This window comes from Physella acuta, unplaced genomic scaffold (assembly GCF_028476545.2).
Source record: "Physella acuta isolate Inbredline_101_S28 unplaced genomic scaffold, ASM2847654v3 ptg002019l, whole genome shotgun sequence".
Classification (NCBI taxonomy): Eukaryota; Metazoa; Mollusca; class Gastropoda; family Physidae; genus Physella; species Physella acuta.
In genome coordinates this window covers 36,776-171,086 of record NW_026733524.1, presented here as the reverse complement: position 1 = coordinate 171,086, position 134,311 = coordinate 36,776, and the positions used below count along the sequence as shown (strand labels likewise).

Below are 134,311 nucleotides of genomic sequence, written 5' to 3'. Positions count from 1 at the left end.
TGTCCCTAGATTTTTTCTCCCATTTTTTAAAATGATTCAACAAAGTAAATTGCACAATTTCAACAATAGCATCGATACAGCGATTCTATCCCACTGGGAGTTTCTTTAAAAAAACAAACAACTGAAAACAAAACAGCTGATGTCTATCACGTGACTCTGATTATAGTTGTTCTTCCTTCAGATACAAGGTCAGCGTAACTGTAGCACCATGACCTATTTTAGTGTAGGGGTCAAAATCTGGGGGCGTGCTTTATGGGGTCAAAATCTGGGGTCGTGCTTTATGGGGTCAAATAGATGGGGCGTGTCTGACCTCGACAAATAGTAGGGTGTTTGATAAAGTGGGCTTCAATGATTGGATCGATTTGAGGGGGGGGGGGGGTTTGTGTTTCAGGGGGTCATATATATGGGGGGGGGGGGGGGTAGCTGATGAGGGTCGAATATAGGGGTCGGTGTTTCAGGGGGTCGGTTTTTCAGGGGGGTTATATATAGGAAGGTTAGCTGATGAGGTCGATTGAAGGGGGTTAGCTGACGGCCTGGTACGGTGCAGCTGTCCAGAGGCGCAGTAACCCATTCCGGCGCCCGGGGAGAACTATCATTTTTGCACCCCAAACCCCGTTTATATATAGTTATTTACGTTGGCGAAAAAGCCTCCCCCGAACAGTTTTTAATTTAGTGTTGCACAGTTTAATGCAAAAAAAAAAACAACCAGTTAAATAGTTAAATAAGTCAGGATGGGGGTAACGAGGGTGGCTGTGGGGTGTGAGGGGTAACAATGATGGGTGTGGGGTGTGTTGGGGGAGGTGAGGTGAGGGGTAACGATGATGTGCGTGGGGTGTGAGGGGTAACACGAACGAGTGTGGGGTGTGGTGAGGTGTGAGGGGGTAACAAGGACGGGTGTGGGGTGAGGGGGAAACAAAGGTGGGTGTGGGGTGTGGTGAGGTGAGGTGTGAGGGGCAACGAGCGTGGGTGTGGGGTGTGAGGGGTAATAAGGACGGGTGTGGGGTGAGTGTTAAAGTGTCGGTGGGGTGTGAGGAATAGCAAGGATGGGTGTGGGTGTGGTGAGGTGTGAGGGGCAACGAGGGTGGGTGTGGGGTGTGAGGGGTAACAAGGACGGGTGTGGGGTGAGGGGAAACGGGTCGATGGGGTGTGAGGGATAGCAAAGGATGGGTTTGGGTGTGGTGAGGTGTGAGGGCCAACGGGGATGGGTGTGTGGTGTGATCGGTAACAAGATGGGTGTGGGTGTGGGGTGTGAGCGGTAACAAGGATGGGTGTGGGGTTACAATTTTGTAAAAAAGTAGTACATTTTGACTGGCAGCAGAGCTATAAGAAAAAACAAAAAACACTAGAATATAGATTTACTCTGGTCTCCGAAAATATTTGGCATAAAGGTTTCTGCTTACTGAAGGGTCAAAATGTATCTATCTATATATATAATTCTCTTCTGGGAGCCGTTAGAAAACAAGCTGCAAGCGCCCTCCTTGCAGTCCCCTCTCTTTCTCTCTATCACTATCACTATCACTACCACCCCCACCCCACCCCCACATTGTCTGGTGAGCTGTGGTCACGCTAAATGTTTACAAAGCTAAATGTTTACAAATCGTAGAGCCGTAGAGCCGGGTTTCTATTAGGGGCAGATAATTTAGTTCGATTTTAAACTTAGAGGAGGTAACTAAGAAATAACTAAGAGGAGGCTACTTTCACGGGGGGGGGGGGGGGGGGGTAGGGTCGGGGTTAGGGGAAAGGGGGGGGGGGGGTTAGTGTTTTAAAGCAAATATTTTCAGTGGCAGCATTGGTACTGTCGAATTCACAAATTATGAATTACTGAAAAGTAGAAAATAAAACAACTAAATAGCGGCGTATGATACGCTGCGGGTCGGCTCGTATATATAATTCTCCTCTGCGAGCCATTAGAAAACAAGCTGCAAGCGCATCCTTACAGTCCCCTCTCTTTCTCTCTATCACTATCACTACCACCCTACCCCCACCCCCACATGGTCTGCTGAGTTGTGGTCACGTTAATGTTTACAAACCGTACAGCCAGGTTTAGTGACGGCTATTAGGGGCAGATAATTTAGTTTCAACCGACTTTAAACTTACAGGAGGTAACTAAGAGGAGGCTGCTTTCACGGGGGGGGGGGGGGGGGGGTGGGGGGTGGGGGGGGTGTAGGGTCGGGGTTAGGGGAAAGGAGGGGGGTTAGTGTTTTAAAGCAAATATTTTCAGTGGCAGCATTGGTACTGTCGGATTCACAAATTATGAATTACTGAAAAGTAGAAAATATATCAACTAAATAGCGGCGTATGATACGCCGCGGGTCGGCTCGTATCTTATATTTAATGTAACCCCTTCCCCCCCCCCCCCCCCAACACACACATACCACCACCAACATTTCCTAACAATAAAACAACCCGTCCCAACGAAAACAAAACACTATTTGGTTAAATTCCCGCTAGGGACCGTAATGGATGCGGTAGTCTGCCCTTGTTTTCACACGGTCATTTCTTGTTGATTTCACTTTCACTTTCATCTCGTCAAGGGGAGATCACTGTCATGAAGAGGCCACTGATCTCTTGAGTGAAACAAGGGTCATCAGACCACCAGAGTTATCTTTTCCTGAGACAAGCAGCACTCAAGTGATCTAGGTCCAGTTTTTTAAATGTTGATAATTTCCCACTTGTGATTCCGAGTGGTAGCAGAGTCTGTTGTCAACAAAGACTGAGTGTACATGAAGACATGACGCGGGGGTGACTCTAATGGATGGAGGGTCGAGGGGGGGGGGGGGGTGGGCTCATGTAAATTACTAATGAAGCGTTCTTATTGCCCCCATAAAAAAACTGAATTCAAGTAAAAAAGAAACACTATAATAGTAGAATTTTATTCGAAACAAGAATAGGCTTTAAAAATTAAGGTAATCATACTTAATTTTTCAAAACATCTTAAAAAAAATATGGCAAGCGATAAAATTAGAGTTACATTTTTTAAAAATTGAAGCGTTTGGGAACCATCCATTACACTCATTTTTACATTACAAAAAATTATAAGCAGTTGAAAAGCCGTTTAGAATTATTTTATCAATTCAAATATTTATAAAAAAAATTGCCCAAACCCCTCCTTGAAGTCAACCTGAGTTGTCAGGTAAAGCAAAACAATGGAAGTCACAACAATTGTTTTCCGTGATTAAAATACACAATAGCGGTCCATGGGGTAAAGCCTGGTAGTTTATTTTTATTAAATAATATAACATCCCCCTATCACCACCACACCCCAACTCTACTAATCCAAATTAAAAATAAAAGTTATTAGCTAACTTACTTTTATATTACTAGTAATTATTTGTTTGAATATTTCTAGCTTTAATAAAACCGGAAGTAATTTTGTACTAATTTCACAAATGTTGTAAAATAATAAATTTTGGTTGAACATATGCTTTCTGGCAACAAACATTTGGAACCAGTTTTTCAAGCCGATTGTAAAAAATAAAAAATAAACCCATAGTTTTTTTTATTTACTCTCAAATTTATTCGATCTTAAACAAGGGACCTCTTGATCTGCAGTCGAATGCTTTACCACTGAACCATATCCCCACGTCTATTTAAAACAAATGTCAGTAATGAACTAACTTTACCTAATCGTAAACCAAGTATATCAACCTCTATTCATTAAACTAATTATTTAAATCAATGCTACACCAATATATAGGGTCTTGCAATGTTTTAATCAATGTTTTGATGATAACCGTAACATGAAAGAGATTCAACATCAGATATTTTTGTGTTGTTGTTGCAAATAAACTGGAAACTATATAACACGGCTGTATTAGGTCAATCAAAAAATTGAGCTACAAAATTTGAGAGTTTCTTTCATCCATCTCTCAAAGGTGTAACACTGTGCCCTGTACGTTAACCCCCCCCCCCAGGAAAAAAATGTCTTTTAGAAATTGTGTACTTTAACAAGTGCCCTTCTAGAGTCAAGGGGTTGGATATAGCTGATACGGTCAAGGTCAACGGTCTCCAGGTAGCTAATGAGGTCAAGGTTACAAAGACCCATCCCAATACGTGACCAGACAGGTAGCTTAAATTTAATAGTCAAAAATAAGTTTGTGAACAGGTGATAAAAATTGACGACATAGCAAAATTCTGAGGACATAATTTACGGCTATAATCACGCGTGTTAATTAGATCATGCCATAATTAAGGCATGCGTATAAATTACGTACTATTTTACCTATATTTGTATCGTCTGCAACTGGGGAAAAAACAAGAGAAAGTACAACTGTACATGGATGGTAAGAGAACATTTAACGCCCAGATTCTGGCCACACATGCGTGTTATACAAGGTACAGAGGTGATCACGTGATAAAATCTACACCACACACACACACACCACACAGAGTTGTACCACGTGACTTTAGTCCGATCTAAGTTTGATCCTTATACGACAAACCGATTGACAATTTTAGTTCCAATATGGCGGTTTACCCTTAATGGTGTCAAACCCCCCCCCCCCCGAAATTTATATATATATATATATATATATATATATATATATATATATATATATATATATATACACATATATATGAATGATTTATGGTCATTTAGTTTTAGATGTTTATTATATATTTACAGTGCATTTTACTTTAGGCGTATATTAAAAAAGTGCAAGACCATTAGTTCAATTAGCCAATATCAGTGCATTAATGTTTTCGTTATAATGCCAACGCTTTAACGTCGTATAAACATTTTTCTGTCATTTTATTTTATGTGTGTTTGGGGCACTGGTTTAACTAGGCATCCACTAGCCTTCCAAGGATCTAGGCTTCCGTTGATCAAGGCATCCAATGACCTAGGCTTTCATTAATTTAGCACCCAATGAGCTAAACGTACTTTGATCCAGGCATCCTGTAATCTAAGCTTGCACTAATTAATCTAGGCATGCAATGATCTAGGCATTCATTGATCTAGGCTCCCATTTATCTAGGTATCCATTGATCTAGGCTTCCATTGATCTAGGCAGGCATTTATCTAGGCATAAATTGATCTAGGCATGTGGGCACCTGTACTTAAACAGAAAGAAGAGTAGTATATTAGGTCACTTTTGGACCGCATTTTTGGCGGAGGGTGAAGGGGGAGGGTGAGGCGCAAAGGATATCTCATTGTCCCAGGCTGCGCCTGCGCCTCACCCTCCCCCTGCGCCAGCGCCAGGAGGGAGAGTATTTTACTATATCTCGTTGTCCCAGGCTGCGCCTGCGCCACCACCACCCGCTCCGCCAGGTAGAGCGTATTTTACTATATATCCTTTGCGCCTCACCCTCCCCCTTCACCCTCCGCCAAAAATGCGGTCCAAAAGTGACCTAATATACTACTACTAAAAAGGGATTTAGAAACGCCGGTGCACTTTTAAAAAAGGTCATTGATCCCAACATTTGGGCCCCAGCAAAGTGGTTAACTTTTAAAATTTGTAACCTTGGATAAACTGACCATAACTAAAGGTAAGAGGTGGGGTGGGAGTAAAGAAATTTTGTACTGCTAATGCCAGTAGCGTAGCGAGGGGGGGGCGGGGGGGGGGGGGCGGGGGGGGGGGGACCGGGCGCCGAGCTTAGGGGGCGCCAAAATGGGTTGGAAAAATAAATTGAAAGTTTGAGGGGGGGGGGGGGTGTGCAAATCAAAATCTCGAGGGGGGGGGGGGGTGCAAATCGAAAAGTTTGTCCCCGGGCGCCGGGAAGGGTCGCTACGCCTCTGGCTAATGCTGACGCGACTAAACTGAAAACAACAACAACAATAACAAACAACGTGAGGCCTGTGGAACGAATTGAATCAGCTGTTAAATAACCACCGTGAAGGTGGGCGGCGGTATACAGGTGTGAGGTCTACAGGTGTGAGATCTACAGGTGACACGCGGGCTGAGTACCACATCAGTGCATGACTTCAAGACGCTGGTGAGTTGGTCTTACATTCTGTCTTCAGCAGCTTTGGTTCGAGTTGGTGATACTATATAATTTTGTTTTCTCGTACATGTTGTAGAAAAAGGTAAAAAAAAATGCTTTTCGGTTTATTTTAAGTTATTTAGAGTGGCCTAGCGGTAGAGAGCTGGACTGCTAACCCGAAAGTATCGAGTTCAAATCGGTGTTCAAATCAGTAGACCATCTCTGAGTCCACCCAACTCTGATGGGTACCTAACTCACGTTAAGGAAAGTAAAGGCGGCTGGGCATAGTGCTGACCACACTATCTCTTCATATGCCGAGGTCACAGAAAAAGGTGAACTCTACTTAACTTGCCTCGTAGACCGTCAGGTTTGAAAGAGAACTTTACTTACTACTTACTTATTTAAAGTTTACCTGTAAAAGTGAGCGTGATCCGTGTAGAAAGTGATTTGTTGATGTTAGGCACGTGATATTTAAAATTAAGTGACGACAAAGCCGTTGTTAAAATTAATTAGGTGAGCAATTATTTTATAACGTCAGTGTACTCATCAGAGACAACGGTTTAATTTGTACTCAACGAAAGTAGCGATCACTGGCGCAGCTAGGAGGTGTGCTAGGGGGCGGTCCGCCCCGGCTTAAGAAAAAAACTAAATTATACTGAGCCAAATCCCTCGACGTTGAGAATTGTAACATTAGCAGCGTGTCGCATGTATTGTAAATCGACTGTTGTGTTCATTTATGTAAACTCATGTTTGAATATTTGTACCATTTTAATTTTTGTCAAGTGAAAAAATATACTTTGATTCGAAGTTATTTTCTAATTAATTATAACAAAAGTTTGGGGGTCGAGATCGAGATTAATTTTACTGTCAAAATCTTGCAATTAGTCCACTGCATGTTAACTACGGTCTATTACAACAATTAAAGTGTTTGTCTGTCTCAAAACATTTTATTGTTGAAGTCTGAAGTCGTTAATTTGGGGCGCTTTAGAGGGGGGGGGGGGGAGCTGCTCGTCTGGCACGTTATGTCAGAAATTGGACCGAGAAAAAAAAAATGTCTTGCATGCCAGAGGGTGTGTTTAGTTTGAAAGTTGTCTTTACACACTAAATTGTGATCGTTTACTGTTGTGATACTCATACCTATTTCCTAATTTGTTTAACCATAGTATTAGGTGACATTTTTTTTTCATTCTCAGGAGTTGTGACTTTTTAACTTTTTTTATTACTCAAAAAAATGTAAATTGTGACTTTTCAACTTTTTTACACATAAGACTTGTGACTTTTTAACTTGAGGTTAAAGGTCAGACATGGCTGACAAAGGTTAAGTGTAGGTATGACGTAACGATTACAGAGTATTAGCCATTTGCATGTTCTGGCTTATCAGGAATGTATCTAAATACATTGGCGAGCGTGATAAGAAAGAAATGCAGACAGCTGGTTTAACTTTATAAACTACAAAAAATATCTTGTATTGATTGTTCTCGTGTGTCCTGTTACAAGGCTAGGGCCTACATGAGTGAACTCAATAAACACGCGTGCTGGGTTATTTTAAGCATGGGTGAAGCAGTAGTGAACATGACGTCATTGTTGTTTTTAAAAATGAAGATGATGTAATACCACGTGTCTGGGTTTGTCTGGTGCGCCTGTGTGTTGACAGGCAAGTTACCTGCCTGCAGACGCCTGCAGGTGCCTGCAGGTAATGCCTGCCTGTGAGTCTTTCACCTGAGGTAGGCTCAGATTCTTACAGCAAGATGACATCCGTTGGAGTTTTGGGATAGAAATCCATGTTTTCTAGATGCGTGAGTTTTGGGATAGAAATCCATGTTTTCTAGTTGCGTGAGTTTTGGGATAGAAATCCATGTTTTCTTGCTGCGTCAGTTTTGGGATAGAAATCCATGTTTTCTAGTTGCGTGAGTTTTGGGATAGAAATCCATGTTTTCTAGCTGCGTCAGTTTTGTGATAGAAACCCATGTTTTCTAGCTGCGTCAGTTTTGGGATAGAAATCCATGTTTTCTAGCTGCGTCAGTTTTGGGATAGAAACCCATGTTTTCTAGCTGCGTCAGTTTTGGGATAGAAATCCATGTTTTCTAGCTGCGTCAGTTTTGGGATAGAAACCCATGTTTTCTAGCTGCGTCAGTTTTGGGATAGAAACCCATGTTTTCTAGCTGCGTCAGTTTTGGGATAGAAATCCATGTTTTCTAGTTGCGTGAGTTTTGGGATAGAAATCCATGTTTTCTTGCTGCGTCAGTTTTGGGATAGAAATCCATGTTTTCTAGTTGCGTGAGTTTTGGGATAGAAATCCATGTTTTCTAGCTGCGTCAGTTTTGTGATAGAAACCCATGTTTTCTAGCTGCGTCAGTTTTGGGATAGAAATCCATGTTTTCTAGCTGCGTCAGTTTTGGGATAGAAACCCATGTTTTCTAGCTGCGTCAGTTTTGGGATAGAAATCCATGTTTTCTAGCTGCGTCAGTTTTGGGATAGAAACCCATGTTTTCTAGCTGCGTCAGTTTTGGGATAGAAACCCATGTTTTCTAGCTGCGTCAGTTTTGGGATAGAAATCCATGTTTTCTAGCTGCGTCAGTTTTGGGATAGAAACCCATGTTTTCTAGCTGCGTCAGTTTTGGGATAGAAATCCATGTTTTCTAGCTGCGTCAGTTTTGGGATAGAAACCCATGTTTTCTAGCTGCGTCAGTTTTGGGATAGAAATCCATGTTTTCTAGCTGCGTAAGTTTTGGGATAGAAATTCTGTTTTCTAGCTGCGTAAGTTTTGGGATAGAAATCAGTGGGTGTGTATAAGAAAGGTTTTTAAATTCTTGTCTGAATGTTCTGTTAAAATAAAGCGGTTTGTTCTGTTCACGCCACTGTTACGTTAATCGTGATATACAAATTTGGGTTAGGATTAGTTCTCTATATCCCCAAGTTGGGATTCGGTGGGGACCGCAGCTTTAGTTGACGTCTGACCGAAGCAGTTCTGTTTTGTTCAGATATTTTGTTTACAAAGATAGAGGGAACAATAGCCTACAGATGTATTAACAACACGGTAGGGCTTGTGGGTGGGGGGTGGGCAGTGTTTCTTCCAGACTTTTTTTTTCCGCGGAAGGGGCACTACATATTTGGGGGGGGGGGGGGCGGTCAACATTTTCCGGGGGGCGGACACTGGCAAAAGTATATGTTTTCTTTATAAACTCCATTTCGTTCGGTTTACCTTTCTTCAGGGGGGGGGGGGGGCGGATGGATGCCTTGAAGAAACTCTGGTGGGTGGGACCTTTATGACCTTTACGTCATAACGTCATAAGGTCATCTTAAAATCGTGAAGTCGATATTAATTTTGACTTTTCATCTTTAAACCGTTAAGTCAATTTTAATCCTGACTTGCAGTCATCTGTAAACTGTGAAGTCAATTTTAATCCTGACTTATGCATCTTTAAGCCTTGTAGTCAAACACATTGCCCTGTTTGTATTGACTTTTGGACTTGTATACACGCCTACACCACGTGACTTGATACCAAATTGACCCAAAGTTTTCTATAAAATTTTGTTTTGGTTTTTTTCGTTCGTTGGTTGGAGAAAAACATAGGATGTGGTGGGAGTATGGGGGTGTGAGTATAAGTGTGAATATGTATGTGTGTTTATTGATATGTGTAGGTATGCGTGTACAAGCGTGTACGTATGTATGTATGCGTGTATGTACGAATTAGAATGTGTATGTCTATGTATGTTTGAGTTAGTATGATATAAATATTATGTATGTATGTGTATGTATGTGGGTACATGTGTAGATGATTTAAAACGTAGCCCATGATATGAAGACACTAAGACCAACAAACAAACAGACAATCGACTCAGTCAAGCAAAAATTATTTTGTTAAACAATATGGTGTATAATGTGGATCTGTTTAGTTTAGAAGATATTTGTCAATTGTTTCCCTCCGTGACGATGGCGGTCATATTGTCATATGACTTGTCACAAATGTGATTTACAGCATTGTTGTTGAGTCAAGTTTGAGAGTTTGAAACGGAATTTTTTTTTTCGATGGGGAATTTTTGAATACACATAAGCTAATTTTAATTTTAAATAACATTAACAAAATAAACTTATTAAAACAATAAACTTATTAAAACAATAAACTTATTAAAACAATAAACTTATTAAAACAATAAACTTATTAAAACAATAAACTTATTAAAACAATAAACTTATTAAAAATGAATTGCGGGGATAGGGCTGGATAAGAAAGGGATTTCAACAATGTTTATCAATGTAGAACGGCGTTAGTGTTTCTTTCAGGCATCTCTTCAGGGGAAAGGGGTGTTGCCCCCCCCCCCCCCCCCTAAGCTGTCCCCTTCAAGAAACGAAATTGAATTTATGTACAAAATATTTACTTTTACCCATGTCGCCCCCACCCTCGGTAAATTTAACCCCCCCCCCCCCCAAAGTTTCAAGTGACACCCCCCCCCCCCTCACACGAGAAAATACTCTGAAAGAAACACTAGTTTCACTTCATTTAGTATGTAAGAATTTCTTGAATTGAAGTTGATATAATTGTGCTAGAGTATGAGTATGTGTGTTTGTTGCAGTATATAGTCGAGTATGAACTATTATAAATATATTTTTTGTTAGTAGAATTTTGGGTAACTGAAAGAAATATTGAAAATTTTTTCGGTATTTAAAATTTACATTTAAAAAAATTGTGTTTAGTTGTTGACAAGTGTGCTTGGGGTGGGGTGGGGTGGGGGGGGGGGAGTATTTCTAAGATAGTAAAATTTAGTCTACACGGACATGGGTCATGCATTCCAGGGGTCTATAGAATAAATGTAAACAAGGGTTCATTAAACCCCCTTAATTATTTTTTTACAGCTGCTTTTACAAATTGTGTTTTTTGCGATGATAATTAATACGGGAAATGCGAACAGAGAATGACTGTGAAATCAACAAAGGCATAAAAATTTATACTTCGTAGTTTTTTGTTATTTTATGCTAATTAGATTATCCTGACATGTCAAACAGCAACGCGTGTTTATCAAATCGAGGTTTATTACCCTTTTAGTGGATTTAATTGATAACAGGGAAGTTCCGATGAACTTTGTTTATAAATAGATTTAACCCAGATTAAAAGGACCAATCGAAGTCGAGAGTTTATGTTTGGTAAACAGCGTGACGGAGAGGTGGGGGCGACACAAGACAAAACAAAAGGGTGGATGAGTCAAGGTCAACATAGGAAGGCGAAAGTCCTACCGCAATCTGTAATGTTTGTGCAGAAATAAGTAGATCTAGATCTGTATAAAAACAGAATTTAGCTATTCTAGTTTATCACAATCAATATACAGTGTTGTATAAAAATGCATTAAAAAAAATCCCAAAAACAAAACAACGCTGCTTTAAATCAGTCAGTGACAATAGGCTCAGTGCACTGAACTTTTTTTTATCAAGTACAGTCGCACTTTCAATAACAAAATATATAGAGGGGAATGTGCAACCACATTTAGTTTCGGGAAGTTTCTTTAGTGTGTTGATGTATTTCAGTTAAATATAATTTGCAAAGCTAGTCTTGATTATATATATGTATTTATATAAATATATATATGCCAATATATATATATATTTTTATATATACTATGTATATTGTGAACATATATATATATATATATATATATATATATATATATATATATATATGCCTATATATATATATATATATGCCTATATATATATAGTATGTGTCTGTTTATAGACTAAAATAGATGCAGACCTTGGTCAAATAAAATGACCAACTTGGTGTGATTGAGTAAGGGTAGGACAGTGTTAGGGTGTATGATAAAAGATATTTAAATCTCATATTATTAAACTTATGTTAACAATCTTTCCGCTCAAGTCAAACTTTCACTTTGGTGGTAATTAGAATTTTACGGTGACCAACGGTCAGTATAAACACTGTGCGTGTGGTTGTGCCTAAGCGCACACGTACAAAAAAATGCAATTTGAAAACAGAACATTGCAGAGATCAGATACATATACAGATACAGAGACACAACACCTACGGAAGCAGATAGAGGTAGAAGTTAAGACATATGAACGTCACTCTTAAAAAAACAAAAAACAATAAAACCCTCCCAACCCCCCCCCCCCCCCCCCCCAAAAAAAAACAAACAAAAAAAAACAAAAACAAATGACAAATAGGTCCAGAAAATTTTCTTTTCAAGATTGCTTTGTGGTAAGGGAGATAATAATCTCATTCGATTATGTCCCTTACATGGCTACAGAAAAAGGGAAATAATCTGGTCGGTGTTTCACCTTGATCCCTGCTACTGATCAATGCAGATATTGTTTTGTACTTAACGATTTTCTCCTGTAAAAAACCCAGGGATTAGCGTCTGATACATACGATATAAGGATTAACCAGTGACGATATATTATAAATATATATATATATCAGTAGAGGGAGGCTGATATCTTGCACTATCAGGTAAAGTTTTATTTTCGTTATTCTATTTTGTGGGTGAAACTAGTTAAGGTTTTGGTGTTAGGTTAGGATTTAATGTGTTGACTCAATAACATTCGCAGTTTTTAGTTAAGGTTTTATAGAGCCGGGTAGATTCTTGTCGTTTGTAAACAAAAATTGCCATCATTCAAAATATACAACAACGCTATACCAATACATTACGGCATCAAATACAATTTTTAAAGTTTAAATTTGAAAGTTTTAATTATAACAGAATTTCAAGATTATATTTCTAGGGGCGGTTAAATCAAAAGACGAATCCGAGTGCCAAAATATATGACTAACCATATGACTAACTATATATAACAAAATATGACTAAGTTAACACTTATCTAAACCTTAACCTAACGTAAACCTAGTGATGGTATGCACACGATTTAACAATCAGTTACTGAGGTTGTAAACAGATAATTGAAAGTAGGTCTAGCAGTTTAAAATATTTTTTGTTTTGTTTACAGCGGCTCTAGAGTTCACCGTTTCTGTTATTAATTAGGTCGTCACTTTGCTAGACGAACTACTTTCTTAATTAGGTCGTTTACTTTGGACTGCTTTGTTTACTTTCTCCTTAATGTGTTGCTAAGTGTTCTTTGTATGCCAGATATCTTGACATATTAAGATACCACTAATTTCAAGGGCAGGGAACGCTAAATCTTTTGTCTTTATCGTACACGAGGTGTATAATTACCAAAGTTCTGGGTCGCTGGGGTGCCGGAAAGAATTCCATCGGACCGCGAAATGGTGAGGTGATATTCGAAAATTTTACAGACGATTCTTTTTTTCCCCTTGGTTCGCTAAAACCCGATGTGTGTAATTGCATCTGGCGTATACAAGTAAAATTGTTCTGTAAACCATTATAAAAATACATTTTCTTTAGTTTAAGTTATAAATACACGTACATTTTAGCATGTCTTTAGCTCAAGTTATAATATACACGTACACAGTAGTATGTCTTTAGCTCAAGTTATCGATGCACGTACATTGTAGCATGTCTTAGCTCAAGTTATAGATACACATACATTGTCTTTAGCTCAAGTTATAGATACACATACATTGTCTTTAGCTCGTGTTATAGATACACATACATTGTCTTTAGCGCATGTTATAGATACACAAACATTGTCTTTAGCTCATGTTATAGATACACATATATTGTCTTTAGCTCATGTTATAGATACACATATATTGTCTTTAGCTCATGTTATAGATACACATACATTGTCTTTAGCTCGAGTTATAGATACACATACATTGTCTTTAGCTCATGTTATAGATACACATACATTGTCTTTAGCTCATGTTATAGATACACATAACTGCATTTAGCTCATGTTATAGATACACATACATTGTCTTTAGCTCATGTTATAGATACACAAACATTGTCTTTAGCTCATGTTATAGATACACATACATTGTCTTTAGTTCATGTTATAGATACACAAACATTGTCTTTAGCTCATGTTATAGATACACATATATTGTCTTTAGCTCATGTTATAGATACACATATATTTTCTTTAGCTCATGTTATAGATACACATACATTGTCTTTAGCTCGAGTTATAGATACACATACATTGTCTTTAGCTCATTTTATAGATACACATACATTGTCTTTAGCTCATGTTATAGATACACATATATTTTCTTTAGCTCATGTTATAGATACACATACATTGTCTTTAGCTCGAGTTATAGATACACATACATTGTCTTTAGCTCATGTTATAGATACACATACATTGTCTTTAGCTCATGTTATAGATACACATACACTGCATTTAGCTCATGTTATAGATACACATACATTGTCTTTAGCTCAAGTTATAGATACACATACATTGTCTTTAGCTCAAGATACACGTCGGCCCTACATTCCAATACATCTTTATGCAGCACATACAAACACTTCAACGCGACGCCACATATGCTAACATATTGTTTTAAAACAACACATCACATATGCCTGTATTCTCCACTCTTGCGTAATGTTTTTATGTTACATGTAAGTTAACAAGCATGACCTCCCTCCCCCCTCCCGTTAGCAACTTGATCCTTTTAATTTCAAGAGAAGCCATTAAAAACTAGACATAGGGCGTGTGTGTGAGGGTGGGGTGGGTGGGGTTACGGGGAAGTCAGTGCACCCATCACCACTTGTAATTAAATTTACACTGACAAATCTGGCTGGACCTCATTAACAAATGACGGTACTAGCGTGTGTGTGTGTGTGTGTGTGTGTGTGTGTGAGTGTGGTGTAGTGTGGGTGGGGATTATTTTAAAATATAACATTACCGGGCAAAGTATTTAAGATATCTTTTGTCGTGAGTATTTTTTTTTGTAAATCCTTTTAATTTTGCTCAATAATTTAATCGAAAGAAATAATACCAAGTAATTCAAAAGTTCAGAGTACCTGACTATTTTTCAGCCTTAAGCCCCACCTCATCCCACCCTTAAACACGTTATACATTAGCCACTGGAGTGAGTTGGATGTTGTTAGAGCGAACCCTCACCCACCCCCTCCACCCCCACCCCTACCCTACAAACACGTTACATCAGCCTGTAGAGTGAGTAGGATAAGTTGTTGGTGTGAACTCCCCCCCCCCCCCCCCTAAACCCACCCCACCCACCTTGTATCAGCCTCTAGAGCAGGGGTTCCCAACCTTTTTTTACTCTAGAGCACATTAAAAAATATCGGTAGGGTGGCGGGCACCACCTATTTTAAATCGACAAACTCCATCCAGAGGCGTAGCGACCTTTCCCGTCACCCGGGTACAAAACTTTCGATTTGCACCTCGAACTTTCGATTTCCATCCCCTTCAATCTTTCAATAATGTTAATGAAAAAAATTCTGTCTCTATCGAATAGTGAGAGGTGGGCATATACGAATCTTTCGGCGGGCAACATGGCGCCCGCGGGCACGGGGTTGGGAACCCCTGCCCTAGAGTGAGTACGATAAGTTGTTAGAGCGAGCCCCACCCCCCCCCCCCCACCCACCTTGTATCAGCCCCTGGAGTGAGTACGATAAGTTGATAGTGTGGGACCGAACACATGCCACACTCAGACGACAACCACGGCCCGTGTGTCGGTGGAAAGTTGACCTGGGTGAGAAAGGTCGCAAGATTGTGACGTCATCAACGCTCAGACCGAAAGGAAATCACACAGGTGTTTCCAGGTTGTGGATAGGTATTTACGTTTTGTTTACTTGTGACAAAACAATGCCTTGTTTACATCACATCGTAGTTGTGACCTCATTCAAGCATTCCGCCTCGGGTGGGGTGGGTGGGTGTGTGTGTGGGGGGGGGGGGGGGTTAAAACAGCCCCTGGTGTGTGTGTGGGGGGGTCAAACAGCCCCTGGTGTGTGTGTGGGGGGGTGGGTCAAACAGCCTTGGTGTGTGTGTGTGGGGGGGTCAAACAGTCCCTGGTGTGTGTGTGGGGGGGTCAAACAGTCCCTGGTGTGTGTGTGGGGGGGTCAAACTTCACCTATTGTGTGTGTGTGTGTGGGAATGGGGGGGTCAACCAGCCCCTGGTGTAAGTGTGTGTGTGTGGGGGAGGGGGGTCAAACAGCCCCTGGTGTGTGTGGGGGGGTCAAACAGCCCCTGGTGTGTGTGTGGGGGGTCAAACAGCCCCTGGTGTGCGTGTGTGGGGGTCAAACAGCCCCTGGTGTGTGTGTGGGGGGTCAAACAGCCCCTGGTGTGTGGGGGGGGGGGGGGGGGGTCAAACAGCCCCTGGTGTGTGTGTGTGGGGGGGTCAAACAGCCCCTGGTTTGTGTGTGTGTGTGGGGGGGCCAAACAGCCCCTGGTGTGTGTGTGTGGGGGGGGGTCAAACAGCCCCTGGTGTGTGTGTGTGTGGGGGGGGGGGGTCAAACAGCCCCTGGTTTGTGTGTGTGTGTGGGGGGGGCCAAACAGCCCCTGGTGTGTGTGTGTGGGGGGGTCAAACAGCCCCTGGTGTGTGTGGGGGGGTCAAACTTCACCTATTGTGTGTGTGTGGGGGGGCGGTCAAACAGCCCCTGGTTTGTGTGTGTGTGTGGGGGGGGGGGGGGCAAACAGCCTCTGGTGTGTGTGTGTGTGGGGGGGGGGTCAAACAGCCCCTGGTGTGTGTGTGTGGGGGGGGGTCAAACAGTATTGGTGTGTGTGTGGGGGGGGGTCAAACAGTCCCTGGTGTGTGTGTGTGTGGGGGGGGGGTCAAACAGTCCCTGGTGTGTGCGGGGGGGGGGGGGGTCAAACAGTCCCTGGTGTGTGTGTGTGTGGGGGGGGGGGTCAAACAGCCCTGGTACAGTGCCCTGAAATATGGGCGTGAAGTAGCTTATTTTTCTCAGATTATACCACGACTCTAATCCTGATCCCAATAGATAAAGTTAATCCCAATAGATAATGCTAATCCCAAAAGATAATGCTAATCCCCTGTATTTGTGCAGTCGGAATGTGGTCTTAATCCTTGGATCATATTGACCACAGACAAAACGGAAAACATGACTGTAAAAAAAACATGACTGTGGTCAGTTTATAAAACCAGACCAGACCGACTTTTTGAACGATCAGAGAAATCTTTTTATATGATCAGAAATTTTTTGTTGTAACATCAGGAAAATCTGTTTGTTACAGTTTTCAACCCAGCGTTCTATATTATTTCTAATGTAAAAATTGTCCTACTTTATGTACGTGACTAGAGCTTATACGTGACACTGGTATATGTGACTGTTGTGTTTTTGATCACGTTTATTGAGACCACGTTCCGCCCGATTGATCACGTTGAAAAGTGTTGAGATTCAGAGAATATATGTTTGTAAGAAAAAAGTAAATTCTTTCAAACAGAAATAGGGAAAATAAATGCGGTGATTGTTTTCTTTTATGAATATTACATGGTGGTCGTTACTATGCACGGCCGGCTTTACTTTTCCTAACATGTGTTAAGGACTCGGGATTCGAACTCGAGACTTACGCCTTAGCAATCGAGCGCTCAGCCGCTAGGCCACGCTGTCCCCTGTCGGTAGTTAGCCACTGACTTAAGAACCTTGCCTTGATTAATCTTGTTACTACCATGGTAAGTTGGAAATTAAGCTCGTTAAGTCAATGATCACTCCAGGATCAGCGGCTTTTCTAATTATTTTTACTTTCTCGTATATACGTAGTATAGAGAAAGTATTGTAATCGTGCAAAAAAAAAAAAATCGAGATTTTTACAAATCTCGACGTTTTACACCTCACTGATACGGAAAAACATAATTTTGCAATCTTGTCCGTATGTCTGTGTGTGTGTGTGTGTCTGTGTGTGTCTGTGTGTCTGTGTGTAAACACGATTACTTGAGTACCGTTACAGCTAGGTTGATGAAATTTCATATATAAGTATTATATCAAAATCGTAGATCCGTATCAACTTTTGAGCGATTTCCGATAACCGGAAGTGGTACTTTTTCTACTTTGAATTTTTCAAAAGCCTATAACTTGAGTACTATTTCAGATAGATAAATGACATTTCACGTGTAAGTAAAAGATCTAATTCTCTACCTTCTGTTAAATTTTGAGTAATTTCCGTTGACCGGAAGTAGTAATTTACGCTACTTCCGATTTCTCAAAAAACTAATGTAAATTTTAAAAGTACTAATAATATTGCGCACTATTATGCGCTTTTTTATTTCGCGTTCACTTGGTGTGCAATTAATTTGTCTAAGAGATTTTATTCTATTTTTAAAACTTTAAGTATTAAATATGGATTAAAAATCATGTCTATAGCCCGAGTTCCCATCCCCTGTTATTTTATATAATAAACCGGTAGTGATCTCCCCTAAACTTTCTCGAATATTTCCGGATGCTCACGATCCTGTGGCAACTGATCTTTTCAATGTTTAAAGCTAATTAATTGTATGGTGGCGTGGTGAGTAATTAATTTTAAAAAAATGACATCCGTGTCCATGTTTCACCTCACGGGCATTAAAGTGAAATATGTACATCCGGGGTAGAGGGAAAAGGGGGTTGGGGAAGTTTGTGTAATGTAGGTCGTCATTTATACATGCATGTATGCAGTGGCGTCGCTAAGTCTGGTGTCACCCGGTGCGGCACCTCATGGTGTCACCCCCCCACCACCAAAGGAAAAAAAAGTATAGGCTATATATATATATATATATATATATATATATATATATATATATATACCTACGTAGGTCTAAATATATATATGTATATAGTTAATACTAACGATAACAGTTACTAATACTAACGATATTTATCTTTAGTCGGTTATTAATACAGCTGGGTGTAGCATTATTTTCTCTACTGTTTGCGCATTTAGGTCATGGTGTCACAACCCCCCCCCCCCCTCCCCGCCTATCGGGAACGTCAATTTGGACTTAAAATAATTGAAGTGCAACAAGCATAATTATTCTATACATTTTGCCATTTTTTGCCTTGGTGTCACCCCCTAAATGGTGTTACCCGGTGCGTTCCGCTCCCACGGCCCCCACCTCGCCACGCCTCTGCATGTATATGTTTGGGGGGGGGGGGGTTAGAGAAGGTTGTGTAATGTAGGTGTTCATTTTTATACATGTTTATGTGTTAGGGGGGGTATATATGTATTATTTTTTTTTACAAAATCAGTACTATGTTTATATAAGGAAATATGGCCTCTGGTCAGTAAAAACAATATTCAGAGATTTTCTCGAGAGTAGAGCCGTTTTTTTCTGAACACCCTGGAGCCCATGTACAAACTCAAGAGTTTTCAAAGGGTTCCTACGAGGGAATTTGTTTTTCGATATATAGCTCATATAAGGAGAATTTCACTCGCGGTCACTTTTTAGCCCTCGCCGTGCGAGCAGAGGCTGACCGATAGTTTATCCATCAGGCCGATTCATTTACCCAGGTTTGTGGAAAAAATGAGCCAGATGTACAGAGCTAAAGTACCCTAATAACTTTTGAAAATAACCGTCGGTTTTTACCAAATTAACAATGTTTATATAGGGTCACTTATATATACTGATCACTTCTAAAGGCCTCCTGGAGTTTTCCCAAAGATAACATAGTTCTTTTTGTTACCCCCGAGGGTCGTTCTACGACCTCAGGAGTTATGATGGGGTTCCTACGTAGGAAAGTTTTTTTTCGATATGTAGCTCATAATGCCAGTTTTGACCACCTCTTCATGGACTTTGTGGCCAATCGTCATTTACCCCCGTGTTCTATTGGCCCTATGTAAGAGCCTGGCGAATTTGAAGCGCCTGCGGCGCCGGTAAGTACCCGAACCGGCATCCGACCACTATATTATATAGATATGTAGATATTGCATTGTTTAAACAGTTGCATTTTAAAAACATTATTAGTTACTTCCCATTTTAATTTCTAAACAATAAAGGGAAAATATCTATATCAAGGTTTCAAAAAGAAGTTTAACATAAAAAAATAATAATTCAAGGTTGCAAGTAAAAAACGGGATTAATTTTAATTTGATTTTCTAAAAAGAAATTTTTAGATTTATATTAAAATATAGTCCAAATTTTTATTATTATGGAACTATAACTTAAGCAAACGTATTGGCTGTGTTAAACACTTTATTCGTTAAGATGAGTACGTTCATTTAATTATATCCTTCCACTAATGATAGAATTACTACTTGGCTGTAGATCGTTTACTGCCCTTTTACTTGTTAAATTGTTTTTTTTTTTTAATTAAAAAAAAATAAAAATAAAAATAAAAAATTACTTGTTAAATTGTACTTATTATTTAAAAAAATGGAACATTGATTCAATGATTGAATCATCATTTGCATATTCAGGTTAAAAAATTAATTTGTAATTTGACGTTTTGTATTATGAATAAGTAAACAATTTTAAAAGAAACGAAAGTACATATCAAAAAGAAATATTACTATTGTAAATCTGTATCAGTCCTCACAAGCTGATGATGAAATCTTTAGTACGAAAACGAACATGGCAATGCAAACTGACGCTGTAAATTAGATGGCTGAAGCGAAACAAAAACTGTTCAATGAAAGAAAGTTGCGAAAGGAAAGTCGCACTTTGTGTTAGGAAAAAAAAGTAAAAAGTTACAAATGTTTTCAATGAAATATCTGTTCACAACAAATTACATGATGAGAACTAGAAGACTTTATAATCTTGAATAAATAATAAGTGTATAAAAAGTATTAGGGTTTATTATACTAATCGAACATTGACATTCACAATTCTTTAAAAAATACCTTGAAGATATAACAATCTTATAAAGGGAGGCTTTGGTGCAAAACAACAACAACAAAACAGCAACCGATTCTAGAAACCGATAATATACCCCCCCTCCCCTCCAGTCTTATACCAGGCTAGACGTATCGATATTAATCATAATATATCCGTTAATGACGTCATTGTGTCCGGACATTTGTCCGTTCCCAGGAAGGGTAAAGGTCATCAGATGATTACATAATGCCGGGTTCCAGTGCTTAAGACGCCATGGGCGATTTCCCGTGGGATTTCTCGTTGGGGTTCAGCGGTTCTCGTGTTTTTACATGTGTACGGGGTCTAGTGTACAAACTTGTGAGGTCTAGTGTACAAACTTGTGGGGTCTAGTGTACAAACTTGTGGGGTCTAGTGTACAAACTTGTGGGGTCTAGTGTACAAACTTGTGGGGTCTAGTGTATAAACTTGTGGGGTCTACAAACTTGTGGGGTCTACAAACTTGTGGGGTCTAGTGTACAAACTTGTGGGGTCTAGTGTACAAACTTGTGGGGTCTAGTGTACAAACTTGTGGGGTCTAGTGTACAAACTTGTGGGGTCTACAAACTTGTGGGGTCTACTGTACAAACTTGTGGGGTGTAGTGTACAAACTTGTGGGGTCTAGTGTACAAACTTGTGGGGTCTAGTGTACAAACTTGTGGGGTCTAGTGTACAAACTTGTGGTGTCTAGTGTACAAACTTGTGGGGTCTAGTGTACAAACTTGTGGGGTCTAGTGTACAAACTTGTGGGGTCTAGTGTACAAACTTGTGAGCTCTACAAACTTGTGGGGTCTAGTGTACAAACTTGTGGGGTCTACAAACTTGTGGGGTGTAGTGTACAAACTTGTGGGGTCTAGTGTACAAACTTGTGGGGTCTAGTGTACAAACTTGTGGGGACTAGTGTACAAACTTGTGGTGTCTAGTGTACAAACTTGTGGGGTCTAGTGTACAAACTTGTGGGGTCTAGTGTACAAACTTGTGGGGTCTAGTGTACAAACTTGTGAGCTCTACAAACTTGTGGGGTCTAGTGTACAAACTTGTGGGGTCTACAAACTTGTGGGGTCTAGTGTACAAACTTGTGGGGTCTAGTGTACAAACTTGTGGGGTCTAGTGTACAAACTTGTGGGGTCTAGTGTAGAAACTTGTGGGGTCTAGTGTACAAACTTGTGGGGTCTAGTGTACAAACTTGTGGGGTCTACAAACTTGTGGGGTCTAGTGTACAAACTTGTGGGGTCTAGTGTACAAACTTGTGGGGTCTAGTGTAGAAACTTGTGGGGTCTAGTGTACAAACTTGTGGGGTCTAGTGTACAAACTTGTGGGGTCTAGTGTACAAAATTGTGGGGTCTAGTGTACAAACTTGTGGGGTCTACAAACTTGTGGGGGTCTAGTGTACAAACTTGTGGGGTCTAGTGTACAAACTTGTGGGGTCTAGTGTACAAACTTGTGGGGTCTAGTGTACAAACTTGTGGGGTCTAGTGTACAAACTTGTGGGGTCTACAAACTTGTGGGGTCTAGTGTACAAACTTGTGGGGTCTAGTGTACAAACTTGTGGGGTCTAGTGTACAAACTTGTGGTGTCTAGTGTACAAACTTGTGGGGTCTAGTGTACAAACTTGTGGGGTCTAGTGTACAAACTTGTGGGGTCTAGTGTACAAACTTGTGGGGTCTACAAACTTGTGGGGTCTAGTGTACAAACTTGTGGGGTCTAGTGTACAAACTTGTGGGGTCTAGTGTGCAAACTTGTGGGGTCTAGTGTACAAACTTGTGGGGTCTAGTGTAGAAACTTGTGGGGTCTAGTGTAGAAACTTGTGGGGTCTAGTGTACAAACTTGTGGGGTCTAGTGTACAAACTTGTGGGGTCTACAAACTTGTGGGGTCTAGTGTACAAACTTGTGGGGTCTAGTGTACAAACTTGTGGGGTCTAGTGTACAAACTTGTGGGGTCTAGTGTAGAAACTTGTGGGGTCTAGTGTACAAACTTGTGGGGTCTAGTGTACAAACTTGTGGGGTCTACAAACTTGTGGGGTCTAGTGTACAAACTTGTGGGGTCTAGTGTACAAACTTGTGGGGTCTAGTGTAGAAACTTGTGGGGTCTAGTGTACAAACTTGTGGGGTCTAGTGTACAAACTTGTGGGGTCTAGTGTACAAAATTGTGGGGTCTAGTGTACAAACTTGTGGGGTCTACAAACTTGTGGGGGTCTAGTGTACAAACTTGTGGGGTCTAGTGTACAAACTTGTGGGGTCTAGTGTACAAACTTGTGGGGTCTAGTGTACAAACTTGTGGGGTCTACAAACTTGTGGGGTCTAGTGTACAAACTTGTGGGGTCTAGTGTACAAACTTGTGGGGTCTAGTGTGCAAACTTGTGGGGTCTAGTGTACAAACTTGTGGGGTCTAGTGTACAAACTTGTGGGGTCTACAAACTTGTGGGGTCTAGTGTACAAACTTGTGGGGTCTACAAACTTGTGGGGTCTAGTGTACAAACTTGTGGGGTCTACAAACTTGTGGGGTCTAGTGTACAAACTTGTGGGGTTTACAAACTTGTGGGGTCTACAATCTTGTGGGGTCTAGTGTACAAACTTGTGGGGTCTAGTGTACAAACTTGTGGGGTCTAGTGTACAAACTTGTGGGGTCTACAAACTTGTGGGGTCTAGTGTACAAACTTGTGGGCTCTACAAACTTGTGGGGTCTAGTGTACAAACTTGTGGGGTCTACAAACTTTTGGGGTCTAGTGTACAAACTTGTGGGGTCTAGTGTACAAACTTGTGGGGTCTAGTGTACAAACTTGTGGGGTCTACAAACTTGTGGGGTCTAGTGTACAAACTTGTGGGGTCTACAAACTTTTGGGGTCTAGTGTACAAACTTGTGGGGTCTAGTGTACAAACTTGTGGGGTCTAGTGTACAAACTTGTGGTGTCTAGTGTACAAACTTGTGGGGTCTAGTGTACAAACTTGTGGGGTCTAGTGTACAAACTTGTGGGGTCTAGTGTACAAACTTGTGGGGTCTACAAACTTGTGGGGTCTAGTGTACAAACTTGTGGGGTCTAGTGTACAAACTTGTGGGGTCTAGTGTGCAAACTTGTGGGGTCTAGTGTACAAACTTGTGGGGTCTAGTGTACAAACTTGTGGGGTCTACAAACTTGTGGGGTCTAGTGTACAAACTTGTGGGGTCTACAAACTTGTGGGGTCTAGTGTACAAACTTGTGGGGTCTACAAACTTGTGGGGTCTAGTGTACAAACTTGTGGGGTTTACAAACTTGTGGGGTCTACAAACTTGTGGGGTCTAGTGTACAAACTTGTGGGGTCTAGTGTACAAACTTGTGGGGTCTAGTGTACAAACTTGTGGGGTCTACAAACTTGTGGGGTCTAGTGTACAAACTTGTGGGCTCTACAAACTTGTGGGGTCTAGTGTACAAACTTGTGGGGTCTACAAACTTTTGGGGTCTAGTGTACAAACTTGTGGGGTCTAGTGTACAAACTTGTGGGGTCTAGTGTACAAACTTGTGGGGTCTACAAACTTGTGGGGTCTAGTGTACAAACTTGTGGGGTCTACAAACTTTTGGGGTCTAGTGTACAAACTTTTGGGGTCTAGTGTACAAACTTGTGGGGTCTAGTGTACAAACTTGTGGGGTCTAGTGTACAACTTATAGTTTTGATCACAAGCGAGGTGACTTGCACACGGTTCTGGGATTCAAGGGGTCCCACTGTACCTTGTTATGATGTTCCTACTAGTTCTATACTACATGAGTTCCCACTGTTCCCTGGGATGATGTTCTCGATAGTTCTATTGTACATGAGTTCCCATTCCCCCCTGGGATGATGTTTCCAACAAGCTCTGGTGTTTACGATGTTCCCAATGCTAGCCTTTCGCGTCTGTACACAATAAAACTGAAAGCGAAATTTCCAGTTAATCTCTTCAACTAAAATACAATTAGTTCCTGAATACAAAATACAACAATGTTTTAAAACAGGGGTCTCCAAACTACGGCCCGCGGGCCGGATGCGGCCCGCGAAGTCCCCTCATCCGGCCCGCTGAGATCTTTTTTTCCAAGGAAAAATCGTTTGTCGGTGATTGCTGAGGAACTTTTCCCAGAAAAATCAAAGACATGCCTGAAAAAACTGGCCCCCGAACTGAAATTTCATAGTTAATGCGGCCCTCGGACTGAAAAGTTTGGAGACCCCTGTTTTAAAAGAAACAAAACCCAACTGCTTCCACATCTGGTGCGGGCCCATCCCCAATTTATTGTTTGACTCAACTCAGACAAACATTGTCTGTAGTCTTATCAAACCGATCTAAAAAAATCAATAAGGTGAATACACTCTAGTCGTTGCGTCACTAACGGCCATTTACATTCAAACACAAGAGGCGAGTGCCAGGGTTCGTGGTTACAGTTAGTGGGAGTTGGTTTAAAAACAAGGATCGAACTTGAATGATTAAACCAGGCCCAGATCAATGGTTTCGATAATCAATAAACAGGCGGGGAGACGGATCGTAGTGTTATGTAACTGGTGTTACGGAATGAACAGCGTGTCGAGGGTGGGGGAGGGTGGGAGAGGGTGTGGGGGTGTGGGGGGTGGGTGGGGGTGGGCGAGGGGGAGGGGTGGGCGAATTGTGTGTGTATGGGAGGGGGTGGTGTGAGAATCACGCACTACGCGAGTGCTGTTCATTGAACAGAGCGTGGTGCTAGACACGGGATACTAGAGGGATAGAGTGACGTATGGGATAAATAAGGAGCTTGTTCATTATGGGATATGTGGATTTAATACATTACTAGAGGAAACGTTATGGATATGTTTGGATAATGTAAGTACTGGTTAGTTAGTACATTTTTTTGGTCGTAAAATCACAACCTTTGTTTTAACGCAGAGGCGTAGCGGGGGGGGGGGGGGGGGGGGGGTGGCGGGGGATAAGTCCCCGGGCGCCGACCTTAGGGGGCGCCAAAATGGGTTGGAAAAACAAATTATAAATAGTTTGAGGGGGGTGCAAATTGAAAATTTGCTCCCGAGAGGGGCGCCAAATTTAAAGTTTGTCCCCGGGCGCCGAGAAGGGTCGCTACGCATCTGTTTTAACGAGATGTACAATGGCTTTGGTACTTTTCTCTTAAGAGGGACCATTAAAGGTCATAAAGTGTATTCAGATTTAAGACTTGTAGTTGAACATATCTTATTTGAATCTTAAAAGTTCCCTTTCGAACTTGACGGTTCATGGTACAAGTGAAGTAGAGTTCACCTGTTTCTGTGACCTCGGTACATGAAGAGATAACGTGGTCAGCACTATACCCAGACTCCTTTACTTTTCCTAACGTGAGTTAGTTACCCTATAGGGCTGGTAAGTAGGTCACCAACCAGTTCTACGGTTCAATAAAACCTGCATGAGCCATAGAACTGTTTATTGACCTACTTACCAGCCCTATAGAGCTGACTTCAACCCGGATTCGAACTCTGGGCTAGTAGTCTAGCGCTCTACCACTAGGCCACACCGTCCCATTAAACCTTACAACTGTCATATAAAAGCTTTTAACCCTCACTATAACCCTTACCCTTAACAGTTGAGCGAATAGCTTATCTTAACTAGATCAAGGCCGCAAGGTAGGTAATTATAAACTGGTACCTAGACTTGATTGGGCGCTAATAAATAATTATCTTTTTGTCCTAATCAGTTGACGCGTGTCTAGGGGCCTACATAGACAGGGTGTGTATTAATTAGGCCAATGAAGGTGTGATTATAGGATCTTTTGTTAAATTAAAAAACGCCAGAATTTGTGACATCTATATAGAGAAGGTTATGTGGGGGTGGGGGGATGGGTTGAGTCAAAATTCTTACGAAATAGGATATGTGGATACAAATCTGTTTAGAAACAGTGACAGATTTAAAATGGGGGACGGGGGTGGGGGTGTGAACATTGATACCATTGGTCGCTGTTTTATGAACAGATGGGACGATCGCACTAGTGCTGAACACGTCCTGATGACGCCATCGTTGATCTATCTGGTGAGACATCAGCTAATGGAGGGCAATGTGTTTCTCACGTGATGTGGCGCCCGTCATTGGGGACTTGGCTAGTGGTCTCTTGCTGTTCTGTAGGGGCGACCAACTGTAATATGATAAATAGGACAGACAAATATCGAGATAAAATAACCAACATCGAGATGACCAACATTGAGAGGACCAACATCGAGATGACCAACATCGAGATAAAATAACCAACATCGAGATAACCAACATCAAGATAACCAACATCGTGATAACCAACATCGAGATGACCAACATCGAGATGACCAACATTGAGATGACCAACATCGAGATGACCAACATCGAGATAAAATAACCAACATCGAGATAACCAACATCAAGATAACCAACATCGAGATGACCAACATCGTGATGACCAACATCAAGATGACCAACATCAAGATGATCAACATCAAGATGACCAACATCAAGATGACCAACATCAAGATGACCAACATCAAGATGACCAACATCGAGATGACCAACATCGAAATAAAATGACCAACATCAAGATGACCAACATCGAAATAAAATGACCAACATCAAGATGACCAACATCGAGATAAAATGACCAACATCGAGATGACCACCATCGTGCTAAGTGACCGAAAGGAAAATAAAAAAGACCAACATCGAGATGATGAAGAGGGCCGACATCCAGACATCTAATATCTAAATGACCAACATCGGGATGAAAGTGACCAGCATTATTTGAAAATGACCAACATGGAGCTTGAAATGTATACAAATCAAGAGACTGCACTCGAGTTCACGAGCTTATAATAATATATTAAATGTTACCAGAAAGCAAGAACGATTCCCCTGTAAACAAAATGTAAACCAGTATTCTATATATTACCTAATTTTGCTGAGGTACGATAAGAAGGCAAAGTTATCCGTAATATTAAAATTCAGACCCAACCAGTGGCGTTACATGGGAGGGTGTGGGGGTGCGGTCTGCACCGGGCGACACCATAACGGGTGACACCATTACGAAAATCGTAAAATTTACTATCAAAACAATGTTTTAACAAGTTAAAATAATAAACTAGTATGGGTTAATGGTGACACCAAACCGAAAATTATGCCAAATTATTGGAGAGGAGTAGGGTGTCACCTTCGATAAAAGCGCCGGGTGACACCCTACCCTGTGACGCCCCTGCCCCCAAGACTACACAGCTGCCGTGTTTTGAGAGACCCTATATCTGCCATTGTTTTATTGTTTGTGCAGAACATTGAGCACTTGGATGTTATTTATAACCCCATGTCAAGGTCACAACTAGGCCTTGACCCTTATGGAATATTTTCTGAATTCCTACAAAGAATGTTGCTGGTCGTGGCAAACTATTTAGTTTTAAATTTCGGATATTTTTTTGTTATGTTTGACATATTAATTTATGGACCTTTTGACTCTTTTCGGTACAAAAAAATGATGGTCCTTTCGGATACATCATTTAATTGAACCTGGTAGAAAAAAGTGTGGTCCACTAAAGGATCGTTCGCATTATTAGACACTACAGAGATTTGGGGTGATTTAGTATTTTGTGTTATATGGGGTAGAGGTATATATAACAATGGTTTTGATGTTTTAATAGTCAACTTTTTGCCTAGTTTCTGATATTTTAAATTTTCGAATGAATAAGTTGACATCACGGTAAATGCGATATAAACTCAGTCTTAAACTGATAGTGTTGTAAGCGACTTTCTGTAAAATATGAGGTTCTTACAATCCATCTTCAAAATACCGGTTGCAACATTTAGGTTGAAAGGTTTCTTTCAATAATTTGACAATTAATTTATATAATTTTTTTGAAAAAAAAAAGTATTGTATGTAGCAGGGGTTCGTCTATAAATGACGTCACGCTCGTAGGGAGGAGAGGGGTCTGTAATTTTGTGACGGTGTGTGATGAGGGGAGGGGGGGGGAGTTCAGATGGTGTGACGTCACATTTTTGCATTATAAAAAAGCAATGTTAGAAAACGAGTTTTAGCCGTCATTTTGGGTTTTAGAAAACAATTTTAATAAATTGTAATAGGAATTGAACAAATACTCTATGTTGACAGAGTTCTGACAAGATTTTGGAAAAATATCGATGTTTTATGAAAAATTCAACAGCAATTTTGAGGGGGCTTGTAGGCTGAGGTGTGACGTCATTTTAAGGGGGGTTCTGGCTTTTTGTGACGACGTGTGACGACGTTTGACGGAAGGGAGCGGGGGGAGGTAAAAATCGTCCAAAAAAGCGTGGCGTCATTTATGGATGACCCCAGGACAACCTCAATATCCTATTAGCTAGAATAGTTTGCCCCATCCTATTTTTTAAGCTATTGTTATAACCATCACCTAGGTGTGAGCAATACTAAAATTTAGTCAATGCTATAAATTGATTATATTTCTTTGAGCTCGAGATTATTGAACTTTTTGGGGGTACCAACCCCACCAGTTTCATAAGCGCATTTACCGAACCCTTCTTATTAGTTCTATCGTCTGCAATGGTAAAATACTATCGCGAATTATAGTCGGGTGTGTGTCTTGGTCTCCGTCGAACCACCGAGACTGACTCACCGAACCCCTAGGGTTTGATCGAACCCAGGTTGAGAACCACTGTTATAGCTCAACAGTTTTTGTTTAGTTAACCAAAATTGTTTTTTTCCAAATAAATATAAATTTACGGAGCAACTCTAAAAAAATAAAAAATCTACCAAGCCAAATGAGACATCGTCTGGTAAATTCTATCGAATCACAAAATATTCAGTCAAAAGCCCAAGGGTTAAGGAAAAACTTGAACTCATTAAAACTGCAATTAAAACGAAACAAAACTTGACCGGGGTACTGTGTACATACTCTCATGACCAAGAACAACAGCTTATTGACAGGGGAAGCTATCCGTCATAAAAGTCTAGTCATCTCAGGGCTGCAATGTTGAAGAAGGCCTAGGTCGCGACACTTTGTTTTAAGCCTGTATGGGTCGTCTGATAAGTTTCCTCTGTGATGGGTGCTTAATCATGATTTATGGGGCTGTTAAAAACTAGCGCCTGTCTTCTTTTTATCCCCGGAACAAAAGTTATAATTTCTGAGATATAGAGCCATCTCCAAAATATGGGTTTTTGTTTAGTCGTCTTGTTTATAAGCGAATCGTTGTGATAAGAAAGTTAAATTAGGTGAAGTTAGTTTTTTTACGAGTTGGGTCAATTTGACTTTATTGAATGGGGGTGGTGGGGGGAGGGGGGGTGAAGTTTTGGGGTGGGGGGTATGTAGTGTTAGGGTAGAGGTGTGAAGTACTGTTGGGGTGGGTAACGTGTAACTTGACCCCCATCACCTCCCAGTGGTAAACCTCCTATAAAAGCCCAGCTCAGCTGTTGTTGTTGTTAGAATAGACGTCCTTGTTGCAACAATAACAATTATATTTCTCACTGCAGCGTTTCAAGCAAATATTTCCATTACATCTGTAAGTATATTAGTTTATTACATACTTTAAGTGAGTTATTTAGTCACATCTGTAAGTAAATATTTGGTTACATATGTATGTAGATTATTTGGTTACATCTGTAAGTAGATTATTTGGTTACACCTGTGAGTAGATTCTTCAGTTTAAAGAAATACATCTAATGATCTATTCTAAGTGGAGACATTAATGTGTGCTAAACACAAGCAGCTTTCTTTGCTTTGTATTCACGGTCATACATCATGTAGTATGTGCTTTTATAACTGATTCTAGCGTGAGATTGTTGGAAAATTCTATGGATTTATTGGAAAGATGTGATTTTTCCCCTTTTATTTTATTTTAAGGCGGGTTCTATAAGTCTACATCTTTCTTAATTAAATTTAATGATAATCTATGTTGTAGTTCTTCACCTCTGCTTGGATTAATTAGATAGCCTACTCTTATGTTGGAGTTCGCGTGTACTTGGATTAATTAATTAGATAATCCTGGAGTCAAACGTGAAGACACGTTATTCAAACTTTTGACTGGATAGTTGAACACGATAATCCTTCAGTGGACAACCCCCCCCCCCTTTACTTGAACATGATAATCCATCTGTAGACAGCCATCCCCCCCCCCCCCCCATTACTATGACCCACCAACATCGGATATTACCGATACTTTGAAGTTTAAGAAAAGTTTTACTTTCTAAGAATCTTGAGATGAATCGATTGACTGGATGAATGGATTGGATTATGTCTAGATCGATGTCTTTTATGGCAGCCTCACTCGTGGCTTTTAGCGTGACGTCACCTGCAGTTATTTTTGGTAACACCACCGAGGTGGGTTGGGGGGAGTAGATCGGTATATGTAAATATGTGGAGAGGATAAGTTCAGGAGGTTATGTGATGGAGGTGGACAATGTATTCAGGTTTCATTCACATTTTATTTTGGTTGAATGGCGGGGTATAATTCACAAAACTATATTTATTTATATGATTGTAATGCCACTTTTATTTAATTAATATCTATATACTTCTAAAATTCACAAGCTTGTGGACTATGTTTATTTATTGGTTTGTTTGTCGGTATCGCTAGATCAGAGCTTAGGCAATGTGTGTAGAACTTTAAAATATGAGTTTATGAAGAGAAAAATGTTTTTTTTTCTCCAAAATATCTAATGTTATACAAATATTTATTTTTAAAAATTAAATAAACTAATTAGAACTATAGTAATATTTTATAACACACACTTAAAATTACACAACTTGAGAATAAATACTTTAATTTTCACAAGATGGCTTCCAAGGAAACAGGTAATGTTGCCCATGGAAAAGTTTAATGCATAATGCATCATATTTTCTAAATAGATTATCTATATATATAATTCTCTTCTGGGAGACGCTAGAAAGCAAGATGTAAGCGCGCTCCCTACCACCCCACCCCTACATGGTCTGGTGAGCTTTGGTTCACGCAAAATGTTTACATTCGTGGAGCCGGGTTTACTGACGGCTATTAGGGGCAGATAATTTAGTTTGAAACGATTTTAAACTTATGGGAGGTAACTAAGAGGAGGCTGCTTTCACGGGGGAAGGGGGGGGGTGTAGGGTAGGGGTTGGGGGAAAGGAGGGTGGGGGTAGGGGTTGGGGGAAAGGAGGGTGGGGGTAGTATCGTTCTTAATGACCTACTGATAGTGTTTTAAAGCAAATATTTTCAGTGGCAGCATTGGTACTGTCGAATTCACAAATTATGAATTACTGAAAAGTAGAAAATAAACAACTAAATAGCGGCATATGATATGCCGCGGGTCGGCTCGTTTACTTATATAGAATGTACATAACTACCTTAGCACAAGTCCCTCTTGTAATATAATTAAAAACTAAGATATTGTGACGAAATGTGGAGGGGGTGGGGGGAGGATTAAAAATTGACTAAAAACGCAACGTTTTTTTTTTACCAAAAACACACTGCAATTAAAAAAAAACAATTACGTGTAACGGGTAGTAAATAATACAGATACACACCCCGTCTAAGTTATGACTGCTTTGTTAATATTCAAATGCAATAAAATACTAACTAAATACTTCCTTAATATTAAATTAATAATAAAATGGTTTCGAATACTGCTTGTTTTGTATAAAATAAGTTATGTATTGTAGAATTTTTACGATTAGATTTGCACTTGGATGAGATTTTTTTAAAGTGATGTTGGTAGTAAACATGTTATGATTCTTTCTTCGTCTCCTAACTGTTGGTCGGCTGATAACTCAAGAAGTCTGTTATCTCCGAGTATTTAATAAAACCACTTGTCAGGTCGCGGCATAATCTGGGTCTAGAGAGTATAAAGGCGGGGGTAGTTCTTTGTTGATTCTAATTTACAAGGAAATAATTGTATGGTGAACTGTGGCTGTTTTTATGGCACGTAGAGCAATTCGAATTTAAACCATCATTTTGCGGTACCGGTACAAGTATTAATGTAAGGGAGGTAATTTATTTCGAATGCTGGGTTTTTAAATAGTGTTTTACACCAGTTATGTCCCCTTTTTAGTCGCCGATGTTTCGGAACACATCAATCGATAAGGAGTGGGCACAGATCTACGAAAACCATTCATTTATTGTCGTCCAATATAGACTACAATCATCATACCAAAATATTAATTCTGCAGGCCTTTTTAACAATTAAAAAATATTTTTGTTTGTGCCTCACAATAATTTTAAAAAAAAATCTGTTTTAGTTATAATAATATTTCATCATCAAAGCTTTTAGACACGTAGATCTAGTTATAATAAACTAAAACACAAGCAATGTATTATTATGTTTCTCTAGCCTACTCTAACTCTAGGCCTATCCTAGTTTTGTTTTGAGTGGGGGGTTTAATAAAAATAGATACATATTTATTTAGTTAAGTCTTTTTGTATAATATAATTAGATAATTATTAATACTTTATATGCCATAGGCCTATTATAAGTAGATCTAGAATTCTCTAGATCTAGATATATTTAATTAAGATTAGAATTTAGTTTAACTCACTACAGTTACAGTCACTGTCGACCTAGACTAGATTCTAATACTATTATTATAATAATAGATCTAGATCCTCCTACCTAGACCTAGAGATTCTAATTCTACTACTTTAGAGATTACTAGATTTAGAGAATGATCTAGATTCTAGATCTAGAAATCTAGCTGAAATCTAGACTAGATCTAGATCTTTTCTCTGGGGTCTAGAGTGGAGTCTAGACTCTAGATCTAATCTAGATTTAGTTGTAGATCTAGACTAGATCTAGATTAAACTATAAAATGAAAAACATTGTAATAATTTGAAATAGTGAGACAAATTTTAATTTTAAGTAGAAAATTTTATTTGTAAAAAAACTGTAATACAAAGATTGTAAACAGTGAAAACAAAACGAATGCTTTCTTTTGTAAACAAAAACGATGCTTTCTTTTGAACATTGGCCTAAAAAATGTAAACAAAACCCCGAAAGATTTAAAAAACTAATTGAAAAAATACAGCGAAAAACGAAATACAAAGAGCACGTTGTCCCACAGTAGGCCTACTACAAGGAATATTACACAATTTACGCATCGTCGTTGGTGAGTGATTGTTTATCTTTTACAAAAACAAAATATATAACTAAATAAATATGTATAGATCTTATTATGTTCTTATTAGTCTAGTTTTTAAATTATTAATTGTAGACACTACCCCTACTCTCTAGCCGAGTGTTGAAAAAAGCGCGAATGTTTTTCGACTTCTTATTTTTTAGTTCCTTAGTTGGTGATCTGGTCTATTATGCAATTTGTTCAGCAATTTCTGTGTTTATTAAAGTCTTAACGGATTACACTACTAAGTATTTCCATATGCTTTTGTACAAAATCGTGACATCAAGGTAAGCCAGTTAGTAGAAATTATCGCTAGTGTGTTGTTAATAATAAAGGGCAAAGGCCTACTTTACTGAACTGGATCCATAGCGGCATAGGGCATAGGCTGCTATTGGACTAATAAAGTAATAATAATAAATAATTTAATATTAAAATTGTGGGCCTTTAGGAGGATTACATTTTGAAGCTTTAGACCTGTCAAATAATTTGTTTGTATCTAGAAAATCTAGATCAAGAAGGCTGGTTCTAATAGTTTTCAATCATTAGGATCTCTAAAGCTACACATGCGTGTCCTGGTGATGAAACCTAGCCTAGAGTATCGCATGGTATAACACCGGTCGATTCTGTGGTAACAAGTTGAACATGCGGTTCTAATCAGTTCAATAATTTAGGCCCGTAATGTATCTTTTTATTATGTAGTAACATTAGCCTATTGATTTTTATTAACCTCCATGCCTGCAAACCCCCCTCCCTCAGTCTTTCTTAGGCTAGATCTAGATTCTAGATCTAAATAAATGTTGAAATGATAAAACAAAAATGCGAATGCAGAATAAGGCGGTTGTTGCCATGAGTGAAGCACGAGTGAACAAAAATTCTGTGTACTAGGCCTAGCCTACTTCGCACTGGGTTTAAAATAAAAAAAAAAAATAACTTGCCCGCTTAAAAAAATATTGCAGTGTGTTGCCTCTTTATGTAAATAGCACTTAGGGGGGGGGGGGGGTAGATTCTAATAGGTCTACCTGTCTACGGTATTGTTGATATGCTGTGTTGTCAACATTTACTAAATGTTGACAACACAGCATATGTCATTTAGTATTAAAAAAATACATGTGCGTTTATTAATCAGCTAAAGATGAATGCTGATCAAAAGTGGATCTAGATCTTGTCTTTTTAGTAGAATTTTAGTTTAACATTCTAGGCTATGCTTTATTATTAATTTAATAAGTCAACAACTAGATCTAATTATTAGGGCTTACTGGTGATGTAATTGCCATTGTGGTATGACTGATTAAACATTATTAAAAACTTTGCTCCGTTCTAGGCCTAGCTCTGGCTTGACAACAAAGACTCATAATTACGTCATATAACTAGGGACTGTTGACGATCGTTTGGAAAAGGAGGGTTATGAAATGAGACGTTTAATACATTCTGTTATTTTAAAATAAACAGGAAAATCATTTCATTAACAATAAGATGGGGGGGGGGGGGGGGAGAAGGGGGTTTGACCTTGGTGACCTAATTTTAGGTTGGGGAAGAGGAAACTAGTTGTTAGGGGGTTAAGAAAATCAGCATGACGTCATATACGGGCGATTACCTTTGATTAATTTTTACTGCTTCTTGTTCGCGCCTAATTAAGTTGATTTGGTTTTTGCCATTCTCTGTCATATCCACGAAATAGCTTGTCAAGTCAGGATCTGTAGGCTAACCCAAACCCGATCTAAAAGTAATAGGTATTGTTGTTACTGACGATTGTAACCAATTAGCGTGTTGGGTTTCACTATTTACATTAAGGTCACACAGCATAGCCGTGCGGTAATTTGACCGTACCCTATTTCATTTCGACTTAGCCTAGACTCTCGTACTAGATTCTAGATCCATTACATCACGGTAAAAAAAAACCCGGCCTCTTTGGTGAGTTAACTTAAAACGTTAAAAAAAGTAGCGACATTTTCAAACATATAGGCCTAATAGTTTTTATTTTCTATCTGATGATAGTACTTGTTATTGCTATAGAGAGATCTAATTTTTTTTTTATTATCGGTGGCTTGTCATAATTTGTTTACATTTTACACACAAAGGTGTATAGGTCTATCATCGACCACGTCTAGACTGCAGTAAAGTGTTTTGTATAGCCGTGTTTTTTTGTTGTTGCTATTGGTTATTATAATGATCGAAAGAGCCCTTAGACCCACGCGGCGTACGGGGGTTACACAATTACATGCTATTTGTCTAGCCGAGTAAACATTTGCCTAGTCTGTAGATCTCAAATCCTTTCTAATCCCTCTGTAATTTAAACAAATGTTTTCCCAGGCGATAAAAAAACGTGCAATTATTTTAATGTTTTCTTTGATTAGGAGACTTATCTAGAGTATCTTGTATGTGAAGAGGGGGGGGGGATTTTCTGAGGATTTTATCTCTAAAAGAAATAGATTAGATTACCATCTTAACCCCACCCTCCACCTCCCACCCTCCACATCCTGGCCTGGGTTTTCTTCGATCGATTCGTTGCAGCACCCGGTGACATTTCTCCATGACGTCATTTCCTGGGTTTGTGATTGAACTCCCATGACGCGACGCAACATGAGTTTGTTCCTTGGTATCTACCTTAATTGATAACACCATCTTTTTTCTCCACAAGGGGCGATAATAACTCGTAGATGAGCCGGGCCCATCCGGAGTTGTCTGAATTGGAGTCTGTACTTGTGGTCCCACTTGGTGGTTGATTCTGTTTTTGGGTACACTTGCACTGGCGAAACACAACACGCATTAGCAATGCTGGTTCCTTTGTTGTGCCTGATGTTCCTTGGTTGCTATTGGGTTAAACATTTTTTTTTGCTGGATACATTTATTGACATGAATCAGGAGGGGAAGGGGTGGGGGGGGGGGGGCGTGCTAGAATATGCATAGCCAGCCAACTGTTGGTATCGATTTTTGCTCCCTTTGTTACCAGAGCCAGCTTCCGGACACGGTGTTTGACTGCTCGGAGCTCGGCTATGTGGGATTCCACTACTCGGAGTTCGACTATGTGGAATTCCACTGCTCGGAGCCTAAGATACGTGGAACAGCGCGCGTGCGTTTCACGTGCTGGTTTGTCTTTGTGTAAGGTCACGTGTATGATCTCGCTCAAGATTTTATCCATTGTTCGATTGGAATTGATTGTATCCATTGTTCTATTAGAATTGATTGATTGCTAGTCGATGATTTTGTACATGGAGGTTGTTGTCGTTGCGGTGGACTGGACTAATCCACCCCACTTGTTTGATTGGATAGCTCTTGTTAGTGACGGCTATGGTAATGTGTGACCACGAGCTTCCATTTATATATAAAGTCATCACAGCCGTAGTGTTAGTGCTTGCAAGTTATTTTTTATCTTTAGTTGGTTTAAGGACATTGTATTATACGGGCTATAATCTATTCTAAAATGCAAGAATGCCACAGATGGGTTAGTTAGATGGGTTAGTTAGACTATTCTTAAGTTAGTACAAAAAAAATGTGTCCATACATGACACACACACAGATGGGGGGGGGGCAGAGGAGATGTTCAGAATTTCCTGACGGCGTGTTCAGTTAGGGGATGAGGGTGTTCAAGAAGTGTGAAGTAGAATGTCTTTCGTATTTTTTTATCAAGTTTTTAATCATAATTCTTTCATTGGGGGAGGGAGTGGGGCGGGTGGATGTGTCTGCCTCCTTGAACGACGGATGACAATACGGGGGAGTGGATAAACCAGGCTAAAATTGTGTGACGTCATTTATTAAAGCCCCTCCCCCCACCTCCCCCTTTACGCTTGTGACTGACTTAAGACTTAAACGATGAGAAAAGTTTCGGCCAGTTGTTGATGGGCCGGGGCACCGCCCCCTAGATCTGACACAACACAAGGCTGAACCGCTGGGCGGAAGTTGATTTCCTTCAGTGTCAAAGGTCATGCGCATATTTTGTTGATCCCCCTGGTGACGTATGTGTCCCGGGAGTACTTAAGACAACCCTGATTGATTGTCCAGCTAACGGGGGGGGGGGGGGGGGGCAGTGTAGTTAAAGCAATATCAATGCATTTAGTATCTTTACCTGGTGTTCGTTAACTTGATTTGATGATGGAGCTATTAATTATAACTTTAGAGTTTAACAAGCTCTGTTAATTATAGTTTCATCTCTGACGTACTCTATTGTGATTGTTTTATTTTTTATTTGTTGTATATTGCGATTTGTATATTAAGTATATGACTGAACTAATAATTAGAGATAAACCCTTAATTTAGTATATCTCTCCCATATTATTGAACTAATAATTAGAGATAAACCCTTAATTTAGTATATCTTTCCCATATTATTGAACTAATAATTAGAGATTAACCCTTAATTTAGTATATCTTTCCCATATTATTGAACTAATAATTAGAGATAAACCCTTGATTTAGTATATCTCTCCCTTGGATTAAGTATCACCAATGGACGTTTTGTGATGTAATTTTTATATTTTATCACTCTCAATTGATTCTGAAATCAGTGAAATACCCATGTTCTCATTTCAAACCAACCTTTTCTAAACATGTTTTAGTAACGTTTTTTTTTTTTTGGCAAGTTGAAGAAAATATTTTTAAGTGGCCACATTATTTTCTCACCCCCCCCCCCCCCTCCCACTTTGTGACGCAGGTATGGGCGTACCTCATTCACCGTTGGCAGCTCACCAGGTAGTCCAACCGTTGATGGTCATGCTTGGTGAACTGGTAGGGGAATGGTTAAGGGATGTTAGCAGTCACTCCCGTAGTCAGCGTGTTAACGGTCATGGTCATAGTTAAGATGTTGACAGTAAAGAGACGTAAATAACTACATCAGCTAAACTGCAATGACACTTTGTAACCCATACGACGCCTAATACAACATTTCTAAGATCATCACATGGTTTGAGGAATGATATTTGCATTATTAATTTATAATCCTCAGTGTTAAATATGACATTGGCTCCTTATTTATAATCCTTAGTGTTAAATCTGACATTGGCTCTGTTTATTTCTTACTTTCAAAATGCTTCTTTGTTAAATACTGTGAGCGTAGTCAATTTATCTTTAAAGCGACTTGTCTCCGTTGTCATCATCACTGGAATAAACAGTCCGTGTTTTGTCTTGTTTTATTTTTATGGAAACCATAGAGACAGATATGAACAACTATATTGGTACCACTTGTAAGGAGATCGTAATAGGGATCAGTGAGGGGCGGGGTCGGTAGTGTGGTGAAGATCGTAGACTCTTCAGTAAGGAGCCACCAGAAAGTGCCAGACTTAATGCCAGCACTACGGGCCAGGAGACTTGCTGGTCATGTAGGTCAACAGGATATCGTGTTGCAGTCACGGACAAGCCACCGATGACGTCGGCTGACCTTGTTGTCATTGCCAGGAGTTTAAACAATGCTCTTAAGTAACTTTCTGTTGGGCTCGTACTTTACAGGGCCTTATGGTAGTAAGTTAACCCAGGTGGTGGTGTGTGTGTGTGTGGGAGGGGGGGGGGTGTTGGCTACACTAACCCTGGTCCTAACCCACAACGATGCCACCATGAATGCATTACACTGCCAGGAGAATAAAGTACTCGTAGAGCTCATATCTAACATAAACTTTGAGTATCGGCAAATCAATGACCCTCAGTTCATCCTGCTTTTTCAGTCAGCTATTATACGACCAGGCCTATTCAAAGACAAGGCCTACACATACTAGAATATGTCCTATTGAAAGACAAAACCTACACATACTAGAATATGTCCTATTGAAAGACAAAACCTACACATACTAGAATTAAAGTAGAATATGGTCTATTCAAAGACAAGGCATACACATACTAGAATATGGCCTATTCAAAGACAAAGCCTACACATACTAGAATATGGTCTATTCAAAGCAACAAAGACCTAACGTATGTTACCTTAGAGTTTTTGCTCTAAAGTGTACACACCTTGGTCGTGTGCTATTGTAGGGTGGTGTGTATTAAACTTAGATCGTGTGAACAAAATAAGTTGAATGATGCTGTGTTTGATGCTATTTATACACATTCCGTCAGTGTAGTTTGGGTGTATAATTTCTAGTAAGTGTCTTACACGATGTTCGTTTCCTTGTTCATTCCTCATGGGTGGCTGCAGGGAGTGTTGGTCTACATCATCTTGGTAACTTGTTCCATATTTACACATCAAAACGTCTTATTGTCGTGTGTGTTTTAGAACTTTATGGTGAGATGTTGCCGTATAATAAAATCGATTAATGCTAATAGCGATACTTTAACCCTATTGGGTCGTTAAAGATGTGGGTTAAATTCTTGGTGTGAGTTACTAGCGTTGTAGCTATCAGTTGTACCCTCTTTGTTTGTGGATAATCTATAATTATATGGTGGATTTTATATACTTGGATGTTGAATATTGTATATTTGGATTGTTAATGCTGTATACTAGGTTGGGATATGTTTTATACTAGGGTGGGATATGTTTTAAACTTGGATGGGACATGTTTTATAGTTGGATGGGATATTTTATACTTGGATAAACATTTAAAATATAAACCACCAATAGCATTCTATATAATATTATTTTACCAAGACTATATGATATAAATAATGGACATTCTGTAATTTAAATACGTTTTAAAATTGATTATTTTTTTTCATTGATTTTTTTAATGGACCGAACTTGTCGCCTTAACAATTCAGGCTGCTTGAAACGGGAGGGTGGTGTTGGGCAATCGATACACATTTGTTAACAAGTGGTCTAAAATTCCTTGTCTTGTACACACGCTAATTGCTGTGTACCATAGCGGACATTTATACGGCAGCTTTCACGAGCCGATGAGCATTCAATAGAAAACAAAATGGGCCCAGATATTTTATAGAGTTTATCTTTGGTTGTTTATAGAACGTGAAAACTGTGAACAGTTATAATGGGATGGAAGTCTCATATAAAAAGAGATATCATTTAGAAATGCCAACCCCCCCTTCCCACCCCCATTATTCGTAATGACTCCGCTGAAGGGTAAAGAGTTAAAATGTTGAATGACAGTAGCTACGGTAAAGTGGGTCGACCTTCGGATGTGGCGCGCGGTGTGGCTGACAATCGGGAATTCCCGGATGTTGAAGCCGGTTCGAAAGTGGGTGACGAGATGAGTTATAAATGTAGAGGTCGACTGTGACGTGACTTCTTAAGATTATGGCTATTTTTATATTCACAGTTATCATATAAATATATCTGTATCTGTATAAAATTTTTTATACACATGTATATGAGTGTATATAGTTTATATGTATGTATATAAAACTATGTGTTACATACCCATATAGTGACAAACTTATAAACTTGTAACAATTGTATCTGATGAAGTTAAAGGATAAAACTCGAAGAGCTATATAACCTTAAATCTAAACCTCGATTTATTACAAACTATATCAATCGTGTTCTTGCGTATCAGGGTGCTCATTCATATCCATGTGGCATTTCTTATCCACGTGCTACCTCTTATCCAGGTACAACTTCTTATCCATGTGCCATTTCTTATCCATGTGGCATTTCTTATCCATGTGGCATTTCTTATCCATGTTCCATTTCTTATTCGTGTGGCATTTCTTATCAATGTGCCATTTCTTATCCATGTGCCATTTCTTATCAATGTGCCATTTCTTATCAATGTGCCATTTCTTATCCATGTGCCATTTCTTATCAATGTGCCATTTCTTATCCATGTTCCATTTCTTATTCGTGTGGCATTTCTTATCCATGTGGCATTTCTTATCCATGTGGCATTTCTTATCCATGGGGGAAATCCTTATACATGTGCTACCTCTTATCCAGGTGCTACTTCTTATCCAGGTACTACTTTTATCCAAGGACTATTTTTTAACTGGTACTACTTCAAGCAGGTTGTAAGAAATATAGCCTGAGCTGTGCCGTAGTTAGATGCAGATGTTATGTAAAGCTATGCGGACGGTGTGCACAGATTGACTAAAGCTAAATCTAGCCACTGAGTCTAGCCTCGTTGGTCATGCCCTTTGGATGTAACTCGGTGGTAGCCTATCGTGTCATGGTTGTGGTAGGTAGCTGGATGGTAGCCTGTCGTGTTAATGGTGTGTTGGGTAGCCCTCCTGTTATGCCGTTTTAATCATTAACTGGGTAGCCTGATAGTATACTTTGTTTCAGTGCTAGACTGGGTAGCGTGATGGTTTGCTTTGTTTCAGTACTAGGCAGGTTAGCCTGATGGTATGCTTTGTTTCAGTGCTAGACTGGGTAGCCTGATGGTTTGCTTTGTTTCAGTGCTAGACTGGTTAGCCTGATGGTTTGCTTTGTTTCAGTGCTAGACTGGGTAGCATGATGGTATGCTTTGTTTCAGTACTAGGCAGGTTAGCCTGATGGTTTGCTTTGTTTCAGTGCTAGACTGGGTAGCATGATGGTATGCTTTGTTTCAGTACTAGGCAGGTTAGCCTGATGGTTTGCTTTGTTTCAGTGCTAGGCTGGGTAGCCTGATGGTAGCCCGTCTCTAGGAGGTTCAAGTTTGGTCCATAGAAGCCGGTGAAACGACACCCGTAGTTGACCTCTAGAATGTTAAGTTATCGAAGAGATAAGGATGATTTGTAGGGGGCGATCTAAATCCCTTGTCACCGGGACCTCTGTCATGTCTTGTGTTAGAGAGCTAGTTTTAAATACAGTCTGTGTAGATCTATGTAGATTATTCTGATTCGGTGTGTTGTCTGTGTAGATTCAGATAGTTTATTCTGATTCGGTGTGTTGTGTGTATAGATCTATGTAGTTTATTCTGATTCAGTGTGTTACGACTTTAGCAGCGAGGCGGATGATGGAATACCAGAAGGTCTAAAGTTGAAGGTCTAGAACTTGTTTATCGCGCAGGAGTTGTTGCCCCTGTCGGATTAAGGCCCTTGTTGACTGTTGTGTATGGGATTAGCTGGATGGGCCGGTCAGTCTGTTGTGATCATAGGCTCTCTACTTAAGGGGGTGACTGGCTTGATTTCAGCCAATAATCGTCGGGGTGGTGTTTGCTGCAGATATTTCAGGTAACCTTTCTAGCTGCAGTTATTACACATGTCTTGTGCTAGCCATAATTGTGAAACCTAAATTTTAGGTTTTTAGGCTAAAAGGTATGTTTCTAATAGCGAATTGATTAAGCTGATTATGGTATGTTTACGATGTATTTAAGCTTTTTTTTTTAATCGTTCAATTTTTAAAATCTTAACTTAATCCACACACGTGTATACTAATCCACTTGAAGTATACATTCCCTCCCCACCAATACAGTATATTAAGAATTTTAAAAAAATCCATTAACAGGATATGCTGACACAGAAACAATTATTTTTAATGAACTCCATAAAACGGTGCGTGTTACATTGTAACAGATTTATGCTTGTTATAAGCCTGTGTAGCTTTATAAGTTTATACTCTCAGCGTCGATATGTAGGTCTACTAGCTAAATGTATTGCTTAAAAGCTTACAGCTACATTATGTAAGACGCTGCATCTGTTTCCTTTCGATTAAGTGTTTGCGTGTGTGCCGATCATTGATAATGCGTGCTAATTAATTAATCGGCAATAAATTACCGGTCAAGGGTTAAGTTTAAAATAATTAGGCGCGGACTGAAGAAGAAAAAAAATGTAGGCCTGTTGTAACACGGTATAGATGAGTTGGATGTTGATCAAATCGTCGACCTTTCTGTGCTAGGCTACTCCGTTACCTAGTCAGGCTGATGATAAATACGTTATTTTCTGCTCACGTGGGAGCGAGCAGGTACATCAACATGGCTCACACAAATAATTCATAGGTGCAGTCTACTTTTTATTTCACCTGTTGAAGAATAGCGACGACCGTCTGCTTTTTTAGGTCGAATTTCGTTTTTTTTTATTGACGTTAAGCTTTTTGATTAACCGCTTTGTTTTATTGCTTAGGCCTAGTTGCGTGTGTAAAACGAAACAAAGCTAGAATCGAGATCTAGATCTACCAACGATGAGTAATAGTTTAGTTATGAATAAAAACCAGTCGATAGGTCTAGCTCTACTGTTACAAAAAGTCTTTGTTTCTAAAATTCTGGTATTCAGCTTGGACTTGTTTTGGAGGTGTTTGTGTTGAAACCTCTTCAGTCTTCTGTCCTGTTTGACTTCAGGAGGGCTCATATTATTATTATTATTCACTATTCAGTATTCAGTGAAGTGTTTACAAGGCTTGGCTTAGCTTCTAAGCAATCTAAGGCTTATAGTAACACAAGGCCAAATGTACAATTTAAAAATAATGCTAATGATAATTCAAAGTTTTTAGACCTAAAATTCATGCGTCATAACTCATACTCATAGCATTATTTTTTGTGTTTGTTAAATTTTTTTTTTCCAGATTATTAGGCCTAATTAATAATTATTAAATTATTAGACCTAGGCCTATTATTAATTTATTAAATTATTAGGAGTAGGCCCTATTTAAATAATTTAATTTTTATTAGGGTATATACTCACTTCTAGACCTATTATAAGCGTGATATCTTTTTGAGTTAAAAACTACAGACCCTACTAGAACCCTGGTTAGATCTTTCCAACAGTTTATTTATAGATTGTTCTGATTTGTAGCCCACAGAAATGTTTTTATTCAATGTCATTCACCAGTTCTGGTCTAGCCTACCTGTCCTGTAAACTTTATCTTTCAAATACTATCACCCCTGCCTTATGTAACATATCCCCCTGTCAATCTATACCCAAACACCCAGCACTCTGATGTAAGCTGTATTTAAACCCACCAACTGCCAGTCAAGTTATTATAGGGCTGGTTCGTACATAGCTCTACATGATATGAAAGACTACATTCATGTTTGAATATTTCTCACGTGGTTTATTGTTTAATTTTTTTGCTGTAACCCACTCGCAATTGAGCATAGGCTAGTGCAGAACTAAAATATAAAGTATGGCACAATGTCTCTGGGGCCCCTTTATGTCTTTATATGTCTGCACATACAAGGTGTTCTTCAAGTGTAAGAGTTTATTTTAGGACTCTTATATTATAATATCCTTATTAGTTACGTTGTTGGTAGCCTTTTTATCATTTAAATATAAAATGTTTTTTTTTTCTTGTGTTAAAATTGACATTGCATATTTCTATATTATAGGCTACCAAATTAAATAAGACCTGAATAAATATCTATAAAAAATTATAGTTTGTATCTCTGACATTTTTTTTTTAAATAATTAAGATATAAATATAAATGCTCAACTTTTAATGTATATTTTATAATTTACCTTGTAGGGTCTCCTAGGTCGGCCCACTTAAAAGATGTCAGACATTCCAGACGAGTGGCTGTGGATTGTCATTGTTGGTTTTATTATATCATTTCTTCTGGCATTTGGCATTGGCGCTAATGATGTCGCCAACACCTTCGGTACCTCTGTTGGTTCAAAGGTCATCACATTACTCAAGGCATGCATACTCGCATCGATTTTTGAGATCCTTGGTGCAGTGTTGATAGGTGAGTGGAATTCATTTGTTGCAATTATTTACAGTTAGGTCAGCCTGTGTTAAAGAATTAATCTGATTTTTAGGTCTGGAATGTTAAAAAAACCAAACTGGCAAAAGTTGGTCTCATCTTCACATGTCAAAAATATCCAATCTCTAAAATTAAAATTTTTTTTTTTCTTTTTATGGCTTTTATTTTAATCACAAAAGTGTTCTGATTAAGACCTTTAGAGGAACGTGTGATTTTAATTTTTTCCATACATTAAGGGGGCTGTATTTGCTGTTTGTTTTCTTTTTATTTAATAAATGACTAATGAATTAAATAATCTGGTTACCTGCGCAGGCTATCGAGTGTCGGATACTATACGTAAAGGTATCATAGATGTGGAGCCTTACAACAACTCTGAGAAGCTGCTGCTCATGGGCAACCTGTGTGCTCTCACAGGTGAGAATACCTGGTAGATGTTGTCAGTTGGGGAAGTAATTAAAGGTGTAAACTTGATTGACGAGATACATATTTTGAGAGTTATTTTGTTGCTTGTTCTTAATATTGAAGGGGGTTACCTGCAACACAATTATGTACTACCTGTCACCTTGTAAGGTGCCATATGTCCTGTTGATTCAGAGTTCAGCCAGCTTTTCTTTGTGGATTTGCTTTCCTAGTGTTAGTTCAAATAAGAGTATTTGCCAGGCGGCAGTATGATTCTAGAATTTTCTCTCCCAGATGGGAGACTGCCCTAATTAATAAGCCTCATCTGCTCGAGGTCTGAATTCAGGACTTATGGGTTAGCACTTGTGTGCTCTCCCACCCCACCATGTCACTCCTTTATGTGTCTGTGAATGTATAGTTCTTAATTGTGGGCTTACTAGAAAAGATGAAGATTTTTAGTTGTAATTGTTACTTAATAATTGAGAATGATATATGTTATTAAGTATGTATTTAGTAAATTAAACAAACTGCCAATGTATTTCAGGCTCCTGTGTGTGGATGTTTGTGGCAACTTTTCTCAGTCTTCCAGTCTCTGCCACACACAGCATAGTTGGCGCCACAGTTGGCTTCAGCTTGGTTGCCATGGGAGCAAAAGGTGTTGGCTGGATGAAGTTGGGGCTCATTGGTATGCGTTTATCGGACATTTTCATTGATTGTACTTTCGTTTTTATGTTTACTAAAGTTGCATATTAAAAAAATTATAAAAAATTAATTTGATACTGTTATTATTACTTTAAAGATTGAATAAAAAAAAATCAGTTATGAAATGCATTTTGGCATATATAATTATCAAATAGTTATGTTTGAAATAATTGATAAATTAAGATGTGAATCCAAGTATTGTTTACATACACAAAACAAAAATATGCCTAATTTAATTATAATCAGATACAAGTGAACTCTACTTCACTTGCCCCATAAACCGTCAGGTTTGAAAGGGAAACTTTTTACATTTTATTAATATTTTTTTATTTACTTTCAGTGGCCTCGTGGTTCATTTCCCCTGTAATGTCTGGAGGGATTTCTGCTTTGTTTTTCATTTTTGTCAGGAAGTTTGTTCTTAACAAGGTGAGTACTTGTAGGCTTGGAAGTGGCCTTGACCTTGTCCCCTGATGGTGGCTGTTGAGTTTACTCCTAAACGTAGCACATGTGTACATTTGATATTACCAGTAACTGATTTGATCCTGGTTCCGTGGTACTGGAGATTCATAAAAAATGTCAGTAGTGGGATATTTAAATTGGCCATTGCAGGTAGTGTGTGTAGTGTGTAAAGTGTGTAGTAGCTAGCTATGTGTAAAGCATATGTGGCTTAGAACAAGTGCTTCAGGTTATTACTGAACTCTAGGTTATTAATTACCTGTGTTCTAGTTTATTATCTGCACTCTAGGATATTACCTGCGCTCTAGGATATACCTGCACTCTAGGATATTACCTGTGCTCTAGGATATTAACAGTATTTGGTCAAGAATTTTCAGGATTTAAAATTCTGTTTTTATTCATCTCTCAAATGTTTTCATTGATTCATCAGGAGAAGCCTCTAGAGCCAGGATTGAAGCTACTGCCTATGTTCTATGCTTTCACCATCTGCATCAATGCTATCTCCATATTTCTGGATGGATCAGAGCGTAGGTTTTAATGATTTGCCTTGTATGATTTAAATGTAAAATCAGATTTACTTAACCTGTATAGACATTCTCTTTAAAATTCTGTAGCTTGTAACAATCAGTATTTTCTTTTGGTTCCTGTTTTTGTTTTATTTCTATCTTGCCTTGTCCTGACCTTATGCTTTGTCCTAACAGTATATACATGCAAAATAATTTTTATTTTATGTATTATTGTCATATTAAAGATTTTTTTTTCTTTCCTTTTTATTTTTCTAGTACCAATAGTTCAATTTTTGTTATAGTTTAGTATAAGTAGTAAATGTTTTGTTTCTTGAAGAAATACTAATTATGGAGTTTGTTTTTACTTTTTAAAAAACTGTATTAAAATGGAGTTGTATGTTTTCAGTGCTGGGATTTGACAAGATACCCTTGTATGGGACGTTCATCATATCAATAGGTTTAGCTGTGATAACAGCGCTGTTTGTTAGGCTCTATGTGGTACCTTGGATGCGGAGGAAGATACAAGGTCAGTCCATGATTTTCTTGTCCGTTTATTTTTGTATAGCAGACCGTATACAACTACAGTCCATGATTTTTCTTGTCAATTAATTTTTGTACAACAGACTGTTAAGATGAAGACTAGTGTTTAATTATTGTGTGTATTTATAGCCATGTGGTTTAGAGAAGCAAGTAGTGTAGGTGTTTAATGTTGACCATTGGTAAGGTGTCATATGATTTTAAACTTCATTAAGTTGGAAAGACTAAAAAAAACTAAGAACATTTTTAAAATAATTAGATTCCCAGGTTCAATTATCAGTCACTGTCGTGAGATTCACTACATAAAAGTTAATCATTCGTCCAATGTTTAGTAAACATAAAAAAATATTTTTTCACATATTTTCTAAAAAATTGTTCATTAACTAATTGACATATTTCTGTTATCAATTTCATTGTAAGTTTTCTTTAATCTGTGAAAATTAACTGTTATTAAAAAACTATTTCAAATTGTCCTGATGTTGTGTGTATACAGTGTACAAGAACAGCATAAAAACTATTCAGTTGTACCTTAGCCATCCATTGATAGAAGTAATGAAAGATAACTATTTTATTGTTAATCTGGTGTAGTCACTCGTGTTGTTATAAAGTTGTTTTTTTTTATCACTAGGTGAATGTGATGTAGAGCTACAGGATACAAACTTGATAGAGAAGGAGCAAAATTTAGACGAGCTGAAGTCACAAACATACAACTACAGCCTGGTCGTTGATCCACCAGGTAAAACATTGGCTGTCTGAGATTTTATAATCAGATCTTATAAGTAGATGAACCTGCCCAGGGGTGGACTGGCCTGCTGGTCTACTGGGAAAAGTTCCGGTGGGCCCGCATGGATGGTGCTGTAATAGTCCTGTTAGTGTTTTGATTTTAAAAAAATATTTGTTGGCATTTCAGCATTAACCCATTTCTATTGTTTATATCGAGGCGAATAATTAAGGCTTTAATGGAGAAAATTTAAATCTGGAGTTTGTGGCCACTTTTAAAATTTCCCCGGGCCTCTTAAACACAGTCAGTTCACCCCTGAACCTGCCTTTTTTTGGAACATTTATTTTTGTCATTTCTGGCAAGTCAAGTATTATTTGACAAAAATAAGTGGCCCAGTTCTGACAAAATAATTAAAATAAGGAACATTTTAAAACACAATCTAAAATGATTTATTTTTAAAAATGGTCTAATATCTTGAATATGAATGTCAAATGTTGATAAAAACTGTCCCAGTTTTTGTGTGTAATATAGATTTAGTTTGTTTCGTCTAATGGAGTTCAACTTTTTAATTGCCTAGATGATGGATGCAATGGCACTGAATCAAAGATTGGCAGCGATGTCATGATGACAAAACTTGAGAATGGTGGAGGGGATAACATGGTGAGCGTTTACTTCAACATGATATATTGGTAGTGATCACACATGAAGTATATTTTTGTGTAGAATAAGAAGCATTTACTTTAGCATGGTTCCATGACAAATGATCTCAGGACAAATGATCTCAGACAAAATATCTCAGACAAAATATCTCACGGACAAATGATCTCAGGACAAATGTTCTCAGGACAAATGATCTCAAGGACAAATGATCTCACGGACAAAAGATAACAGGACAAAATATATCATGACAAATGATACCATGGACAAATGATCTCAGACAAAATATCTCAGACAAAATATCTCACAGTGAAATTTTAATAGTATGTACGAAGATTTTAGTTGATTTAAATTTTTTTTTTGACTGTCAATATGGTTGATTTATATTTTTACTTGAGAACATGGAAAAAATCAAAGACTAATTTGTTTTTTCTTGCTTTGTAGATGGTCACAATTCTGGATGGTCCGGATATGCCAAATGGAGCCGCAAATCTTCACAATGGAGCCACAAATCTTCACAACGGAGATGCAAAACATCATGTTCCACTAGTGGATGAGTTCACTGAGGCAAGGGCGATGAACTCTACCACAGCTCTACTGGGTATGTAGTAATGTAAGGTCCAGGTGAGATCAGCTTTACTGGGTATGTGATTAGGTCATTGTGAGGTCAGCTTTATTGGGTATGTGATTAGGTCATTGTGAGGTCAACTCTACTGGGTATGTGATTAGGTTATTGTGAGGTCAGCTTTACTGGGTATATAGTGATGTTAGGTCCAGGTGAGGTCAGCTTTACTGGGTATGTGATTAGGTCCAGGTGAGGTCAGCTTTACTGGGTATGTGATTAGGTCATTGTGAGGTCAGCTTTACTGGGTATGTGATTAGGTCCAGGTGAGGTCAGCTTTACTGGGTATGTGATTAGGTCATTGTGAGGTCAACTCTACTGGGTATGTGATTAGGTCATTGTGAGGTCAGCTTTACTGGGTATGTGATTAGGTCATTGTGAGGTCAGCTTTACTCGGTATATGATTAGGTTATTGTGAGGTCAGCTTTACTGGGTATATGATTAGGTTATTGTGAGGTCAGCTTTACTGGGTATATGATTAGGTCCAGGTGAGGTCAGCTTTACTGGATATGTAAGGTAAGGTTAGATTTACTGGGTATGTAGTAATATTAGGTCAAGGTAATTTCAGCTTTTCAGCCTTATTTGTGTAATTAAGTTAGGCCAAGGTTCTACTCTGTAATAATACTGGGGTAGAAAATACTCAGTGGTTGAAGGAAGTGTGATAAGCAAAATAGTGGGTGTTAAATTTTTTGGGCAAAAATAAAAACAATCAGTTTTTCTTGTAGACTGCCTACCCAGTACAATGCCCTTGACTCTTGTAAATGTCACAACTCAGAGTAATGCATGTGCCCCGTCAGTTATTTTAATACACAGCCTAATGGGCCATGTTTTCACTGTTTAAATAATTTTTATCCTACAATTAAGTCCCTACTGTAAGCATCCTATATTTTGTTATGCTAGATACCCATTCATTTTCCTTGAGTCCTACAACTAGTACTTGCCTGAAGTTTGTATTAGTTTATTTTTTTTTAACTTAAGTGTATTAACGTAAAGACTTAATAATTACTCTGTATATTTCAGGAACCAAAGGGCTTTCAGAATCTGCAGAAAAATTACCAGCAAATGGGAAAGATCAAACAAACTGTGATGAAAAGGTAACGACTATAGTTGATACATTTTGTATATCATCACATTATCTAATATTGGCCTGTAATTACTCAGGGGGATAGTTGATAGAATTTGTGCAATACCACATGATCTAATGCTGGCCTATTTTACTGCTCATGAATGTGATTACTCATTTACTCATTTGAATATATCTAGGCTTTGCGGTAGAGTAGATTATTAAGTTAAAATTAGTTGTATGTTCAAAAAGATGTTATCATTATGTTTTCTTTTTGCATTCTTAGTGCAACTATTTAGAGCAATGTTTTTGTTCTAGGGCAAGAAATTATTGACCCGTGCTGCCATAAGTGACAAGAAAGAGACGACGTCATTGTTTTCTTTCCTACAAATCCTTACCGCCATCTTTGGCTCATTTGCTCACGGGGGGAATGACGTCAGGTATATTTTGTTTGTGTGAAAACAATTCTTTGAAAAAATTTAAGCTGTGTTCAGTTAGAGGACAGTTGGATTTAATTTTAATTACCACACTTGAGAAAATAGCTGTTAGATGTCCAGTTACAGTTTTCTAATTTTTAACTCATGTCAGTTTGTTAATTTTTTAATGTAAACTGTTTTTTAGCGCAATTTCCATACTGGCAATTGCGTTTAATAATGCGTTATTTCTGGATGGATGGATGTGTGGATGTGTGTCCGCAGCTTTAAGTTGTATCTCCTCCTCAACGAAGCAATATCGAGGACTAGTTCCAAAAGCAAATATTTTAAGCAAGTTCCGAGGATAATAGTGGGCCAAAAAAATTCCCGGAATTCCTTCCTGGATTTCCTGGAAAAGCCAAAAAAAACCTCGAAAAAATGCAGTTTTTGGCCCATATCTCGGCAACCAGACCACTTAGCGACCTGAAACATTTACCAATCGATTCCTGCCATAATTTAGAACAATATTGCCGAAGAAAGTTTTCAAAAATATCCTTTCGTTTGGTCACAAAAAATTAATTAAGAAATATTTACTACTTTTTTAAACTGAGCATCGTGTAGGCCTACTTGTTGATATAGGTTAATATAGTTGTCTTTTTTTTTTAAACTGAGCATCGTGTAGGCCTACTCGTTAAAATAAAACTATTTCCGTTGCTGAATATATGATTTATCTCGATTTAAAATTGTTATGGATAACATAAGGAAATTGCGCTTAAATTGTCACTAGACTTTTTATTAACTTGTTTTCATAGAATATGTAGTGTTTCTAGTAATGCAATATTCTATTGTGTTAGTTTTTTAATATGACTGATTATATTTTAAGTAATGCATATTCTATTGTTAATTTTTTAATGTGAGTAATTGTTATATTTCTAGTAACGCCATAGGACCTTTAGTGGCACTGTGGGTGATCAGCAATGAACAGAGTGTGTCCCAGAAGGCCCCCACACCCATCTGGATACTGCTGTATGGAGGGGCTGGGATTAGCATTGGCTTGTGGGTCCTGGGTAGGAGGGTGATAAAAACAATGGGGGAGGATCTGTCAAAGATTACACCATCCAGGTGAGTTGTGGATTGGTTGGATGAGAGAGGGGTTTGTGTAGGTCTAATTTATTGCATGATAAAGTGGGTTATGTTAATTTATAATACATTTTTGTAGAAAAGTTAACTTGTATATGTATAGTTGTCAAATTTTATGGGGTTTTAATAAGTTTATATAGATCTATACACAGATTTTTTTTTATTTCTTACAAAAATCTTCTTTTCTATTGGGTAAAATTGTATAGACAGAATAAAACTAGATGTATATTTTTCAAGAGAATCTATGTTTTTCTATTTGAATTGTCAAAATATAATGGAAAAGGTAAATTTATTTCATGGACTATTTTATGTATCTTAAAAAAAATATGCAGAGACACGCACAGTTCTCATTATTTTACTTTTACTGAGACTTTTGCTATTGGCGTTTACATAATCCAAACAACCTGTTTTCCATTCTCACAATGTGCCTATATGCTATTATAGTCGTGCTCAGGGTATCTAAAGTTTATTAACTGTAATTTTAATTTGCTTATTTTAGCTTATCACTTCTGGCTTAAACAAACATATATCTTACTTTTAATACGTTCAGAGTTATTTTTGACATGGGCTAAAGGTTGTAATTAATTCATGTTGATTTAAAAATAACAATATAAATAGATCACCTTAATTTATGATGAGGGCCATATAATTTTTAAACTTGCGTTTCAATTGAATTAGTATAAAATGTCCTTTAAACCTTAATATACGATCAATTATTTAAAATTCTTTTTTCTTCTGTTCCCAGTGGCTTTTGCATTGAAATTGGGGCTGCTTTGACTGTACTCATTGCTTCAAATGTGGGCATTCCCATCTCAACGACCCACTGTAAGGTCGGGTCCATCGTCTTCACGGGTCGCGTCCGGTCCAACGACAATGTGGACTGGTCACTGTTTAGGAACATTCTAATTGCCTGGGTGGTGACGCTACCTGCCTCAGGCCTGCTGAGTGCGTTGATGATGTATTTATTGAAGGAGTTTGCACTTTGACACTCAGGTTGATACGCCAGGGGAACTACTTTAATGAATAATTCTTTTTGATGTGAAATTTCATTTAAAGCCGCAGTTTATTTGTGGCCTGTGGAACTTGTATCCAGTGTGAGGTGTCGTCAGGATCTGGTTACTTCATGGCTTGTAGGAGAGCTTTTAGACAATTTTTTCTGTGAATCAAGGATTTGACTTTTTGTTGTTGATTTGGTCGACATTGGCTAAACCTGGATAGGAAGTTAAGTCACTCACCCAATGTTTATCTGATAGAATTTCTAATTTAAAAAATGTGATGGTTTTTGTTATTAGCTGTGTTATTACCTGAGATAAAAGAAAATAATGTTAGAATACTGAAGGTACATATCATGTCAGTCATGCTTAAATGTTATTTAATGCTGTGAATGGAAAAAGGATATTCTTAATAATGGGGACGTTTTAGTACTAATTTGAATTATCGGTCTAGTACATATAGTTATGTTCTAATACATGTATTTTATCCATTTGGCTAGTAAAGATATTTTAACCACTGATCTAGTACAGATATATTCTAATTCAGATATTTTAACCATATATCTAGAATAGATAGATAAATTCAATACAGATATTTTAACCATTGATTTAGTACAGCTAGATAAATTTAATACAGATAGTTAAACTACAAAACCTAGTTAATTTAAATTGGTATGAAAATAATTGCTGGTTTGAAATTCAGATGAGTGAGTGGAAGGCTTTGTAGAGTTTAGGTTTAGTTACGTCCAATGTACTATTATCCGCTTGTATTGGTACTGTACTCAGTACTTGGTAGTGTACTCAGTACTTAAACTGTTACTTGCTAGTGATTAGTTTTGTAGTGTAGACACTGTATGAACTGCTGAGTTGCTTGCAACAGAATTAAAACCCGTCCAGAAATAAAACAAACACTGTCTTGTGGGGCACAGAACAGCTTTGGCCTGCGTTATTTGGAAGCTTGTAGTATCTTAGGTTTGGTCAACACGCGAGGGTTTTAGTTCTCTTCTTGTTAGGTTTTTTGCTCACAAAACTTTTCTTCTGTTAACATTTTCATTCAGTGAATCTCTTTGTAAATATAGTTTTTTTTTTTAACTTTGAGGGAGTTTGTTTTTAAAAACAACGTTGATTTGGTTATCACTTAAAAAACTAGTGAGGTAATTAATTGGGATGTACTTGCCTTTTTTGTCACAGGGACCCCTAGTTTTTAGTTTGCCTGCTGGAGAATCAGTTACTGTAATAGAGATGTTATTAAATGAAATGTGAATTGTAAATACTGGTGGCCACATCTCAGAAATTGTACAGACTTAAAGTAGAAATTTTTTTTCTGCTTGTGCATTTTTTACAAGCTGCAGGAGAAATCTTTTATCAAAATTTGAAGCTTATATAATAGCTGAGTCCGAAGAATTTGAACATTACGTCAACAACTATTTTCTTTAAAATCAACAGATATATGATATAAGAACAACATTCCCAAACATAAAATCTTAGAAATATGAAGTGTAGACAAAGTGTTTGTTATAATAAAAAAAAATGTAACATGGTTTTACTATTGTAAAATATAATTTTTGCTTTGAAAAAGTTTTTTAAATTTGTGCAACGAATTATCTTATTTATATTTGATGCCATTTTTTAAAACTTAAATTTGTAAACATTTGTGGTTTAAAAAATGTTCTTTTTATTCGTCTTCCTCAACGTTTTTGTGTGCTTGTACCAGCTTTGAACATTCTATGACACAGATGATGTGTACGTGAATGTTTACTCTGTACAAGTACACAAACTGTACATGACAAGAACAAAAAAAAATTTCTGTGACTTTTCTCCAAGTTTTTCCTGTTGGTGAAAAATGTCTACTATTTTGACATTCAAACAAATTCTGTTAACAGTTCAAATCTTGTGATGTTTTTTTATCCAGTGGGAAAAACAGAGGTCAACAAATACTATCTGCAGGTTAATTCACTGACTTCCTTCTTCCCTCCCCTGCCCCACTTACCCATTCAATTCACTCCCCTCCTTCAAGCTTTGACCAGAAATACAAATCAATGTTTTCATCTTTTCTCAAGTTTTTCATTTTATTTTTATCTTTTTTGCTTTCTGAAGTTACAACTTTATTTTTTAAAATACTTTTTCCTTACAAGATAAGTATTTGTCTAAAAGGCTTAGACTAATTGGTTTCAAGAACGTTTTTTTTTTACTTGATGCTGAAAGGTTATATTTAAATACAAGTATAGATATGTAATAATATATTATACAATTGTACAGTTTAAATATATAAGGTATTAAAATAATCATTAATTAATACTACACTAAAAGATGTAGCTTGATGCAATATTTAAATAATGTTGATGTATGTTATATTTTAACTTGGTTTAAACACCTTGATTATTTTTATGTAAGTGAATATAAAAAAAGCTGTTTTAGACTGCCAATAATTGATGATGGGGAAGCCAAGCTTAGCTGAGCTGTAAGGGGAAGCAATGTTTAGCAGAACTGTAAGGGGAGGCAATGTTTAGCAGAACTTAAAGGGGAGACTATGGCTGTTTAGTTGTTTACAGTGGTTCAATAATGATCTCAGGTGTCAAAATAAAACTATTGAAGTCTGACACCACTTTCCTCATGTGAAGACATTTCTTAACATAAAAACCTTTCTTCACAAGAAAATTTTCCTCGCATGAAATATTTCCTAAGAACATTTTACTATGATTTACACAACCTAAACACCATAGAAATGAAAACTTTTTGACAGAGTGTCTTCCACATCATTGCATGAAAGAATGTTCTACCACATAGTTCTCTCACAGGTGTGGCTTTTCAAAATGTTGTGAGTTCAAATTATATTCAACTTATTTTTTGTTAGCATGTTGTCTACTTTTTATTGCTCATTAGTATGTGTTATTACTATCTAGAAACAAGGACTTACATTTTGTGTAGAAAAAGAATCTCTTATTTCAACCTGTTTTGTTCCACAACTTTTGTTCAACTTTTTAATTGTTTATGTCAAGCACATACACAGTGAATAGTTCTAGTGATTAGTTGCTAATTAGATCTGTTAAGATGGGAAGGGGAGGGATGATTAGTGTGTTGAGTTAAAATTTGAATTCTGACAAATTTAAAACTTGTTTTTTTTTGTCAAGTTAAAATTTGGTTTTTCGTCATGTTCCAACTCTGGATGACTTTCACAAAATAAATGTTTGATTTTGATTGAGTTCTTGAAGATTTTTCTTCTTGTTTTTGAACTTGTGAGTTTTTAATTTTGTGGTTGTTGCCGAGACTTGTGTGTCAGACATCTCTAAAGGTGTGTGGACTGTCAGCTGTAAGTCAACTTAGGATCTCAGTCATATTTTTCATGAAGTCACTTTGCAGGTACTATAGCTTTATTATGTTGTCTAAGATAATTGGGTAATGACAATCTACTTTTCATTGATTTTTACAAGAAAAAGGCCATGTTTTTGAAGAATTTATAAGTATTTTATTTAGTTAAAGTATGGCTAGTTCTGTTATGGTTAAACTATGACCACTGGTTTAACTGTCTGACTACCAGTTTAGCTGATCTCTGGTGAGTTTGGTTTAACTGACCACCTGTTTAACTGACCACTGGTTTCACTGACCAATGACCAGTAAATTTTGCTGAAGTAAACAAGCTTCAAGTGTCTTGAGGTCATTGGCTGGCTACTGTTGCTCCACAAGAAATAAAGTAAGGCCTACATAAACTTGTCACAAATGTTGAGAAAAGATGCCCAACTATAATGCATCTCATTCAGCCACGTATAACACAGCTCTTCCTATTTAAAGAGGTGGGAGACCCCGAGATGAGGAATGTAGGTCAGAAGTCAGCTGACCAGTGTAAAAATGGAACATGGTTCTAAAAATAGAAGTCTGATATGTAAATAAATTATTTAATCTACAAGCTAGATCAGTAGAAAAGCTAGTGGAATAAAAAGGTGACCTGTTACCAGCATGTTTACAGTAGCGATGTGGAGTTGTCGAGTTCTAATCATCAGGTTACTAGAGTTTATTTAATCACTTAATCTTTAACAATTGATTTTATTGTCAGGACATGTTCAGTGTTGTAGTACCACTGATGTCAGTATTATATGGTCAGTTGTGTGGTAGCATATGTTGGTACTATATCGTGGTCAGTTCTATATTGCCAAATGTCAGTACTATATCATGGTCAGTTCTGTCATTTGTCAGTACTATGTCATGGTCAGTTCTATAATGCCATATGTCAGTACTATATCATGGTCAGTTCTGTCATTTGTCAGTTCTATATCATGGTCAGTTCTGTCATTTGTCAGTTCTATATCATGGTCAGTTCTGTCATTTGTCAGTTCTATATCATGGTCAGTTCTGTATTGTCATGTCCGTACTATATCATGGTCAGTTCTATATTGCCATATGTCAGTACTATGTCATGGTCAGTTCTGTATTGTCATGTCCGTACTATATCATGGTCAGTTCTATATTGCCATATGTCAGTACTATGTCATGGTCAGTTCTGTATTGTCATGTCCGTACTATATCATGGTCAGTTCTATATTGCCATATGTCAGTACTATGTCATGGTCAGTTCTGTATTGTCATGTCCGTACTATATCATGGTCAGTTCTATATTGCCATATGTCAGTACTATGTCATGGTCAGTTCTGTATTGTCATGTCCGTACTATATCATGGTCAGTTCTATATTGCCATATGTCAGTACTATGTCATGGTCAGTTCTGTATTGTCATGTCCGTACTATATCATGGTCAGTTCTATATTGCCATATGTCAGTACTATGTCATGGTCAGTTCTGTATTGTCATGTCCGTACTATATCATGGTCAGTTCTATATTGCCATATGTCAGTACTATGTCATGGTCAGTTCTGTATTGTCATATGTCAGTACTTCTAGTCCCAGGGCTATAGATGAGTTTATTTCTTACTTAACATTGAATTATTTTAAAACTTTTCTTTTGGTGTAGTTAAAACAAGTATATAAATCTTGTGAAGTTTGTGAGGTGAAATTATATTAGTAGCATTTTGTTTATATGAAAAATCCCCCCCCCATCCTTTTCCTGAACAGTCAATGCAATATTTTTAATTAGGTTACTATCTATGTTAATAATTATATAACAAATTATAAACATTCTTCTGCATATTTGCTTTTGTGTAATGTTGATAGAATAATCTTTTTTCTTGCACTTGTTAACTTTTTGTGTGTTTACCTTCATAGAATAATTTTTTGTTTCACACAATTTTTGTGTGTTTATGTTGAAAGAAGTTTTGTTTTCACTTTTTGTGTGTTATGTTGAAATCATAATTTTTGTGTGTGTAATGTTGACATAATAAATTTTTTGTGTGCAGCATTTTCCTGGCTTGGTTTTTAAATATTTTATGAACTCAATTTTGGTCTGGGTTAAACTCACGTTAACTTAATCTGACCATTCTTTTCCTGTTTGGATTGTAAGGCTTTGTATAACAAGAAAACAAAATATAAACATTATTTCGATGATGTAGTTTGATAACGATTTGACTAAGACATTAATCAGCTTCCCACTGATTTACAAACAAAAAACATGTTTTGAGTCCATGTAATCAACTGTTGACCTGAAAGTTTTGATTGTCAAAATTTCTTATCACAACCAAAAGTTGCGCTTGGCATGATGTTAACAGTAAAAGTCCAGTCAGTTATTTGTTAGGGTAGAAAGAGATAACAAATTAATATTTGTTTATATAAACACACATGGTAGTCCATTTAGGGATCTATAATCTTTTGAAAAGAATTAAGTCTGTCATTAACAAAGCAAAATTAAACTCAGATGGAAAATGTTGATTCACTGAACTGAGTTAAAGACTAACAATTTTTTTACAATGGATTTTTCTATATGTCAATTTATTTAAACGCCAATTTTTGTACTATCACAATACAGCAATAGTCCATGCAACAAAATAAAAATTCAAAATGGAAAAGAAAAAGTTTAAAATAGTCAGATGAAATAAAAACTGCTTTTAAATAGAAAAAAAAATAAAGAAATTATAAAAATGAAAACAATAAAATGCAATTGTTATAGATAAAATTTTAATACTCTGATAATTGTTGTAATTATTCTGGTTGGTTGAACAAACCATTTTCATTATCAATTATTTTAAAATAATAAAAAACATTAATTTGCATACATCTCAAAAGTATGAACTATAAAGCACATCACAATAATCATGCATTCACACTAAAGCAAAGAAAGAATATTTTATTCGCTATTTCATAAATATGAAGAGTTGCAAGCCAGTTTTCTGATTTAATTTTGGCTCCTTGTTTTTTTTTTCTCTTAGCAATAAAGTTAAAATGGACATTTATTTGTTTGGTGTAATGAAATATGAAGTTATCATTTAACAAGATTATTTTTTAATAAGCCTATTATAGACAATATAAAAAGATCCAGGAACTCGATTATTTCCCTTGGTATAAGTATAAGTAGATGTAAAGAGGAAATTTATTTTATTTCCAAAAAAAAACTGCTTTCATGATTTCTAGACTTTAAAAATATCTAGATCCTATTTTTATTTTCAACTAATAGAATAAACATAGGCTTAAACATCAAAATTTAAAACATGTTAAGGCAAAATTCATTTTTTTTCCACAGGTATATGCCCAGCTGTTTAGGACACAATTTTATATGGAATATTCAATTCATTTTAAATAAACAATTATTTTAATCCAGCACAAAATATGTTTATGCAACCTTCACTAAGACATTCATAAATAACAAATAGTTCAGAAATAAATATCAACAAAATCATCACAATTAGAACAAAGTTAGCAGCTGTTACAATACATGTAAAACTTGAAATCATAAAATTTAACAGATTTTAAAAATTCATGAAAAATAAAAATATTTACTCAATCTCAGAAATTGAGGGTTTTATTACATTCAACCTAAGAAAGAAAAAAAAAGTATTTTTTTTTCAAATCTTGGAAAAAATTAGCTAAATTTTTAAATTATAATAAGATTGTTTGTAAATAATTAAATTTGTGACAACAGTCAACATTTTAAAATCGTTGAAGTTTTTGATAATCAGGAGAAATTTTAATAATTTTATTATATTTGTAAATTTTATAGCTTAAAAATTCTAGGACAACAAAAACTACTCCAACAAATAATGTCTACATCAGCAGCGATCTATTTAAATATTGCACAAATTAAAATGACATATTCATGAATAACGAGTTTAAAGATACATTAAAATACATAACATTTTTTAAAATCAGCTCATTGACAAATAAATGTTAAAAGTTTTGTGAAGTCATTTTTATGTCAAGAGTATTTGGCTTCTTTTCTAGTGTAGCATAAGTCACATGAGTTGAGTCACATGAAAGTCACATGACAAACACATATTACAGAGAGGAGAAAAATATTTTTTATTCTAACTTAAAATTTGTATTCAGAAAGCTGAATCCAATTTTTTTTTAAATTGTAAAATATTTATTCCTATGTAGTTAAAAATTATAGAAAAATCAGGAAGTAACAAAGTTAAAATAAATTAGTTTATATTTGAATTTTTGCTTATTCAACTTCCTAATTTAAAACAAAGCCACACTTTTATAGCTGGTTTCATTTTAGACATTAACAAATTATTTCTTGTTCATCAAAATTGTGAACCATTTTTATATAAGTTGACAAATATTGTGAACCATTTTATCTTGTTCATAAACATTGTGAACATTTCTGTCATAAATAAACACAGTATGTGCTTGCAACCGGGTGTTTTGAATTCAGGGGAAGTAGCCCCGATATCGACATCAATATATAACAGAGTTACATCCCTTTGAGATCTGAAATATAACTTTTGGTTTGCTAAACTTTAAAATAAAATACAAGAAATCACACAGCATGCATAAGAAATTAAATATTACATTTATAAAGATACGTAAACATTCATTATGATGACATTAATTTTTAAAAAATAATGAAATAAAACATGACATGTGGTAGAGCTAATCTAGAGACAGAGACAGACAAATGATATTTAAAAAAAAAAAATGGACAGTACTTTGGTTGAATGGATAGAAACAACCAACAAAACTTGTATTGTTATAAATAGATTCTCAAGGTTCATTTGATTATGCAAGCATTCAACTACACAAATTGTATGTTATTTATTTATACTTTTGAACCCCCCCCCCCCCCCACCACTTTAAATATTTAAATCAGTCTCACCCCCCCCCCCCCCTCCCACACTTCATACACCCTAACACAGGCCTTGGTGCCGCTCTAACATGTCTTTAAAGTCTGGGATGAAGAAATCACTGACGTCAGAGGGTGGCCTCGATATCCTGGGTCACGCTGCCCCTCCGGGCGCCCTGACCGGTACCGGGCAGATGGAGCTGAGGCACGGGCAGGGAGATGTCTTGGAGGGAGGGGTCACGGCTTCCAGGTGAGAACTGGCTGGAACTCGACCCGCCAGGACTGTCCAGGTAACGTCGGTTGAATTCTGGGATTAGAAAATACAAAAGTTTTATTTTAACACGACTCTAAGCTTCATGTAGGGTCTATTCATCACGTATAGGGCTGGTAAGTAGGTCAATAAACAGTTCTATGGCTCATGCAGGTTTTATTGAGCCGTAGAACTGGTTGGTGACCTACTTACCTGCCCGAATGTGATGGTTTAGTGGTATAGATTATAATCAGAAAAAGACAATAAAATTTTAATTTAAAATCAAAAGTATTTTGTATTAAATACATTTAAAGAAAACTGAGAACTGAAGTAAAGACTTGTGTCAGCAGTTTTAAAAACTATTCTAGTCAGACCTGATGGCACTTAGAGCAGGTGAAGTAGAGTTGATTTGTGGTCAACACTACGACCTGGTGCCTAAGCTTGTCTGAACTAAAGTCAAGTACTCATCAGAGCTGGGTGGACTATGGGACGTACTACTGACTGCAGCACTTGAATCAAACTTACAGGTTACCCTAGTAGGCCTATACTTTACCGTGCCTTAGGTAATGTTAAATCTTTTACATCTCTTTTAAACTTTTCTCCAATAAAAATACGCGAACAATAACGCCATGTTTAAAAAGACACCTTACACATATAAAAAAAGTTTGTAATGACGTCACTTCCAGCTGAAAGAAGCATTGAATGACGGTCGTTAAACGAAGCAGACGACTTACCGCTGATCTCATAATCGTCCCAGTACTCCCCGTCCTCCCCCTCCTCCGACAGCCCCTCCCAGCCCTCCCTCTGTGTCTTCAGCGTGTCGATGGTCTCGTGACATCGTTTGAACTGGGCGATTAGGGTGTTGTCCATGTCCCGTAGACTGGCCTGAAATATGGGGCAAAGGTCAGTGGGGGCACAGTGCAAAGGTCAGTGGGGACACAGGTCATAGGTCAGTGGGGGCACAGTGCAAGAGGTCAGTGGGGGCACAGTGCAAAGGTCAGTGGGGGTCACAGTTCAAAGTGTAGTCGGGGGCACAATTCAAAGGTTAGTGTGGGTAAAGTTCAAAGGTCAGTGGGGTACAGTTCAAAGGTCAGTGGGGGTACAGTTCAAAGGTCGGTGGGGTGGGGGGGTTCACAGTTGAAAAGTCAGTGGGGACACAGTGCAAAGGTCAGTGGGGACACAGTGCAAAGGTCAGTGGGGACACAGTGCAAAGGTCAGTGGGGTGGGGGGGGGGTTCACAGTTGAAAAGTCAGTGGGGACACAGTGCAAAGGTCAGTGGGGACACAGTGCAAAGGTCAGCAAGGACACTCTAAGGTCATTAAGGACAGTTCTGGTGTCATTAAGGACAGTTCAAAGGTCATTAAGGGCAGTTGTAAGTTCAACCAAGACAAAGCTCAAAGGTGAATCAATAAAAAAATCAGTAAAGGAGCATTCATAGTTCAAGGGTAAATAAAGAGGGGTACATTAAAAACAAAAATTTTTAACGATGATTCCAGTAAAAATCAAAAGCCTATTTTTAAATTAAAGAACATCCTTGATTAAAGAAAATGGTTCAATATTTAATAGATTAATTAAATTTTCATGGGGACACTGCTAAAAGTATATATTTGTGTATAAATTATATTTCGTTCGGGGCCGGGGGGAGGGGGTGGGCGAAGAGATGGCTGAAACAAAGAGTTATCGCTACATTAATCCTAACCCTGGGCCTAATCCTAAAACAGTCTAACCTCAAACCTGTGCCTAATCCTAAACCTTTGCATGATCCCAATCCCAAACCTTCCTTAAACCTGGGCCATACCATAAACCTAAGCCCAGTCCTAAATACGGTTCCAACCACAAATCTAGGCCTAAACCTAGGCCTAAACCTAGGCCCCTTCCTAACCCTAAACCAAGCCGTACTCCTAAATCTGGAACCGCAATCCTGGGCCTGAACCAAACCTTAGCCCCAACCTAATCCTAATGGCGAATCCATGCTACATCAACCCGCTAGACCCTATACAACCCCACTGTAGAACGTACAAGCACCATGGCGTGTCGACAGCACCATTTAAGTACAAATAGAGCAGGTATACAAACTGTTGGAGGTCAATATTAAAACTACCCCCCCCCCCCCCCCACACACACACTTGACCTTTGCCGCCTGACGACTTATCGTCTGCCCATGTCTACAGTCTGGAGCCGGTCACGTGATCTACCGGAGTCGCCACTCACTGTGAAACCCAAGCACAGCGGTTCTCCATTTTTTTTTCCGGCAACCCCCAGCAGTTTGTTTGAGAGAGTTGTCAAATAATAGATATAAAAATATTTATAGTAATAAGCTTTTAAATGTGCTTAAGAAAAAAAAACAGTAAAAAAAATTTGCTTTTTTCAGTTAAAGTATTGGTGGCTAAAATAAGTAAGAGGTTTTTTGTTAACGACCATGCTTTTTAAAAATAGTTTAAAAAAATATTAAATTTTTAAAAGTTTTCTACTTGTTAGAGATTCGTCAATTAGTAATTAGTAATACGACTCAAATTATTTGCTTTAAAACACAATTAGTAGCTTGAGATCTCTAAAAGACAATTATCTGCCCCTTCACGTTCCACTCAAGCAAGAAATTAATCAACCGTGACCAACAGTTCACCGTCGTCTGCTGGGTAATCAAGCGAATCGCTAGTACTTAATCAAGTTATCTCCCCTTTTATGATTGAGTTAAGTAATCTTTTATTTACATTTTAATGACTAATCTAATGTTAAATATGATGAAAAAATAAGATAATTCTTGTATTGTCATCGGAGACAAATGTATATAAATAGTTAGAACGGAATCACTGTATTAGAAGTGGGTTAAAATTGAGTTACAAGTTTGCCACAAACTGACAAACAGATATTGTAAACTAAATAAAATCTTTTAATGAATTAACGTTATAGGCTGCATGAGGTAACCAAGTACAGTGTACACAATAGAAAGTCTGGCGTTCAACAGGGGTACAGGGGTCGCAGCTTGTAGAACCCCTAGGATACACATACCCCAGATTTGGAACCATCGTAGTACAGCCCTAACGGCCTAATAAAATTGACGATCACTTGAGTAGATTTTGTTTTAGTACCGGCCTCTTGGACTTCCGTTTGAAGTCGTTCATTATTCAGGGCACACGGTGAAAGGCAAGGTCATGCGAGGTCATCTGGGGTCAATGAACTTTGGGGTCAGAAAAGGTCAGGGTTCTATTGAGTAGGGGAGAGTTATTATAGCGATATTGATGTTTCGACCTAAGGCCGTGGAAAAATAATAATTGAAAGAAAAAAATGTCATCCATGTTATGTAGGTTTTGGGTATGGAGTATATGGATCTTTGGGGAGGTGAAAGTCTATATGTTGACATATAAAAGATAAGTGTTATTTTAGGATAATGAAATGTGTATGTTAGTCTATGGGGATTGGTGAGTCTACATAGAAATAGCTGTAGAAATCTGTAGTCTTTAGCGGACTATGTCACTGTGCAAACAGATCAGGGCTTTGAGTTAATACGATATTTATTTTAATGCTTGCGCTTGAAATTATTTTGGAATATTATTTTTTTCTCTAAAGAAAATTAACGTCAAAATTTATATTTAACAGCTTGAGGGTGAATTAAAATGGCCACAACTGACCAGGCTACTGCATGTTATACGGTGTAGTGCTGCTTGTGACAGCTATTTAGGAACGTTGGATACTACATGAGAGCTTTTTGGGGACTGGTTATACTACACGTTACTGCGTGTTGCTACTTTTTAATGCGTGTTGCTACTTTTTAATGCGGGTTGCTACTTTTTAATGCGGGTTGCTACTTTTTAATGCGGGTTGCTACTTTTTAATGCGGGTTGCTACTTTTTAATGCGGGTTGCTACTTTTTACTACGGATTGCTACATGTTACTACAGGTTGCTACTTTTTACTACGGGTTGCTACATGTTACTGCGGGTTGCCACTGGGTACCGCTGGCTATGACGAAACATTTGACCACCCCCTAGAAGGTGAGCTGTGACGTCACACCCAGCCTGTTGATAACCCGCGACACTGTGAGCCAGGTAATGAGCAACCACTACACGCCCGTCAGGTGGTTGCTGTTGATAAATCAACCTGACATTTACAACAACCCGTCTGATCAACGGTCGGCCAAACGGCACAGATATCGAGAGCACAAATGTTGTTATACTGTCCGGGTACGGTTACCTACGTGATGTAATTCTTTACCGGTACAGTGACCTACTTTACGCAACATGTTGACTGGTACAATGACATACATACACATCTGTGTACAGTGACGTAGCCTACTTCACCCAACATTTGCCATGGTACAGTGACCTACTTTACTAAATATATCCGTTAATACTACATGTCCTGGGTACAGTGACCTACTTCACTCAAATTTGCAATATTACAGTGACCTACTTCTTTCAATACCCTCCCTCCTCCTAAGGACAGTGACCTCTTTTATTCAATACCCCCTCTTTGGTAGTGGTCCACGTTACACAATATCTCCCTTGGTACAACACATCCTGGGTACAATGAGTTACATAACACGTGCCCGGTACAGTGACCTAGTTAACTTTCCCCACATGGAGCATCTGTTCACTAACGAACAAAAAAACACCAGGCCACTAACGTGAGTTTTATGCAAATAAAAACAATCGATAGAATTGGATTAACTTGTTCAGCCAATTTGGTCCCTTCAACATTCTAGAAAGGGGGGGGGGGGGGAATACATACGAGGTGTGTTAATGGAGGGGGGGGGGGCATATGTTAACCACGGCTGAAGCTTGTTCTATGTGCGGCTAGAATTTATTGACGTCACACCAAACTCCTCACACACCTGAAAAAACCAACTTCCGGCTTGTCAAGTGAGTTATGGCCGTTATCGACGTGCACACGGTTATAATTTCAGGCTACGACACTTGAAATGTTGCAAACGTGGACAAAACGCCTGAATCAAGTTGCTACACACTTCAAGCAACAATGACTTCTTCCAAAGTTGGAATTATACAATAACAAGTTTAAATTAAGTTGTGCTTTATCTAGGCTTCACAGAACGTCGCTTTTACGCAAAAATTCTACTTCCATTAGGGATCTTCCATTTATGACGTCCACACGGGTGGGGGGGGGGGGGGGGGGGGGGGTCCGAAAAAATGCTGCGGGGGGGGGGGGGGGGGGGGGTGTCGATCACTCTTTCGATAAAGAACAATTTTAGCTAGTCTTCGCACATTCACACGGTAAGTTAACACCGCCGTAGACTTACAGACATTTTGTAAAAGTTTAACTCTCAATTATTATTTAGGTCTAGTAATGAATGTTACCGAAAATATTAATTTACACATGCTTACTAATTCAACAGCATGTTTTGAGAGATCTACTAAATTTTTGTGGACGTCCACAATTGGGGGGAGGGGGGGGGGGGGAAGAAAGGGGTTTGTCGAAAGTAGACCTTTGTAGAGGGGGGGAGGGATTCTAAAATTTGAAATTTTTGTGGACGTCATAAATGGATGACCTCTTAGCCTACACTATGCCTATTACTTTATTCCAACACCACCGTTCCCTAATCAAGATAACATGATTATGATAAGTTATTCACTAACTATTATGCAGGATAAAAAAAATCACTCTTGTGAAATGGATAAGTGGCACATATTGTGCGACACATGGCCATTAATTCATACCGTGCTGTAGAATGAATTGAAAACGTGGCTTGGACACGGATGAAAGATGTTTTCACTTCCTGTTTCCGTTCTGCGCATGCGTGAACGCAGCTTAACCTTAAACCTTTTGACGGAGGCAGTCTTAGGTTTACCAGTTGTTTGAACGTTTTTAATAGTGGATAGGGCTGGGTGTACGTTTATATGTACATCAGTAACATCAGTATGTACACGTGTACACACACCTGACACATAAGACTAGTTCACCCAACTCTAGACATACACGGTCCTTATTGTTAGATGGTCAGTTTCTGTTGTTGTCTAGTCAGTTTCTGGTGTTGTCTGGTCAGTTTCTGTTGTTAACTGGTCAGGTTCTGTTGTTAGCTGGTCAGTTTATATTGTCTGGTCAGTTTCTGTTGTTGTCTAGTCAGTTTCTGGTGTTGTCTGGTCAGTTTCTGTTGTTAACTGGTCAGGTTCTGTTGTTAGCTGGTCAGTTTATATTGTCTGGTCAGTTTCTGTTGTTAACTGGTCAGTTTATATTGTCTGATCAGTTTCTGTTAACTGGACAGTTTCTTTTGTCAACTGGTCAGGTTCTGTTGTCAACTGGTCAGTTTATATTGTCTGGTCATTTTTGTTATTGTTGACCGGTCAGTTTTTCTTGCTGTCTGGTCAACTTTTTTTGTCCGATCATCTGATCCTGTACAGCCTACCACAGCTCAGGATTTCCCCAACCCTTGATTAAAGCTCAGTTACCATGCAAACCAACGAGCTCAAATCAATACCCAAGCAAATCGATAATTCCGTTTCCGTGGTACCTGCCCCCCCCCCCCCCTCACTGCTGCATGTTCAAACCACGTGACAAAAAAAATCACGTGATTTATCTTTATGTCACGTGACAAGACTTAATTAGACCGTTGGCGGGGAGCTGGCGTCCAGGAATAGCTGGTCACGTGATCACACAACACAGGGGAGACATCGATCAACATACGAACGTATGGACGTATGTTCTAGATGACTTTTAGAGTGAAAAGGATTTTTTTTAGACCTAATGCTTAAAAAACCTACATAAAATGCTATAAAACACTGAAAATACGCCTTGTATTATATTTTAATTCTATTAAAAAATGTCATTACATACCGAATGTATGTAACAATTATAATCAGTGGTTTCTTCCAGACTTTTTTCTCGGAAGGGGGGGGGGGGGGGTTGCACTTGAAATTTTAAGGGGGGTGAGGGAGGGCGGACTAAAATTTTCCAGGGGGGGGCGGACACTGTTAAAAGTATATACCCCCCCCCCCCGGAGAGATGTCTGGAATAAACTCTGATAATAATTCAATATAATATGTAATGAGGGGGTGGGGGTTGTGTCAGTTTGAGGGGCGGGGAAGAGTGGGATGTTTGGAAATACATTTTATGAAGAATATGAAAGATGTTAGACAAAATGGTCACTTTAAAAAAATTCTTAGCGTTGTTTAGAGAAATATCTGGCCACTTTTGATGTGACTTGCCAGATAGTAATTGAACTCACCAGTTCTGTTTTAAGCCACGAGAGCGCGGCATCGATTCTTTCCTTGCTGGCGTTCCACTTGACATCCTTCGCCGTACTATCACTGTTACTACTCACTTTCACCTCGCTATGAATAGACGTCCTTGACCCGCCGTAAAGCTTCCCGCTGGCGACGTCATAAATGGGCACCCGGTGCTCACGTTCGCTGGTCAGCTGAGAGTCCGAGCCCTCCACGATCCTCTCCCCATCCGGGCACTGCCTCAGGTCGGAGGGGAACCCGTTTTGGTTTTTGGGGGAGGGGAGGGGCGAGGTACTGAGCATCTTGAGCGCGTCGTTGAGCAACTCGTCCGACTGTTTGAGGATGAGCTCGGCGTGCTTCATGCGCGTGCTGGGGTCGTCAAAGCTGAACCCTTCCTTTGGGTTGAACCCGCTGAACCCGTCCTTCATGGTGAACCCGATGTTCTCGTAGATGGGCTGGCCGATGTGATATTGTCTTCTTTCTCGCTCCGGGGTTAACCTGTCATACAGGGATTGCCTGGGGTGTAGATGGGGTCGATCCCTGTCGGGGGTGTAACGTCCGAAAGAGTTCCCCAGTGAGGTGGGTCGGGAGGTGGTTTGAGGGGGTTTTGTCACGACGGGAGGTTTGGTTTCAATATGTTTTACGGGAATTTCCGTTCTGATTTTTTGAATGGATTGCGTCGAGCCTAGGAGTGACGTCGTGATGTGTTGTAGCGATGACGTAGATATGTGGTGCGTTATGGGAATTTCCGTAGGCTTCGGGTCCTTTTCCGGCGACGAGACCGTTGATTCCGCAGCGGAAGCGCTGGCGATATTGGTGTAAGTCACGGTGGTCGAGTTGGTAGTTGGTCTGCTTGACGCCTTGGACGGACTAGAGTTCGGGCTGGGTTTGGGCGCGATGGCCGGCCGAGGTCCGACTTCGGGTTTTCCGCGCAGACTTCCGGTGGGGGTGGTGGTTTGCTGCTGGGGTTTTTGTGACGTCACGGTGTCCAGCTGCCGCGGTGCGGGTACCGGGGTCTGCTGGGTCGTGGACCGCGAGGGTCGGGCTGTGACCTGGGTGGTGGGGGCGGCGCCTAGTCTGAGAGGGCGTGTCAGAGAGATGCACCCCGGGGCGCTTGGACGGGGCGTATCCTGTTGCCCTGCGCGCTGGGTGTTGATGACGTGGACTTTAAACGTCGAACTTGTCACGTGGTGTTGGCCGTTTTCTGTAGAGGAGTCTGGGGCGCTTGGGGCGCCACTGGAGATGGACACCAGGCGGATGTTGTCGCCCCTTGTCGGCGAGGTGGTGATAGTGGTGTTGTGTTTAGTAGGGGAGACTAACACTGTCGTTCTCGTGAAGGCTGATTTAGCTCCCCCTGTGTTTGAGGTGACTCGCACGCCATGCGCCATTTTAGATTGATCAGTGTTTGTATTTTGATTAGGTGAAGTAGAGCTGACGTCTCCGTTTTGATGGTTTGAGTAAAAATTGGAATCCGTTTTTTGGTTGGCTAATGGCTTGTTGATGGTAAAAGTCAAATTTTGATTGGTCGGACTCGGGGATTGGTTGGGTGGGGGTGAGGTCAATGTCTGCGGGGTCACGGGGGATTCTGACCCGTGACCGTTGGAGAGCTGGTGTGTGGCTGTGTAGGGTGGGGCGGAAGACACGGTGTGGGACAAGGAAGACCGCGGGGCCGGGGAGGGCCGGCCATTGGGCTGTTTAAAGAAAGACTTGGAGGGTACGGTGACGACCTTTGACACGAGGGTCGTTGAAGGTCGCGTGGACTGAAGGTCAGTGGCGTATCCACTGGTCACGCTGTCAGTGACGTCCGTGATGGTCGAGTCGGTAGCGCTGCTGGTGGCGGAGAGAAAGGATTGCCCTCGGTAGCGCGAGAGGGAATCGAACCCACCATCTGCCTGTATGCCGCTGTCGGTGCTGGGGAGACGCGTGTGGAGGCTGCGTTTGATGTCCTCACCTTTCAAGGTCGCGGGTTTGGCGGGAGTTTTCGGCTTGTTCGGGGTCACAGTGACCTCTTCCTTATGCATATCACCACTGGCGACCCCTAGCGATGCTGAACGATGAGTGACTACTGGAGGTTTTCTGGGAGACAGGAAGTGGTTGCTAGAAGAGGAGGAGGAGGAGGAGGTCAGTAGCACGGAGGCGCTGAGGGGGACTGTGGATCGTGGATGAGATGTTTCATGGATAACGGGAATTTCCATAGTATTTTTAGACCATGGGTGACAAGCTCCTCAACGTGGTGAGTGACGTCATGGTTCAAAGTTCAATGAACCGAGTGTGTGTGTATGTGTGTGTAGGCGGCATGTGGTAGACGATGAGAAACTGAAGGATCTGCTGGAGCCGATGGTACGAGCTAGCTGATTGGCCATGGTGAACCACGTGACATTGCTGGCGTCTGTTCAATGTTGCGGATTTGGTCTTCTGTGGATAGAAATAATAAATTAATGACTAGAGTAGAGAATATTTTTTTTTATCAGCATTTGATTGTAAAACTAAATTTAGGAAGTCACTAAAATAAATAATCGTAAAAATATTTCCTTTTTTTTTCAGCAATAAAGGCGATATTATTACAATTTGATGATTTAGTGTCATAGTACACTCACACATTCACTCACAACCCCCACCAAAACCCTCATTAGACAGACTTAGGGAATAAGGTTTATCAGTCATTAGGGCCTTTCAGGATCATTGTTTAATAAAGGCCATTGTTTGGTAGAATTTTATGATGGTTACTGTTTTATGATGGTCAGTGTCTTATAACGGTAATTGTTTTAAGATGGTCAGTGTTTTAAATGGGTCATTCTTTGCCAATATTTTATGAGGGTCACTGTTTTATATGGGCCAGTGTTTTATAAGATTCAGCCTTTGAAGCCGACCAGGCTAGTTTGTAAAGCTGAATGTAGCTGTTGACAAAGAAGCGTACGATGGCCCAATAAAAACAGATGGACAGTTGACCACGGGTCAGATTATGGTCCGATAAAGTAGGTCACTGGGTTATTAAATAGGTCAATTGTGTAATAAAATAGGTCCTGTCTGGTTACAAGATAGGTCAAACAGGTTACAAGATAGGCGAGTCAGGATATAAAACACATAGTCGAAGGGCTGTTTTTTGTAAAGTGATACGGTAAAGGATTGAATTTGATATCTTTAATGTCATAATAAAAGGGATACAGTAAAGGAATGCATATCTTTAACGACAACAATAAAAGGATCGGTACCAACACGAACAGAAAAGTGTAGTCACATTTTATGGGCGACACATCAAAAGGTTTGTTAGGTGGAGGGGGGTGGTCCAGTTGTCAAGACAAGGTGGACAACAGTGAGTTGAGCAGGGGCGGGAACAAAGTCGGTTAGCGGGCTCGTAAATGTGGGTCAAGGTAGAGGTCACATCGCGGTTCTTAAAAAGGGAAATAATAGAATTTTATTTTTCTGGATTACGTTTGAGATGGTTATTTTATGGAGAATTGACGTCCTAAGAAAAATCCAGCCCCCCCCCCCACTACCCTTCTCATGTAAGCAGGGCTTGTCATAAGCTATAGAAAGCAAAAGTCTCAACATGTTATTTTAATGTAAACACAAAAAGGTCAACAACCTCTGGAAGTGAAACTACACATGTACAAGATCTAAAGCCCTCGACCAGTCCTCCAGGAAATCCATCTATCACCCACAGCCTCTCTCTGGCACCAAGTTTTCCTGGCCAGCTCGTGACGGCAATGTGGTGGACCAATCAACGAGCAGACATTGAGGGCTACATGCTGGGGTGGACCAATCAACGAGCAGACATTGAGGGCTACATGCTGGGGTGGACCAATCAACGAGCAGACATTGAGGGCTACATGCTGGGGTGGACCAATCAAGGAGCAGACATTGAGGGCTACTTGCTGGGGTGGACAAATCAACGTGCAGACATTGAGGGCTACATGCTGGGGTGGACCAATCAACGAGCAGACATTGAGCGCCACATGCTGGGGTGGACCAATCAACGAGCAGACATTGAGGGCTACATGCTGCTCATAGAGCACGAGCCGGGGGATTCTAGGCTGCGACCGGAAATTGAAAACTGATTCAATCCGGATTTCTGGATTTCTATTTTTGGTGTACAAGAGAGAGCTGATCCGTCACAGTCACGTGTCTAACTAATCACAACATGAGCGACAAAAAGTGCTATCTGTATCTATAGCTGTATCTATATATATGTATATCTATATACCTAAATGTCTATTTCTCTGTTTCTCTCTCTCTCTCTCTCTGTATATATATATATATATATATATATATATATATATATATATATATATATATATATATATATATATATATATATATATATATATATATATATATATATATATATATATATATATAAAGAGAGCAGATATTCTTTATAGAGCCTCAAGGGGTGGGTGGGGGAGGGCAGTGAACCCAGAAGAAAAGCAAAAGATATATAAGCTTAATCTATATACTTTAATTAGTGTCGTCAATCGTCCACCTCCAATGTTTTAGTTCAGGTACACCCCCCCCCCCTCCATCTGCACGGAGAAAAAAAAATGCTTTAATGAAACACTGATTAAGAGTGATAAATACAAGCCGATCGGTGCCGTAAGAATACAACGATATTTAGTCTTTTTTTTTTTTACTTTTCAGTAATTCATGATTTTAAAGGGTTCAACACTACCAATGCTGCGACTGAAAATATTTTGCTTCAAAACACTATCAGTAGCTAGTGAAGGACGATTATCCTAATATGATAGGTTTGAGATTAAAACCTTTGTGTAATCTTCCCTCCCCCCCACCCTCCACCACCCTGCACACAGCGTCCCAATCAGCGCCGGTCACTCTTATGCTTTCAGTTACTTCCCTTTACCAAGTTTCCGCGTGTGTAGGTACGCTTGCAAGGTGCCTAACACAGTTGTGCCTAACAGAGTTGTGCCTAACAGAGTAGTGCCTAACAGAGCAGTGCCTAACAGAGCAGTGCCTAACAGAGCAGTGCCTAACAGAGCAGTGCCTAACAGAGCAGCGCCTAACAGAGCAGTGCCTAACAGAGCAGTGCCTAACAGAGCAGTGCCTAACAGAGCAGTGCCTAACACAGTTGTGCCTAACAGAGCAGTGCCTAACAGAGCAGTGCCTAACACAGTTGTGCCTAACAGAGCAGTGCCTAACACAGTTGTGCCTAACAGAGTTGTGCCTAACAGAGTAGTGCCTAACAGAGCAGTGCCTAACAGAGCAGTGCCTAACAGAGCAGTGCCTAACAGAGCAGCGCCTAACAGAGCAGCGCCTAACAGAGCAGTGCCTAACAGAGCAGTGCCTAACAGAGCAGTGCCTAACACAGTTGTGCCTAACAGAGCAGTGCCTAACAGAGCAGTGCCTAACACAGTTGTGCCTAACAGAGCAGTGCCTAACACAGTTGTGCCTAACAGAGTTGTGCCTAACAGAGTGGTGCCTAACAGAGCAGTGCCTAACAGAGCAGTGCCTAACAGAGCAGTGCCTAACACAGTTGTGCCTAACAGAGCAGTGCCTAACACAGTTGTGCCTAACAGAGCTGTGCCTAACATTGTGGTGCCTAACAGAGCAGTGCCTAACACAGTTGTGCCTAACACAGTTGTGCCTAACAGAGCAGTGCCTAACAGAGCAGTGCCTAACAGAGTAGTGCCTAAAAGAGCAGTGCCTAACAGAGCTGTGCCTAACAGAGCTGTGCCTAACATTGTGGTGCCTAACAGAGCTGTGCCTAACAGAGCAGTGCCTAACAGAGTGGTGCCTAACAGAGCAGTGCCTAACACAGTTGTGCCTAACAGAGCAGTGCCTAACACAGTTGTGCCTAACATAGTGGTGCCTAACAGAGCTGTGCCTAACAGAGCTGTGCCTAACAGAGCTGTGCCTAACATTGTGGTTCCTAACAAAGCTGTGCCTAACATTGTGGTGCCTAACAGAGCTGTGCCTAACAGAGCAGTGCCTAACAGAGTGGTGCTTAACAGAGCTGTGCCTAACATTGTGGTGCCTAACAAAGCTGTGCCTAACAGAGCAGTGCCTAACAGAGTGGTGCCTAACAGAGCTGTGCCTAACATTGTGGTGCCTAACAGAGCTGTGCCTAACATAGTAGTGCCTAACATAGTAGTGCCTAACAGAGCAGTGTCTAACTGAGTAGTGCCTAACAGAGCTGTGCCTAACAGAGCTGTGCCTAACATAGTAGTGCATAACAGAGTAGTGCCTAACAGAGTAGTGCCTAACATTGTAGTGCCTAACAGAGCTGTGCCTAACAGAGCAGTGCCTAACAGAGTGGTGCCTAACATTGTGGTGCCTAACAGAGCTGTGCCTAACATAGTGGTGCCTAACAGAGCAGTGTCTAACTGAGTAGTGCCTAACAGAGTAGTACCCAGAGTTTCTTCCAGGCATCTCTGCCCCCCCCCCCCCCCGAAAATTTCAAATGCCCCCCCCCCCCCCCTCCGGAGAAAAAAGTCTGGAAGAAACACTGGTAGTGCCTAACAGAGTTCTGCCTAAAGCGTTTCAAAGTTTCTAAATTCCAGCCGTCTCACCTTCACCTGCTGTGGGAGGATGTCGAAAGTTACTGGCAGTTTCTGTTTCCTGGGGTTACCTTTTTTTAAATTTTTAAATTAGGTTAAGACGGAATGAGCTGCAGAAAAGTTTTTAAATGAAGTAGCGCTAATCAAAATAACATTCTTCAACAAACAGCGCAAGACGAACTCATTAACTCAGAAAGTAATTTTTTTTCTTTTTTTTTGGAAATCCGACCTGTATTTTAATACGGCTATTAGTATGAATAAGGGAGACAACTCCAATGTTTGAGTAGTGTTTAGGAGAGAATTGAAAGCAAAAAATTTACATTTCAAGCGGACATTGATCAATTATGTGGTCACTGAATAAAGGTTGCTTAGTTCAATTACAAGTCACGTCACTTCAACATATATATATATATATATATATATATATATATATATATATATATATATATATACCTATGTCTATGTCTAAATCTATAATTCAGCTATACATTCAGTCTATTAGCTTGACGTTTAATGTGCAAATAGACAGCTGTAAACGAATAACCTCTGCCTTTATCTTCCCTTCAGATGCCGACAAATGGTGCCCCAAATGCCCTAGACTGAGCGGAATAACTTCGAATGACAGCTGCTTTAGAAATAAACATTTTTAAAAACCCAGAGAGCTGTTGGGTTAATTGAAGTTTTACGCTAGGGAGGGAGGGTTCGGATAATTACTGGAAGGATGTTTGTGAGTATCCGGGAATGGGGGGGGGGGGGGGGTGGGGGGGGGAGTAAGAAGCTTGAAGAAAATAAGGAAACTACACATGAACTAAGGTAAAAAAAAACTGTGGAAATGTTAAGACTCGTTACAGTTGTGCAATTTTATGATCACGTGACGACCGTGTTGAGATCGCGTAGGTGAGCAGGAGGGGGTGGAGGACTTTAACCCGCTACCCTGTATTCCCCCACCCCAGCTAAGTTGTGGATGGAAGTTTCTAGAAGCAGGAGAATTAGATGATGAGATGTGAAGTGACGTGTGTCTGGCTTTCAGGTATAAAGTGATGAGGTAGAGATTAGGTGGTGGTGGGATGGTGGTGAGGTAGAGGTGAGATGGTGGTGGGGTGGTGTTGGTATAGTGGTAATATGGTGGTGGGATAATGGATGAGATAGTGGTGGGATAGTGGTGGGATAATAGTGAGATGGTGGTGAGATAATGGTGAGATGGTGGTGAGATAATGGTGAGATGGTGGTAAGATAGCGGTGATATAGTAGTAATATGGTGGTGATATTGTGGTAAGATAATAAATGCAAGTGGCGTGTGGGTGGAAGCTATGTATAAAAGTGAAGGAGAGGGGGTGGGGAGTTGATGAGTTTGTGTACAAGAAGAAGAACTAAAGAACACAATATCTGCGACGTTATGAGGACATAGACATGGCGTAGTGTGGGAATGTTTAGGATCATTACAGCGTACAGCGTACAAGATATGATGTTAGACCACATGGCATTCAGCGTACACCATATGATGTTAGACAAATATGGCATGCAACATACACCATATGGTGTTAGACCACATGTCATTCAGCGTACACCATATGATGTTAGACAAATATGGCATGCAACATACACCATATGGTGTTAGACCACATGGCATTCAGCGTACACCATATGATGTTAGACAAATATGGCATGCAACATACACCATATGATGTTAGACCACATGGCATTCAGCGTACACCATATGATGTTAGACAAATATGGCATGCAACATACACCATATGATGTTAGACAAATATGGCATGCAACATACACCATATGATGTTAGACCACATGACATGCAACATACACTACATGATGTTAGATAAATATGGCATGCAACATACACCATATGATGTTAGACAAATATGGCATGCAACATACACCATATGATGTTAGACAAATATGGCATGCAACATACACCATATGATGTTAGACAAATATGGCATGCAACATACACCATATGATGTTAGACCACATGACATTCAGCATACACTACATGATGTTAGATAAATATGGCATGCAACATACAGCGTACGATGTTAGACAAACATTGCGTGCAGCAGACAATCCAGCACGTATGTAAAAAACCGGAAGTGCGATTATCTTCCTGCCCGGCAGATTTAGAGCTCACGTGATTCTAGCACGTGCCAGACTTGTTTTTTTCTTCTCGTCTCTATCGAATCAGTACAACCGTCTGGTGACGTCACACGATGTTTGCTGACCATACGAGATGTGTGCCAGGTGACATCATTATATGCTGGTCTCGTTATATTATGACGTATTTCCGCTGACGTCACCAGAACTCTGAAACGGTCATACTGTTCCCGTACACGTAGAAGTAATCGTCATCTTTTATAAGACAAGTCTAGTTTATATTCTCTAGATGGTGAATCCATGATTCAAATACGAGTAGCTCACATTACGAGGTCTGCTTAAACTTTGAAGTCTGAAAATATCGACTGCTCCCCCAACTGACACCCCTCACACCCCTCCCCCACACATTATTGTGTGTGGGTTGACCTCATCAGTCAAGACATTCATTACTCGCATGCCTCAACCAACCCCTCCCCCTCGTATGATTGTTTTATAAGGCCCATAACAAGGCCGCGGCCCTCATAAAATATTGACTGCTGAAGTCGACGGCAGAAAGTCATTTCATAAAGTAGTTCCCTCCCTTGTCTTGGGAAGGAAATTCCAGGTCCCGGTAGAGGTTTTATAGATCTTAACTGGCAAGGTTCAATTTTAATGCAGGCTTGACGTGTGTACGTGTACAGTGATGGGACGCCATTATTATATTGATCAGCACATTTCTAAACACGGAAAGTAATAGTTGTATCTACATTTTGCTTCTATGATAAAATAATACCAAGAATTCACTTTACTATGAGTAAATTACGAATATTTCATTGAGAAAATTTGTTCAAAACATTTAAAACACATTTTAAAAAAATAATTAAAAACTATTTCTACAAGATGCAGTAAAATAAAGGTAGGAAAAATTAATGATCTTGTGCTTCAGGTGGCATTCGGTGTTTCTTCCAGGCATCTGTTCGGAGAGTCTACCGCCCCCACCCCCCGCAAAGGAATTGGCATTTATATAAAAAATATATTATCTAACAGTGTCCCCCCCCCCCCCCCCGAAAAAAGTCTGGAAGAAACACTGGTGGCATTGGGATCCCAAGTGAGGCGCTGAACGTGACGTCATTAAAAGATGGCTTCCGGTGATATAGAATATAAAAGAAAAGTCTTGATTGTAGAGGAAAAAAACTGTAGGGGATGTTAAGTGGAGAAAGTGATGCTAAGTTGAGGGAAGGACAACTCTGATAACATATTGGGATAGTGAAAGGGGAAGGAATTACTTAACGCAAGGGGAAGTGAGTGGCACATTCAAGGGGAGTAATTCAAGAGCAATTAGTGACTAGGATCGGTGGTCACTCGTCGTGAGGGAAGCCGGCTGTTTATTTCCGTCGGTCGCCGTCGTGTCGGCGTTGGCTGCGGTAACTTGATGTGTCAAGATAAGCATTCAATAGGGCTTCAACATAACGGGCGGGGCGGGAGCATACACTTCTCGGGGGGGGGGGGGGGGTAAGAAGAGAGGGGGGAGGGGGGTTAAGAGGCTTAGGTTATCTCATGTGTAATTAAAAGGCCAAGTATTTTAGTACAATATTTGTTGGTTGTTATTTTTTCCAGCAATTTTTAGTTCGCTAGTAAGTGCTACGTTAGCAATGCTGGTATTTACAACACAACATCGTCACAGAGGCGTAGCGAGGGGGGGGGGGGGGGCGGGGGGGGGGACGACGACGACATATGTCCCCGGGCGCCGACCTTAGGGGGCGCCAAAATGGGTTGGAAAAATAAATTGAAAGCTTGAGGGGGTTGCAAATCGAAAGTTTAAGGGAGGGGGGTGCAAATCGAAAGCTTGAAGGGGGGGGGGGGGGGTGCAAATCGAAAGTTTGTGCCCGGGCGCCGGGAAGGGTCGCTACGCCCCTGCATCGTCATATGACATCAACTATGACCAATAAAGAAAGCTGCCCAAAGCCGAGCCTGGTGGGGAGGTGTGGTGGCAGTCCTTAGCTCCCGAGGGGCTACAAAGGAATACGTCATGACCAATTTACTATAAAACACTCTAAAATTCTAAATGGAATTTACTAGAAATACTAGTTCAACTATATCGTGATAATTAAAATTCGAAACTTTTAAGATTAAACTGTAATAGAAAAGAAACTAGATCTATAAATAAAAAAAGAAATGGCGACATCTTTTATATATTTTCAAAAAGTAAATGTCTCCACTTTCTTAACAAATACAAGAGTCCTGAATTACACCCAATCTTGAGATTTTAATCAAGCAAAGAGTTCTCATGTTAATCGTCAGATCGTCTGGTTAAAAAAAAAATAAAAAAAAAAATAACCAGAGCTTTCAAATCGATAGAAACAAGAAGCTGCAACTAAATGAATTTAAATTTCTACCCTTTAACTCCGTGTTTAGAGAGTTTGCTGGTTCCCTGTATAGTTCGCCAGACAGGCGACAGTGGAGATATCTCTATGGAAATGTATGAAAATTCAAGGTTTAACAACAATGACTAATGATTTTACATTTTAATTAAGCTAACGGTCTGTGTTAATTAAAATTTGAAAAAAAAAATCAATTTTGTTTCATTATTTTAAGTTTGGACATCATTCTTGCAGAAAATGAGGAAAATTGAACATCAATCAATGATGATTTAAATTAAAAACTTCAGTACAGTGGGAATATAATATGTGCATCTTTCTACTTGGATACATGTCTCTTCGACAGTGCCAGATAATAATAGTCACTGACAATGACACAATGTTAAAACTATGACAATGTCGCTAACTATGACATTGTCATATGTCACTGACAAGCAGTAAAGACTATGAAAAAGTCACTGACAATGACAAGCTGTTAAAACTATGACAATGTCACTGACAACCAGCTACTTAACCTATGTACGCACTACTCAGTGGTTCTCACATCGTCTGTTCTTAGTGGTACCGGAAGTCAGACTTACTTAACCGCGAACAACTTGCGCCCCAACTATCCTGCGCATGCAACTACACGGGCAGGCGTGACTCACGCCATTACATGTCAGACTCACGCGCTGCCCTCGTCATCAATCTCAGCCTTCACCCCCACCTCGCTCCCACCCCCCTCCCCACCCCCCTCTCAAGTCTTCCATTATTAGCTGGCAACATTGGGCTGACATTAAAGGTTTACAGAAATCCACTCGCTGACTTGAACCAAATACAACAGGATAAATTGCTTTTACTTGGGGTAAATTGTTTTCGTCGTTTGCCGTAGGAGTTGTGTACCTTTATCTCGACAAGGGGAGATAAAATGGTGACTGTCTAGTGTAGGTTTAAATCGTTAATTGTATCAACATTTCCATATTACCATTCAAGTATCACAATTCAGGTATAGCTAATTCAAGAATTACAATTCACATCTCACTAAATCGTCGAGCACTAATATAACTATCCTTAATACAATTATCCTTGATTTTGATTTCACTAATTGAAGAAATAACGTTCGTATCACTAAATGAAGTATCACTACTGCTATGTCACCAGTCAAGTGTCACTAAATGAAGTATCACTACTGCTATGTCACCAGTCAAGTGTCACTAAATGAAGTATCACAAGTCAAGTATCACTACTGCTATGTCACCAGTCAAGTGTCACCATACATGAAATACTAAATACAGTCTAGATTTGAACATAGACAAACTGCATGTTTTGTGAGGATGAATCCACTTCACCACATATAGTACCATTAACCGTCCCTTCCATTTTAGTGATCTAGCGGCGTCTACACTCTACGGAATGTCAACAGCCGTATCACAAATGCTTTTACAAACACATACAAAGACTTATGATCAGACACATACGGTCAAAGACATACGGTCAGAAAAACACATACTCTCAGACAAACACACGTGATCAGACAAAGACAAAAAAACCAGACAGACAGACAAACAGACAATAATTCCATTTCCACATCTAAACACTTCCTGTGATGATCAGCGCCGATAACTCCAGCATAAAGCCGGACCCATGAGATCAAATATCGACGATTGATCCGTCCAATATTTGCTCGTCTTATCTCTGACATCCCTCGGCATGGCCTCCATGTTTGATTGTGGCTATAAATAGCACAGAAGCCAAAGCTTCCAATGATTTCACTAACATATCTGGGCTAAGGAATGGGTAGAGACGTAATGGGCACATAGCGAGAAATGGATTCTGGGATAGGAGCTTTGAGTATGATCAGATTTTGTGAATACTAAATATTGAATCTCGTAATTAAAGGCACTTGGTGTCGCATGGTTATTGGGGAATTTATGTTTTTGTGGTTCTATTATCAATTTAAGTTCAATAAAATCCTGGTAGTTCATTAGCGTAATTAGTAGAGTTAAGATAATGTAAAATGTTGTTAAAGTAGTCTTAATATATTGTTGATATAGTGTTGAGAGTTAAGACAGTGTTAGTGTGCGAAGGTTATATACAAAACGAAAATAAAGGTGCATACGTTGTTCGAGTCAAATTAAACTTCGATTGGAGGAAAAGTTTTGCTTTGTTTGATTGAGTAAATATTTTTAGTTAAATCGAGGGCCACTGCCAAGTTGTATGGGTACCACTGTCATTTTTATGGGGACCATTGTCAGTTTTATGGGGACCACTGCCACTTTAATAGAGACCACTTTCATTTTTATAGGGACCACTGTCATTTTTATGGGGACCACTGCCACTTTAATAGAGACCACAGCAGTGGCGTAGCGACCCCTCCGGGCGCCCGGGGACAAACTTTCAATTTGGCGCCCCCCCCCTATATTTTTTAATATTTATAATTCAAAATAGCAGCTAAAATGAGCTTATTTTGGCGCCCCTAGGGTCGGCGCCCGGGGACATATGTACCCCCCCGCCCCCCGTTGCTACGCCTCTGGAGTCATCTTTATAGGGACCACTGACCGTTTGATGGGGACCACTGCACTTTAATGGAGACCACTGTCAGTTTTATGGGGACCACTGTCACCTTTATGTGTACCACTGCCACTTTAATGGAGACCACTGTCATTTTATGGGGACCACTGTCAGGTTTTATATGGAACACTGTCAGTTATGTGGGTACCACTATCATTTTAATGGAGACCACTGTCAGCTTTACGGGGACCACTGTCAGACATATGAGAAATAAAAGAATCGTGAAAAAGATGAGAACCGCTGATAGTACCGAGTACCGTGTATAATATAGATTCTGTGCACTGTTTACTATCTCTAGATGTCACGTGAGAACACAGCCCGGGGCTGCTCTGCTTCATTGAGTTGTTCAAGTAATAACAGTAGATCATCATCTTGGGGGGGGGGGGGGGGGGGGAAGTGGGGGGGAAAGTGGGGGCTTGTCCCCGGGGGGGGGGGGAGGCGCTGTCAGCCCGGTCTAACAGGTAAATTAAGATGCGTCTACAGCAGGTAAAATATTAGTCGAAGGAAGAAAGTCGATAAAATATCGACCAAAAGATTACGATGTATTTAATGAAATGAACCTTTCAAGGTCGACTAGTTTTTACTGCTGTTTACTTGTAGAATTAATTTTTTTGAGGTTGTAGGCCTATGCTTGGGGTTGTTTTGTAGTGGTGTGATGTGGAGGGATAAATCCATTCAGTGGATAAGGTTAGGGGGTGATGTTGGTGTTGGTGGATACGGTTAGTGGGTGATGTTTGTGTTGGTGGATACGGTTAGTGGGTGATGTTTGTGTTGGTGGATACGGTTAGTGGGTGATGTTTGTGTTGGTGGATACGGTTAGTGGGTGATGTTGGTGTTGGTGGATACGGTTAGTGGGTGATGTTGGTGTTGGTGGATACGGTTAGTGGGTGATGTTGGTGTTGGTGGATACGGTTAGTGGGTGATGTTTGTGTTGGTGGATACGGTTAGTGGGTGATGTTTGTGTTGGTGGATACGGTTAGTGGGTGATGTTTGTGTTGGTGGATACGGTTAGTGGGTGATGTTGGTGTTGGTGGATACGGTTAGTGGGTGATGTTTGTGTTGGTGGATACGGTTAGTGGGTGATGTTTGTGTTGGTGGATACGGTTAGTGGGTGATGTTGGTGTTGGTGGATACGGTTAGTGGGTGATGTTGGTGTTGGTGGATACGGTTAGTGGGTGATGTTGGTGTTGGTGGATACGGTTAGTGGGTGATGTTGGTGTTGGTGGATACGGTTAGTGGGTGATGTTGGTGTTGGTGGATACGGTTAGTGGGTGATATCTGTATGCTCTGTTGAGACACTGCTAGTCTGAGTTTGGTAGTCTTTGGATGAGAGGTGTCACATTTGTTTTTAGTATAGTTAGGGCACAGCCTTTTATGGCGGAAAACAGAATAGCACGTTGATTGTGTCAGTAGTAAGGAGATGCAAATTGGGGTGAGGAGCTGTCAATTGGCAGGGGGGGGGGGGGTGGTCACTTCTGTGAGGGGCTGTCAATAACAGAAGTTGGCTAGATCGTTGCTGAGTCTCTTCAGTTTTATTGTGTACCCAACATCAGTCGGGTTAACGTGTGCTTGTTATCGCTTCATACGTGCGTATACAAAATGTAAGCTGTGCTTCACAACGGTGGGCTGGGGATCAAGTCCAGCGTCAACTTTGTGAACCTGCTCTTGCTTTATAACAAACAGCTCGCCATAATAAAGGGCGTTGCTATGGAAACATAGAAATGGCCACCTGATATAACAAAAAAGTGTCCAATAGTGTGAGACTGCGGTGTCGTATGTTAATACGAGACAACGTTAGACTGCGTTGGTATGACGTCACTGACACAGGACCAGTTAAAACACAGACCACACGAAGATGGCGAAGTTATAATTATAAAACCTAGTTAGTGCGATGTTCGACTCACCGGTACAGACATTTTTATAACCCTCGGTGAGATGTATTGATCTAGGGGATCGTGTATCATTCAAGTAATGGGTTTTTAAAAAATCAATATGTTATTTCTTCAATATTCTATTTTTTAATGTTCTAATTCTTCAAAATTCTAATTCTTCAATATTCTAATTCTTCAATATTCTATTTATTCAATATTCTTTTTTTTAATATTCTAATTCTTTAATATTCTAATTCTTCAATATTCTAATTCTTCAATATTCTAATTCTTCAATATTCTATTTCTTCAATATTCTAATTCTTCAATATTCTAATTCTTCAATATTCTAATTCTTCAATATTCTAATTCTTCAATATTCTAATTCTTCAATATTCTAATTCTTCAATATTCTAATTCTTCAATATTCTATTTTTTTAATATTCTAATTCTTTAATATTCTAATTCTTTAATATTCTAATTCTTCAATATTCTAATTCTTCAATATTGTATTCTTCAATATTCTATTTTTTAAAATATTTTAATTCTTCAATATTCTATTTTTAATATTCCATTTTATCTACATTTTATTATTTCAATATTCTATTTCGTCAATATTCTATTCCTTCAATATTTTATTTTGTTTCAATATCCTATTTTCTAAAGTTTCTTATATCGAATTCCAGTGTATTTAATGCTATTATTTGCTGAATAAAAAAATCAAACTAGCCTTCCATAAGTGGCTACCCAAAAAAATGAAGTTTCCTTGCTCAGAATTTATTAGTTTTGCGAGAAATATTTAAAAGAAATAAAATCAATTAGCAGCATGAAATCGTGCACGGAGTATAGAATAGAAGTTTTCATAGCGAGGCGTGTGGCTTACATTATGCGAAATACAATGATCTCATCGATTTTAGTTTAAACTTCTTCAAGTGAAATTTAATAGCACAGATGTTGAGTTATAACCTTGGATATGGTAAGTTTAAATATAGAAGTGCTTTTATTTTCTAGTTTGGTGATAGTCTTTATGTGTGTGTTGATAGGGTGCGGTGGTGAGGGAAATAGGGGAGGGGGAATCAAACATTACTGAGTAGTGAGAACGTATAAAAGGGAGGGTGGGGGTGTAATATCATAAACACACCTCAGACACTATATATATTGGGGGTGGGGTGTAACAACTCAGACACTATAAACTAAGCATTTATTTGTAAATTGAGTGTGTAACCAAGTACTAATTAGACATTTATTGAAATCAGCATTTATATTTGCAAGTGGGTTCGTTAGCGGAGTAGCAAGTAAAATCAAGCAGGAAACTAATTCAGTACAGTAGATTTTCATGCCTTGTATAAGAATTCACAATTGCCAAATATAAAACATGTTGCAAGACCTTGTTGGTGTCTCAACAAAAAATATTGCAATAGTTAGCGAAAACAAGAAGAAATTCAGCACAATTTTTTTTCAATAGTCGCGACCCACCACAAAGGCCTATTGGGACCGGAACTATTTTATTATCGACTAGACCGCTGTATCACTCCGCCTCACCCTTGACCTTCAGTACTGCAGGTTCCGGCACCAAGAGAGTACCTGAGAAAACAAACGAGGAAATGCCAGGTCCAGGTGGGGGAGCCCCCCCCACCCCACCCCCCAGGTACCTGTCGCCATTTTTTTTCCACTGAACCGTTTTTGTTATCGTTGGCCCAGATGTCTACTCGTGTTCACAGTTTATACTAGCTGAATTCCACGGCTCTGTCCGAGTATGTGCTCCGATGTTTGATGTGTTGATGTCTTTATTGTAGACAAGTTAACACATCATATGATACATATACTAAGCATAAGTTATAAGGATTTATACTTGAAAGTATACAAATTTAGATGGGCATTTAAAAAAAAAAAACAAACAACCCCGCATTTCCTACATTAATTGAAAGTGCAAATGAGCGTCGCTTAAGAGAAATGAAAGCAGGCAGCTTGTTAGTGTCTTATCGAAGTTTGGGATAGAGGTTAGGGTCAGGTTTAGACTACAAGCTTTAGTGCGTTAAGACTTGGCTCGAGTCAGTAGCATGTCCCTGAGCCCACCCAGCTCTACTGGGTACCTGACTCACGTTAGGGAAAGTAAAGGCGTCTGGCTATAGTGTTAACCATATTATACCTTGAGATGCCTTGGCCACAGAAACAGGTGTACTCTACTTCACCTGACCAATGGAGCGCCAGGTTCTATGGGGTAGCTTTAAAAGCTGAAGTGGCAATATTTGGGTAACGGTACAGGTTAAAACATTTTCGACGTGGCTGTCGGCGAACATAGAGGGGCAAAAAAAACTATTTTTTTTTGGCCAAAGTTCTGAAGTTTTGGCCAGTTCTGAAGTTTTGGCCAACGTTCTGAAGTTTTGGCCAAAGTTCTGAAGTTTTGGCCAACGTTCTGAAGTTTTGGCCATAGTTCTGAAGTTTTGGCCATATCACCACGCGTGCATGTAGGCTATAAATAGATTGTTTACATCCCCACGTGACTGTGTTATGGATTCATCACTTAGCAGCCAAACTGGCAAGCTAGTTGAACAGTTTTGACCCATACTGCAACAAATGATCTGGCAACAGATGTGCTGTCTCAGACCTTTCAACATTTTCAAGCGGCCATAAAACCAGCAGGTAACCACAACAAAGTGTTTCCCGCGCACTCTACGGGCTGCGCTTTTTGCGCCGGACGCTACGAAAACTTTCAACACATGCTCGTCATCTGTGCTAAATTTCTTCAAGTAAAAAAAAAACTTAATTTCCTTTTAATTACGCGTGGCCTTAATTAGTAAAGTTTAATTACTTAAATATTATGTTTACATTAGAGTTTATTTTTTTCATATCCAAATTCTTAAATAATTAATTAGAGATGAAGTTACAAATGAAGTATTGCGTAAACTAATGGACCTTTTTACTTTCTACTTCCTGAAAAATAATTCGACCATTTCCTGGCTTCGAAGCGAGACAACCCACATTCATTAAATCTCCCAGGGGCGGGTAATCCAGACGAATTGGGTGACCAGAGAGAAACCAATATGCTCTCAGCCCCCTTTGGGAATTTTCTTTTCGAGTTTAATCAGGAGAGTCCACAGGAAGTTGGGGGGGGGGGGGGTGTAGGCGTTGGGTTGCTTATATGTAATGGTCAGATAATTTACAGATAAAGATGTATTTGTTACATTCAAGATGACGATTTTTAAAGAAAACCACACTAAAAGATGTGTTTACATTCAAGATAAAGATGGCTCTCACATGGGAGTTGTGTTTATTTACGTGAATTGGCTACAAAATTATGTGTTTTCTTATCTATAAAACAAGATGTTGTTGAAAATAAATTACTGTAAAATTGTATGGGCCATAAACATATGTTACATGTTAAATATGTAACGGTTGTTTGCCTCGGATATGACGAGAGCAGTAGAACAAAAACTATTTAATTGCCTAAAAAATGGTTATAATTAAAACCATTTAGTTTTGAAAATTAATGCATCAAAGGGGTGTTGTAGAAATATTTAAATAGGATTTAACATTGTACAGAAGGTTTGTGTTTGCCTGTTGCTAGTTCAGACCTTTTTGGTGTAAAAAGGGTTAATGTTAATGAGGGGCCGGATTTTTTAAAAGCTGACTGCCGAAGGTTGTGGCTTTGTAGACAAGGAGCGCTGCGGTGTTAAGTCGTGCATGTGAGATGTGCGCTGTCTAGACAATCAGTGCCGGTATGTGCTGTCTAGACAGAGGCTACTGTTAGGTGTAGACTAGACAGAGGCTACTGCTAGATGTAGTCTAGACAGAGGCTACTGCTAGATGTAGTCTAGACAGAGGCTACTGCTAGATGTAGACTAGACAGAGACTACTGCTAGATGTAGTCTAGACAGAGGCTACTGCTAGATGTAGTCTAGACAGAGGCTACTGCTAGATGTAGACTAGACAGAGACTACTGCTAGATGTAGTCTAGACAGAGGTTACTGCTAGGAGTATAGACAGAGACTGCTGCTAGGTGTAGTCTAGACATAGACTATGTTGTGTCTAGTCGGAGACTGCAACTAAGTTTCTAGTCGGAGACTGCAACTAAGTTTCTAGTCGGAGACTGCAACTAAGTGTCTAGTCGGAGACTGCAACTATGTGTCTAGTCGGAGACTGCAACTAGGTGTGTCGACTGAGGATACAGCGAGTGCTGTCAATTAGACCCTAGATGTGTATACAAAGATCGATGCCCCAGTCATGTGACCTTGAGAGAACGTGATCGCAATTCGACCGTGACATTTAGATGGAGTAAAACGAGCCAAACACCTCAAATCTCGGCCTGTATCACGTGCTGGTGGTGGCTTTGTACAGCGGGAGGGGACTGTTAGGGTAGAGATGTCTGTGTGTGTGTGGGGGGGGGGGTGGGTGGGGGGGTGTGTGTAGGTGGGTAGGTGTGTGTGTGTGGGTGGGTGTGTAGAGCTCGCTTTGAAGAAAGAAAGTTTAGAATGTTGTTGGTGTTTGTACATTAAAGGAGAAATATGTGTGATTTTAAGGTACATGTGTGGTAATAGAGGAGTGTGAGGGGGTGTGAGGGGATGTGAGGGGGTGTAGACAGGTAGCGGGATAAAAGGAGAGCTGGTGTGTGTGTATGTGTGCACATGACTGTGTCTGTGTGTAAGGGGGGGGGGGGACGAGATTCTGTCTCTTTGTATGTGTGGACATGATGACTATGTGTTTGTGATGTCTGTATGTGTATATATGATGTCTGTGTGTGTGTGTGAAGATAGTTATGTGTGTGTGTGAGAGAGACTGTGTGTGATGATGTCTGTGTGTGTAGATGTCTGTGTGTGTAGATGTCTGTGTTTGTAGATGTATGTGTGTGTGTGTAGATGACTGTGTGTGTATGTAGATGTTTGTGTGTGTGTGTAGATGTCTGTGTGTGTATGTAGATGTCTGTGTGTGTATGTAGATGTCTGTGTGTAAGATGTCTGTGTCTGTGTGTATATATCTGTGTACATATGTGTGTAGATATCTGTGTATGTGTGTGTATATGTCTGTGTGTGTGTCTGTGTGTATATGTCTGCGTGTGTGTCTGTGTGTGTGTGCCTGTGTGTGGTCCACCTGCAAATTGTTTCCCCAATGTTTAGCGGGGACCGGATCATCAAGGGAAGGAACTCCTCCTCTCCACCCCACATATTTTACCGTTTGGTATTCAGCATTTACTGTTATGAATATTTTTCTTTCATTTTCATTTTTTTTTTTAAATTTGTTTTTGAAGATTTTATTCAAGCAACATGAAAATAAATGTAATTTTAATTGCCTCGTTGTGTATCTTGAATTAATTAAACTTTCGAAAAAAATAAAAGAAAGGCTTCAGTTTGAATCATCTCTTATCTAGGCTAACTTCAAACACTTGAAGTACAATTATCCTTTAGTCACCAGTATTTTGACTATGTGAGTAACCCAGAGGCGTAGCGATGGCGGGGGCATATTTCCCCGGGCGCCGACCTTAGGGGGCGCCAAAATGGGTTGGAAAATCTAATCGAAAGATTGAGGAGGGGGGGAGGGTGCAAATCGAAAGTTTGAGGGGGGGGGGTGCAAATCGAAAGTTTGTCCCCGGGAAGGGTCGCTACGCCTCTGGAGTAGCCACTCATGTTATCGCCACGTGCACCCATACAAATTACTCACATGACAAATGTTATTGTTTACTTGTTTTGTTATTCATGGATGTTGGTTGTCGCTGGTATATAGCTACGCGTTTGATTAACGACTGCACAGATTTGATGTATTTTAGCTTTGGCAAAAATACGACTATGGCAGTTGGACAATTAATGATGTTTGTTAATTACACGTCTAGACTGTCAAGGGTGTTGCCAACTTGATGAGTGGACTATGAGAGGGTGGTAGTAGATGTGTATAAAATATTTTGAGTTAAAAAAATTGGTTTGATTAATGTGGGTGAGGTAATACAAATCTGGTATTAGCATGGGGCTTGTAAGGAGGGCAGTATTATGTAAACTGGGTTATGAGAGTAAATGGTAGGGGGGGGGGGGGGGTTAAACACGACTGTTCCTTTGTCATGTATTTTATTCTAGGCATCAATACGATATTTAGTAAAGGACGCATTCGTGATTTTTTTTTTTTCGACTTCAGTGGTGTGTTTTAGACAAAGTTCACGAGCGAATATTTGAATCATAACCCTTGTAACCAATATTTAACTTAATGAATTCATTAATTTTCGATAAGTTGAGGAGGGGAAGGGGGAGGGGAGGGGTTGGTGCTTCAAGTGCATGTTTATTTTAAAAGTGTTATTTTAAAATTATTCTATGCTTAAGCTAAAGAATAATCCAGTTTTAAACTTTGAAAACCTTCAACAATAATACAGCGAATAAAAAAACGCCTAATCGATATCGATATTTAGACAGATTATACAGCTAAAAGGATTAAAGAAAAGTTTTAAGGGCCGGGGAAGGGGTGGAGTAGTAAGTCGATTTTCAGTTTGAAATACTTCTATGTTAGAGCAAACGACGGATTAGGGCGGGTTTAGAAATCACGGAGCAGACGACATGTGCGCGCACTGGATTCTGGGAGTTGACGGCCGGCACGTGACGATGGCAGGAAATGGATGGCCGGTGTTTAGGTAGGTGTTGGTGAATGTCAAGGGTAAGATTGATGGGGGTCAAAGTTCAGGGCGCCTTGCTTAGGTGTAATTAGTGTTGTTGTTGTGATAAATGAATGTTGCTGCAGAGGCGTAGCGACCCTTCCCGGCGCCCGGGGACAAACTTTCAATTAGGCGCCCCCCTCGGGAGTAAATTTTCAATTCGCACCCCCCCCCCCCCTCAAACTGCAAAAATACAGCTAAATGACATTTTAATTTGTTTTTACAACCCATTTTGGCGCCCTCTAAGGTCGGCTCCCGGGGACATATGTTCCCACCTGCCCCCTCCCCCCCCCCATCGCTACGCCTCTGTGTTGCTGTAATGGTGTGTGTAAAGTCTGCTTGGAGAATTTGAGTTAGTGAGTGTCGTGATGTGAAGCCTACATGATAATGTAAGCCTTGCGAGGGTATACACAACAAAGTATACTTAGTTAAATGGTACATTTCTATAAAAAGAAAAGTATTAATTTATATGAAAAACAAAACACTTATTTTCTGCTTACATGTTGAATATATAATAAAGATATTTTCTTAAAGAAGAAATATTAAATCAACATTCCAATGTTGGCTGGAAGGGACAGTAACGTTTTGTTAACAATGTCTCTAGTGAAAACTAGTTGTGGTTAAATAAAGTTTAGGGTTTTAAATTTGCTGATGGGATGAATTAACCCTTGCTAATACATTTGTTTACAGTTTGGCGACCTCTGACGATTTCAGCGTGATGAAACACTGAGGTCAACTTAGGTCAACATGTCGACTTTGTTGACACGACAGATCTACCAATATTTGTTCTGTTGACGATTTCTGTTGACGATTTCTGTTGACGATTTCTCGCTACCAATTGATTGAAACACGTCAACAAACTTTTATATGAGTGCTAAAATTGACTACATTTTTTAAAATAGAAAATAATTGAAGTGGAGATAAGCACAAAAGTAAATAGAGAAGGTAACAAAAACATAAATTTAGCTGTTAATAAAAAATATTTACAAGTTAATTACATTTTAATTTCTTATCCATTTAGACATAAATGTATGAGGTGTTATTTGAAACAGAAGAAGTATAGTAAGCTAGTGGCAATATTTATTTCTTAAGTATACATTTTCCCCAAACTATTAGGAAAGCAGTATGGTTAAGCCTTAATAGATGTAGATCCACAACTCAACTTACTGTTGGAGGTTTAACTTTCTTTGAAGTTTTTTGTATTAAATATCTTTATGACACTATATGTAAGTAAACCGTCCAAAACGAATGAAAGTAGGCTACATGTAAGAAAGAAGTATTACTAGTGTAAATCTGTATCAGTCCTCAGAAGCCGATGAATGAAACTATAATATTAAAGTGAACATGCAAGACAAACTGACGCTGTAAATTACATGTCTGAGGCAAAGAAAAAACTATAGTACAAGATCTGCGGGGTTGAAATGACCCACCACCATCGTCCTTCGGGGTTACGTCCAGTTTGTTATCTCGCATTGTCCGAAAACTTTATACAGAAAAAGCTAAGCGAAGATTTGGGATTCACTTACAAATTTTTGGGTTCTCTAACAATTGGTAGACCCAAGTCAAAACTCGAATAGCTTTTACCAGCTAGAGGCTGTACGGCTCTACCACTCGGCCACATCAATACACCAATGTCCAGTAACGAACATGATGGTCATGTATTTTTTTAAACCAAGGATTGGCTCTATACTAGAAAACTGGTTTTGGAGAAATATGGCTCAATAGGACCTATAGTCAAATATTTTGGTTAAATATGGCTCTTTAGGGCCTATCAAACCAACATTTTGGATGAAATATGGCTCTATATGTAATATGGCTCAACATTTTAGATCAAATATGGCTCTATTTGGCTCAATAGACCAACATATTAGATCATAGCTTTTTATGGCTCACTAGACCAAGATTTTAGATCAAATATGGCTCTGTATGGCTCAATAGACCAAGATTTTAGATCAAATATCGCTCTGTATGGCTCAATACACCAACATTTTAGATCAAATATGGCTCTATATGGCTCAATACACCAACATATTAGATCAAATATGGCTCTATATGGCTCACTAGACCAACATATTAGATCAAATATGGCTCTATATGGCTCACTAGACCAACATATTAGATCAAATATGGCTCTATATGTAATATGACTCAACATTTTAGATCAAATATGGCTCTATATGGCTCAACAGACCAACATTTTAGATCAAATATGGCTCTATATGTAATATGGCTCAATAGATCAACATATTAGATCAAATATGGCTCTATACGGCTCACTAGATCAACATATTAGATCAAGTATGGCTCTATACGGCTCACTAGACCAACATTTAGATCAAATATGTCTCTATATGGCTCAATAGACCAACATTTTACATGAAGCTTGTGACACAACTAAACCTACGTAATTAAAGGACCAAGTGCTAATACTGGTCTATCGAGCTAAAGGATTAGAACTAAACTACAGTGCGAAGGAGTTTAAGAGGCGAGGCGGAGAGCTTAGCACTTGGGACTAATGCAGAGTTTACGAGAGCTTAGCTGGTCAGAGCTTAAGGGATTCAGCCTCCAGGAACCGTGTTCTCTATCGGCTGTTTGTCTTAGCTGTTTGTCTTAGCTGTTTGTCTTAGCTGTTTGTCTTAGCTGTTTGTCTTAGCTGTTTGTCTTAGCTGTTTGTCTTAGCTGTTTGTCTTAGCTGTTTGTCTTAGCTGTCTGTCTTAGCTGTTTGTCTTAGCTCTTTGTCTTAGCTGTCGTCTTAGCTGTTTGTCTTAGCTCTTTGTCTTAGCTGTTTGTCTTAGCTGTTTGTCTTAGCTGTTTGTCTTAGCTGTTTGTCTTAGCTGTCTGTCTTAGCTGTTTGTCTTAGCCGTTTGTCTTAGCTGTTTGTCTTAGCTGTTTGTCTTAGCTGTTTGTCTTAGCTGTTTGTCTTAGCTGTCTGTCTTAGCTGTTTGTCTAAGCTGTTTGTCTTAGCTCTTTGTCTTAGCTCTTTGTCTTAGCTCTTTGTCTTAGCTGTTTGTTTTAGCTGTTTGTCTTAGCTGTTTGTCTTAGCTGTTTGTTTTCTATATAGAGCTAGCCTGAAGCCTAGGTCTTGTCAAAATTTGATCCAGCTTCTATCTAGATCTAGGTGTCAAGGCTGGTTAAGTCGATCGTGCGTCAGACTCGCGTCATACAAGTAACATTTTAGGAGAACTAAAATGGAGAGAGCCTAACGTGATGTTGTTTAGGGACCGTCTTAATGTTACTTGTCATTGACGGCAACTGAGAATTTGTTTACAAAGTGCACTTTTAAGACCATCATCATATTTTTTCATTCGTGCCCAAGACACATGAGGGCAGAAGAAGTAGAGTTTATCTGTTTCAGAGACTTCTATATGAAAGGATAGAATGTTCATCCGCCTTTGTTTTTCCTAACGTGAGTTAGGTACCCATCTTAGATAGGTGGACTATTCGAACTCCAGACTTTCAGGTTAGCAGTCTAGCGCTCTACCGCTAGGTAACACAGCCCCACACTTTTAAGATCATCTTAATTTTTATCTCAGACCCTCGACCACACCCCACAGCATTAACCTGCCAAGAGTACACCAAAGCCCCCCCCCCCCCCCCAATGATAATTTACCTATGTTCCTACCCCCACTCAAGACCTACAACCACCCATTTACATTATAAAACCATACTACACATCGGTAGCTAACACCCTACCACCTCCTACCCCACCCCTTTACATTACAACAACCATTCGACACATCACCAACTACCCCCTACCACTACAACAGCCAACATCACCCCCCCCCTCCTACAACCAAGCAACACATCCCTACCCCCCCCCCCCCCGTGCCATCCGTCAAACTTGACCTGATTTGAACACCGACAAAAAAAAAACGTGCAGCATTCCTCACCTGCCGCCTCCCCCCCCCCTCCCTGCCTATCTTACTCTCCCATCTCACACAGTGCATGCCGGGTAAATACATCACAGCTGCAGGCTTCACAACATCCCCACCTCTCATTTTCCTCCCATTTTCTTTCTTTCTCTCCATCTTCTCTCTCTATATCTCACTCTCTCAGTCCCTAATCTATTGTTCATGACTTTTTTAAAGCTCAAAATTCATTCAGGGTATCTTTAAGTAGTCGTTGTGGTGTGCTGTTGTTTGTTGTTGGATGGTGTTGGTGTTGGTGGAGTGGTAGGATGCTGCTGGTCTGAGGACGATGTTGTTGTAGTTGGATGATAATAGTGTTGGTGGAGTGGTAGGATGCTGCTGGTCTGAGGACGATGTTGTTGTAGTTGGATGATAATAGTGTTGGTGGAGTGGTAGGATGCTGCTGGTCTGAGGACGATGTGGTGATGCTGCTGTTGTTGTTGGATGGTGATGGTGTTGGTGGAGTGGTAGGATGCTGCTGGTCGGAGAGCGATGTGGTAGTGTTGGTGTTGTTGTTGTTGGATGGTGAGGGTGGTGATGGAGTGGTAGGATGCTGCTGGTCTGATGACGATGTTGTGTTGTTGTAGTTGGATGGTGATGGTGGTGATGGAGTGGTAGGATGCTGCTGATCTGAGGACGATGTGGTGATGCTGCTGTTGTTGTTGGATGATGATGTGCCCATAATGGAAAGACAGTGTGATGGATACCTATTTAACCAGCTATTATTATTTAACATATAGCTATTTAACCTATTGTTATTTAACCTATTGTTATTTAACCTATTGTTATTTAACCTATAGTTTGAATTTAGTTGTCGACATGTAGTTTAAGTGCGGCTTATAAATATTCAAAAAATAGATCGATTGCACTGTGTTGCCATCGATCTAAACATATGCTTAATTTCTTTCCTCAATAAATGTCTGTTCTAATAATCAAATTTGTGAGTATTCTGACCCTAACCCCTATAAAGCTTGACCCTTGATAATCAAAACCTCTGATTTCCCTAACCATAACCCCTAAAATCCTTTATTAATCTGACTATAACTTTAAACCTTTAAATATCTAAATAAGCTGAACCTATCCATTGCTGAACAAAATCTCAAATTACCCTCACCCCCAACCAAACAATCTAAATTTATAATTATTCTTAACCATAACCACTCATCCATATTTCTGATTATACCCTACCCTAAATGTGATAATATAAATTCCTGGTTAAAATTGTAACTCCTATTCTAGATTTCGTCTTACCCCTAACCTAAACCCCCCCAATAATCTACCTATCTGGTTACGCTGACCCTCACGCCGGATGAGCCAGCTTGCCGCTCGCGTGTAGCAATGACCCTGTATGGTGAGTACTTACATGACGTGAGTTTTGTAATCCAGCTGGACCGGCTATCGTATCCGGCTCTTTTTACCGGCTCTCTTTACCGGCTCAATTTACCGGCGTGCCTGTAGATAAGACAACAAAAGAACACTTGATAAACCTCCGATAGAAAACCTTCAAATAAAATTCCACGTTTTTTTTCTTCTCCCTGCGAACAAAATTTTTTCCCGAAAACTCACACACGCCGGTGGCGACACACACGAAATGACGCGCGTGGATCGATGTGTGAGTGAACGGGGAGCTCAATAGTTTCTGGGTTCTCTCCCCATCACAGAGTTAGCGCCCCTCCCCTCCCCCTCGTCTTGCACGCGCCTCGGGTCGGCTACACGCGGTGAGTCGCTCAAATTCTTTCTAATGGGATTGCATGTTCGTGAAAAAGTATGGTGCACGGTTTGGGTCAGGTTTGATAATTCTCATAAGCAAAAGCACTGTAGCATTTTTAAATAAACACGCGTTTTTTTTGTTTTAAAAATCAATATGGGTGTAAAAAACATTTTAAGAACATTTTAAATCGTCAAAGGAATAAATATTAGTACAAAGGTTGTAGTTAAAGTATTGAGTTTAGCAAAAGAAGACGCTAAGTTAAAACATTTTGTTATTTAGTTCTTATTTATATGATAAAAAAAATAAATAAAATGTTTTAAATTCCCACGGGGCAGATAAAGTGTGTTTCTGTGACCTCGGCATATGAGGGGATATTGTGGTCAGCCGCCTTTACTTTCCCTATTGTAACTCAGGGACATGCATCGACTGTAGCCATATAACTGAACTCGTGACTTTTGGGTTAGCAGTCTTAGGTTCTACCATTCGACCACGTCGTCCCTTATACAATAATAGGCCTGATTTATTATCAGAGTAAACATACTACTAACGCCAGTTTTTAAAAACAGGCCTTCAATAAAAAAAAATGGGATTGCGTGGCGTGGCCTAGCAGTAGAGCGCTAGATTACTAATCCAGAGTTCGAATCCGGGTTCAAGTCAGTAGACCGTCCCTGAGTCCACCCAGCTCTGTTGGGTACCTAACTTACGTTAGGGAAAGTAAAGGCGGCTTGGCATAGAGCTGACCACACTATCCCTTCATAAGCCAAGGTCACAGAAACCGGTCAACTCTACTTCACTTGACCGACAGGTTTGAAAAGGGGACTTTACTTCAATAGAAAGAATTCTCATCATTAATGAATATTTTGTATAAAGTATTTTCTTTTAATTTTATATTACAACTAAACTATTTAATAACATATGGTTAAAGGGCTATATGTGCTAATCATGTAACAAGCGTTAAAGTAACATCAGTTCTAAAATACGACAAGATACAAATTTCGGTTAATCCAAAAAATTATAAAACTTGATAAAACGGAGTCCCATACTAAGTTTGTAAAGAGTTTCAGCAGATATTTGATAAGATCGTACTAGAATAGTATGGTAACATTGAAGATTTTATTCCAGAAACAGATCAACTGTGACTCATGACCTTAACTAATATCATATATACAAAAATATATATATATATACAATATATATATATATATATATATATATATATATATATATATATATATATATATATATATATATATATATATATATATATATATATTGTTCAACAGATAAATATCTTGTCAGCTTGTCTTTTTTTCTCAAATATTTCTATCGGCGATTAAATCTAAGTTATTTTAATTTGAACACTTGGGCCTGAAACAATGCCTGACATCCGGGCTTCGTGTTCTAAGACCCCCCCCCCCCCCCACCCCTCAACATCCGGCCTGTCGGGACACATTACCTAGTTGCTGCGCGCTACCCCCTACACCACGTAACTTTAACGCTGTTGTATACAGTGGTAGAGCGACAACCTTGAGATGGGTGGCCAGAGTCTGGAGAAGGTTGTCTAGCTATGACGTCATTGGGATGTTGATTGTCTTCTGATGTTGGAATGTTTGTGTTTATCATCACAGATCGCAACATCCCGCGAGTGAATAAATTCTTACATCATGAACTTTATTCCTTTTTCGTGCGTGTGTATAGGCATGTGTGTGTGTGTGTGAGTGTGTGTGCGTGCGAAGTAGCTGTGCATCATTGTTTGTGGGGTTCTCGCTGGGTCAGTTTTTGAGTGTGTTTGTGTCTTCTGTATCTGTGTGTGCCTAAGCGTGTGAGTGTGTGCCTAAGCGTGTGAATGTGTGTCTAAGTGTGTGTGTGTGTAAGCGTGTATGCACGTATTGTGACCAGCTCAATAATTAAAAGGCTGTGAAAAAAATCGATTATATTTTCTTAGAGCACACTGTGACCGCCCCCTCTTTAACCCACCCACCTATACATAATAGAAAACAATATATTTTTATGACCATGATTTATAAACCCAACCACCGTTACATTTACCACAATATATTTTTATGACCAGATTCTTCTTTTATAGGACTCTATCACGAGCCATAGGTGCAACTAGTTAAAAAAAGGTAGGACATTTTTTTTATCCTGGCACGAACTCAGTGGATATCCAACTTGAACTTACACGTTGCAAGAAACTATTAAATAAAAAAATTGAAATACAAATTTAAAACAGAAGTTTGCCATAAAATGTTTGGAATTCGTGGTATTTAGATACAGAAAAGATGATCCACAAGCTACAAAACGTTTTTAATGTCATCTTGTCCTCTGGTGTTGATTGTTATCGTTTGACACCTCAAGTTATACATACCCTAAATATTTGATTTACCTTGTATAGTAGGCATGTTATTTAAGGTGCGCCCCTCCCCCTTACAGTCGTAAATAATCTTGATCATAAACGTGTAGGACAAGATTTTGAACAAAAGAAACATAAAAACCTCACCTGACTGATAGAGTGATCGCCAATATCAAGTTATCTCCCTTTTTGGTTTATATATTTAGCTATGTTTAAATTAATGACTTTTTTTATCACTAATTATATTGAAAAAAAATTATTATTGCGTAGTCGTAGGACATTACTTATGTAGAATAATTTAAAAACAATCGCTGATTAAAAAATGGGTCGACACTGAGCTACAAGATTTGACCACAAACCCACAGACAAACAAACGTACTTGGCGATTTAGGTAAAAGCTTGTGAAGATTGAGCCATTGTTGTTATTTATTCAGTACATTGGATCACTCATACTAGTTTCTCGGGGCAGAGTGATCTTAATGTGTTTTGCTTCCGTAAGGTGTTAGTTCTGTGTGTTTTTTGAAAGTGGTTGAGTCGCCTAATGCAGTCGAGAGTACGCGAGGTCTAGTTAACTTGGGTCACGTAGGTAGACGACTTAGTAAAATAAACAGTCTAGTTGTTAGGTTGGATCACTTAGACTTACATACATTTTTATGGAATGACGTTAATGCGGGGGTCAAGTTAAGGGTTGAGGGGTCAGGGTGGGTCTGCCCATTCCCCAAAGGTCACACCTAGGGCGAGGCAAGGCTTAACGTAATTTCTATGTTACAGAGAGGGGTGGGGGGGGGGGGGGGGTAGGTGGTGGGCAGGTAGCATAACAGAGTGTATTGTGCTTGGTTGATGTTTGTTTATGAATGATAAACCGTGTCTAGAGTCGGATGAAGGGGGCGTTTGTGGCACTGGTGAAATGTGGGCGGTTGGGGGGGGGGGGAGGGGTGGGGTTGATGCTTTAAGTGTCAGTAATGGGGCGGGGTTGGTGCTTTAAGTGTCAGTAATGGGGCGGGGTTAGTGCTTTAAGTGTCAGTAATGGGGCGGGGTCGTGCTTTTAGTGTCAGTAATGGGGCGGGGTTGGTGCTTTAAGTGTCAGTAATGGGGCGGGGTTGGTGCTTTAAGTGTCAGTAATGGGGCGGGGTTGGTGCTTTTAGTGTCAGTAATGGGGCGGGTTTGGTGCTTTAAGTGTCAGTAATGGGCGGGGTTGGTGCTTTATGTGTCAGTAATGGGGCGGGGTTGGTGATTTAAGTGTCAGTAATGGGGCGGGGTTGGTGCTTTAAGTGTCAGTAATGGGGCGGGGTTGGTGCTTTAAGTGTCAGTAATGGGGCGGGGTTGGTGCTTTAAGTGTCAGTAATGACTCGAGCTAATGTAATGGTGTCACACTTCGGGATACAAAGGATACTGTTATATCAACATGATACAAAGGATACTTGTATATCAACATGATACAAAGGATACTTGTATATCAACATGATACAAAGGATACTGCTATATCAACATGATACAAAGGATACTTGTATATCAACATGATACAAAGGATACTGTTATATCAACATGATACAAAGGATACTGCTATATCAACATGATACAAAGGATACTTGTATATCAACATGATACAAAGGATACTTGAGTAGTATATTAGGTCACTTTTGGGTAGTATCCGCAGGCGCAGGCGCACCCAGGATGCGCAAAGGATATATAGGAAAATACTCGGATGCGCAGGGGGATGCGCAGGCGCCGCAGGAACAACGAGATATAGTAAAATACTCGGGATGGGGATGCGCCGCAGGAACAACGAGATATAGTAAAATACTCCCGGCGCAGGCGCAGGCGCAGGGTGAAGGAGCCGCAGGCGCAAAGACATATAGTAAAATACTCCGGATGGGGATGCGGATGGGGATGGGGATGGGGATGCGGATGGGGATGGGGAGGATGCGCAGGGATGCGGATGGGGAGTAGGTCAGTAGGTCAGTAGGTCACCTTTTGGTGACCTTGTGACGTAATTAGTAACATTATGACGTAATCATTGACCTAGTTACGTAATCAGCGACCTAGTTACGTAATTTTAATGACTTTTTTAATGAGTTTGAATTTAATTTTTAAGTTTTAATTAATTTTTATTAACGAGTTACGTAATTTTAATGTGTTTTTTAATGAGTTTGAATTTAATTTTTAAATTTTTAATTAATTTTATTAACGAGTTACGTAATTTTAATGAGTTTTTTAATTAGTTTTAATGAGTTTTTAAATTTTAATTAATTTTTTGACCTAGTTACGTAATTTAATTACTTTGATTGTATTTTTATTTTGTTTAATTTGTTTGTTTACTTGTTGTTTAATTTAATTACTTTGTTTATATTGTGTAATTTTTTATTAACGAGTTACGTAATTTCATTATTTGTTTATATTGTGTAATTTTTATTGACGAGTTACGTAATTTGATTATTTGTTTACTTTTTAATTATTTTTATTTTTTTTATTTTTAATTTAATTTTATTTTATAATTAGTTAAATTATTATTAACGAGTTACGTAATTTGATTTTAATTACTTTTGTTTATTTATTTATTTGATATATTTCTTTTCTTTGATGTTTAATTTGTTGGTTTGTTTGAATGTATGTATGTTTAATAGTAAACGGATAGGGGTGTTGGTGGATGAGAGGGGGAGTAATGATGGGGTTTGAGGGTAGGGGTGCGTTAGCGTGTACTTTGTGAATAACATCCATTAAAGATAACGATCAGCCACAGCTGTTACGTATCGACCCGCCCGCGAAGTTTTCTCACCGCTGCCCGTTTTAATGGGAATGTATTGATCGCAGCCGCTGGCCCATTACAGCTAATTAAATTGGTTATGCTTCACCGCTTTTATGCGTTGTTCGCCGACCCGATCCCACCGGGGGGTATGGTAATTAACGCAAAGCCAGCGTTAAGTGTGGGAACATCTGTTACCATGACACGCGCATCGTAGTGATTAATGGATATTATATTGATCCAACCTACGGGACATCACAGCATGATGTCCCGCCTAATTACATTTATTATTATGCATCAGTGATTTTTCCCCGCTCGGTTTGATAGGTCATGATGATTAATGGCTTTTTTCCCTGCTCGGTTGACGGGTTATGGTAATTAACAACGACGCCGAAAAGGGTTGTAATATAACTTTTAAATTTTGCACCGCGCGTTTAATCGAAAGAGCTAAGTAGTTATCCGCAAAGCTACCGTTAAGTGTGGCGACAGATGTTACCAAGCGGGTGGTGGTGGTGGTGGTGGTGGTGGTGGTGGTGGTAAATTTGCTTAAGATTATAAACTTCAAGTTTTAAAAATCCGGCTCTCGGCTTTTTTCATTAGACTACAGCTGTACATGAACTATGTTCACATATCGTACGCCCGGTCATTCTTTGATCAAATTAAAAAATTTTGTTTCCACATGTCCTGCGAACCGTCCCTTGCTATGTATGAAAGATTAATGGTTGTAACTATGCGCTTATAGCGAGGGTCAGCGAAAACAAAAATATATTTAAGGGTCGGAATTTTCTTTCAACCACCGTTAAGTCAGGTTTGAGACGAAACGAAGTCTCGGTAGGTTCGTGTTTTTTAATGGGCAACAGGGCGACTTGATGCGTTGGTACGTAGGTATGCGGGGTTAAGGTTCTATAACTCTATATATTTAAATACGTTTTTTTTTATTCAAATGAGTTTACTCCCCCTAACGTAAGTACATGTAAAGAGGGATTTCCTATAGATCTGTAATGAATTAGGCCTTTTTGACTATGACTTGTTGCCCAGGTGTTGACATGATACGCTTTTTTGAGATATACATACACACACACACACACACACACACAAACACACACACACACACACACACACATGCGCGCGCGCGCGAAATTCATACTAGGTCGGTAATGGCGGAGAGAACTTATAGGTATACATTATCATGGCGACAACAAAAGCGACTCTTATTTTATTTACATGAAAGCGTGTTTTCCAAAAAGTGTCACCATGCCATTGTCATTTTCGCAGCGGGGTTTATTTTAAGTGCACCCCGTGCACGCTTGTTTACATTTTAAAAGACGTGTCGCGTGTCTTCCCCTTACGGCTTCCCTAATAGAGAAACGAGAGGAAAGACAACTGTTCTAAAATTAGAACAGCCTTGTTTACAGCCACGAGTATCGTCCCTTGTGAAAAAATTCGCGTCAGAATCATTAACTAAACATTCAATTTCTTTAACAAGTTAAAAAATAATTTAGGAAGACAAGGGTTAACAACATTAGACGCCACCGTTTTTGTTTCCTGCGACGACAAGGCACAATACACTTTTTTATTTTATGTCTCAAGTAGAGGGGTGGGATATTTTTTCTTTGTAAGCGTGTTGTAAACAATAGGTAGACGAAGCGATTACTAAGTAAGAGGGGAGAGAAGTGACGTACATCGCGATATTTGAAAACATGGCGATGTTTAACCTCAACCAAAAAAGGCAATGAACCTAGAAGGAAGACGAATATATATCTTAGTCTTGCAGCAGATTACCTGCCCATGTTCGCTTTTAGTATTACAGTTTTCATCAAACTTCTTTTTGACTTGAACTTCTTTAATTTTTTAAGAAAGTTTACTTATACATATTACATTACGTCTAATGACAATTTTTTTATTTTTACCACTCATGTATTTTCTTTTTTCTATATCTTACATTGTCATCTTAATTTTTGATCACCTTAGTAAAAATTTGCTTAAGATTATAAACTTCAAGTTTTAAAAAACAACAACGTTATAGTACGTCGTGTCAAATGACACACCGTTTAAAATGTCTACATTTAAATTTCACCAAAATAATGATGTATAAACTAAATATGATATGACGTTAGCATACATATCATTCAATCTAATCACTCTAAAGTACAAATCAATAATTTTTATTGATTAAGGGGCTGGGTGAGTTATTTTTATCACTATTCGCCCTTCCCCTTCCCTTTGTCCGCAACCCCTTCCCCCTTCTCCCATCCAACCTTGCGTCATCACACTAACCTCAATACCAACCGCTAGATAAACAGACCGTACTACTACCCACACTATACCTATTCCATTTAAGAGACAAAGGCTGTATGACAATCCTACAGACAAATATTTATTCAACTAATATCACAACCCCTAGAAACCACTCCAACAGACTGGGATACATAACTTGTAGACACCACTCCTCGTTGAATATCTCTTGCACCCTACCTACATCGACAACTTTGTCCGCCGCCCTCGCCCCCGTCCCTAGTATGAACTCGGTTACCAACAATTTCAAAACATGTATGTTCCGAGTTCAAAACCAACCTTCAACGACACTAGTATGAACTCGGCCCCTAACAATTCCAAAACATGCCTGTACTAACTTTGAAACCACCCTCGGTGAAAACTTCACCGACCCTAGTATGGACTCTACACCTAGCGATTCCAAAACATGCAAGTTCCGAGTTCAAAACCAACCTTCACCGACACTAGTATGAACTCGGCTACCAACAATTCCAAAACATGCATGTTCCGAGTTCATACTCGGTTACCAACAATTTCAAAACATGCATGTTCCGAGTTCAAAACCAACCTTCACCGACACTAGTATAACTCGGCCCCTAACACTTCCAAAACATGCCTGTACTAACTTTGAAACCACCCTCGGTGAAAACTTCACCGACCCTAGTATGAACTCGGTTACCAACAATTTCAAAACATGCATGTTCCGAGTTCAAAACCAACCTTCACCGACACTAGTATGAACTCGGCTACCAACAATTCCAAAACATGCATGTTCCGAGTTCAAAACCAACCTTCACCGACACTAGTATGAACTCGGCTACCAACAATTCCTAAACATGCATGTACCAACTTTGCAACCTACCTCGGTGTTAACAAAAACTCCCCTGACCCTAGTATGGACTCTACACCTACCGATTCCAAAACATGCATGTTCCGAGTTCAAAGCCAACCTTCACCGACCCTAGTATGAACTCTAGACCTACCGATTCCAAAACATACATGTTCCGAGTTCAAAACCAACCTTCACCGACACTAGTATGAACACGGGCCCTAACAATTCCAAGGATGCATGTACCAACTTTACAACCTGCCTCAGTGTTAGCAAAACTCCCCGACCCTAGTATGAACTCAACTGCCAACAATTCCTAAACATGCATGTCCCAACTTTGCAACCTGCCTCGGTGAAAACTTCACCGACCCTAGTATGGCCTCTCTACCTATCAATTCTAAAACATGGATGTACCAACTTCGAAACATCCCTCTGTGTTAACAAAACTCCCCCGACCCTACTATAGACTCGACCCCTAACAATTCCAAAACATGCATGGTCTAGCTTCGAACCCTGCCTCGGTGAAAACGTCACCGACTCGTGTATAAAATTTGTCCCAACCAACTCCAAACCTTCCCTGGGCACCCGAATAAAAATAACTCACCCAGCCCCTTAATCAATAAAAATTATTGATTTGTACTTTAGAGTGATTAGATTGAATGATATGTATGCTAACGTCATATCATATTTAGTTTATACATCATTATTTTGGTGAAATTTAAATGTAGACATTTTAAACGGTGTGTCATTTGACACGACGTACTATAACGTTGTTGTTTTTTAAAACTTGAAGTTTATAATCTTAAGCAAATTTTTACTAAGGTGATCAAAAATTAAGATGACAATGTAAGATATAGAAAAAAGAAAATACATGAGTGGTAAAAATAAAAAAATTGTCATTAGACGTAATGTAATATGTATAAGTAAACTTTCTTAAAAAATTAAAGAAGTTCAAGTCAAAAAGAAGTTTGATGAAAACTGTAATACTAAAAGCGAACATGGGCAGGTAATCTGCTGCAAGACTAAGATATATATTCGTCTTCCTTCTAGGTTCATTGCCTTTTTTGGTTGAGGTTAAACATCGCCATGTTTTCAAATATCGCGATGTACGTCACTTCTCTCCCCTCTTACTTAGTAATCGCTTCGTCTACCTATTGTTTACAACACGCTTACAAAGAAAAAATATCCCACCCCTCTACTTGAGACATAAAATAAAAAAGTGTATTGTGCCTTGTCGTCGCAGGAAACAAAAACGGTGGCGTCTAATGTTGTTAACCCTTGTCTTCCTAAATTATTTTTTAACTTGTTAAAGAAATTGAATGTTTAGTTAATGATTCTGACGCGAATTTTTTCACAAGGGACGATACTCGTGGCTGTAAACAAGGCTGTTCTAATTTTAGAACAGTTGTCTTTCCTCTCGTTTCTCTATTAGGGAAGCCGTAAGGGGAAGACACGCGACACGTCTTTTAAAATGTAAACAAGCGTGCACGGGGTGCACTTAAAATAAACCCCGCTGCGAAAATGACAATGGCATGGTGACACTTTTTGGAAAACACGCTTTCATGTAAATAAAATAAGAGTCGCTTTTGTTGTCGCCATGATAATGTATACCTATAAGTTCTCTCCGCCATTACCGACCTAGTATGAATTTCGCGCGCGCGCGCATGTGTGTGTGTGTGTGTGTGTGTGTTTGTGTGTGTGTGTGTGTGTGTGTGTATGTATATCTCAAAAAAGCGTATCATGTCAACACCTGGGCAACAAGTCATAGTCAAAAAGGCCTAATTCATTACAGATCTATAGGAAATCCCTCTTTACATGTACTTACGTTAGGGGGAGTAAACTCATTTGAATAAAAAAAAAACGTATTTAAATATATAGAGTTATAGAACCTTAACCCCGCATACCTACGTACCAACGCATCAAGTCGCCCTGTTGCCCATTAAAAAACACGAACCTACCGAGACTTCGTTTCGTCTCAAACCTGACTTAACGGTGGTTGAAAGAAAATTCCGACCCTTAAATATATTTTTGTTTTCGCTGACCCTCGCTATAAGCGCATAGTTACAACCATTAATCTTTCATACATAGCAAGGGACGGTTCGCAGGACATGTGGAAACAAAATTTTTTAATTTGATCAAAGAATGACCGGGCGTACGATATGTGAACATAGTTCATGTACAGCTGTAGTCTAATGAAAAAAGCCGAGAGCCGGATTTTTAAAACTTGAAGTTTATAATCTTAAGCAAATTTACCACCACCACCACCACCACCACCACCACCACCACCCGCTTGGTAACATCTGTCGCCACACTTAACGGTAGCTTTGCGGATAACTACTTAGCTCTTTCGATTAAACGCGCGGTGCAAAATTTAAAAGTTATATTACAACCCTTTTCGGCGTCGTTGTTAATTACCATAACCCGTCAACCGAGCAGGGAAAAAAGCCATTAATCATCATGACCTATCAAACCGAGCGGGGAAAAATCACTGATGCATAATAATAAATGTAATTAGGCGGGACATCATGCTGTGATGTCCCGTAGGTTGGATCAATATAATATCCATTAATCACTACGATGCGCGTGTCATGGTAACAGATGTTCCCACACTTAACGCTGGCTTTGCGTTAATTACCATACCCCCCGGTGGGATCGGGTCGGCGAACAACGCATAAAAGCGGTGAAGCATAACCAATTTAATTAGCTGTAATGGGCCAGCGGCTGCGATCAATACATTCCCATTAAAACGGGCAGCGGTGAGAAAACTTCGCGGGCGGGTCGATACGTAACAGCTGTGGCTGATCGTTATCTTTAATGGATGTTATTCACAAAGTACACGCTAACGCACCCCTACCCTCAAACCCCATCATTACTCCCCCTCTCATCCACCAACACCCCTATCCGTTTACTATTAAACATACATACATTCAAACAAACCAACAAATTAAACATCAAAGAAAAGAAATATATCAAATAAATAAATAAACAAAAGTAATTAAAATCAAATTACGTAACTCGTTAATAATAATTTAACTAATTATAAAATAAAATTAAATTAAAAATAAAAAAAATAAAAATAATTAAAAAGTAAACAAATAATCAAATTACGTAACTCGTCAATAAAAATTACACAATATAAACAAATAATGAAATTACGTAACTCGTTAATAAAAAATTACACAATATAAACAAAGTAATTAAATTAAACAACAAGTAAACAAACAAATTAAACAAAATAAAAATACAATCAAAGTAATTAAATTACGTAACTAGGTCAAAAAATTAATTAAAATTTAAAAACTCATTAAAACTAATTAAAAAACTCATTAAAATTACGTAACTCGTTAATAAAATTAATTAAAAATTTAAAAATTAAATTCAAACTCATTAAAAAACACATTAAAATTACGTAACTCGTTAATAAAAATTAATTAAAACTTAAAAATTAAATTCAAACTCATTAAAAAAGTCATTAAAATTACGTAACTAGGTCGCTGATTACGTAACTAGGTCAATGATTACGTCATAATGTTACTAATTACGTCACAAGGTCACCAAAAGGTGACCTACTGACCTACTGACCTACTCCCCATCCGCATCCCTGCGCATCCTCCCCATCCCCATCCGCATCCCCATCCCCATCCCCATCCGCATCCCCATCCGGAGTATTTTACTATATGTCTTTGCGCCTGCGGCTCCTTCACCCTGCGCCTGCGCCTGCGCCGGGAGTATTTTACTATATCTCGTTGTTCCTGCGGCGCATCCCCATCCCGAGTATTTTACTATATCTCGTTGTTCCTGCGGCGCCTGCGCATCCCCCTGCGCATCCGAGTATTTTCCTATATATCCTTTGCGCATCCTGGGTGCGCCTGCGCCTGCGGATACTACCCAAAAGTGACCTAATATACTACTTACTTGTATATCAACATGATACAAAGGATACTGTTATATCAACATGATACAAAGGATACTGTTATATCAACATGATACAAAGGATACTGCTATATCAACATGATACAAGCAATGGTGGCAGTGGCGTAGCTAGGATTTTTGGGCCCCTATGCAAAAAGTGTTAGTGGGCCCCTCAGAGGCGTAGCGACCCTTCCCGGCGACAAACTTTCGATTTGCAACTCCCCTCAGACTTTCGAAAATGGGCCCCTATTTGCCTTGGGCCCCTATGCCTTGCTTACGCTACCTTTACGGTAGCTACGCCACTGAATGGTGGCTGCTATATCAACATGATACAAAGGATACTCTTATATTAACATGATACAAAGATACTGCTATAGCAACATGATCCTAACAATGGATACTTATACATAGCATAAAACAAAGGACGGATACTGCAATATTAACATGATACAAACAACGGATACGTATACACCCTATGATTCTAACAATCAATACTGCTATATCAACATGATACACGCTATAAAAGCATAATACGACGTATGTAGAGAGTACGCTAATATGTAAGTAGTAATGTAAGAACTAACAGGAGAAATGGGCTGTAACTTTAAGGTTTTATTCAAAGGGGGGATGTGGCTATTGTGGCGACGTGTGATAAAATGGGTACGGGGATTAAATTGTCTGAACGTGAAATTATGTCAAGCATGAAAATAGGTGTTAGAAGTCAGGTGTTTAGCGTAATCATTAATTAATTAAGACACTCATTATATGACACTGCCAAATACCAGAGATAGGTGAAATGCGCTAAGTTTAGAGTCAGTGATATAGGTAGTGTCTGGTGCGCCGTCAAAACGAACTGGGACAAAACGACCCCCGTCAAAAGGGCTTGCGATAAATGGAGCCCTTCATGTAGGTAATGCCAAAAATAATGTTTAGAAAATCAAATTGTAACATATACATTTACTTTAGCAAACAAAAATATACTGTACCCAATACACAGATCACATATTCACAAGTCCGTACATACATTTTACTTAAGCATCGGTTCATAAATAAATAAAAATAAAAAAATGTTTACTTTTTAAGGTATGTTAATGAGATGTGTAGTTATGCTAAAAAGATGTGCGTGAATTTAATTATTTACCTCGTCTATTGTCTTACCAAGGTGGAATATGTCTGGGGTAACACGGGAGATCGGGATAAAAGAACACAATGTTTACAACGGTTCTGATGTTTTGTTGATGCTAAAAGTACTGTGTGAGCTCAGGAATGTGACGACGGTTCTCAAGCAACCTGTGTATGGGATTCCCAGTTCTAGAGCCGTTAGGTTATGGTTGGATTCTGTGTGGTGTATGAATTCTAGGCTGAAGCTTGTCGACTGTTCCTGAAAGTCTGGATTCGCTAATAAAGGTAAATATAATATTACGGACCTGAGGGTCCGTAGGACAGGTGAAGTAGAGTCCACCTGTTTCCGTTGTCTCGGCGTAAGCAGGGATAGTGTGGTCTGATCTATGCGTGTTTAGTTCTCCCTAACTAGAGTCCGGTACTCACCAGAGCAAGGTGTAAATAGGGACGTCCTACAGGAACTGAACCCAAGACGTTCGTATAAGTTATCGTGCGCTCTACCTCCCTGCCACGCCGTCCGTGGAAGTCGCAAGTAGATAAGTAGCATTGTTAGGGTCACCAGTTTTGTCTAACCCTAACATAACAAAGGCTACACACACAACTGTAAGAATGTGATGGTTGTTCTCTAATAAAGTTAGAAAAAAATGGGAAAAAAAATTCACTCTTCTTCTTCGTTCTTAATTTTAACCTTTGTCCAACCAAGAATAAACTACAAGACGACAGTTGTTTGATTTTGGAGTTGTCTCTACTAGAAGAGTGGCTGTCCCCAGCTCATCTACACGAGGGTTCGAACTCGAGACTTTTCGGTTTAGCAACCAAGAACTTTACCGACTCGACCATTGATGTGGGGAATTTAAGAAATATTTATCAAGGTGTTTAGAAACGACGTGTAAATATTTGCCACCAGGGCCTAGTCGCGAAGGTGTGAGGATGGCTGTGTCTGAGATGTAGGTACATGACGCAGGTGAGATGGTTCCTTGTTTGTAGGGTGCAGGTGCTAAATATAGCGTGTAGGTACCAGGTGAATACAGTAGGTAAATGTGTCGTTGATAAAAGATAAGGGACCGCGCGGTGAAGTGGGTTAATTGAACATGACACGGCGCTACGTCACAGGGTGTGTGTTCTGGCCAACTACACACGTGTGTGCTGGTAGGGTTAACAGTACGTGTAGTCACGGAATATTTGGGAGAGCTGTTCCAATATCACCCCCTCCCACCCCCACAACCCCTTTCCTGCAAGGTGTTGCAACAACTCCCCCCACATCCTCATGCAACGTGAATTGCAATGTTTAAACTGGCGCACTTTTGTATGGTACGCTCTACACCTCTACACTTGCTGGAGCTTTGGGTAGGTGAAGTAGAGTCAATCTGTTTGTTTTATTTCTATGATTTTGTGGACGGCACTACGGATGTCTGATGTCTTCTTTTATCGCCTCTAGCCAGGAACCCATTAGTGCTGGGTTAACTCAGGGACGCTGTACCAACTCGAGAATTATATAAAGACTGCAGTAGTTGTTGACTTTAATACAAGTATAAAAACCTTTAAATAACGAGCTTTAAAATGCACTAAGAATAAGGAAATAAAAAAATTCTTTCTTGAGTATAAGATTCGGTGTAAGAGATTCCATGTGTGACCAACGATCGAAAGAAGGAAACAACAGACAGGTCTGAATGGAAGGTGTTGGTAGAGTAGACCAAAGCCCTTCATGGGTTGTAGAGCTACAAGGGTGGACTGGCTAATCTTAACCTTCATAACCCTAACAGATCAATCATAACCTGTGATGATTACAGCTCTTTTAAACACGTCGTCACAAAAACATAACATTTATCTTTACATAAACTAACATTCGTCGTCACAAAAACATAACATTTATCTTTACATAAACTAACATTCGTTGTCACAAAAATATAACATTTATCTTTACATAAACATTCGTCGTCACAAAAACATAACATTTATCTTTACATAAACTAACATTCGTCGTCACAAAAACATAACATTTATCTTTACATAAACTAACATTCGTCGTCACAAAAACATAACATTTATCTTTACATAAACTAACATTCGTCGTCACAAAAACATAACATTTATCTTTACATAAACTAACATTCGTCGTCACAAAAACATAACATTTATCTTTACATAAACTAACATTCGTCGTCACAAAAACATAACATTTATCTTTACATAAACTAACATTCGTCGTCACAAAAACATAACATTTATCTTTACATAAACTAACATTCGTCGTCACAAAAACATAACATTTATCTTTACATAAACTAACATTCGTCGTCACAAAAACATAACATTTATCTTTACATAAACTAACATTCGTCGTCACAAAAACATAACATTTATCTTTACATAAACTAACATTCGTCGTCACAAAAACATAACATTTATCTTTACATAAACTAACATTCGTCGTCACAAAAACATAACATTTATCTTTACATAAACTAACATTCGTCGTCACAAAAACATAACATTTATCTTTACATAAACTAACATTCGTCGTCACAAAAACATAACATTTATCTTTACATAAACTAACATTCGTCGTCACAAAAACATAACATTTATCTTTACATAAACTAACATTCGTCGTCACAAAAACATAACATTTATCTTTAGATAAACTAACATTCATCGTCACAAAAAGATAACATTTATCTTTACATAAACTAACATTCGTCGTCACAAAAACATAACATTTATCTTTACATAAACTAACATTCGTCGTCACAAAAACATAACATTTATCTTTACATAAACTAACATTCGTCGTCACAAAAACATAACATTTATCTTTACATAAACTAACATTCGTCGTCACAAAAACATAACATTTATCTTTACATAAACTAACATTCGTCGTCACAAAAACATAACATTTATCTTTACATAAACTAACATTCGTCGTCACAAAAAGATAACATTTATCTTTACATAAACTAACATTCGTCGTCACAAAAACATAACATTTATCTTTACATAAACTAACATTCGTCGTCACAAAAACATAACATTTATCTTTACATAAACTAACATTCGTCGTCACAAAAACATAACATTTATCTTTACATAAACTAACATTCGTCGTCACAAAAAGATAACATTTATCTTTACATAAACTAACATTCGTCGTCACAAAAACATAACATTTATCTTTACATAAACTAACATTCGTCGTCACAAAAACATAACATTAATCTTTACATAAACTAACATTCGTCGTCACAAAAACATAACATTTATCTTTACATAAACTAACATTCGTTGTCACAAAAATATAACATTTATCTTTACATAAACATTCGTTGTCACAAAAATATAACATTTATCTTTACATAAACTAACATTCGTCGTCACAAAAACATAACATTTATCTTTACATAAACTAACATTCGTCGTCACAAAATCATAACATTTATCTTTACATAAACTAACATTCGTCGTCACAAAATCATAACATTTATCTTTACATAAACTAACATTCGTCGTCACAAAAAGATAACATTTATCTTTACATAAACTAACATTCGTCGTCAGAAAAATATAACATTTATCTTTACATAAACTAACATTCGTCGTCACAAAATCATAACATTTATCTTTACATAAACTAACATTCGTCGTCAGAAAAACATAACATAAATCTTTACATAAACTAACATTCGTCGTCACAAAAACATAACATTTTTTTTATATACACTAACATTCGTCGTCACAAAAAAGTAACGTTCATTTACATAAATTAATATTTGATTTTAAATATTCAAAAATTTTTCTTACAAAAAAAAAAAAAAAAAAAAAAAAACCAAACAAAAAACTAACACTTGATCTAAAGCTAACATTTGTCACAAACTATAGAAATGCCATGTGAACATTTCACAGTACATGACTACATAGATGTCCTTAATAAATGCCTTTCATAGGGTAGGAACTTGTTTGCTTAAAGAGTAGACAAACACGCTTTTTTGATGAGGCTTTCGAGGTATAAAGGAATACTAGGCGGTGTGTGTGTGGGGATAGACACACAGACACACACATACACACACACATGTAAACACACGCGTGTCGTACTGACGCGTGTCGCCCTTCTATCAGCGTCAAGTGTGTACAACTGACGTAACGGGTCTATTTTTAGACACGGTATCAGCCAAAACAAACATGGCTGTCGTTGTAAGATGCGCCGTGGACGAACGCCGGAATGCGGAAGTGCAAAGGGCGCTGGTGCGCACGCATCGGTAGACAAAGAGGCGGGTATAACGGTCTTTAAAGTCACGTGCCTAAGTCACGATTCAAATCATTGACGGAGTTCTTCCTTGTTCGGATCTGACTTTCCTTTCCTGCCATGCCTAGTATGGAGGGTGGGTGGGTGGTTATACCATTGTCCCGACAATGCCACAAACAATGGAACATTCTTAAAAAGAGGTATAGGATTACTGGTAGTTAACTAAATACCAATATGTTTGGCTAATGTCAACGCTAACGCTGTCCCCTACCCCAAACCCTACCCCAAGTCCTACCATTGCCCTAATTACTAATTTCTGACCACACCACTAACCTGGTGATTACAATTCTACTAACGACCCAACGCATTTATTTCGAAATAGTCTGTTTTGGACAAAGGTCAGAGGCGTAGCGACCCTTCCCGGCGCCCGGGGACAAACTTTCAATTTGGCTCCCCCTCGGGAACAACCTTTCAATTTTCAATTTGCACCCCCCCCCCCCCCCATATATATTTTATATTTATAATGCAAAACTGCAGCTAAAATGAGATTTTAATTTGCTTTTCAAACGCATTTTGGCGCCCCTAAGGTCGGCGCCGGGGACATATCCCCCCTCCCACCTCTGACATAGGTAATATCAATTCTCTGCCAAACTGCTATAATTGTAACAAATATTTATTTGGGAATTCTTTTTTTTTTTAAATTACTTAAATTTTTACTCGAATACTGCTATTTAAAGAGTTTTCACTTCTGTTAAAAATGTTGCTATGAAAAGTGAGTTGTTATTGTTAATATTCTCCCACATATAGCTACACTGATTTGACGGTAATAAAAGAAGTATTTGACCATTGAACTGGGAACCATGTAAATATGTGTGAGCGGATGTAGAGTTGCTTGATTGTTTTATTTGATTTGGGAATTATAGGGGAAAGTCAATGGTTAATGACGATTTCACACTTAAACTATTTAATTTAATCTACACCGTAACAAAGTTATAAAATATTGTTTTCCAAAGCTTTTCGCTTTCTTTATACACTAAGTATGTGCATCATCATTTATTAAAGTGTTGCGATTGGCCGAAAGTTGTAAGTAAAGTATTGACAAGGATTGTTGCATTTAGAGGAAGAGGTGTATTAGTGATGACGTGTGTAAAGAGATACCTCACTGATAATACTGTATAGAGTTATAAATACACACAAGGGGAATGTACGTATAATGCAATGTCAAAGTGGAAGTTACTCCCCTTAGGTACATAGCCATAGATTTTTATTCCATTTCATACAGAAAATACCCCCTTGGGTACCTAACAATAGACTTTATTTCATACAGAAGTTATCTCCCCTTGGGTACCTAACCATAGACTTTATTCCATTTCATACAGAAGTTACCCCCTTGGGTACCTAACAATAGACTTTATTTCATACAGAAGTTATCCTCCTTGGGCCCAATGCGATAGACTTTGTTCTATTTCAGACAAGAGTGACTGCCCTTGGAATGAATTCGATTGACGTTTGTTCTCTATCTATGACGTCTTCGCACTCAGGTAAGCGATATCAACAAAGTGTTGTGTACCTGGGCAGGTAACTCCAGGTGATAGCATGCACGTCGACACGTAAACATGCGCATGAGCTCACTCGAGGGTCACACGCGGAGATAACCCGAGGCAGACCCGGACAGGTAACAGACAGAGTTCTCTTTCAAAACAGGACAAGATGTTTGCAAGTCTGGCAACACATCAGACGGAATAACGTCGTCATCTGATGCACGTGCCATACGTGACGTATGATATCACGTGACAGTATCACATGACATTTGTCTATGACGTGAGCACGGCCATAACTTGAGATCGATGAATAATTACAACATCAATACTGATCAATAAGATTTTTTTTCAAGGGAGATAACATAGGCATAAGTGGGCCACAACGATAAATACTTACTTCGATAATAAATGAAGTCATTAAATGAAGACGGATATAGTTCAATCTTTATCTAGGACTTAAAATGTTCAGATAAATCGAATCTACTAGAGTGTACTGATGTAGCAGAGAATTCATTCAACATAATTAAAAATTCTGTATCGTGTTATGAGTCGAATAGCATATTGACTCCTGCTTTCCTTTTTGGATTCCTTTCCATAGCATTGTTTCACACACGAATAATGTACAAGGCAACAGTGTTATTATTTTATTTTGGAGTTTTTATTTTGGAGTTGTCTCTTCTAGATTGGTCTCCAGTTAGCGAACCTAATCTGCCCGGGGGTTCGAACTCGGGACTTTTCGATTAATCAACCTAGAGCTTTACCCACTATATCACACAACTCTATCGCTCAGGGTCCGAACTCGAGACTTTTGGAGTAAGAAGTATGTTCTACCTCCCGACCACGCCATCCCCTGCATATTGTGAAAAGTTGGTTTAATTAACTTTAGTTGTTGGGAAATAATTTTTCTGTTTAAAACGGATAATGTCCATAAACACGATCTGAATGTTTCGAAAATAAAAGGTTACCCGAATGTACAGAAGGCGCTTCTTTCACTATTTGAGACCCGCTAATTTAAGCCCATTGCGCAATATGCACTGCGCACCGCGTCGATCAGTCCAACATAACGACTTCCGTTCAAACATTGCGTCCAGTTCTGGCGTTTTTTGTCTTGGCCTCTGCGACAAACAGACTCGACCGTTCTAACGGCCCGGCTAATCCAGGCTGGTCACGTGACGGAGATGCCATAGAGACACGAGACGGCATTAACCAGACTTCCGGTCGGCCATTGCACGGAGGTGTGTGACGTCACAAGTCCCCCTCTCCCCCCCCCCCCCTGACATGTACGGCATGCGAAGACAGAACATACAAGGACAATAGCTCGAATACTGGGTCAAGTCCAAGCATGAGGACAGGTTATGGTTACAGTGTGGTTACAGGTTATGGTTACAGGTTATGGTTACAGTGGGTTACAGGTTATGGTTACAGTGGGGTTACAGGTTATGGTTACAGGTTATGGTTACAGGTTATGGTTACAGGTTATGGTTACAGTGTGGTTACAGGATATGGTTAGTGTGGGGTTACAGGTTATGGTTACATACAGTGTGGTTAAAGGTTATGGTTACAGTGTGGTTAAAGGTTATGGTTACAGTGGGGTGACAGGTTATGGTTACAGTGGGGTGACAGGTTATGGTTACAGTGGGGTGACAGGTTATGGTTACAGTGGGGTTACAGGTTATGGTTACAGTGGGGTTACAGGTTATGGTTACAGTGGGGTTACAGGTTATGGTTACAGTAGGGTGACAGGTTATGGTTACAGTGGGGTTACATGTTATGGTTACAGTGGGGTTACAGGTTATGGTTATAGTGTGGTTACAGGTTATGGTTACAGTGTGGTTACAGGATATGGCTACACCGTGGTTAAGTAAGTGGTCGACAACATGGATACCAAGGGCTGCAAGCGGATCTTTAGAAGCTCAAATACGGTTCTTTACATTATCTGTACGGCTCCTTGCATTATATGAACGGCTCTTTACGTTAAGTGTACGGCTCCTTACATTATATGTACGGCTCCTAACGTTATGTGTACGGCTCCTTACATTATCTGTACGGCTCCTTACATTATGTGTATACGGCTCCTTACATTATGTGTGTACGGCTCCTTACATTATATATGTACGGCTCCTTACATTATATTTACGGCTCTTTACATTACGTGTACGGCTCCTTACATTATCTGTTCGGCTCCTTACAATGTGTGTACGGCTCCTTACGTTACGTTAAAAAATGTCCATACTATTTACAGACATAAGACAGAAAACTATGAGCCCAGGGCTGTACAGATGAGATGTTTTGGTAAATGAGAGGTTCCAATCAATGAGAAACAAGTGTGTCTTGATCGATTCTTTACACACTTGAGTTCATCAAACTGGTCCGACCAGACCCGTGGGCCTACGGTGTTTTAAATTGTTTGAACAGCTGTTGTACGGTGTCATCTTGAACACCTTGCTCTACACCTTACTGAACACCTTACTGACGCCTTACTGAACACATTACTGCACACTTTGCTAACACCTTACTGACACCTTACTGAACACCTTACTGCACACTTTGATCACACCTTACTGAACACCTTACTGCACACTTTGCTGACATCCTACTGCACACTTTGATGACACCTTACTGACACCTTACTCAACACCTTATTGACACCTTACTGAACACCTTACTGAACACTTTACTGAACATCCTACTACACACTTTGATGCAGACCTTACAGCACCACAAGCGTGTTAGACACGAGTATAAACTATCCTCCTATTACACCCGCAATGAAATACGATACATGTCCCTGTTATCCCGCACCTTTTAACGCGATACAATCTCGTATAACGTGTGGACAAGAGAATAATTTAGAGTTGTTCAACCTTTTCAAAGCGTACCGCTAGCCGACACAGCTTGTAGCGGATGTTTCGTTTCGTTGCGCATCTAGAATGGACATGTTGGACATGCAACGATCCTTGACATGCTGGATGGCAATGTTGGACATGCAACGATCCTTGAAATGTTGGATGGACATGTTGGACATGCAACGATCTTTGACATGCTGGATGGACATATCAGAGAGACAATGAGTTGTTTTTTAAATGTCAGAATCATGTTGTGTGACAATTTATAATTGGCAAAACACAAATTCCTAATAATGCGATGTCCAGAATAACACGATATACAATAGAGTAGGGGACGGCGTGGCCGAGTCGTAGAGCGCTAGACTGCTAAAACGAAGGTCCTGAGTTCGGATCCCGTGCCGTAGTCTGAAGAACGTTAGGACGTCCCTGAGCCCAACCTGTTATGATGGGTACCTGACTAAAATAATACAAAGGAGTGACTATAAACCTAATATACAAAATTGTTGGATGGGTGAGGTAGCATGTCAGTCACGGTGAGGTAGCATGTCATTCACCGCACCACGATGACAGTCGACTTAGTGACGTCACTATAATATAAAACAAATTGTCTGGCCATTTTTTTTCTCTTTAGATGTCTGAGTTAGGTTTAAGGTTGGGTTAAAGTTCTTTGTCAAATAATCTGCCGCTGATCATCGTGTTCATAGCAGAAACCACACCGCAACCTTCTTATAAACTTTATGAATTCAACGTAGTAGCAATACCGCTAATAATTTACTGGACTATTATTACGTAGAAATCAGAGGCGTAGCGAGGGGGGGGGGGGCGGGGGGGACATATGTCCCCGGGCGCCGACCTTAGGGGGGGGGGCGCCAAATTGAAAGTTTGAGGGGGGGGGGGGTGCAAATGAAAAGTTCGAGGGGGGGGGGGGTGCAAATCGAAAATTTGCTCCCGAGGGGGGCGCCAAATTGAAAGTATGTCCCCGGGCGCCGGGAAGGGTCGCTACGCCTCTGGTAGAAATGCAATAGACATCAAAGTCAAACTATGAATTGGTTCACAAGTACTATACAAATTCATCAGTAATCGAATACGACCAGTGTGTCGACTACTGTCCGACTACAACAGTAATCGAATAAGACTAGTGTGTCGACATCGGATCGTACGAGAAATGTGTTGTGTAATGAACTGTTCCACTAGTTCCGATGATGTGTCCACTAATATTGACGTCACAAATCCGCCGGGCCGGACCGCGGTAACCCCCCCCCCCCCCCGGGAGTGTAAAATACTTGTGTTGATTAGCTGCTCTGTGACTGAGCGGATCCCCGGGCTGTTTAGGTGCTGACCCACCGTCCGTCCGTCTGTTTGTACGGGGGCCTGCGACCAATTGCGAGAAGCCAAAAGTAAATAAAATTTGGCTTCGTTTTAACCTCGGCGCTGGCCACATGTCGTTTCTTTATGCAGCCTTGGCCAGTTTGAACCAACACGCGAGGAGGGGGGGGGGGGGTGATATTCGTGGGAGTGGGGTAGGTGGGGGCGGAATCTGTCGGGGACAGGGGAGAAAAAGGAACTCACCTAAATTGCTAAATCAGCTTTAGTGATTGTTGTCAGAGTTTAAAACTTTAATTAGTATAATGGGTCATCATTTTATGACGTACACACGGGGGGAGGGGGGGGGGGGGTCCGAAAAGATTTGACTTTTGCGAACGCGTATGAACTTTTATAAGGGAATTAAGTGGACTTTTGTGTGTGTGTGTGTGGGGGGGGGGGGGGGGTGTCCAAAATCTCAAAAATTTGTGAACGTCATAAATGGATGATCCCTAAGCCCCAGTAATGTAGGCTAATGAAAATGTACATGTTAAAATCGCTGGTATGTCTTTAATATTCAGACCAATGAAAAAGGTCATTAAGCGATTGGTGTAATGACAAGAGACCCAACAATAGAGCCTACATCCATTTAAAAGAACTGTGAAAATTGTTGAATGAAGGGGTAGTTGAGTTTATGACGCGTCTGATAAAAAGGGGATAAGATAACAGGGCCCCAAAATAAATAATAAGAAATAATAATACTCAAAAAGATATCAGATAGTATAAAAATGTATACTTTTATTGCCAAATCTTTCAACATTTTAATTGCGAGTTTGTGTTTTATCTAAAATGGTTTAGACTTATATTGTTAAAGTTAATTATACAAATCTGGATTTTAAGCTGAGTTTAAAAATTTCAGAAATCACGATAATCCGGCAATTTTCTTATTCAATTAAATTTATCAAAATTAAAGCAGACGTTATAAATAGAAATAGGTTGGACATGAAGGAACATAGCGGAAGTGGTACTACTTTGTACCCGCCTAATGTTAAAAATACTTCTTTTCTCTATGAGAGATGAAAACAATTTTAATGACGATTTATAATCTTATCAAATGAAGATTAAAATATCAAAACAAATATTTGAATTTTTTCTCCGTTTGTTTTTTAATATGCCGGAAGTGTGATGAGTTCTCCTGTAACTGGGTTCATTGGGTGCGTTGCTAATGGTATACAATGGGAGGACAACTCGTGGGATGTTGACTCGAGAAATTGACACCATCAAACCAATACACGCCGGGGAAGCTGGGATGTTTTCCTTTCTATTATTAGAACAAGATGGCTGATGGCTCATATTTCAAAAACTGTTAATCATTAAGGATATTTTTTGTGGTTGCTTTTGAATAGCAATACAAATCCATTTTAGCATGAATTCTAGCTAGGGTAGACCAAGATATATTTTGTGTAATATATTTGTATTAGGGGGGGGGTGTATGATATAGAGGTTTGTCGATTGTCGTAATCTACAATGTTATGTTAGGATTGGGTTAATGGCTTAATTTAACCTTGTACACCTGACTTTTTCAACATTAAAAACACAATTTTTATTTAACGAATCTATACTTAAACTTCTGTATTGAACATTATAATGTAAATAAATATATGGAGACCCAAAATCTATTGCTCTAATGACGTCATATGCGACCAGTGTAATTTTAACAAAGGCTCGTAATTAACGTAAAGTATTTAATAGTGCTTAATTACTTTGAAGCCATGTATCATGAAGTAATAAAGTAGTTGTAACAATTTATCACGAAGTAATAAAGTAGTTGTAACAATTTATCATGAAGTAATAAAGTAGTTGTAGCAATTTATCATGAAGTAATAAAGTAGTTGTAGCAATTTATCATGAAGTAATTAAGTAGTCTTTAGTTACTTTGCAGCAGTTTTAGTTCCACCTGTGCCCCCCCCCCCCCCATTAAGACAGTATTAACAAGGTGTTCCTTGGATGGAGTCTTTGCCTGTTCCCTCAAGTGCTCCATTGTAAGGCATGTTTGTTGGTCAGACGATATACGCAGTGTGTCTATATCCGTCCACATCTCTTCCTCAATTTCTTCTTTATCATGGAGTTATCAAGTCTATTGTCACGAGGGTTGGTGTTGCTTATATTGTCTAACCAACTATGTGAAGGATTTTTATCAATGGCCTGTCTAGGTTAGTCTAGTTATTATGTGTGTTTATCTTGGTCATCATTTAGGTATCATCGTCATAAAACACTAACTTTATATCGTAAAACAACCAGGAGCAGCCCCCCCACCCCCACCACCTAAAAGTACGTTTTTGCGCTTTTCATTTAATTAAACATACCGATTTTTAATAGCCCTATTTAAATAAACAAAATAAAAACACACCAAAATAAAATTTAAAAAAAAAAAATCCAGGTTAGTTTCTAAAGATGTCAGAGGTAAAATAAAAACAAAAACTTCATGATTACAACTTCAAATTTACCAACAATAATACAAAAAAATATTAAAAGCTTCCGTGGCAGAATTTGAACAAAGGGAGACCAACGCGAAGAAGGGCAGTAACCGCGCAGCAAAACAATAGAGTTATTTCAGTGAGGGAAACAAAGGTTTAGTTGACGGCGTTTTGACGAGGTCAACATTGAATGGGGTGAAAGGAAAAATTAGATGGACGTAACGGTCAGCAAAACAAGCCAGGAAATATAAGGTCATCGGAAACACATGTGGGGGTTCAAGGTCACTGGGTTGTGTTGTTTTGTATAGAAAGTGTTTCTTCCAGAATTTCCGGGGGGGGGGGGGGGGGGGGGGGGGGCGGACACTGTTAAAAGAAAATATGTTCTATATAAATGCCATTTCGTTCGGGGGGGGGAGGGTGTTAGACTTTCTTGGGAAGAGATGCCTGGAAGAAACTCTGTATAGAAAGATGATATTTTAAACTTAAAGTTTTACAGTAATTGGTGTTTTAAATATATATTTTTTTAGGTGTCCAAGATTGCTATGTAATTGGTGCTTAAACATGAAAGCAGTGAGTGATATATCACTGATGTAAAGAAAAAAAGACAGCTATTTCTAGTATTAAAGAATGTTATTGTGTAAACAAAATGTGTTCTACTGATAGGGGATCTATCACAGGTAGGCTTAAATCTGATTTAGCGAACAGGTAAATCTGGATTTTTAAATCTTTTTGTAAAGAACGAATCAAATCCAGTTCGACACCATCCCTCACCCCTAACACCGAAACCGCCTGCATTCAATATTTTATAAACAAAATTTGTTTCATTTTATATCCTCTTTGATTGTTATGTATAAAACTCTACTGACATACTGTGAAAAGGCCCCCTCCCCCCCCCCCCCCCCACACACACATACGACTTTTTATCAAACATATAAAAAAATACGCAATGTTTTGATGTTATTTTATACGGGTACAAGGAGATGGCAGGACGGGGAAATAGATACATAAACACACAACACAGACACACATACACAGATACACACATCGACAGCCAAACAGACCACAGGCACGGAAGGAGAAAGACACAGAGAGACACAAACACCGACTAAGTAATTTTACTCAACCTAAGACACGTATGACCCGGTACGTGAAACTACCGTAAGCTATTTTTAGACTCCAGGAAGTGGACCGCGGTCAGCTTGACCTAGAACAAAATCTCAACTCATACTTACCCTTTAGTTATATTTTTTTAAAACATTTTTTAACAGCCTGAAATCTTTTCATAAACCATTTCTTATGAAATACATAAAAGGATTCTCGTTAAAAAATGGCGTAACTAGGGGGTGTGACAGAGGGCTTGTACCCCTCATGTTGGACTTATTTCTACTACGCCAATTTATAAAAACGGTGAGGCAAAATCGACGCCCTGGACGCTAAAGTATCTTGTAATGACACTGGGGTGATCATATAAAGCACATTTTACACTAGCAAATACGGGGTGGGAGTGGTCACCATAGAGGGTACAATATTATTATCGTGCCATTACCCCACAGTGTTAACTGTATCTAGCCTGTAATCACAACTGTACCATTAGTAGCGGCGTATGGTCAATGTGGGTAGGTTTTATAGTTTTACCGCCACTGTAATTTTAATTAATTTAATTGTAATTAGCATGCTGTTAGGTTTGGTATTCCTAAATGAGACATTTATAAACAAGGACTCCCCATCTTGGTCGTCTAATCTTTTCTTAGTTTCCATATTTGAAATTTTTTTTTTTAAAAACTAAATGGGCGGGGCACACCCCTGCACACCCCCTTGTGACGCCTCTACGTGATATTTGTCTGTGAAACCCAAATCTCGTGTCTCCCAGCTAAATCTAGAACTAGACGGTGGCAGACGATACAGATCTCTAGATGTTTCACCATACCGGAAATGCCATTGGCATCCGGAAATGTACCCCCCCCCCCCCCTTACCCACGGACCGACGACACAATTGTTTCCTTTCAAGTTCAAAAGAATGAAGATTTACACGCAGGCACGAAACGTGATACAAGATGCAAAAGTTACCCCCCCCCAAGCTTTGATGCAACAATGCAACCACCCCCCCCTCAAAGTTGTGATGCAACAGACCACCCCCCCCCACCCCCCGCTCCCCAAGCTGAAACCCGATTTTTTATCAGTCTTTGTATTCCAGTTTTTTTGTTCGGTCTGATAGTTCAACTTTTTTTCCCGCAGTACATATTAATTATGCTTCACAAAAGCTTTTGGCCATAGCAACAGATTAAATTGTTTACAGCCCGCTTCGCTACTCATAAACACATCACGCGTTGCTAGGCAACCTGGCTGTGTGCATAGCAACGGAGCCAAATTTAGCTGGATTTCAACGGACTTGATTGATTCATTGAACCGTCCGTGATCGATGAGTTTATCTAAGACGTTTGGTTTCCAATTAAAGATAATTAAATGCTAAAAGTGTGATCGAATGTTCATCGTGTGTACTTTGTAGTGTTGTTAAACAAATATTTAAGAGTTAGGTTTTTTTCGTCAGTCTGAGGTACAACATGGTTAGAAGGCCTGTGTGATTGTAACTGTGTACAGTTATTTCAAATTGTGTCATCTTTATATCTACTAACTGTTATGTTTTAGATCTTAAATCGGGCTCTTATGTTGACGTATCCCAATACATTTGGTGTTTATAATGTCAGTAACTAAATATCAGTGGATGGTTTTAGGACCAGGGTTAGGATTAGTGTTAGGACTAGGACGAAGATTTGTCACAAAAGAATTAGTAAGTTTAGTTAATTTATTATACTAACAACAAAACAGTCTAATTTTTATTACAGAGAATTTAAAAATACCCCTGTACCATGTTTACATAGGAAAAACTATTTATAACTAAATAAACTATCCATAAAATATACAACCAATGACTACTGCAACAGGAACAAAGACTCGTACAAAACCCGACTTAAGACTCCTACAATACACGACCAATGACTCCTACATTAACGACCAATGACTCCTACATTAACGACCAATGACTCCTACAACACGACCAATGACTCCTACAACACACGACTTATGACTCCTACATTAACGACCAATGACTCCTACAACAGGACCAATGACTCCTACAACACGACCAATGACTCCTACATTAACGACCAATGACTCCCACAACACGACCAATGACTCCTACAACACGACCAATGACTCCTACATTAACGACCAATGACTCCTACAACAGGACCAATGACTCCTACAACACGACCAATGACTCCTACATTAACGACCAATGACTCCTACAATACGACCACTGACTCCCACAACACGACCAATGACTCCCACAACACGACCACTGACTCCCACAACACGACCAATGACTCCCACAACACGACCAATGACTCCTACAAAACACGACTTATGACTCCTACAACACGACCAATGACTCCTACAACACACGGCCAATGACTCCTACAACACACGACCACTGACTCCTACATTAACGACCAATGACTCCCACAACACGACCAATGACTCCTACAACCAATGACTCCTACAACCAATGACTCCTACAACACAACCAATGACTCTACATTAACGACCAATGACTCCCACAACACGACCAATGACTCCTACAAAACACGACTTATGACTCCTACAACACGACCAATGACTCCTACAAGACACCACCAATGACTCCTACAACACACGACCACTGACTCCTACAACACAACCAATGACTCCTACAATACAACCAATGACTCCTACAACCAATGACTCCCACAACACGACCAATGACTCCTACAACCAATGACTCCTACAACACGACCAATGACTCCTACATTAACGACCAATGACTCCCACAACACGACCAATGACTCCTACAACACAACCAATGACTCCTACATTAACGACCAATGACTCCCACAACACGACCAATGACTCCTACAACACGACCAATGACTCCTACATTAACGACCAATGACTCCTACAATACGACCACTGACTCCCACAACACGACCACTGACTCCCACAACACGACCAATGACTCCCACAACACAACCAATGACTCCTACATTAACGACCAATGACTCCTACAATACGACCACTGACTCCTACAACACGACCAATGACTCCTACAATACACGACTTAAGACTCCTAGTATTTGCCTCACGGCGTGAGTACCTTGATGACGTAACAACGACCGCACGTGATCCCAAGCACGAGATAGGCACGCGCTGTGAACCGGGTCAACCGAATTCTTGAAATATCAGGGCTGATAAACCACGCGACTGTCTGATCGATTGGTTATCGATGATGTGTATACGATGGTATGTGGCGGCGTGGTAGAGCACATGGTTGCCCATCCTTAAGTCCAAAACTCCTTTCCAAGTTCGGATTATCTATTCAGCTCTTATGGGTACCTGGCACGGTTTGGGGTAACTAGATAGAGATGGCGGGGTGTATTGATGGCTACGTTAGTTCATAGTAGGGTCAAAGAAATACATGAACTCTACCCCATCTACCCGTAGCTAAGCCTGGTCTGAAAGTGCACTTAAAAAACGTAAAGATTCCTCTTAAACCTAACGATCCGTTGGGCAGATGAAGTAGAGTTCATATGTTTCTTGACCTCGTGATAATGTGGTCAGCAGTATGCCCAGCCGTCTTTACTTTCCCTAACGTGAATTGGGTGGACTCAAGACGTTCCACTAACTTGAACCAGGATTCGAACTCGAAACTATCGGGTTAGAAGTCTGGCGCTCCACCGCTAGGCCACACCGTCCCATGAAAGTGTACTGAACTTAGTTTTATTATGTTGGTGACTGAATTTGAAAGACAAATGAAGTAAAATCTAACACATATACTTTGGCCTTTAGATTATTAACTTGCGGCGAATTGGGCACACGGTAAGGAATGACATGGTCAGTAGAGCCAGTAACTGGTGACGTAGTGTACTAGAGGAGGTCGAAATGGTGGGAAGAAATTGGGAACAGCTGACCAGAGTGGCAGGAGACCCTAGTGAGGGGAAACTTTTGACAGAGGCCCGCAAGCTCCGCAAGGAACGATGATGATTAATATTATTAGCCTGCCTAAACATTTTATTATCTGGAAGCAAATGTTTGTTTAAAATGTATTTTGTTTGCGACCAAAATGTTTATCAAATGGTCATTGCCTGCAAGCAAATGTTAGATTTTCATTGTCTTAGAAGCAGAATTATGTTCGACAACATTTGAATGCCTGCAAGCGCGAATTCTGTAAATGCTTATCTAATTTTTACTGTATTCATATCGCCATTCTCAGCCCCCCCCCCCCCCCCCCCCCATCAAAAGTCACTGATTTGCTTTACCAGTTACTATATAAGTATCTGTAACTTTAACTACGCATCGAGCGGTCAGTCGAAGGGTAATTAGTGCTGACCTGTGTGACCAACAGACCAATGGCGAGATGTGTTGTTTTTAAAGTGGTGTGTGTGTGTGTGTGGTTGGGGCGATAGTGTGGGATGGGGCGATAGAGTTGTTAAATACTAACCTTAAATATCTAACGAAAGGTTTGCAGTATCTTTTAAAGTGAGTGGAGTCTTTCAACAGTTCCATAGCGACAGAGTGTTTTTATAATTTAGTTGTTATAGGTTAGAGACGACAACATCTACACATAAGGTTGTACCAATAACGCAATTAAAGTTAACTAATGCTAGATGATTTTTCGTTAATTAAACCCAATTACCTTAGCTTATATTTCAAAACTGTGTATAAGGTATTTTTGTATTCGTAAACCACACCCTAAACCTAGACCTACCCTTTACACACATGTGTAGTAGATCTCACTTTATCATACAAACATTCTACACACATGTGTAGTTACTGTAGTAGATCTCACTTTATCATACAAACATATGCAAAATTAGGTCAAAGTCATATGTGGAAGAAATTAAAACGTATGGTACGTACCCTTCAATCTATGGTGTGCTAGAAATTACTCTAAATCACAAAACATATCAGAATCTATGTTGCGACGTAAAAATCCAAAGAATAAACACACGGTTCACAAAGCGATGTACACACATCTGTACACACCAAAAACTTTTACACAAAATCCGAAATGTGTCAGGTACAATTTAAAAAACAGAAAGCCCAACTATCTTTGGATCTGTAATCCACCGTTTAACCAAATAACTAGACCCTGAACTCGTTCATTCAAGTTAGCGGTGTTGTATCACAAAGATAAAAATCCGATTGCTAATAATATCCTCATGAATAATAAATAAGTCGGCGAACCAACGAGTAGCTTGCTATAATTAGGTTGGAGTAAGGGGACACCACTAGCGTAAATGTGGGAATTTGTTTTGTTAGGTGGTTAATGTTTAATTAGAAATATGATTTTACGTGTGGTCCAATTGGGAATTCAAAAATAAATTAATGAAAATTTAAAAAACTAATGGCAGAAACTATATAACAAGACACAGATATTTCACGAAGTAGCGAGTCTTTACTGTTAACGAATGTCTGTTTTAAGACAAAATTCAGTATATTACTTTAGTAACTTTCATCGATGAACAATTTTAACTAGATAGTCTAGTCATCCCTTAATTATTTTGTTAATATTTTTTAAAAGTTTGACACTTCCTTTTACTTTTAACACTACAGATTAGTGCCTGAATTCTAGGATACTAATTACGCAGTAACAATGGCAAAATCCAAGAATCACACTAATCACAACCAGAATAAGAAACACCTCCGCAATGGCATTCACAGGCCCAAGTCCTACAGATATCCCTCCATGAAGGGGGTTGATCCCAAGTTTTTGAAAAATCTGAAGTTTTCTAGAAAACACAACAAAAAGGCTGTTGCTGCTAAATAAATGTCTGTTAATAACTGCCTGTAGTGGTGTGTCAGTTCATTAAAGTGAATCAGAAGTGTAAAAAAAAAAATATATATATATATTTTAAAAGTTATGAAAACGTATAGACCGCCAATTAAAAAATATGTGTGTGTTTGTATGTGTGTGTAATTATTAAGTAAAAACCCCTACCTGTGTAATGATTTAATGACCCTACTAGCCAGTCCTAGCCCCGTTATCTAGCTTAGATTATATATTAGTGTTTTACTGATTAAATCAAGTACTTCCCTATAAACCTACAGCCTTACGGTATTTGGTCTACTTAAAGATGTTTTGAAGTTTTTCTTGCAGATAACGACACGGGATCAACAGAGTTGTTATCGTTGAGATACAAGTCAAATATTTATGGCAACAAGAATTCTGGGAGATGGTAATTAAGTTCTTAGAAACGAATTTTATGTAATGCTTTGGTTAAGTGACGTTGAAATAGGTTAACGGCCTCTGTTAGATAAGAGGTCATCCATAAATGACGTCACATGTTTTGACGATTTTTACCTCCCCTCCTTCACACATCGTCACAAAAAGCCAGACGCTCCCACCCCCACCTCCCCTTCATCACACACCGTCACAAATTACGAACTCCCCCTCCACCCTACAAGTGTGACGTTATTTATGGACGACCCCTAATATCCATGTGAAAAAGGCGTGGTTTAGTCAACAAGAAAAGTACCGAGAATTTAATTTCAAATGTTCTCTTCGAGATTTATACGGTTCAACAGCCCAACACGACACGTCAACATGAACGGATTAGTAGGGGTTAGTAGATGGGTTAGGGTTTTAACCTTTCATGTGTAGATACACACGTTCTTAGAGATTAGAATTATACACGTCATAGTTTAGTCGCGCGTGCTACGAATGTTTTTTTGATATTTGAGTAGACTCAGTTCTAAATGATACCCAGCACGAGTTGGGAGCTGAAAAGACGACTGTTTCTCATAGTGCAGCGTATTGTGTACGCAAAAATACTGAAAGTTCAATGGGCTGCTGGTTAGTACAGTATGGAGTTCGCTTCTGAGTACACTCAGTACTAATTGGTACCCTGCACGAATCGGGAAATATTAATCTGGTCTTTCTGCTGGCTATGCAGTTGTCTATTGATCGTTAATTTATGTTTATATTTAAAATTATCAATAATTTTTTTTTGACACTATATTTGACAGTGGATAAATCAAGAAAGCAAACCATAATACTGTAAAGGAAAGCTCAAATTTGCAGGATTGTTGAGCTATTTTTAACCTTAATGATCTACAAGATATTTTATAGCTGTGGCATTAGTGATCCCAAGTACTACTTTAACAATAACAAAATGTGGAATTCGCTGGATCGTAAAAAGATAGAGGACGTTACAGGTAAAGTGACAACCGATGATAACATAGCAATGATCAGTCGTCTGCTGGGGCTGGTTGTTTAACAGGTGACAGACGTGGTATCAAGTGGTAGGGAATGGGCGTGTCAAGGCGCTACAGCTACACACACGACACGACGACACAGCTACACACACGACACGACGACACAGCTACACACACGACACGACGACACAGCTACACACACGACACGACGACACAGCTACACACGCGACACGACGACACAGCTACACATCCGTGTCAAGAAAATACAACTACACACGTGGTGTTGAAAGTATCTACACATAAGTTGGCGACGACAACATCTAATTTGTTGTTGACTACTTCTTCACAATAACTAATTCTAGCTTCGAGTACGTTATAACTAGTACAGTTACTAAAGAAATAAATACTGGCAAAATTAATCCCTAAATGTAAATTATGTACTAAAAACTATATAGCGCCACCAATAGATGGCAGATAAAATACACAGAAAACGGAAGTACTGACCAGTCAGCTTATACTCCGCTGTTGGACTGACCAGTCTACTGACCAGTCTAAAGTGACCTTTGATGCTGGACTGACCAGACCAAGAGTGACCTCTTCAAGATGTCACCAGGACAGAGACAGTAGGTCGGGCGAGGTTACGGTCAGAATAAATCGTACCGCGCGGAGACGCTTAAGTAATGACACAGTTTGACTGCGGTCTTTGTCAAGGGTTGATTAAGATAGTTTAATTTAGATTGAATAGACAAATGAGTGACGTCACAGTTCTAAGAACAAGGGCGGCTTTAATTAAACAGAAACAGGAGACGGATGTAGGCCTACTTCAGTAGTTGAGCAATCCTAGAGTAGGACTTTTGACCTTCTGTACAGACTTTCAAATACAAACACACACACATTATATATATATATATATATATATATATATATATATATATATATATATATATATATATATATATATGTAACTAGGGGAAGTTACCAAGAGACATAACGTGTTACAGTCTGACGTCACAGTGCAGGTGTTGGCTGATGCCAAGGCGTAATATCTCGGGAAGCGATACGAAAGACGGTCTGTCAACTTTGATGTGACAGGATGCAGGTGGCTTATTAAAATCGGACTGTACGACAGAAGCGGCGTAGTTAACAGTCTGATGTAACGATTAGAATCGATTACAATTACGATTATGATAGGACCGAATATGAGTACGATTATGAAGGGGATATAAGGAAGGCGACGGCTGAGCTCGCAGTCTCTCAGGAAGTCTCTCAGAAAGTCTCTCAGTCAGTCAGTCAGTCCGTCAGTCTGTGTGGCAGTATCAAGTTGGTTATATTGTGTTAAGAAGGACGTTAGACATGTGTATTCAGTTAGATGAAGCCTAGTGAGGACTGTTGGGGGTCCGTTGATTCAGACTATTATTGTGAAACATCTCTCTTGATTCAATATATTATTGTGAAACATTCTTTGATTCATGTAATAAAAGGATCAATAATGAACCTGCATCTTCGAGTATCTATGCTGTGGTCAATGTTGTGTGGAATGAGTGGTTAGACTCGGGAAGGTCACATTTGGCGCTGCGACCAGGATGAATTCAACGAGACTTGCCGCGTTAGGCACCCATAGTCAACCTAGTTCATAACTGTGTTTAGTGTGTGTGTGAATTCGGATATTCAGGAACAGTGAAAATTGAGGAACGAGGAAAATTTTTTCATACACACACGGTAAGAAAGAACTCTTTTTTTTTACTAAAGGAATAAAATGTCTACTCTGGACGAGAAGCAGACCCATATTGTGGTCCTGCCCAGAGAGTCCCACATTAACAAATTTTACGGGGACGGTGATCCAACTTTAACCAACAGGTTCAGTGAAGAGGTCAGGGCGGCCTGGGCCTCGAGAAACATGTCACCAGAGGAAAGATTAAGACTGCTGATGGGCAGTATAGGAGAGACGGTTAGGGCAGAGGTCAAATGCCACGATAAAACCGTCCAATCAGATCCAGATAAGGTGTTGGATCTAATTATGGAGACCTTTGGGGAGAGACGGTCGGGATCGCAACTGCTAACGGGGTTCGTAGGCTTAAAGCAGAGAATGGCGGAGAGTGTGATGGAGTATTCACACCGAATAAACAGGGCCTTTGATTCGGTAAAGGGCAAAACACCTGACATTGATGTACGCCTACTGAGGGACCAGTTCATCGAGGGGCTAGCAACCCCGATCTTAAGGAGAGAGTTGAAAGAGGAGGTCCACAAAGACCCGCAGTTGACCTTCCTTCAGGTCAGGAACTCAGCGATCCGCAGGTCCGAGGATGAGGACCAATCGAACTGTTCGGTGGACAAAGTCTCTGTGCCGGAACAGAAACAATCCCCACCCACGGGGACCGGCACGGTGGAAACCATGATGGCTCAACTGTTGGCCCACCTGGATAAGGTTGACCAAAGATTGGAGAGGTTGGAAAGCAGGTCAACAGCTGAGAATCAGGAAAAGAACGGGACAAAACAGAGACAGGTTGGACGGCCGCGACCCGCCGGTCCATCGCTCCGGTGGACGGCTGACGGTCGACCAATTTGCTGGTCCTGTTCACAACCCGGACATATGGCACGGTACTGCCAGGGAAACGGTCGTCCTCTGTAAGGCAGGGCCAGGCTACAGAGGGGCGAGGTTATGGCCCAAGAAGCAAAATGATGGGAGTCTGTCCCGAAATGGTGATTACGATTGGGGACATCGCGGTGAAGGCAATTGTGGATACAGGCTCCCAGGTGACGACAATCACGGAAAATTTTTACACCAAATGGATGAAAGGAAAAGACCATAGGTTGAGGTCTGACACATGCATGCGCCTGACGGCAGCTAATGGACTAACCATTCCTTACTGTGGTTATTTTCTGGCGGATGTCGTGGTGGCGGGACATAGGTTGAAGCAGGTTGGGGTGTTCGTTACGAAACACAACCTAGAGACAAATGTGTCAAATATACCTTGCCTGTTGGGCATGAATATTCTTGGCCAGTTGCCAGAATTTCTTACAAATATTGTCGGATCGACCACACCAGGTCGGGGATCCAAGTTGGCCAGGTTTGCCAAGACCAGAGGAAGGATATCAGTCCCGGCAAACACGGTCAAGGCAATCACATTACAAATTGGTGATAGAAGCGTGAATGGTGATGTGATGATAGAACCATGTGGCGCCGCACTGAGGGCAGGCGTCGTGTTACTGCGGACATACACATCAGCGGAAAACGGACTAGTTCAAGGGTTGGTAGCTAATGTTTTGGATGAGGAAATTTTTATACCGCCTAACACTCTGGTAGGAGTACCACAGAACGTCGAGGTACAAAGGTCGGCACAGTGCATCGAACTGATCAATATCAGTAGTAATGAAGTAACAATTAGGTCGGTCAATGTGACGGCCGAGGTGAAGAAAAAGGGTGGCCGATCATATATATTCCCGGAAACTGAAGACCCAAAATTAAATGAATTACTGAATAAATACAGGGATGTATTTGCCTCGTATGAGGGTGATTTGGGGTACACGGAAGTAATCAAACACCAGATACCCTTACTACAAGACAAGCCGGTGGCGCAACCTTATCGAAGATTACCACCGAGTCACTACTCGGCGGTGAAGGCACACCTGAATGATCTACTAGAAAAGGGAATTATTACAACTAGTACAAGCCCGTATGCGGCACCGATTGTAGTGGTAAAAAAGAAGTCAGGGGAGATAAGACTGTGTTGTGATTACCGGAAATTGAACAATATCACAAGAAGGGATGCATTCCCCTTGCCTCGTATTGATGAATGTCTTGATGCGTTGGGGGGAGCAAGATTTTTTTCTACCTTGGATT

At 39.4% G+C, this 134,311-nt stretch overlaps 4 protein-coding genes across 11 annotated transcripts; 2 read left to right on the top strand and 2 right to left on the bottom strand.

Moving 5' to 3' along the window:
• The first annotated feature begins 25,391 nt into the window (after nucleotides 1–25,391).
• LOC131931731 (sodium-dependent phosphate transporter 2) lies at nucleotides 25,392–56,552 on the top strand. Of its 8 annotated transcripts, none has more exons than XM_059288565.1 (14): nucleotides 25,392–25,410; nucleotides 44,902–45,121; nucleotides 45,452–45,553; nucleotides 46,083–46,223; nucleotides 46,581–46,666; nucleotides 47,127–47,223; nucleotides 47,609–47,728; nucleotides 48,368–48,475; nucleotides 49,038–49,120; nucleotides 49,562–49,718; nucleotides 50,760–50,833; nucleotides 51,121–51,242; nucleotides 52,152–52,337; nucleotides 53,101–56,552. In XM_059288565.1, the coding sequence occupies exons 2-14, from the start codon at nucleotides 44,929–44,931 to the stop codon at nucleotides 53,339–53,341; spliced, it is 1,710 nt and encodes a 569-aa protein (XP_059144548.1). In that variant the 5' UTR covers nucleotides 25,392–25,410; nucleotides 44,902–44,928; the 3' UTR covers nucleotides 53,342–56,552. The 8 variants fall into 8 exon arrangements, with proteins under 8 accessions (XP_059144548.1, XP_059144547.1, XP_059144544.1 ...); XM_059288564.1 differs by lacking the exon at nucleotides 25,392–25,410 and adding an exon at nucleotides 30,028–30,063; XM_059288561.1 differs by lacking the exon at nucleotides 25,392–25,410 and adding an exon at nucleotides 33,565–33,638.
• Nucleotides 56,553–61,564: 5,012 nt separating this feature from the next.
• LOC131931733 (mucin-2) lies at nucleotides 61,565–96,470 on the bottom strand. The gene is made up of 4 exons (XM_059288567.1): nucleotides 96,231–96,470; nucleotides 68,938–71,350; nucleotides 62,496–62,646; nucleotides 61,565–61,818 (listed from the first exon to the last, which is right to left on the bottom strand). The coding sequence occupies exons 2-4, from the start codon at nucleotides 71,128–71,130 to the stop codon at nucleotides 61,640–61,642; spliced, it is 2,523 nt and encodes an 840-aa protein (XP_059144550.1). The 5' UTR covers nucleotides 71,131–71,350; nucleotides 96,231–96,470; the 3' UTR covers nucleotides 61,565–61,639.
• Nucleotides 73,077–75,067, top strand: LOC131931730 (putative PPE family protein PPE24). Its single transcript, XM_059288558.1, has 2 exons — nucleotides 73,077–73,090; nucleotides 73,780–75,067. Exons 1-2 carry the CDS (start codon nucleotides 73,077–73,079, stop codon nucleotides 75,065–75,067), a joined length of 1,302 nt encoding a protein of 433 aa, XP_059144541.1.
• Nucleotides 95,049–95,549, bottom strand: LOC131931729 (variant surface antigen E-like). Its single transcript, XM_059288557.1, has one exon. The coding sequence runs from the start codon at nucleotides 95,547–95,549 to the stop codon at nucleotides 95,049–95,051; it is 501 nt and encodes a 166-aa protein (XP_059144540.1).
• Nucleotides 96,471–134,311: the final 37,841 nt, after the last annotated feature.

What these genes read in the sequence shown, in the direction of transcription:
- LOC131931731 (XM_059288565.1), top strand. Translation starts at nt 44,929, where the DNA reads ATGTCAGACATTCCAGACGAGTGGCTGTGGATTGTCATTGTTGGTTTT. An exon ending in CAACCTGTGTGCTCTCACAG is followed by an intron (nt 45,554 to 46,082) that starts GTGAGAATACCT and finishes AATGTATTTCAG; the next exon opens with GCTCCTGTGTGTGGATGTTT. An exon ending in ATTTCTGGATGGATCAGAGC is followed by an intron (nt 47,224 to 47,608) that starts GTAGGTTTTAAT and finishes GTATGTTTTCAG; the next exon opens with TGCTGGGATTTGACAAGATA.
- LOC131931733 (XM_059288567.1), bottom strand. Translation starts at nt 71,130, where the DNA reads ATGGAAATTCCCGTTATCCATGAAACATCTCATCCACGATCCACAGTC. An exon ending in CGTGGCTTAAAACAGAACTG is followed by an intron (nt 62,647 to 68,937) that starts GTGAGTTCAATT and finishes CCCATATTTCAG; the next exon opens with GCCAGTCTACGGGACATGGA. An exon ending in GGACGATTATGAGATCAGCG is followed by an intron (nt 61,819 to 62,495) that starts GTAAGTCGTCTG and finishes TTCTAATCCCAG; the next exon opens with AATTCAACCGACGTTACCTG.
- LOC131931729 (XM_059288557.1), bottom strand. Translation starts at nt 95,549, where the DNA reads ATGGGCACATCATCATCCAACAACAACAGCAGCATCACCACATCGTCC.